Source organism: Magnolia sinica, chromosome 6 (assembly GCF_029962835.1).
Source record: "Magnolia sinica isolate HGM2019 chromosome 6, MsV1, whole genome shotgun sequence".
NCBI classification, from domain to species: domain Eukaryota; kingdom Viridiplantae; phylum Streptophyta; class Magnoliopsida; order Magnoliales; family Magnoliaceae; genus Magnolia; species Magnolia sinica.
In genome coordinates, this window is record NC_080578.1 from 51,101,440 (window position 1) to 51,245,618 (window position 144,179).

The following is a 144,179-nucleotide window of genomic DNA, read 5'->3' on the forward strand; positions in this document are numbered from 1 at the left end:
ATCCATCCTTTTCCTTAGATCATTTTAGGCGTTGAGTCAAAAAATGAACTCAATCCGATTACCTGGTAGGCCATTTCTTAGAAAATAATAGTTTTTCACTATTAAATTCACTATGACCTTTCTACACACCGAAACATGCAAATATTGGGCTTGTTTGGCTTGTCTTAAGCTATAGAAGCCAATAGATGGGGCGAATTTCCTTGATGCGGGCCCCACCTAAGAAAAACCTCAAAACTCATGAAAAAAAATTATATGCAACAGACGCTGTTGCTGTCAGCGTCTCTGGATACTGTAGCAAGCAGCATCTACTGCCTTGGCACGAGCTGGCCAGTGGGCCCCATCTCAGGCCCCACCATGATGTGGGTCGAACATCAACACCGTGCATTTAATGGGGCCCCTTCTTAAGTAGTGGGGCCCCCAAAATTAGCCGTATATGGAATGCTCAGGTGGCCCACATGACTGGAAACAGTGAGGATTAACGTCTACCATTGAAACCCTTTCATGGGTTACAGAAGTTCTGGATCATATATGAAATTTGTTTTTACTCTTTACCCAGGTCTATATGACCTTGTCAACAGATTGGGTGGAAAATAAACATTTTGGTGGGCCCCAGGTCTGTATGACCTTGTTAATAGATTGGATGGAAAATAAACATTTTGGTGGGCCCTAGGTCTGTATGACCTTGTCAACAGGATGGGTGGAAAAATAAACATTACGGTGGGCACCAGACCTGTGTGACCTTATCCATAGGTTGGGTAGAAAATAAACATTATAGTAGGCCCTACTTGGGACCCACTTATGTATGTATTGTATCCACACCTTTCATCAATGTGGACCTCCACCATGAAGTATGTTATTTTTCTATGCCATCCATCCCTATGGGACCTACCATGATGCATGTGTTGCATCCAAACCGTCCAACCATTTTTGGAAGCTCATTCTAAGGTTTGAGATTAAAAATGAGATGGATCTATAGTTCAAGTAGACCCCACCATTTAGAAATAGTGGGGATAGTGACATTCACTGTTTAAAACTTCTTAAGGGCCACGGTAGTTCCGACCAAGCCGATGTTTTGCTTTCACTTCATTTATCTCCATGTTAACGTATGAATAGGTCGGATCTCAAAAGAAAAGTACGTAATGGTAGGCCCTGTAGGAATTTTAACGGTGGAGATCATTGTCGCCACTGTTATTTGGACTGTGGTCCCATTGATCTTTTGATATGATTCATATATACATGAGGCCCATGTGATTAGAGGCTCATCTTAATGTATTTGTGGCCCGATGTTGAGGCCCACTTGGATATATATGAGGCCCATGTGATGCGGCCCATTTGATGTATTTGAGTCCTTAGGTTGAGGCCTAACAGGATGTACATAAGGCCCATTGCAATGTGTGATTCCACCATGGTTTATGTGATGATATTTTAGCGGCCATGCCTTGGGAGCAATGATGGTTTGATGTCCATATTGTGAGAGCAATGATAGTTAAATGTCCGTATTGTAACTCTCCCTAGGGCACATCGATAGGCCCATACTTGTAGGGTGTAGGCCGTCTAGGCCCATCTTCGTTATGAACGGAGCCCATAACTATATAATATGTTTAGTATAGATCCATGATTCATGATAATATGCATCATATGTATGCTTGATATGAGGAGTGACTGATCATAGCATATGCCCTCGGGTAGATTGTTTATGGGCTCCTTGATAGGCGGAGTTTCCCTACATGAGTGCGGTATGCGCAGGATTGTTGCATGTCTGGTAGGGTGATTTATGCACTTGCATTTGTGTGATTGTGATTATTGTATGCCCTAGCGACATCAGGGCCATAGCCTCCACAGACATATCGTGAGTGGTTGGATTGGATACCGAAAATACTGATTCTAGCATCGGGGTGCCATAGATGTCCCTGGGTGAAAATCTCTAAACTCGATGGTACTAGAGGATGACTTTAACATCGAGACCGAGTGGATATATGAGCGCACGAGGGCCGAATACCAGAAGGCTGCGTCTCCTATTGTGTCGTGGTCGGTTAGAAAGGGGTGTGACCTTACTCGTCCGAGGGTGGGGGGCATTACTAAGCTAAGTTTGACTAGCTCGTAAATGGGTCCGCTATCGACGTGCCAGATAGGTATTGACAAACTATTGGCTAGGCAGATAGTGAGGTTTCTTATGCTCATTTGGACTGTGCAGCTAGGAGAGGTGCAGTGCCATTTGGAGTGTATTAAACCCTGGTGATTATCTAGAATGAGAACTGTACTGATATTTGATGAGCTCTATGAGGATTTCGTTGAGGATTGGCATGCTTGAGTTGCATCTCGCATTGCATGGTCTTGATATGACCGATAGCATTCATACCTTGCACCGCATAACCTTGGTTCGGCTGATTGCATTCATGTGCCATCAGTATGATTCCGCATTACTCTGACCTTACATTCTGAGCACGCTCATATTGATCACACACTTACACCACCCTCTAAGCTTTCTATAAGCTTATGCACGATTGATGCATGCAGGTGACGTCAGGATGTAGCCATAGTCTCACCACAGTTGGAGTGTGCAGCTGAGCTTTTGGAGTTTCCTTCACTTTCATTACCTTTTATTTCCCTTTTATATGCACTATACTCAAAGTTTTTGTGATGGTGTTCTTGTGGTTATTGTTCATGGGTTATGCTTGTACAGAATCAAAATCATGTTTGAAATCCTCCTCGTAGGATCCCAAGATCAGAACCTGGTGTATGGGTGCCAGGAGCCGAGAATGGGGTACTATAGAGGTTGTCAGCGCCGGATTTAGCGATCGAAAATTTTGTGAGCCCGGTTTCTGAGTTTGGGGCTTGACAAAGCCCCTTGTGATAAATCACATAGCAAGTGATACCACTTACTGTCATCCTGACTACACACACCAGTCTTATCATTTCTTTTGCATTACGTAGCCTAGATATGACTAATCATATTTATGGACTTATCAGGATTTGCATATTACATTACATCCACAGCAAATGACATTTGGCTTACTATGTCTTGTATCGCATACTCTAGATTAGATTGATGATATTTATGGACTGGTTAATATTTCCACTTACTCTAATATTTGTATGCTTGGCACATGCGTTGCGCACACAGGCACCACCCTCTGAGCTTCTTAGTAAGTTTACGCACGACCGTTGTGTGTAGGTGATGTTAGGTCGCAGCAGCGTTAAGGCAGGAGCTTGTGACAGATTGTTTTAGAGATTTTATTATTTATGTATTTCCCTTTCAACACTGTAATCTAATGTTTATATTAGTGGATATATGATGATGATGTTGTTCTTGTGATTTGGGTACACTTGTGGTTATGCTCCTTTACAAAAAAAATTTCATATTGAAAATCGTCCTTGTAGGATCCCAGGATCGGAATTTGGCATATGAGTGAGAGCTGAGAATGAGGTACTATGAAGGCTGTCGGAGCTAGATTCGGTAATAAGAAATTTTGTGAGCCTAATTTCTAAGTTTGAGGCGTGAAAGAAATTGGTATTAGAGCATAACTTGGGAATACCTGAGGATAATATCACATATCTACTGATAACTACACTTCACTGTATGATTTTTACGAACTTAGAATGATTAGGTCCCCGAGTTCGGATAACTTAGAAATTTTTTGATATAGGTCCCTAACATGTGTGCATTCGAGAAGGTTGAGAGGTTCCTTGTTCCTTCCTGTAGGACATGACGCCTAAGAGGGTGAATTGAGTGACTCCTACTCCCCAATCTGAGTCGAGTGCGGCCTCGACCGTATCTGTGAGCGTGGACCAGCTTCAGCAGATGTTGCAGGCGATGACCGCTATTCTTCAGGGATAGTGTAGGTGACCTGTGGATACGCCAGCCTAGATTGAGCATGAGCATACGAGCTCCCTTCTGCGTGACTTTAGTCGGCTAGATCCCCCGCATTTTCAAGGAGAGCTTGATCCCTCAGTAGCAGAGAGGTGGAGGTCAGAGGTGGAAAAGATTTTTGATACAATGAGGTGTTCGACCCAGTAGCGGGTCCCGTTAGCTGTATTTCTTCTCCAGGGCAAGGGTGAGCACTGGTGGGCATCAGTTGCCCATGTGGCAGTGGCCTATTTCGAGTGGACATTAGATGATTTTATCGACTGGTTTGACCGGAAGTTCTTCCTAAACCACGTCTGTCAGTAGCGCGCACTTGAGTTTAAGACTCTTGTGCAGGAGGACATGTCGGTGTCCTAGTATGAGGCTTGTCTCATCACGCTATCGAGATTCACGACGTACCTTGTTAATGATGAGGGGCGGAAGGCCCGCCGTTTCGAGAACAGCTTACGCCTTAGCCTCCAAAGTCGTGTCGTTGGAGACATGCTCTCAACATTTGAGCAGGTCGTGTAGCGGGCTAGATTTATGAAGCAGATTGGGCTAATACGCAGTGGATTCGCGACCAGAGAGGAGACTGAAAGAGGAAGGCCCCCGCCGATGGCTCCCAACAGCTGTAGTGACCGCCATAGTGGCACAGGAACTGTCCATCCTTTCGAGTGCCAACAACACCTCCAGCACCACCACCAAGATAGTTCACGGGCACTTGCTTTGGATGCAGCGCGACAGGACATTGTAGGTATGAGTGTCCCCATCTGTAACAGTAGTGCCAGCAGCACCTACTACTGATGCTCTAACAGCAGTAGCGACAACGACCACAACAACTAGCAAGACCTCCCTCGTAGCAGTAGAGGCAACAGTTTAGGCCACCATAGCTGTAGTAGCCGCAGTAGCGACCTCAGTGGGGACATACACCTCCCCAGTAGACCTAAGGTAGATTTTATATAGCCCAACAGGATCCTCAGGCATCAGTAGGAGTCGTCGACGATTCGTGTGATCAAGCCTTAGGATTGTCTTGTTAGATTAGTCATTGATGGGATTGTGAGGTAGATAGTATCTCAATTTCGATCATTTCTAACTAGGATCCAGGGTTCAGTGGGGTCATCATAGTGTATATGAGGCATCTTAGGAGCAAGAGGCTAAGATTCGCAAGAGTTATCCCCATCTCTTTGATGTGTGATTATATATATAGTGATATGATTTCCCTCCCCTTGTGAGCTCTGTTTAGTTGCGTTGTAGTTTAAATTTCAAGGACGAAATTTTTATTAGGAGGGGAGAGTTGTAAGGCCCGTATCCTAGTACCATACTGTTCCACTAACTCACACAATCCTCCCCGTCGAATTCTGGTGACACGTAACTTGTAGACAATGTTTATGCATGACCTTAAGTTGCATTCTGAAGATCTGAGTCAACTCAATTCGAAAATTGTACCCTACCGACTGCACCGTCGACATGGTTCCAACGCCGCGTCTTATGCATCAATGCGATGCCCAGGCTAGGAGTCGTAGGCCCGCATATATCTTGAGGAAACGCCACGCATTGCGAATTCCGAGAGATTCCAGAGAATCTCTACCCATCTTTCACATCATTAGTCAAGTACGCAACCCATCACAACCCATGCCTTTCTTTTCCCGAAGAGAAGTAACCACTCCCAAAGTCAATCCTCATGTCACTCCTCTCTTACACATCCATTATTTCTCTCTTACAACACCCATCCCTTCTCTCTCATTTCAATCCATCACATCCCCTTTCTCTCTCATTTTCTCTACCCATCCCAAGCAACCAAGAAGAGAGAGAACGTCCAAAGAGAAGGAAATCTAAGGAGAGAAAATAGCCAAGTGTGAGGCCCATTCCCTACCCAAATCTCGCAATCCAACACTTCAATCTTTATCTTCCACCATTAAAGGTTGAGCTTAGGAGCTAGGGATTCCAGGGAGCTAAGAAGAAGATCTACAGGTAGGTGTTTTTTAAGATTAGATCGTAATTTTAGTAATGGACCAAGTGTGGCCTATCGATTGACGATATGGATCCTATTTTAGACCTAAGGTGTAGCCAATGGCCTACCATGATTCATATGTTTAATCCATGTGTTTCGATAAGAAACAAATGCATTTGATTTGGGAAATTCATTTTTACTCAATAGTTAACAAAAGAAGAATAAAGAGAACAATCACAATATTCATTCGTTCTAAATTCATTTACATCCTTTATCTCATTTGATTCCAAAGTAAAACATTTACATAAACATAGTACAAATATTAAATGTTCAATATTGATTGTATCATGATCTTCAATGTAGCGATATTGATGTGCTGGAACAACATTTATTCTGATTGATTCCATGCTTTAGAGAAAATATTCTGATATTTCGATCCAAATTAGGATTTTCTTTGATCTCTCATTGGTCATCAATGAATCCCTGACACAAACAAAGTCATTGTGCGCCCACAGGGGAGAATGGTACACCACCAGGAGGGTTGTGTGCCCACAACTATTGTTCATCAGAAGGGTTGTGTGCCCACAAGCAGTTGTGTGCCCTTATGGTTGTGTGCCAGCACAGTTGTGCGCCCCATGGGCCATGTTCCACACAATGTGCGCGGATGGTACCTGGGCTCTTCTGAAATCTGGTTCTCTCTCCTCCACTTGAATCTTTCTCTAATGAAGGAATTATAGAGGGATGGTGGGGTATATATAGCTTTTCGCACATGTGAACACCTCAACATGTTCATTGTGTGCCCAGCCTATTGTGCGATCACCCCTTTATGCGTTGACCCCACTTGTGTGGTCATGCCTTTGTGCGCGAACCATCTTTGTGCACGGACCACTTTTGTGAGGACCACCTTTGTGCGACGATCACCTTTGTGCGATGACCACCTTCGTGTGAACCACCTTTGTACAACAACCACCTTCGTATGAACCACCTTTGTGCAGCGCACAACCCTTCATTTCATCCTTCCATTATGTGGCTCACAACCCTCTTTCAAGAAGGATTTCTTCTTTTATCTCTCTCGATCTTTTTAATGCCTCAACAGATGCCCCCTTGATCCTGCATTTTCAATTTTTTGTCTACAAAACAAGAAATTGTGGGATCAACCTTTAATAATTAAATTAATTTACATTTTTTCTTATTATGCACAATTTTAAATCTGCGAACAATGCATCTTGCGCACAACCCGCGTTTGCACACAAGCGTGCTTGCGCATAACCTGGCCTGGAAAACTTTATATAAACCTGCCTAGGCCCTCATTTCATTCATTCCTAATTCACAGCTCTCCTCCTTTGCACGCCATTCTCTCTTGCACACAACGTATTCTTGCGCACAGCAAAACCTTACGCATAATCACCTGTTGCGCACAACAGGACTTTTTACTCACAACTCAACTTTTGCACATAACTCAGCTTTTGCGCACAATTGTGCTCCCACGCACAACAACACCCTTGCAGATTTTAGACTCCTCTAAGGTCTTTGATTTGTTTACTAAATTCTCCTCTTCCAATGGCCCATTCCAAGAGGCCACATACTTCTCTAGACCATCATGCCGCTAAATCGTTAGACCCCCAGCCACCTTAAACTAATCCTAAAGAAAGCCAGATCTTCTGAAGCTACTCCTCTTTTTTCAAAGAACTAACCCCATCGATAATTAACTTTTTTAATCGAATCCAGCGCCTATCTGATCCCATCCACACTGCTGTTTTGATGAGAAAGCTAAAACGACCACCCACGGAGGGTTAGGAGTCTGATGGGAGAATTGGCTGAAATCTTCTACTAACTTTCAGACAGAGAATTCCCATCTTGCTCCCTTTGAATCTTCCCCTCCTCCCTTGATTTCAAAGAAGAAGACGCGAAAGAGTAAAGATGAATTCTTTCAAGAGAAAATTCGAGAACATAACAAGAGACGCTATAAAAACGTTTAGGACATGATCAAGTCTCAAGCAGATGCAATCAAGTTTAGAAGTCCTTATAAAGATGAGATCATCACCATCCCTCTGCACCTCAGCATCACTTGTCTATGATCCAAAGCGAACCATATGATCATATGACACAGAATCGGCTTCTATGTGGCAAACTGGGTTATAAAAGAGCCAAGAATTCTTGAAGGCTATCTCACAGAAAAGTGTCTGGTTCTGAAGATCGAGCAAGTATCGTATATGCATTTTCTCATGTCGTGCTACAATCCTCACTCTATATATCTCACCCACTATTTCGAAACAATCCAGCAGCATTTTCATGACCGCAATTCCTTGTGGGGGAAAGATGAATTTAGGATGCACGGTCTCTTGGTTCAATGTCAGTTCTATAGTTCATGGACCAAGGCAATCCTACAAAAATACAAGGAAGTTCTCATTGCGGCGAATATATATGTGGCCATAGAAGCCAGCTCTAATTTCTTTCACAAGGACACTCTGATCTACAAGGGCTTCTTGAAGTATTGGTCTTCTGCCACGAATTCCTTTCATCTCCCAGTTGGCAAAGTGAGCATTACTTTGTGGGATATGCATAGGATGACAGGCCTTCCCATCACTGGTTCTCTTTTGGACAAATATATTAGAGAGCTAAAGCCGTCAAACACTTTAGAGGGGTGGATTGCTTTTGGATCTCCCCTCGATCTTATAAGATAAAGAGAAAGAGAAGCCACTCCTATAGATGAATTTGAAACTCTCGGCGCTAAAGAGAAGATCAACCCATCACTGTGGTTTCTCCCGCTATAGTTCATACAATAACTGCAGTTTCTCCTACCATAGATCAGACAACAACTGCAGTTTCTCCTGCCGCTGATCAGATTGCTACTACCACTTCCCCTATGACTCATTTACGAGCCAAGTCATTATCCTCAGAAGTTCTAGCACAACAACTTCCTTCTCCTGCTCGAGGTGCTCGTCTTCTCCCTGTGAAGATTATCTATAAAGGAAAGCAAGCCATCTCAGAAGAGGATAGCTCGTCGAACTATTCACCAGACACTCTAATTAGCGAAACATCTTCCTTGACAAGTTTAACTAATAAAGGGGATGTTTTGTTGGATGAAAATCAAGAAGCGGACGGTGAGGTGAACATTAAAGAAGAAGGTGAAGTGAGGGCTGAATTTTTGCCTCTTGAAATCTCACCAAATCACCCAGATGTTTCCTCCCCTATCAAGGCGGCTTCTTTCGAAGAGGAACAGATTGACTATGGAGGGTCCGGTTGTTCTCCTGGAGCGAATATTTTCATCTCTTTTGACACTTCATATTCTCCGTGCATCCTAGAGACCACCAATGCAATTACGCATACTACTCTTCCGACGATAGTAGAAATGTCTACATCGAGAGAAGCATTAGTCTCGCCATCGAACATTCAAGTAGAAGTGGAAAATATATTTTCTCCTCAAAGTGTGGAGGTGAGCCAAGACATTGCGTAGGTTCCTCTAGTGGTTATTGTAATATTTGATGTTCCTATTCATGCAGATAAATCTCTCACTGTGCGTCCTCCTCCAATCCAACTGGTAGCTCGAAGTTTAGAATTCTTTTCTGATTCGGTTGATGTCCCAACTCCGATGACTTTAGATTCAAGAACTGGGGCCCGTGAACTTTCTCTTAATGTTGCTGTTGTGGCTACAGACATGCTCATATCTTTTGAACCAAGAATCCTTTCTATTCGGGCCACTTCTCCAGTTGCCCCTAGAGAAGGTACACTCTTTTCTTCCTTCTTTTACATTACTAAATATTTATATATCCAGTTCCCATATTTATGATTATGCTTCTTTTTTCTAGCTACAATCATACTAACCCCAAGTGGTTCTGAGGGTTCCAATTCTATGGCTACAGTTTCTGACATGATTTCCTTAGAGAAGGTGTCACCCCTTATGCTTATATTCTTAAAAAATGCCACCTCTATCATTGTGAATGCTTTTAGGGACCCTACTCAGTGGCCTTTCTTGGGCAGTGCTGTAGCTATCCTTGAACATTCAGGAAGACTGGCTCACATTAACATTTATCCTTTGTATGATTCCTTGCGTCAATTTTACAGTTCCATTAATGCTTTGGAGTCAGCGCGAAACACAGTCATTCCTCTGGAAATTTTGGATCGCCAATGAGAGCTTATATCTCTTAAGGAGAGATTTCCCAAGCCGATGCCTTAATATCCAATTATAATGCGGATAATTAGTCTTTTTATGATAGATTAAAAGCTTCTGATAAGAACAGAGTAGTTCTCGAGAACCATATCGCTTTCTTGGAAAAAGTGATAGCTTTATTTAAATTGAAAAAGCAAGAAGAAGAATCAAATATTTGCAAGATCAAAGAAGAAGTCGAATCCAATACTCACATCGCTAAATTTGAGAAGACTGAGTAGATGAAGATTGAAGAAATGGCTGCTTCTATGGAGCAAGAACTAGCAATCATTCGTGATCAAGTTAAGATTATTCTCGAGGCCAAACAATCCCAAGCCGCAACACAAGTTCATTTAAAGGAGAATTTATAAAATTATGTTACAGCACTAGGCATGCTAGAAGAATTATAGAAACATTGCCTTTTCATGTAAATTTCTTTGTTTCCTTTTGTCTTGTAATGTTTAGATGGATTTTAATGCTTTGTTCAAAACAAACATATTCTTAGCAGTGCAATCATTGATTTTGGATACATGTTGATGGAATATTCTCATGATCATTATTCTTTATTATATCTACAATCTATCATAATTATGAATAAAAAAGCATCCCTATGTGATGTTTATTCTAGTGGGCAGGGCTACTTCTGTTTTGAAGTTAGTAGAGTTAGTTTTGCACACAGTTTAAGCTCTTGAGTAGTGGAGCAACCATAGTTTTTTAGACTCATAAGTAGTTGGAGTAAGGTCTTATGTGAATGGCCTCTATAACTCTCTGGAGTTCACGGGGCTTATCACTACCAGGGAGTTCACACATTGCGATCCATCAGAGAGGCCTAGTGAAGCTACCAGGGCCGTGAACTCAGTGGGATTTATGCACAAGGTTGGACACAGTAACTCTCTAGAGTTCACGGTGCGCGTAAGGCTACCTTTGGTACCAAATCTACGGCCGTCAGTCCATCAATGAGGGGGTATTTTAGAGAGGCCTTGTCCTCATGAGTTAGTACTGAAATCAAGCCAGGGATCTGGGGGGTCTTATTCTGCTCTCCATTTTTCTTTGTCTGCAAGGTCGGACCCATTCACGGGAGGATATTTTCATCCTCGTCCGTGACACTGTCGAAAGCTGTATAGATGGCATTGGTCTCACGCGTCATTGGCCGTTGAGGACTTTTTGGCCTTTTGAGGCTTTTATTCGCTGGCTCCATCCGCTGCCCACATGGGTATGCATGTGATGGCCTATATGAGTTTTTTTTAGGGCCACTGGCTTCTCACTGCTTTTCGAATAATATATGGGTCTTATGCGTAGTTGGCTGTATAGGGCTTGGCTAAGTTGCCTTAAATGATGAGTTGTCATTGCTGTCATAAGATTCGTATGTGCTTAGCCGTATAGGATATCCCACTGCCATGAATGGTGAATCAATAATTGATACATCGCTGTTGCTTGCCATTACCGATAATGTTCTGACAATATCCGTCTTCATATTGAATTAGCTTGGCAATGATAACAATTTTGATAGACAGTCAGTGATGACATTGATGGTTGCTGATTTCAGTGATAGTCGTTGATGCTTAATCTTGATATGCTTGAGAATTCACCCTTTATTCATATATGAAATAAAGAATACAAGGCTTCACCTTTTAAAGCTGTTTCATCGTTTCACTCATAATTGCCCCCTTTTGATATAGAAGCATTATTCTGATAATCTTTTGGATCAAAACCACTTCCCTTGTCAGGGACGATATTTCTTGATGAAGTGGGCATTGACCGGTATACTAATGTCTCGTCCATCCTGATCTGTTACTCTGTATGCCCATTGGAATATACTTCGGTTATGATGTATGGCCCATCCCATTTAGGGTTGAACTTGCCCCCTGTTCTGCGGGTGACCACTATCTGCCTCTTCAACATTAAAGCCAAGTAACCTTTCTTGAAAGACCGATGCTGAACTTTCTTATCAAAGGTAGTAGAAATCCTTGTTTGATATAATTGCAATCGCTGTTGAGTTGCTAGTCATTTTTCATCAAGCAAGTCTAATTCTGTCACCCTTATTCTCATGTTCTCATCATCTGTAATTGACTGACACACTGCTACCCTGAGTGAGGCGACTTGTGTTTCAATCAGAATGATAGCCTCTACACCATAAACTAGTGAATATGGTGTAGCTTTCATTACTGTCTGGTGAGTAGTCCTATAGGTCCACGCTTATTCCCGGTCACTGTCTTCTTTAATATTTTCACAATCATCTTGTTGAATGCCTCTACTAATCCATTGGCTGGTGGATAGTAGGGTGTCGAAAATGAGTGATGAATACCAAATTTGACATAGCTTTTCCATGCCCCTATTCATGAAAGGAGTATTGTTATTGGTGATGATTTTCTTCAGGATACCGTGACGATAAATTATTGCATGTCAGATGAAATTGACAACATCCTTTTCTTTGACATTTCATAATGCACTTGCCTCTGTCCATTTAGAGAAATAATCCATTGTTGCTAGCATATACTTCTTTCCTTTGGATGATGGCGGATTTATAGGACCAATAACATCGAAACCCCAAGCATCAAAAGGTTAGGAAGCAGTTATCTGATGAAGGTCTTCGGAAGGTATATGTATGATATCCCCATGAATCTGACAATCGTGACATCGCATCGCATAATCTATAGCATCTTTAAACATTGTGGGCTAATAATATCCCATCCGATGCACTCGATGGAATAAATTTCATCCAGCTTGATGCGCTCCACATTCCCCAAAATTTCATTATAAGATCTTCTGTATAATATCTCATTACACATAATGAATCTTTTCAATTTTTGCTTAACTTACTGTTTCAACATTTGGTCTTCTGGCAGGATATCGTATTTGAGATAATCAACAAAAGGTTAACGGTAATCGTCCATTATCACCTCCAAACATGATATGGGGAGTGCTTTAGCGACTTCGTTAATAATTTCTAATGAGGGCAAAAATCTTCTTTCTTCTATTGTCACCTGTAGTGGGCTTTGATCTGGACAAGATAAAGCTACCACTAAGCTAGCCAAAGCATCCGCCTTTGCATTCTCGCATCGCGGCACATGCTTGATTTCGACGTGATGGAATTATTTTAGCAATTGCTGTGCTTTTCAATAGTATGGCAGAAGCTCTTGCTTTTTTGTTTCAAACTTGGTTGTTAGTTGATTTATAATCAACTTGGAATCCTCAAAAAATCTGCAGTATCTTTATCTTCATTTCGCCATCTATCTCCATTCCAATGATGAGAGCATTATATTCAGCTTCATTATTTGTGCAAGCAGTACCTAATGTGAAGGAATAAGGTAATAAATCAACTTAAGGGGTGATAAATATCACTTCCGCTCATGCTCCTATCGCTTAAGATGTGCCATCGAAAAACATCTGCCATGAGCTTGGCGATTCAATCATTATGACTTGTTCATCAGGAAATTCATCATAAACAATTTCATTGTCTGTCACTGGATGAGCTGCCAAAAAGTTTTCCATTGCCTGCCCCTTAACTGCTTTCGCCAGCTCGTAAGTGATCGTATATTCTGACAGTAACAACATCCATTTTGCCAATCTTCCTGATAACATTGGCCTTGTCATTAAGAACTTGATGGGGTCTGCTCGATTTATTAAGATTATGTCATGGGACAGGTAATAATGTTTTAGTTTTTGGATCGCAAATATCAATGCCAAGCATACTTTTCCGATCGGAGAGTAATTGCATTCTACACCTATTATAGTTTGACTCAGATAATAAAGCGCCATTTCTTTCCCACGTTCATTCATTTGTGCCAACAAGGCTCCTAATGAATTTTCAGCCACAGATATGTATAGGATAAGAGGTTTACTCTTCACAAGAGCTACTAACACTGGAGGTTGTTTCAACAATTCCTTTATCGAATCAAACACATTTTGACAAGACTTGTGCCATACAAACTCCATTCGTTTCTTAATCAGATGAGAAAATGGCTGGCACCTTCCTGCCAAGTTTGAAATAAAATAGTGAATTTACACTAATTTCCCTTCTAGACTTTTTAATTCTTTCAACATTTTCGGGGCCAACATATCTCAAAATGGCCTTAATTTTTCCTGGATCGATCTTGATTTCCCTGTGTCTTACAACGAAACCGAGAAATTTCCCTAATGATACCCTAAAGGCACATTTAGTTGGATTCGTCTTTAGCTGTTTCTTTTTGAGTCGACGGAAGACTGAAGCCAGATGCCCTCGGTGCTCTTCGTGATCATTTGATCTAACTACCAAATCATCCACGTAACACTCAACATGTTTATGAATCATGTCTTGAAATATATTCTGCATTGCCCTTTAATATGTTGCGCCCGCATTCTTAAGATAGAATGGCATAACTTTATAGTAATAGATTCCCAACGAAGTCCTGAATGCCGTTGCTTCTTCATCTTCAGGAGCCATTCTTATTTGGTTATAACCTGCGTAACCGTTCATGAAGGACATGACAACATATTCTGTTGTATTATCGATTAACAACTCGGTTATCAGCAATTGAAAATTATCTTTCGGACATGCTTCATTTAGGTCTCTGAAGTCAATACATACCCTGATTTTCTCATTATTCTTCTTCATTAACCTTGATTTTCTCATTCTTCTTCTTCATTAGGATGATATTCGATATCCACTTAGGATATTTAACTTCCCTGATGAACCTGACTTTTATTAACTTACTTATTTCTTCTTCTATCAAGGATATTAGATCCGGGTGGAATCGCCTTTGTGCTTGCTTAACTGGCCTCTTGTCTTTAGAGATGTTCAATTGGTGCATTGCCACTGACGGTTCTAGGCCAGGCAATTTTGCATATGTCCAAGCAAAGACGTCTTTATTCTCTTTCAAGAGCTTAACATACTGATCGATTTCTTGTTCGGGGAGGCTGGCACTTATGAATGTATTTCAAGGTTCTTCCATGCCCAAATTTATTTCTCGCAAGCTATCAATTGTCGATTGCTCCTCGTCTTCTATCTGTTTCAGAGCTGTCGTAGGATTCTTGACCATCTCAGAATCTGCTTCCTCCGTCTGGTCCACCATAACCATATTTACTGAAGATTCTGCCCCCAATCCTCAAAATTTTTCTCACTTTTTTTGATTAACTCCATCGGGATTTGAATTCCCTTCCCATAGTTTAAGCTAGTCAGTTCTTTGTAGTCGAAACACATGTTCTTCATGATTTTCCTGCTAGCTGGACTGTACTTCTTAAGATCTTCAGATGTCAACTTCCCATGACTCGTGTTTTTGTAGGCCATTTCTTCTGTTTTTACTTCTGAAGAGGCATAAAATTTGATCAGCTCTGGGCATCTTATGCTAGACTTGACGTGAAATCTCTTCGGAATGACCAAAAATGGTTTGCTGCTTTCATCATACGGTAATGGTACCATGTAATTTGACTGCAAAATTTCCAACTGTTCTGGTGACAATAATGTTAACGGTGGTTTTCCCGACTGTTGTAGATGCTTTGGCACGAAGTAAAATTTCTTTCTTGCTTTCATAGATGATTTTGTCTTTTCTTCCCTCATTATTTCCATGCAAGCATTCCCTGGGGCTTTGTTTTCATCATTCCTCTTTTCTTCTTCACTGGCGAATCCATCGTAATAATTGACGATTACAAAGAAGGCTTCAGCTTCTGTATACAGCCTTGCGTCATCTAGTACTTTGTATTGTACCCCGTCTTTACAGTATTTGAAATACTGGTGTAAGGTGGAAGGTATAATGCCATACTGATGCATCCACGGTCTTCCCAAAAGGAGGTTATATGTCGTTACTGCATTTATAACGTGGCAAACAACATTTGTAGTTAACTCCCCCATTTCCAGTGTTATTGTAATCTTACCAAGTGCAAGTTGCCCATCTTGGTTAAAGCCCTGTATCATAATTCCACTAAGGCATAGATTAGAATGGTGATATCCCAATTCATTCAGTACCATATCCCAATTCATTCAGTACTGTTAGTGGTAATAGATTCACTGCAGACCCATTATCGAGCATTATTCACTTGACCTACTTACCGCGAATATGACCTATGATCATCAACGGCTTATTTTGTTCCTTATCACAAGCTAGGTCATCGTCAGAAAAGGAGATGACTAGCAAACAATCTTTCTATTCTCTGCACTCTTCATTCTCCATTTCTGTCAGTAATGCCTCTCTAACATCATCGTCAGATAAGGCTTTAATCAAACTTTGTCGAGAGTCTTTTGACATCTTAGGGCATCATAAACACTTAACCGAACTGGTATACCTTTTAGGTGACTTATGATGTCATAAGTGTAAGTGCTATGTTTTTTACGTCCTATTATTATCAAATTTTGTAGTGCCAAAACCTCTTCGAATCTGTGTCTTGTGTAGCTCATCTACAAGTTCAAGACATTGCATCTCATGTACAAGATTAAAGGTCTTTACCTCAAGAACTTCAAATGCAAGATCAAGAGATATACAAGTTCAAGTACATAGTTCACTCCTTCAAACTTCAAAGTTCAAGGTTTCAAAGCTTTATCTAAAGGCAAGACAATAGTCTTCACTTTAGTACTCAAAACTCAAGTTGAAATACAAGAAAGTACTTCAATTTCAAGCTTTAAAAAGTCTCAAGCTCAAGCTTCAAATGGTCTCAAGATCAAGCTTCATCATATGTCAAGATCTCAAGCTTTGTGAACTTTAAAGAACGACTATTAACTGAAGCAAAAGAAGATTCAATGTTCATACATTGTTTATATGGTATGAATGACCCTAGATTGACCATAGGATAGGTCATTTTGCATACATAAGTTAATTGAGTCATTTTATAAGTGCATAGACTATTTTTTGACTAGTGTTAGACTAAATTTGACTAGTGCTAGCACTGGCTCGACCAGCCCAAGAAATTCTCAACCAGTCCTAAGTTTGTTACTTATTTTCATGATTTTTTGTTATAGCCTTGACCAGTCTTGGAGACTGCTCAACCGGTCGTGTGAACAATGCTTAACTAGTCCTACAGGCTCGACTCAAAGTCTGACAAACTATTGTGAGTTCCACACGATTAGTCGTGGACAGGACTCGACCGGTCGTGGAAGCTACTTGACCGGTCGAGCAGGTCCTTCGACTAGTCATGGAACGGTCTGATCTTATCGCGTCCAAATTTTTAAAATTTTGTTGGTCCTTCGACTAGTCGAACCAACCTCGGGACCAGTCAAAGATGCAATTTCAGCACTTATAAATAGAGCATGAAATTCAGAGTTTGGTATTTAATTCAAGCAAAATCAATATGCCATTCTGAGAGATAAGTTAGTGATATTCTTAAGCTATTTAGTGTTCATTTCATATTCTCTTTAATTAGCTTTTTGCATTTGATTTTGTATTCTTCATTCCAATTTTATTTGAAAGAGGGATTGAAGTATTCCCATTTCTTGGAATCAAAATCAAATCAAGCTAGCCCAAGGTGATTTAATTTAAAATTAATTTAAAACTTAGAACCATTTCACAAGTGGGTGTGAACATTGAACTTCTACATTGAAATTCTGCTCCGAATTGGTTCTTCTGGGTTGCATCAAAAGGAGAATATCCAAATAAGTATTTTACTGTTTTGTAAATTCATTATTTTGGTTTTATTGAGATTGTGCCAGAAAAATCTCTTTATTTTAATTTGTCTGAGGTGATCCAGAAAACTCAGAGTATAGGGTTTTTGAATTGTGTAAGCCCACTTGAAAGACACAATTGTGAGGGTTTTAGGTGAACCTTGAAAAACCTATTTCATAGTGAACGCTAATATCCACTGTGTGAGGATATTAAGAGTGGAGTAGTTGTGTGGCTGTTTTTCTAAACAGTTGGTGTACATGCAAGAGAACCACTATAATTTCTGGTCTTGTGGTGATTGATTGATTGATTGATTATTTCATGTTGTGGATGTTGAAATTTCCCTTTATGCATTTGTGGAGAATGTTGTAATTTCTTTTATGCAAGTGTGGAAATGTTGTAATAACTTAGTTATTTCCTTTGCTATTTATTTCTTTATCCCTCTATATCGGTTTGAGATTTTAATACACAGACTGCTCTAGGAATCAGGTTGTCCTACCATAAGCCATTGGTTTTTGATGTAAGGTTATCTGTAGAACAACATTTGTATTAACCTCTCAATACTTATACATTTGAGGTTGTTATTCATTTTAGCATTGTGGAACTGTTTATGCGCTATCTCTATTTATTTGTTTCAATTCTTCTGTTAATTTTTTAATTTGGCATAGTCCTATTCACCCCCCCTCTAGGACTTTTAGCTTGTCCTTTTCAAGTGGTATCAGAGCCTAATAGCTTGTTTTAATTATTATTTCTTTTGGATTAATTTTCTAAGCTAATCGATCTGAGCTTTTTAAGATGTCAAATTTTGATAGCCTTTCAGTCACTAGGTCTCCACCATTTGATGGCTCCAATTATGCTTATTGGAAAGCCAAAATGAGAATTTTCTTAAAATCCACGGATGAGAGCGTGTGGCAAGCCATAGTGATTAATTTTACCCCTCCTACCATTGAAGTAACCAGTACCGATGGATCCAAAACTATGAAAGTCTCACCTTATTTTTCTTGGACCGCTTTTCAGAAAAGCGAGAGCAGTGTCAATGCAAAGGCTCTAAATGCAATCACTTACGCACTATCACCAAATGAATTCAAGAGAATTATATCCTATGACATTGCAAAGCATGCCTGGGATATTTTAGAAATGACACATGAGGGAACAACAATTGTCAAGAAATTTAAAGTCCAAATCCTCACAAGCAAATTTGAGGAAATACGTATGGAAGAAAGTGAAACTTTCATGGACTTCTATACAAGATTAAATGACATTGTCAACTCTATGTGGGGTCTTGGTGATAGAATCCTAGAAAGTAAAGTCTGTACAAAGATACTACGCTCACTACCTGAATAGTTCAATTCAAAGGTGAGTGCGATCCAGGAACTTCTTGATACAGATAATATGAGGGTAGAAGAATTAGTTAGCTCATTACAGACCTATGAGTAAAACTTTAAAGCTCCTAAAGGTAAATCCATCACCCTTAAATCTTCTAAATGTATTTCTCAAGAAAATAATAATTCTAATTTAGAAAATTTTGAAGGTGATATGACCCTTTTACCTAAAATGTTTTATAAGATTTTTAAAAGTAAAAGAGGGTTGATTTACAAAAACCTAATGAAAGGAAAAGATTTAAATTTAAAACCTGAAAATCTTTAAAAGACAGTCAATATTACAATTGCCATGAATATGGGCATTTAGTAAACAAGTGTCCTAAAAAGGACAAACCTAAAGAAAGGTATGTTGGCTACTTAGGATGAATCTTCTGGCTCTGAAGCCTCTTCTGAATCAGAAGATTCTAAAACCGAGTTAGGTAATGAAGTTAAAGCCCTTATGACTCTAGCCCAGTTCAATTTTTCAGATAATGATAATTTAACTAGTGAAGAAAATCTGAATAGTGATCATGAAATTGAAGAAGATCTTCAAGATACTTATAATGCCCTATATAAGGAAAGTTGTAAAATTGCTGTAAAACTAAAACTTCAGAAAGTAAAGTTTTCAAAACTTAAAGAAGATTTTGATAATCTTGTTTTAGAAAAATCTCACATTTCAGATTGTTTTGAAAAAACTAAGTGCAATTTTGATTTCTAAAACTCTCAAGTTGAAAACTTAAAATTTAAAAATGAAAAGCTAAAACTTGAAGTCTCTTCACTTTTGAGTTTAAAAGACACTTGGAGGCATGCCCAAGGTGATCTTATGTTAGAAAAAATCTTGTCCGGATCTAGAAAATGTGGCGATCGATTCGAATTGGACTACGACAAAAGTATTCCTCCTAAACATAAGAACACTCCACTAAATTTGTTAAAGGGGAGTCTTCAAACTTAAAAGGGAAAAGTTTGAATAAAAAATATTCTAAAAATGCTAATTCAAATCTTAAAACCTAAAAGCAAGCATATCAACTATAAAAGTCAGAATCGTAATCCTTTAGCTAAGAAGATTATTGATTTACTTAAGGAGCTTGTAAAATCTAACTCAGTGGGTCAGTCTTATAACAACCACAGACATAATAAGACCAACTATACTCCTAAACCCAAGACTGTAATGAAATAGGTTCCTAAGGTTACTTGCTTGGTTGCCTACACTGCTTTCAAAGCTTCTAGCCATTCAAAGTAGTACCTAGAATGTGGATGCTCCAGACACATGACTGGTGACAAAGGTCTATTCACCAATCTTAAAGATATGACTGATGGTTCAGTCACATTCGGTGATGGTAGCAACTACAGAATTGTTGGCCAAGGTCCAGTTGAACTCTTTAACCTTCCTTTATTTGAGAATGTTTTACATGTAGAAGGATTAAAAAACAACTTATTAAGCATCTCTTAAATATGCGATAATAATCATAGTTTAAAATTTACTAACGAAGGGTGAGAAATTTTAAATAAAAATGGTTCTGTAATATTAACTAGTCGTAGAACATCTAAAAACTGCTACATTGTGAGTGATTCAAGCTCATCTAATCTATCGTGTTACATAGTCTATACCGATAAGATCGAGTTATGGAATAAACGCCTTGGACATGTACACTACCGCAACTTGTATAGATTAAGCAAAAGAGAGTTGCTATGAGGCTTACCCAAAATGCAGAAAATAGATAAGATATGTGGCGAATGCCAGATTGGCAAATAAACTAAGAGTACTCATAAAAAGGTGAACTCTAATGCATTATTTAAATCACTCGAACTTCTTCATATGGATCTTATTAGACTAACCAGAACGGAGAGTCGAGGAGGAAAGAAGTACATACTAGTAATTATTGATGACTTTACTAGATATACGTGGGTAGTCTTCTTAAGGGACAAATCAGAAACTCTTGACGAGGTAAAAAGGGTACTTAAACGTATCCATATGGAAAAAGGATCTTAAGTCTGTAAGATCTGTAGTGATCTTGGATCAGAATTTGAAAATAGCAATTTTGAGAAGTTTCGCAGTGATCAGGGAATATCACATAAATTCTCTACACCTAAAACACCACAACAAAATGGTATAGTAGAAAGAAAAAATAGAGTGCTTCAAGAAATAGCAAATGTAATGTTAAATAGTATGAAGCTCCCTAAAAATCTTTCTGCCAAAGCCATAAATACTACTTGTTATATAATTAATCATATTTATACTAGAAAATCAAATGGTAAAATGGCTTATGGAATATGGTTTGATAAAAAGCCTACTGTCAAAGACTTTCGAGTTTTTGGTAGCAAGTGCTATATTTTACGTGACCGAGAAAATCTAGGTAAGTTTGACATCAAAAGTGATGAAGGGATATTTTTAGGGTATACTTTGAATAGTCGAGCATATCAAGTTCTTAACAAGAGGACTGGTGTAATCCAAGAGTCCATTAATGTGGTTATTGACCATCACTTAAATACACCTGTCTCAAGTTCAGAAAATGATGAAGTTCTTCTAATTGATAAACCAGGCTCTTCATCAAGTCAATATAACACTGAACTGAGGACTGTTGAAGACCATCCAACTAATCAGATTCTTGGAAACCCTCTCACTGGTGTGCGCACTCGTAAACAACTAGAAGATATGTGTAATTACATGTACTTTATATTTCAGATAGAACCAGCTAACGTAAAAGAAGCTCTTACTGACGAAAACTGGATAGTTGTGATGCAAGAAGAGCTTAATCAATTTGTTAGAAATGATGTTTGGTACTTAGTTCCTAGACCTAAAGATAAACACATTATCGAAACAAAATGGATTTTTAAAAATAAGTCTGATAAACTTGGTAATATTATTAGAAACAAGGCTAGGCTGGTTGTACAGGGGTACACTCAAATTGAAGGCATCGATTATGATGAAACCTTTGCCCCAGTAGCTCGTCTTGAATCAATCAAAATATTTATATTCATTACATGCTTTAGAAAGTTCAAAATATATCAAATGAATGTAAAGAGTGCTTTTTTAAATGGCGATTTGCATGAAGAAGTGTATGTCGAACAACCAACGGGTTTTGAAGACCTTAAGAATGCTAATCATGTCTACTGCCTGAAAAAGACACTCTACGGTTTGAAACAAGCTCATTGGGCATGGTACAAAAAGTTGACTAAGTTTTTACTAAGTCATAACTTTATAATGGGAAGTGTTGATAAGACATTGTTTGTAAAGAAACATAATAATCACATATTAATAGTGCAAATTTATGTTGATGATATTATATATAGATCTCCCTGTGCTAACATGACTTTTGAGTTTGCAGATCTTATGAAGTCTAAGTTTGAAATGAGCATGCTTGGGGAATTGAATTATTTCCTAGGGTTGTAAGTAAAATAGTAATCTGATGGTTTCTTTATCTCTCAAACCAAGTATGCTTTGAACTTAGTTAAAAAGTTCGGATTTGAGAGTGAGAAAAATTTTGATACTCCAATGAGTACTACTTTAAAACTCTCAAAAGACTCTACAGGTAAGAGTGTGGGTCCTAAGTTATATCGCAGTATGATAGGAAGTTTACTTTATTTAACTGCAAGCCGACCTGATATTGTATTTAGCGTAGGTATTTGCGCTAGATATCAATCTGACCCTAAAGAATCACATTTAATTAATATTAAGTGCATTTTGCGATATGTTGCTAGTTCAATAAATCTTGGTCTCTGGTATCCACATGATACCAGTGTGCAAATAGCTAGTTACACAGATGCTTATTGGGCTGGTAACATTGATGACTGAAAATCAACCAGTGGTGGTTGTTTTTATGTAGGGAACTGTTTAGTTTCTTGGCAAAGTAAGAAACAAAGTTCTATATCACTCTCAATTGCTGAGGCTAAATACATTGCGGCAGGTAATGCATGTACTCAGCTTATATGGATGAAAAGAATGTTAAGTGATTATGGAATTGCATAAGATTTTATGGTTTTATATTGTGATAATTCTAGTGTAATTAATATATCCAAAAATCCAATCCAGCATTCACGAACCAAGCACATTGACATTAAATATCACTACATTTGTGAATTAGTGGAAGAAAAGACAATTTCTTTAGAATATATTCTGACTGAGACTCAACTTGCTGACATATTACAAAACAGCTTGACAAAAGCCGGTTTGCTAAATTGAAATTTGATCTTGGTATGTGCAATTTGAATTGATTGTTCGTGCATTTCTGTATTATAATGAACAAATTTGTTATTTTTGTTTAAAGTTTTAAATTTTATGAAAATTGCATATTTTGGACTGTGCACGACCAGTTGAGTACATACTGGACCAGTCGTGGCACGACCGGTCGAGCATGTACTCGACCAGCCGTGTAGCGTGGGTTTGATGCTTTATTTGGAGAAAAATCATTTTTTCCTCATTTTAAGTGTCTTCTCCAATGGCTCCTAGTTCTACCGGTCGAACCCATCTCCTATTTCTTCAAGGTTAGTGCATGTTTTTCATTTTCCTTGTAGAATCAAGTTCTTTTCACTCCCTTTCCATCATTGGTGTGGTTTATTTCTTGATTCATAGTAGTTTTTGGGGTTTTCTTCTAAAAAATCTAATCTATTGGAAACCCACTCTACCTTTCTTAAAATTTTTTTGTTTCTTGATATCTTTGGTGCATATGGATGGTAGAGACAAGAGGAAATGATCTCGTGGTCCTTCTACTTCTTGATCAACTCCTATAACAGTGCACCACGTTTGGTCACACGAAGATGATCCCTCTTATGTATGGGATATTAGGTTGCGCAATGTTATAGTTGAACGACCTGTTAATGTTGATCATTTAACTCCGTTTGATATCCTTCCTCTCCTTCAGTCTCTAGGATGGGATAACATACTACATTGGGGTGGGCCAGCATACCGCTCCATTACGCAAGCTATGTATGCTTGTATTACTGATTTTTTTACTGAAAATCTGACATTCACTATCTCAAATAGAGAAGGTCCAATTGATGTGGATCGTCACCTTATCTCTGGATTAATGGATTTACCTGTCAATGATGACGGTATTTCCATTAGCTCTCTAGTAGCAAAACGATCTGAACCTGAGAAACATATGCTTACTAGAGATTTATGCAATATAGATGCGGAATGGAATGCTACTGGAAATGCGCTTGCCTCAAAGTATTTATTACCCAGATATAGAGTTCTTCACAGGATATTCATTTCGAATTTTATCCTCGTTCTGGTAACAAAACCGAACTCACTACGTTCATGGTCTGTATTCTTCATTCCATCATCTCTGGTACATCTGTATGTCTTCCTTCTTTGATTTGTCATTGCATCATTCAGTTTCATCTCTATCTAGGACACAGTGACATTCCATTCGTGTATCTTATGATTGTGTTGGCCACACATAGTTTAGTGGTTATGCCTATAGGAGAAGCTCCCATTCATGACCTGCCATTCACTAACTCCAATATTAATAAAATGAATTTGAAGTTGGCCCCTGGCCAAGTCAATGTGGGTGTTGGTGGAGCTGATGTCGCAAATGAAGAAGAAGGTGATTTGCCTCCAGATGACATCAATATAGATGATATTTTTGTTGAGATCGAATCTGATGCAGCAGAGGATCCTGATTATCAGCCATTTGACTTTAATGCGTGTTTGCGCTTGCTTGAGGAGAAGGTAGAAAATATGAATGTCCCATGACTTGTAAGTCAAATATATACGTAAGTATCTTAGGCGCCTTAACAAGGGACTTCATCAACTTGATCCTTCTATGCATGCTCCTTCATCGGGTTCTCATTAGTATTTGCTTATGTTGTTTGTAATAACTTTTATGATACTTGGATTTCTTTTGTTTTCTGAGTTGAACATGGTTGATCATGCTTGAACAATGCTTATTTATGGATTTTCTATCTTGTCTATCTTTTTTATTTATTCCTCATTACTCTTCTTATTCTTCCTTATTTATCTACTTCCTCTATCATTTACTGGTTCCTTCCTTTGTCATATTGTGACAAAAAGGGGGAGAATGTTATCATGCTTATGTTATGTGGCATTATGCTTATGTTATGTGGCATGTGGATGGATTGTGGACAGGTACTCATCCAATTTTTTGTATGGGGGAGTTAGTAAGAGGGAGTATTGTTGGGGGAGTAAATGCAAATTGTTTTGACCTGTTAATAACTGGTGCAAGACTCTTTAATCAGGTTGTAACTAGTTTATATTGATAATTGATGTATGATTCTTTATTATGCATATTATACTTATTTTAAATGAAGTGTGTTTTGTCACAAATTTGACAAAGGGGGAGATTGTAAGTGCTATGTTTTTTAGCTTCCATTATTGTCAAATTTTGTAGTGCCAAAACTCTTGGAATCTTTCTTGTGTAGCTCATCTACAAGTTCAAGACATTGCATCTCATGTACAAGATTAAAGGTCTTTACCTTAAGAACTTCAAATACAAAATCAAGAGATATACAAGTTTAAGTACATAGTTCACTCTTTCAAACTTCAAAGTTCAAGGTTTCAATGCTTTATCTAAAGGCAAGACAATAGTCTTCACTTTGGTACTTAAAACTCAAGTTAGAATACAAGACAATACTTCAATTTCAAGCTTCAAAAAGTCCAAAGCTCAAGCTCCAAATGGTCTTAAGATCAAGCTTCATCATATGTCAAGATCTCAAGCTTCGTGAACTTCAAAGAACGACTATCAACTAAAGCAAAAGAAGATTTAATGTTCATACATTGCTTATAAGGTATGAATGACCCTAGATTGACCATAGGATAGGTCATTTTGAATACATAATTTAATTGAGTCATTTTATAAGTGCATAGACTATTTTTCGACTAGTCTTAGACTAAGTTCAACTAGTCCTAGCACTGGCTTGACCAGTTCAAGAAATCCTCGACCAGTCCTAAGTTTGTTACTTATTTTTGGGATTTTTTGTTATTGCCTTGACTAGTCCTGGAGACTGTTCGACCGGTCGTGTGAACAGTACTCGACCAGTTCTATAGGCTTGACTCAAAGTCCAGCAACTATTTTGAGTTTCACACGACCAGTCATGGATAGGACTCGACCGGTCATGGAGGCTACTCGATCGGTTGAGCAGGTCCTTCGACTAGTCGTGGAATGGTCTGATCTTATCGTGCCCAAATTTTTAAAAGTTTGTTGGTCCTTCGACCAGTCGAACCGACCTTAGGACCAGTCGAAGATGCAATTTCTGCACTTATAAATAGAGCATGAAATTCAGAGTTTGGTATTCAATTCAAGCAAAATCAATACGCCACTCTGAGGGATAAGTTAGTGATATTCTTAAGCTATTTAGTGTTCATTTCATATTTCTTTAATTAGCTTTTTGCATTTGATTTTGTATTCTGCATTCCAATTTTATTTGAAAGAGGGATTGAAGTATTCCCATTTCTTGGAATCAAAATCAAATCAAGCTAGCCCAAGGTGATTTAATTTAAAATCAGTTTAAAACATAGAACCATTTCACAAGTGAGTGTGAACATTGAACTTCTTCGATGAACTTTTGCTCTGGTTCTTCCGGGCTGCATCAAAAGGAGAATTTCTAGATAAGTATTTTATTATTTTGTAAATTCATTATTTTGGTTTCATTGAGATTGTGCTAGAAAAATCTCTTTGTTTTGGGTTTGTCTGAGGTGATCCAGAAAACTCAGAGTGTGGGGTTTTTGAATTATGTAAGCCCACTTGAAAGATACAATTGTGAGGGTTTTAGGTGAACCTTGAAAAACCTATTTCATAGTGAACGCTAATATCCACTGTGTGAGGATATTTTGAGTGGAGTAGTTGTGTGGCTATTTTTCTAAACAGTTGGTGTACACACAAGAAAACCACTATAATTTCTGGTCTTGTGGTGATTGATTGATTGATTGATTATTTCATTTTGTGGATGTTGAAATTTTCCTTTATGCATTTGTGGAGAATGTTGTAATTTCTTTTATGCAAGTGTGGAAATGTTGTAATAGCTTAGTTATTTCCTTTGCTATTTATTTCTTTATCCCTCTATATCGGTTTGAGATTTTGATATACAGACTGTTCTAGGAATCAGGTTGTCCTACCATAAGCCAATGGTTTTTGGTGTAAGGTTGTCCTTAGAACAACATTTGTATTAACCTCTCAATACTTATACATTTGAGGTTGTTATTCATTTCAACATTGTGGAATTGTTTATGCACTATCTCTATTTATTTGTTTAAATTCTGCTGTTAATTTTTTAATTTGGCATAGTCTTATTCACCTCCCCATCTAGGACTTTTAGCTCGGCCTTTTCAAGTAGTATCAGTGCCTAATAGCTCGCTTTAATTATTATTTCTTTTAGATTAATTTCCTAAGCTGATCGATTTGAGCTTTTTAAGATGTCAAATTTTGATAGCCTTTCAGTCACTAGGCCTCCACCATTTGATGGCTTCAATTATGCATATTGGAAAGCCAGGAAGAGAATTTTCTTAAAATCCATGGATGAGAGTGTGTGGCAAGCCACAATGACTAATTGGACCCCTCTTACCATTAAAGTAACTGGTACCGATGGATCCAAAACTATGAAAGTTTCACCTTATTTTTCTTGGACCACTCTTTAGAAAAGTGAGAGTAGTACCAATGCAAAGGCTTTAAATGTAATCACTTGCGCACTATCACCGGATGAATTCAAGAGAATTATATCCTATGATACTGCAAAGCAAGCATGGGATATTTTAGAAATGACACACGAGGGAACAACAATTGTTAAGAAATCTAAAGTCCAAATCCTCACAACCAAATTTGAAAAAAATACATATGGAAGAAAGTGAAACTTTCATGGACTTCTATACAATATTAAATGACATTATCAACTCTATATGGGGTCTCTATGATAGAATCCCAGAAAATAAAGTTTGTGCTTGAGCGTAGTATCTTTGCACAAACTTTATTTTCTGGGATTCTATCATAGAGACCCCATATAGAGTTGATAATGTCATTTAATATTGTATAGAAGTCCATGAAAGTTTCATCTGATTTCCTTGTATTTCCAGAGTAGTCGGCTAATCGAGGTGATGCAAGGGTTAGTGAGCCTGTCAGCAATGATTTGCTTTTCTGTTCCTCCATCCACCGAGCGCCTCTGGTAGGCAAAGCTGGGAAATCGTGCTTCGACGACGTGGAATTCCTGAGGTATATCACCAGAGGGGTAAGTTCGGGGTATTTTCTGGCTGTGTTTCTGTAACGCCTTGAAATTTGAGGGTCGAGCAAAGCTCTACTCTCGAGATCCAGCACAACACTTATGCAATATGGATAATGATGTTTAGATTTTACCCATATTAATGAATTAAACATGAGTGGGATTATATTAAAACAACATAACATACTCCGGATATAATTTAATTAAGCAAGCGGAAGTCTAAAACATATATACTTAAACGTGTAAGTGTTTCACAAACCTCTAGAGTAAGAATATGTAACCGGGCTTAATATATACATAAATTGTTTCAAAATATACGAAATCTGGAAAAGTAGATGTGTTCAACAAATCCTAATATCCCTGTAGTCCCTACGCATTGGCATGAGGTCTTCATTATGTGCCTAGCCCTGTTGTGCGATTACCCCTTTGTGCGCTGACCCCACTTGTGCGATCATGCCTTTGTGCACGGACCACTTGTGTTTGGACCATCTTTGTGCACAGACCACCTTTATGCGCAGACCACCTTTGTGCCAACCACCTTTATATGACGACTACCTTCGTGCAGACCACCTTTGTTCGACGACCACCTTCGTGCGGACCACTTTTGTGTAGACCACCTTTGTGCGGCGCACAACCCTTCACTGCATCCTTCCGTTGTACGGCGCACAACCCTCTTTCAGGAAGGATTTCTTCTTTTATCTCTCTCGATCTTTTTTATTCCTCAACACCATGATGGGGTCATTCTCCATGGACCCCACCATGATATTTATTTGGTAATCAACATGTAGTGGTCATCTAGACCCTTGATCTTGTTGTGAGGATGATATTCCCACCTTGATTGCATATTTGTAGGCTCACATGTAGTGGGACCCATTTGATGTATGTGTTATAATGCTTGGAAGGGAGCTCATAGTGGTGGAACTCCTCCCTCACACACACGCTCTCTCTCTCTCTCTATCTGTCTCTTTCCCTGTTGATGGCTCACCATCATGATGTATGGAATTTATCCATGTTGTCCATTTAGCGGGCCAACTCGCTGTCTAGAAATGGACCCATCTTGCTGTCCGTCTTGGCTAGGCCTAGACATAAGGGAAAATACAAATACCATCTTGATTGGAGTGGGGTGGCCCACCTTTTTGTGGACCCCACCTTGGCACGTTTGCTATATCTGCACTATTCAGCCCCAACAGGCCAGTAACCAGCAGGGCCAGCTGTCCAGTGAGTAGGGGCCCACCTTGTTGTTGGACGGGCCGTCCAGTGGCCCACCTTGCTGCCTGTCCATTTGGACAGGCCTGTATGGAGGGAGAACACCAATAGTAGCTTGATCTCAGCACTGGTGGGCCACCACGCAGACCCACCTGATGTATGTTTATGTCCACCATCCAGCTAGGATGGTGGGACCCACTAGATGTATGTATCTCATCCACACCATCTAGTGCGGGATGGTGGGACCTCCTTAATGAATGTGTTGTATCCTCACCATCCAGTAGAAGGACGGTGGGACCCACCTTGCACGTGCTGCACGTGTGGCATCTATCACTGTCCAGCTTGGGACGATGGGACGCACAATGATGTGTTTTATCTAGGTTGTCCATTTGTTGGATGCCCATCTGGGCCAGGGCGCTGGTGGGCTGACTGCCCACCAGCTGGCCCATCCGATGTATGTATTATATCTCCATCATCCATTTGGTGGAGCCCATCTTGTAGGCCCACAGTGAGGCCCACTTGCTGTGTTGTGTGAGGCTCACTTGCTATATATACAAGACCCATGTGATGAGGCCCATTATGATGTATGAGGCCCATGTGTGAGGCCCATTGTGATGTGTGAGGCTCATGTGATAAGGTCCATTGTGATGTATGAGGCCGCGTGTGGGGCCCAATGTACGTGTAAGGCCCAATTGTGATGTGTAAGGCCCGCCATGATGTACTCATTATATACACACTATTCATCTGTTTGGCCAGGGCCATGAGGTCCCATTGCTTCGTCAGGCTCACTGTGATGCATGCGGCCCACTCGTTGTATATATGAGTCCCATTGTGATTGTATGAGGCCCATTGTGATGTGTGAGGCCCATTATGATTGTGTGAGGCCCATTTGATTGTATGAGGCCCATTGTGATTGTATGAGGCCCGTTGTGATGTGTGAGGCCCATTATGATTGTATGAGGCCCATTGTGATTGTGTGAGGCCCATTATGGGGCTGCCTTGTGAGGCCCACCATGTATGAGTGATGTGCACACTTTGTTCATCCGTCTTCTAGATATTTGAAGGGCCAAGGGCCTCGTTGTAATTCTGATTCCTATCCTAAATGGATCGTACCTTAGGACAATGGTGGTTAAATGTCCACTATTGTAAACTTCCTTAGGGCCCATTGTTAAACCCATTTCCACCTTTATCTTATCCAGCTAACCCAAATCGTTGGGTCCCCGCTTTTGTTAGTGATACCCATTGGGCTAACCCAAACTATTAGGCCCCCATTGGTAATGGTGCTTCCTACCATACCCTGTAGGATTGTCCAAACCTTGGAGCCAATATTATATTCATACCAAGCCTTCCATGGAAATGTGGCCCACAGAGATACATATTTTGCCCAAGTTTAGTGACCATACCCAAGGCCCACTTAGGTGTTGAGCGGGCTACCCAATCCGTTTGAAAGGACACATAGTCGGAGATGTATGAACTCCACCAAGCCCACTATATGTATCAGGCCCCATAAGGAAGCCCAATTTATTCATGATAAGAGATTGAGAAAGCTCAATTGTCCACTGTGTTTGCTCACCTATGAACTCACCTCATTGTATACCTACTTAAAACACCATGAGAGATGTATCCTACCTTCGTACCCCATTTGTTAGGACCTCGTAACATGTATATAACATCCACATCATCCATCTCCTTGTTGAGATGAGTGTGAGGTCCACCCTTGACATTAGTGTGTCATCTAGGTCATTCGTTGTTTAGTACATTATCACCCCTTGTCATAGATGGCAGAATATGTGGTATTAGGTTGGTATATTCGTTGTTTAGTGCATCATTACCCCTCACCATAGATGACAGAATATGTAGTATCAGATTTGGTATAACCATTGTTTGGTACATCATCACCCCTTACCATAGATGGAAGAATATGTAGTATCAGATATGATATAACTATTGTTTAGTACATCATCACCTCTTGCCGTAGATAGAAGAATATGTGGTATTAGATTTGGTATATCCACTATTTAGATCCTATCTGAATGTTTGGACTAGATCCATTGTCCCTCTGTGGACCCCACCATGTATTTAGGCCGATCATTGTTTACGTCTGATAATCAAGCTAGTGTAATTAGTCTAGTAGGACAAAATGAGAACATGCTTAGTATTATGTCATAATACATGTCCATACACATCATTTATATGCCTGTTATGAAGAATTATTGATCATAGCAATTGCTGTTGGGCTGAGTTATTTAGGGGACTCCTTAAGAGATGGAGTTGACCCGCATAATCATGCGGTACATGCAGGTTTGATGCATGAGTGGATGATATGATTGATGCATCTCGCATTTTGTGTGATATGATCACTTTGCACCTTAGCGACATTAGGGCTATGGCCTCCACAGGCATATCGTGGATAACCAGATAGGATACTAGAAATGTTTGGTTCTAGCATATGGGTACTTAAGATGTCCATGGGTGAAAGTCCCAAAACCCTCTTGTTATCAGAGGATGCTCCAACGTCTAGACCGAGTGAATACATGAGTGCCCAGGTGCTGAATACCATTAGGTCATATCTCCTATTTTGTTGTGATCGATTGTGAAGGGGGTGTGGCCTTATCCGCTTGAGTGAGGGGACTATAAGCTACGCTGAGTATGACCAGCTCGTAAATGGGTCCGCTATCGACGAGCCGGGTAGGTATTGGTAGACTACTGGCTAGGCGAATAGTGAGGTCTTTTCCTCGCACTGATTGTGCGGCTAGGGAGGCGGTAGTTAGTGTGGACTGTACTAGACCCCGGTGATACCCCATAGATGAGCTGTACTAAAATATGGGCATCTCCAACATTTGATTGATTCATTCATTCAGTCACTATCCACTCGGGCTATTGTACGTAACTAAATCATTATATGTACCTTCGCAATGCCCATGTTTTCGGTTAGGTGTTGAGGGTCAAATATTGGATATTGGACCCAATTATTACTTAGTTTCATGAACATGATAATGCTTAATGTTCTATTTTAATCATGTTTGTGTTGCAAGGTGATTTTAAGAGCTTAGATTAAAAAGGATGTTAAAAGCATGGAATTAACCCTCAAGAATCACCAAAGACAAGAGTGGATCTGATGAAACCATGAATGAGGAATTTACATACTAAAGATCTAAGAAAACTAAGTCAAGAATGAAGCAAATTAGAATTTTAAATTGAAATTCGGTGATCGTTGACTAGTCCTGGCTCCAGCTCGACCAGTCCTACGTACACTCGACCAGTCCTAGACTCTGCTCGACCAGTCTTGGCTTGACCGATTGAAGGTGCTCGACTCGAACTCTGGCGACTAAAATAGCCAAATTTTCATCCTTCTCAACTAGTCGAAGGCATTTCACGACCGGTCGAGGACGTCCCATGACCGGTCGAGGATAACCCACGACCAGTCAAGGGTTACGCAAAAGTTACGTGGATTGTGTAAATTTGAGGTGGTTTTCAAAAAATTCTAACTGGGTACAAAAGTCTAAGGTCTAAAACTATAAATAGGGATCCCTAGGGCATCCCTAAGGATCATCCAGGGTTTGAGGAGTGGAGCAAAAGGGTGGAGCCACCGTCCAGGAGTTCTTTTTCTTTCTCTTTAGTTGGTGTTTTTGTTTTGTTTAGGAGTTTTTAGTTCAATCATGTCTATGGTTGGCTAAACTCTTAGCTAGGACTAAGAGGTGAAGCTTGTAGCGTGATTGAGATGTTTGCTTTGTTTTGATTTATATTTTATTGAACTCTCTTGGATTCTAGTTTAATTATGAAGGAATATTTTTAGCTTTTAATGGTTTGTTATGACTCGAATTACAATAGATTTGCGATAGCTTGAGATATCTTCTTTTCTTGAATTGAGATGTGAAATTAGGAAATCCTATTGTTCACCATCGTCCCATGGGCATGGTAAGGTGATGGAATCCTCCCTAAATTTCACAATTCTCTTATAATTGGTTGTGGGTTTGGTAAATTGTTGTTGTTTGCCTTGTCTCCTGGGCATGGTTAGGTGATGGAATCACTTCCAAAACCTCACCACTCTCATCCATTGATGATTAGATCCATGAGAAGTTCAGAGATTTGACAAATCTCTTCTTACTAATTGGATAAGATAGGACTCTGATTCTAGTTCTGTCCTTGAATCATTGCAAGGAAGCTTCCTGATTGCTATAAGTGGATCCTTGGCACCCTAGTTACCACCTTTAAATTTATTAGTTTTTAATTAACCTATTAACAATTACTCTCTCAAAATATTCAGAATTAGGTTTATATCTTCTTCTAGTTCTAATTCTAGTTACTTTTAGAAGGCGCACAAGTTCAGTCCTTGTGGATTCGACCTCGGTCTCACCGAGATTATCACTGCATTGCAGCCCTACACTTGGGGTTGTGAACAAATTTTTAGCACCGTTGCCGGGGACTAATGGTTGCATTTTTCTGAGATTAGCGAGTTTTGGAATTAGGTTAAGATTAGGATTTTTATGGTTTCTATTTTTAGGATTAGGGTTTTCTAAATTATTTTAGAAACTAACTTAGCTTTCTATTTCTACGTTTAAAAAGTTTTCTTTTTCTGTTTTTAGAAACTAGGTTGTTTTCTTTTTTTAGAAACTTTCCTTTTTAGAAACTAACTTATCTTTCTATTTTTTTCTTTGGAACTTTCTAATTTTAGAATTTTATTTTTAGAATTTTTCTTGTATTTGTTCTAGAAGCTAACATTGTTTTTCCTGTTTTGTAGGATCCTAATATAGAACTCTCCAATCTAGTAACTATTTTCTAACTTCTTCTCTCTACTTACTTTCCATATTGTTGTAGGATTTTTCTTTTATTTTTTATTTTTTTAAGGATTAGATTCATAGTTAGGGTTTCACCATGCAAAAGTGTGTATGTCAGTATGCTGAGATGGATAAGAGATATTGGGGAGGGATGTACGATGCTGATGATAGAAATCAACTTATGTCTCAAAATTTTTCTGAAACTATCATCGAGAACCAGCCAGAATATAATGCTCCACCGGTTAAGAAGTCCTTACGTGATCATATGCGGGAGAATAATTACACTCCATGGATTAAGGAAACAATATATGAATGTTGGGGTTGTCATAATTATGGGAGTGAGAATTATTATCAACCATCAGATAAGAAGAAAATAATGCATTGTTATATTATAGGTTATAATATGTGTCAACAACCATCAGATTCTCCCACCTATGATTCGTATGACTATGATTAATGGTAACATCAAAATTGGAAGGATGAACCAATAACATGTTATAATGATTATTCTCTTGGATCGGATCCCCTACCTTTGACATCTAACCAGAAACGATCTAAGAGGAGTCACATTTGAATTTCACGGAAGATCGAGAACAATTCAACCAACTTGTCGTAGGCATGATGAAATCATTAGAAGTAATTGAATCACACCTCGAAAAGATGAAAGAGGATAGTTTACCCCAGCCTCAACCCAGTCCAGAAATACAATGTGAGGAAAGTGATCCTAACTCGCTTTTGGCGAACTTTGGAATTTGGAATGAAGAGTTAGATTGTGTTAATGAGAATATGGTTCAATTTCTCAAAGAATGGATCTTGATGACAGTCCAAAGGAATGATCAAGAGACGTGGGTGTCTTTCAATTATAATGACATTGACACACTTCACTCACATGACATGCCTGATTTCAATGATGAGGAAGAGGTTAGTTTATTCGAACCTCAACCTAATTTAGGAATAGAATGTGAGGAAAGCAATCACATCCCAAGTGTGCATTGCACTAAATTGGAAGATGATGAGTATTGGGATGAGATTCATGAGAAAACGACCCAAAATTCACTGGAATCAACTTCAATTATGGTCCAAGAAGGTGATCACAAGGCACAAGAAGTTCTACTCCACCCATATGACATATTTGATTTAAATGTGGAGGAAGAGTCTCTCTCATGTGAATCACAAGACTCTTTTGGGGCATATTTGGTCTACTCTCATGATTTATATTATAATATGATTAGGGAGATGGATGAGTTGCACTATACAACTCTGAAATTTAAAACCATCCAGTTGAGGCCAACATTTGAGTTGTCAACCCTTGACAATACAATGCCTTTACTGAGTGGTATCAATGAAAAAAGTCTTCACATTAATTCTTCACCTGTTGATTTTTAATTTGTTTGTGTAGGGCAAGAGTAAGAGAGCATGTGTCCATCCATTTTCAAAGATGATGAAATCTTTGGGCAGATTGTCACAAACTTTAATGTGGAGAATGAGCCACTCTCAGCTAAATTTCCCAACTCTTTGGATGATTGCTTGGCACACTTTTCATATTCAAACGATCCTATGACAAAAGAAATAGTGAATGCCTTGCAAGACAACAACTCAGTAGTTGTCACTAACCGAGAGAACCCTTATTCTGAAACCCTTCCCTCCATAGATCCTGAATGTTTACGATCACAGGAGGGAGAGCCGACAATTGAACCAAAGTCTGACACTTCGGAATGTGTTGAGACTACATCATCAACTGAGAATTTTTCTGAATTCTATCTACCTGTAGTCTCTGATTCACCATGGAATACTAAAATTGAAACTTTTTCTGTCACAGGTGAATCATATATACTTTGGATACCTTAGGCAATTCAACAACAAATTTTTGATGAGGTCCATAAATTTCTCTCGAAATTCATACTCCAGGGCATCCAAGCATATTGTAAAAAGGGCTTTTGAATGATCTTGTTGAGAAACCTACCGAGAAATTTATCAAGATATTGGCTGGAGGAGGAACCTTGCGATATGACTGAATAGTTTTTTTTTCGTTGCTTTCCTAGTTTAGGATTAGTTTATTACTTTCATGTTATCTTTATGATAGTCGGCTTTATACTATTTAGGAAGTTTTCTTTCCATTTATTTTAAGATAGTTTGTTTATTGTCTGTTTGAATCTTTTGTGTTAACTCATCTGCACACTGAGATCATTGGAAACAGCTCAAAATTCCTTCTTTAGGTACTACCTTTCCATCACTTCTCCTTTACTTTCGTTGTCTCATGTGCGTTTCATGCTTATATCTTTCACATTGAGGATAATGTATATTTTAGGTTGGGGGGTGTGGATTAGGCAAGTTAATCAGTGTTTTCTTAGTTTTTGAGCAAAAATTGTGACAATTTTTTTGAAAATTTTGTAAATTCAAGTGATTTTGAAGTTCATCCATGATTTAGAAGTATGAGATACTTAATGTTAGTGATTTATGACTCTTGGATTTAGTTACTTGTTAGATTTCACAGTCAAGTTTGAATTGTTAATCCATGATTAGAAGTTTTAAACATTGATTGAGTCATGATTTCACATGTCACATCTAGCTTACACATTAAGGGGTCAGTCCGATTTTGAATTGTTAACTTGATGATTATTAAGCATGGAAGGAACCAACTTGGGGATTTGTCCATCATGTTCAAATTGAGAGAGAGAGAGAGAGAGAGAGAGAGAGAGAGAATACTCAGCTAAAAAAATAGTTGTCATTGAAAACAACTACCTATTAAAGATCTTTAAAAAGGTTGACATAGCGTGAAAGCCATCGATGGAAAAATCAAAAGCTGGAAGAATAAAAAGGCTGAATTATAAGGCAAGTTTTAGTTATCTTGAATGCTCTTTCTGTCATGCCCCATACTTGGAAACTTGGCTCACTGAATTCTCAAGCGCTGACTCCAGTACCAATAACCTTCGTAGTACCCCATTCTCAGATCCCAGTGTCAATATGCCAGATTTCGATCCTCGGATCCTATAAGGAGGATTTTTCAACATACATTTATCTCAAAAGAATCATAACTACAAGTTTACCCGAATCACAAAGGCAACATCATCATCACATATCCACTAATATAAACAGTTGATACAGTGCTGAAAGGGAAATATACATATATCGAAAATCAAAGCTACTGAAGACTACTGCATGGTCCAGCCTTAGCTGAATCATGACCTACCGTCACCTGCATGCATCTATCAAGCATAAGCTTATAAAAAGCTTAGAGGGTGGTGTATGTGTAATGACCTAAAAAATTTCAAGGAAAGACCCGAGTACTACCTCAAATTCTTTAGAAGTTAAATGTGGGTTATCTAGCGCTAAACTCGATTGCTTGTGAAATTAGCACCAATCACTTTAAATTTGATCTGCAAGACTTAAAACTTGTAGAACCGTTAGCGCTATGTTACCTTGAAATCTAGGATTCAATGCTAAATCCAGTTGCTCTCGGGAGTACTTGGAAACTTTGTATCAGACCTGGACCGCTCGTCGAAAGTCCGATAGCAATGATCTTAGACAATTATGATCACCTTGTTGGGCTTGACAATCACCTCAAAAATCAAGACCAGATGATGTCCTGAGATGATTTACTTGAGTCCGGAGTAAAGAGTGTGAGAAAGGTGAGAAATTAAATATGAATTTATGAAATTTGAGTCGTGTTGCTTGTGCGCCGATTTTAAGCATTCTGACCATTGGATTTTAACCCAAATTTACCCTCAAATCAGGGAAGATGGCACAGACATGTCAAGGTGCTTGTGGCCCTGATCGAGTTTCGGTGACCGTTGAATTGAGATTGGTCTGCCATGGCTGATCTGTAAATCCGATCAGTACAAAAAATTAGCCTGACCTAGATCGATGGTCAGTGAGCCTAAGTCCGATCGCACGTGAAAAAAGGACCTCCAGAAGTGCTCTGTTGGACCGAAATAGACCCGAATTGGTTATAACCTAAGTATACCTTAGCCCTAGGGCTATTTTCATCAATATTAGGCCTCTATAAAGACCTTAAAACCCTCACTCTCAACTCCATGCGAATTTTCTAAACCCTAGTTAAGAGAGAGAGGGAGAGGAAAAGAGAGAGAAAGTGAGAGAGAAGTTGGTGAATCATCTTAAGATTCTTCCCTGTTATTTTGCGTCCCTAAACCATCACTTCTGAATCATTATTCCGGCGATTCTAAGTTCATTCTTGAGTAAGTCATCAAACCCTAGTCTGTTTTGGAGCTTAGAATAGTCTAAGTGTTGATGTAGCTCTTTTTATTCATGCCTTAGGATATCTAGTCGCCGTTGACGAAGACTTATCGTCTAAATCAGATATGTTGTACACTTTTTGGTTTAAGGTGTGGACTATATTCATAAAGGTTATGGTTTTCAAGGCTTTCATTGTCGGTTAATGGTTTATTATTGTTGTGGGTGTAATTTCATATGCCAAATGTGATGTTTATATTACGTTCCTGATATATACAAGCTATATCGAGATTTGTGTATTCCTTATATATGTAGAAAGTATCGTATACATATGAAATTCAAGCAAGTGTTTGCCATGATTAATTGTCGTGTATTTGTGCTAGTTGTATGTGTATCAACTCCTTGGCGAAACGAATTGTCCAAATGTGTGTTATCACCAACATACGTCATGTATGTTGGAATATGTAGTCTAAGTGTTTGTAGAAATGTCTGAATGATCAAGTGTGTAATATATTATCCTATTTATGGGCATTGAGAAGAGATTCTCAACTATCTTATTGATGTGTATGATTTCCTACATGCAATTTACATTCTTTGTTGTTTAAATTCAGGCACTACTTATGTGTAAATCCATGTTAAGTTGATATCCATCAAATGCTCACATACTGTATGATTATTATTGTTGATCCATTACTATTTTGAATTGCTCATATGAATATCTGTTATACTTGAATATGTTTGGGACTATGGAATAGTCCAAGGAATCGGTAACAAACCTTGAGTTCGTGGCTGATGTTGTTTTCACCACGTAGGACGTGCTTGACGAACCCGAGTCGTAATAGGGTTGTCGGTAGTGGTTTGGCCACACGGTGTCTTTGCGCACTCTATGTCGTTCAACTCAACGTGCGATCTGCTAATCGAGCTCATCAAGTAACCCGATTGTCCTGGTGGATGTGCGCCATGTATGGATGCTATTGTTTGAATCTAAGGTACCAAACTTACCAATGCAATCCTGTTAACCATTGTACCTTGGTCCGCTAAGACTCATGAGCTGGGCATGGTGGTATGGGACACCGTGGTCAAGCTATCGGCCTACGCTGGGGCGACGAGCCTCCCCGTAGTGACCAGAGAGCACACCAGACTCGTGAGCCGATTATGGTGGTATGGGACACTATATTCGTGCTGTCGGCCTACATTGATTGGTGACGAGCCCTTTGTAGTGACCTCGAGCATACCTTGATACTGCGGTGAGGCGATGAGCCTTAGGATAGTAACTAAGGTATGAAAGGCATGCATTGATTGGTGACGAGCCCTTTACAGCGACCTAGAACCATAATATCGTATGAGATTGTCTAGGACTAACGACCCTAGAATGGATCACCATTTAGAAATTGATATGAGGAAGGTACCTTAGCTTCCCAATCCTGCTATATGAAAAGGACTAATAATAACTTGGTAATCATGTTAATGGACCGCATTGCATGTGCTTTGGCGTCGTGGACACTGCGGGAGGTTGTCATGCGTACCGTAAGATGAAGACGCTGAGGGAGTACAGGCGAGAGCATGCATCATTTCTTCATACATCCTTACATTAACAAGAGTAATTAGGACATGTTTGATTGTATTACCTTATCATTACTGCTTGATTGATTTGATAACTTGTTAACTTTTACTATATAGTTCCACTAAGTTGATCACTCACTCCCACATTCTGTGATGGTGTTTCAACATCACCCAGACTCTGTCTTAGATGCAGATGATGTTGTGACCCCCGAGGCCGAGCAGGAATATGAGGATGACGAGAATGCATTTTCTTTTATGCAGTTCTCATGCGGGTTCATGTGAGCCGTGCCCTGAGCTATGGGGATTTTGGTTTTTCTTTTGTAATGGATGATTTCATTTTGATACTTATATTTTAAAAACAAACACTTGTAATTATGACCTGGCAGAGCATACATATCACAGGGACTTACACATATACACATAAATTTCTTTAAGTCTTCTGCTTGCGTCTTTCACTTATCCCTGGATTATGTTTGTAGTTTGGCTTAATCTACTCCATGTTTTATGCACTAATACAGACAACATACATTCATCATTTCATATGTTGCATAAGTGATGTTTCTGAAACTCGGGAGCTGAGTTATGCACGACCCCCGAATTTCAGGGCGTTATAAGTTAGTATCAAAGCATGATTTGGATTAAATCGGACCTGGGTTATGGTCACACAATGCACACTGATGCCACCTTAGTGTAGGAGGGTGCCAAATTAATCTAGAATTAGTGTAGGTTTTCCAATTGCTCTTATCAGTGAAAGTTGACTGAAAATAATCGCCGAGATCGAGTCCGTGCACACTCTTAATCACACAAAACGACCCCAAATCTCTTCTAGACTGCCCATTGGCAGGTTTAGACTATGTATCATCCCTTCCTAGCCATTAGAAATTTGATAAAAGTGAATATGTATTAGATTCTATTCAAAGTGACCTGATTAGAGTCGAATCGGACTAAGGACCCAATCGGGGCATTTATAGGGGGACCCAGGGTGGGACCCACATCAAATCCTAACCTATGGGATAGGAGGACCTCACCCAAATGGCGAGTCCTCGCCAGAGTGTCCAGAGACCGGCGATGACCTCGTCAGTTCGGCGAGCCCTCGCCGCCCAGTGGGCCAGGCCGGGTGGGCCGACGCATGTGGGGACTAGTGTGGCCCACTCCTCCACAGTTGCATGGTTTTAACTCCCCAAAACCCTCCTTCCTTCACAAAGCTACCCTCCAAGCTTCCCTTTTCTTGAAGTTTTTCTCAAAACCCCACAAAAATTCCTCTCCAAACCCCTTCTTCTTCCATTTTCATGCATCCCCATTCTACCCATCTCAAAACCCACATCCATTGCTATTTTCCCTCTCTTTTCTTTCCATTTGAGCACTCAAATCCTTCCTTTGAGTCTCAAATTCGTGGAAGCCTCACCATTCTTCCCATTTCCCTCTTTTCTCTCATTTTTCATGGCCCTATTCGAGCTTGTTACGGCCATATTTTCCATTTCCTTGATTCTCACTTTCATGGGGAAGAAAAGAGCTCCCATTGATGAAGCCGGGCCTACCCACCCAACCCATTCACGGAGGCCGAGAGGTGTCGCCACAAGCCCAACCGCCACTCGAGAGTTTCAGACAAAGCGGGATCTCGATCCTCAGTCTCCCGTTGGAAGAAATTTCTTGGCGGAGCTATCTCATGGAGTTTATGAGGGCCGTAGGGTCCTTTTTGAAGCTCATGTAGATCCGCGACTATTTGGAGAATATCTCTTATTGGAGCACCTGGAAGGGGCCGGTTGGTGCTCGTTGTTCGAGGGTGAATACTACGCCAATGTGGGTACTGTCCGAGCTTTCTTTGCCCACATTCGAGAACCTTCGTTGGAGCCATTGCAATTCAAGATCCCTTGCGAAAGAGATCGGGAGGCCACAATCAACGTCTCTTTGATATCCCGACTTCTGAACGTGTCGGTTGACGAGGTTCATGCAAGTGAGAAGAATCTGAGTAGTGCGCGTGAAAGGGATCACCGCACACGGTTCCTTTATGGTTGTCTGGTGGAATGACAGCCTAATAGAAGCCTTTTAGCGACCCACATGATGGACGACTTCCGCTTCCTTCACTACATCTACACATTTAATGTTTATCCAAGGTGGAGCAACCCAAGTGAGTGTATGCGCCTGATGGTAGATTTTTTGTATCAAGTGGGGCAAGGAGAGAAGCTGTGTGTGCCAACGTACATCTTGCGTCAGATTGTCCTTATCGCTCATTCGAATAGGAGGACCGAATCGCCCCATTTAGCTAACTCATCTGTAAGCTTGCACATGAGTTTGGCTACAGGCTCGAGGTGAAAAAGCTGGTACCTGTCCATTACATTCATGAGATGACTCTTAATCAGATGGATATCGAACCTCGACCTCATCAACGACAAGCCTTACTTGAGGAAAGTGAGGATGAGACTGAGAGTGATGAGGAAGAGAGTAATGAAGAAGGTGGAGCTGAGATAGAAGAAGAAGAAGAGCAGGATGAGGAAGAAGTGGAGGCCCAGGACAAGAGTGAGAGTTCTCCTCCTGCGGCATCAGAGCAAGGCTCAGATCACGCCGCTAGGGATGCCCGTATAGCTCAACTTGAGGAGGGTTAGGCTGTCCTACGGTAGGACATTATGGATCTTTGGGGCCTCGTGAAACATAAGTTCAAGAAGGTGTCTCACACTTTGAAGTCTATCCTGTGTTGCCTGCAGGATAAGGGTGCCCCTCCTCCATTTCCTGATTTCGACGAGTAGTTGCAGATGTAGTCGTCCCTTGCTCTATTTTGTTGCTTGTTATTGTGTGTAGCCGTTAAAGGCGTAGTAGTTTAGAAGTTATTTCGTGGTTTAGAGCTTAATATGTATTAGCTCACATGCTTTCTCTGTCGCGATCCATGTAATGCTGCACTTCTTGTATTGCGACAATTTTGTTAAATGAAATGTATGTTATTTTTTCCATGAGTTGTGATGTAAATGCTATGTGGGTGGATTATATGGATGTTGAATCTCATAGGTTGCATCCTCTGTTGAATGTAGGGTATGCCTCCTAAGGGCTCGAAGACTTCGGCCCATCTCTCTTTGGGCGAGTCGCTTGTCGGGGTTTCCCCCTAAGCAATAGCCAGACGGATCCACAGTCGGGCCCGTCTCATTTTGGTGCTAGGTCGGACTCTTAGCCAGCTACTGGCCCCTCTGCTGGGCCGACTCCTGTGATACCACCCATGGCTCCTTCAGTCACGCCTTAGGTTCCTGAGACAAACCGTGCATCTGCGTCGACCCCTTATGCATCTTCGTCCGCTCCGTCTCCTGATAGGCTTGAGCAGATAATGCTGTTGATGCAGCAGCAGTAGATCCAGCAGTAGCAGCAGTAGATCTAGCAGTAGCAGCAGCAGTAGTTTTTGTCTTCCAAGGCTGGCATCTTTGCTCAGTCGATGGGGGTGACTCCACCTGCTTCACCTATGCACCCATCTGGGAACACTAGTGCTAGCGGCACATTTGAGAGATTCCAACACTTACGACCTCCCACATTTGCGGGTTCTCATAGACTCGAGGAGGCCGAGTACTGGATTGACTGTATCTCTAAGTTGCTGAGGCCGCTTCACTGTTCTGAGGCTGAGCAGTCGAGCTTGCCTCCTTCATGTTTGAGAAGGAGGTCAGTTTATGGTGGGACAGTGTTCTCCGCACAATTACGGAGGGTTTTGAGTGGACATGGCAGGCATTTGAGGCTCGCTTCCACGAGAAGTATTTCCCGGTCACTTACCGACACGAGAAGGAGAGTGAGTTCCTTCGCCTTCGTCAGGGAGGGATGTCGGTGATAGAGTATGAGAACCGGTTTACTAAGATGGGTCGGTATGCTCCATTTCTTCTGGGTGATTAGCCGATTCGAATGCGGCATTTTTCTGAGGGGCTGAGGCCTGAGATTCGATTGAAGATGTGCTGTGCTAACATATCTTCTTCTGCTGAGTTGGTGAGCATGTCCCTGCGAGCTGAGCAGGACGGGGACAGGTCACCCCGTATGCGAGCACCTATGGTTCCCAGACGGTGACATGACTTTCCAAGTACACCATTTCTCGGTAAGAGGCTGCGAGCAGACTTTCCTCCGAGACGTGCAGCATTGCCGGCTTAGCCGATGCGTTCTGACTTACGCTGTACATACTGTGGAAAGATTGGGCATTCGGATCGTAATTGCTTTACGCGAATACGGGACTGTGGATTTACACCACCGTAGAGGATCAATCGTCTGATGCCTCAGGTCATATTGACTCCACCCCTTCATTCAGCGCCAGCTCAACCATCCTTCAGACCTTCTGTACCTCACTTCAGGCCACCTCAACGGCCCATGGTACCACCATCGAATCGCCCACAGCAAGCTCGAGTTCACGGCTTACAACTGAAGCGCCTAGGGCTGACTTGGCACCGAGATCTTTTGAGGTTATAGTTCAGATCCAAGGTATTCCCATCTCCTTGTTGGTGGATCCCAGGTCCACTACCTCTATTATATAGTATGTGGCAGTTAAGCGCCTGAGTTTGGGCACTGTTACTATGAAGGGAGTGACACTCACTACCGCTACAGGGACCTCCTCTGATATTACTAAGATTTGTATGGGTTGTTTGATTGATCTAGGGAGCAGATCGATTCTAGTTGACCTATTTGTCGCACCTCTATATCATTACGACATCATTTTACGCATGGATTGGCTCACGAAGATGCGAGCAGAGATTGGTTGTGAAGCTAGACTGGTGACAGTCCATGGACCTGAGGGCGAGACATTTACTTTCCCTGTTCAGGTCAGTTACCCTTTCGATTTTAGTTGTTATACTTCTCTGTTGGAGAGTATTACTGGTTCGGCGCTTGAAAGCACGCCAGTAGTTCACGATTTTGAAGATGTATTCGAGTTGATTCCTGGATTACGCCCTCGGCGCGAGATTGATTTTACTATCGATCTCATGCCTGGTGCGACACCTATTTCCTCGCCCACCTATCGCATGCCTCCGAGTGAAATGGAGGAATTGAGGAAGCAGATAGATGGCTTGTTGAAGTTGGGCTTTATTCGACCTAGTGTGTCCCCTTGGGGAGCACCTGTTCTGTTTGCCAAGAAGAAGGATGGTTCCTTGCGATTATGTATAGATTATCACAGGTTAAATCAGGTGATAGTGAAGAACAAGTATCCCTTTCTAAGGATCGATGATCTGTTTGATCAGTTGAAGGGGGCACGATACTTTTTGAAGATTGATTTGCAGTCAAGGTATCATCAGTTGCGTGTCAAGAATGAGGACGTGCAGAAGTCCGCATTCAGGACTAGTTTCGGCCATTATGAGTTCCTTGTGATGTCGTTCGGTCTTACGAAAGCACTGGCCGTGTTCATGGATCTGATGAACAGGGTGTTTCGGCCATTTTTGTTCCAATTTGTCATTGTCTTTATCGATGACATTTTGATATACTCTACGAGTCGGGGAGAGCACGAGGAGCACCTGAGAGCGGTCTTGGATGCTCTCAGGAAGAATCAGCTTTTTGCACAGTATAAGAAATGTGACTTCTGGAAGGAGGAAGTCAAGTTCCTAAGAAATGTAGTGTCCAAGGAAGGAATAACTGTCGACCTCGCTAAGGTAGCTGCAGTTCAGGACTGGAAGCAGCCTGGTTCGATTACTGAGGTGAGAAGCTTTCTGGGTCTAGCAGGCTATTAACGTCATACGAAACTTCTCGAAGATAGCTAGACTGTTGTCTCAGTTGACACGAAAAGACTTGAAGTTTGCTTAGAATGAGAAGGTGGAAATAGCTTTTCAGGAGCTGAAGGACAAGTTGACGTCCGCCCTTGTGCTAGTATTGCCAGAGCAAGGGGTTAAGTATACAATATATACTGACACCTCTCGCATTGGTCTGGGTTGTGTCCTTATGTAGAAGGACAGGGTGATTGCATATGCCTTGAGACAGTTGAGGAAACACGAAGAGAATTACCCTACACATGTCCTGGAGTTGGCAGCTGTCATTTTCATATTAAAGCTCTGGAGACATTACCTCTACGGAGAGGAGTTCGAGCTCTTTTGCGACCATAAGAGCCTTAAGTATATCTTCACTCAGCGTGACTTGAATATGAGGCAACGCCGTTGGATGGAAACATTGAAAGACTTTAAGTTCGATGTCTCTTACCATCCGGGCAAGGCAAACCTTATGGCAACGCGTTAGTCGCAAGAAGGCTGTAGAGTTTGCGGCTCCGTTAATGATAGCAGAATAGGACATGATAGAGTTTGTGTGAGACTTTGAGCAGAAACTCACGGTGGAAGAGCCGTATGAGGTTATCGCACACATTCGAGTACAGCCCCTCATTGACGAAATGATCATTGCAGCTCAGGCAGATGATGAGCTATTAGCGAAGATGAGAAAGCGGGTTAGTACAGATGAGGACTCCAAGTGGAGTGTTGGTTCAGATGAGGGCCTATGATATCGTGGCCGGCTATGTGTTCCAGACATTCCTGACTTGAGACGGGAGGTTCTTAAGTCAGCCCATATTCTAAGCTTGCGATGCATCCAGGCAGCACAAAGATGTATCAAGATATGAGGAGATCCTATTGGTGGGACAACATGAAGGTTCACATTGTTGAATTTGTATCTCGTTGTCTCACGTGCCAGCAGGTCAAGGCAGAGCATCGCCGACCTCCTGGACTGCTTCAACCCATGCCCATAACAGAATGAAAGTGGGACTTCATCTCTATGGATTTTATTTCAGGGCTACCGAGAAAGAGGAAAGGACATGACTCTATTCGGGTGATCATCGACCGATTGACTAAGTCGGCTTATTTCTTACCGATCAGAGTCACAAACTCTGTAGACGAGTTGGCTAGGTTGTACATCAAGGAGATTGTACGTCTGCACGGAGTTCCCTTGGAGATTGTGTCTGACAGAGACACACGATTCACATCTATCTACTGGACTCGTATCCAGGAAGCGATGGGTGTGAAATTGAAGTTCAGCATCGCATTTCATCCGCAGACGGAGTGTGTGAATCATATTCTGGAGGACATGTTGCGAGCTTGTGTTTTGGATTTCAAGGACGTTTGGGATGACTGTCTCCCTTATGCAGAGTTCGCGTATAACAACAGCTTTCAGGCGAGTATTGGCATGGCTCCCTATGAGGCATTGTATGGTCGCCCGTGTAGAGCACCGCATTGCTGGGCAAAAGTTGGCGAGCATAGTTTGATTGGCCCAGAGTTGGTTCAGGCGACTTCAGAGAAAGTTGACATTATTCGACGTCGACTTCTGACAGCCTAGAGCAGGCGAAAGATTTACGTTGATATGAGGCGGCGACCGCTCGAGTTTGAGGTTGGAGACCATGTATTTCTTAAGGTTTCCCCTATGAAGGGAGTCCTGGGGTGTGGTAAGAAGGGGAAGCTCACGCTGAGATTTATTGGTCCATTTCAAATATTGGATCGAGTGGGAGCAGTAGCGTACTGCCTTGCTTTGCCCACACCACTTGTGGGCATGCATAACGTATTTCATGTTTCTATGCTAAAGAAATACATTCCTGATCCTTCATATATTATCAGTTGGGAGCAGGTGCAGTTGAGCAAGGATGCCATACATGTACTGCGACCGACGCGTATTCTAGACAGAAAGGAGCAGGTATTGCGCAACAAGGTCATCCCTCTTGTGAAAGTACTGTGGACGCATCACAGTGAAGAAGAGGCTACTTGGGAGACTGAAGCTGAGGTCAAAAAGAACTACCCTCAGATCCTTGAGGAGTATGAGAAGGTACGAATTTTGAGGATGAAATTTTTCTTTAAGGGGGGTAGATTGTAATGACCTAGAAAATTTCATGCAAAGACTCGAGTACTACCTCAAATTCTTTAGAAGTTAAATGTGGGTTATCTAGCGCTAAACTCGATTGCTTGTGAAATTAGCACCAATCACTTTAAATTTGATCTGCAAGACTCAAAACCTGTAGAACCGTTAGCGCTATGTTACCCTGAAATCTATGATTCAACGCTAAATCCAGTTGCTCTCGGGAGTACTTAGAAACTTTGTATCGGACTTAGACCACGCGTCGAAAGTCCGATAGCGATGATCTTAAACAATTATGATCACCTTGTTGGGCTTGACAATCACCTTAAAAATCAAGACCAGATGATGTCCTGAGACGATTTGCTTGAGTCCGGAGTAAAGAGTGTGAGAAAGGTGAGAAATTAAATATGAATTTATGAAATCTGAGTCGTGTCGCTTGCGCATCGATTTTAAGCATTCTGACTATTGAATTTTGATCCAAATTTACCCTCGGATCAGGGAAGATGGCTCAGACATGTCAAGGTGCTTGTCGCCCTGATCGAGTTTCGGTGACCGTTGAATTGAGATTGGTCCGCCATGGCTGATTTGTAAATCCGATCGGTATAAAAACTCAGCTTGACCTAGATCCATGGTCAGTGAGCTTAAGTCTGACCGCACATGGAAAAAGGACCTCTAGAAGTGCTCTGTTGGACCGAAATAGACCCGAATTGGTTATAACCTAAGTATACCTTGGCCATGGGGCTATTTTCATCAATATTAGGCCTATATAAAGACCTTAAAACCCTCACTCTCAACTCCATGCGAATTTTCTAAACCCTAGCTAAGAGAGAGAGAGAGAGGAAAAGAGAGAGAAAGTGAAAGAGAAGTTGGTGAATCATCTTGAGATTCTTCCTTGTTATTCTGCGTCCCTAAACTATCACTTCTGAATCGTTATTCCGGCGATTCTAAGTTCATTCTTGGGTAAGTCAATCAAACCCTAGTCTGTTTTGGAGCTTAGAATAGTCTAAGTGTTGATATAGCTCTTTTTATTCATGCCTTAGGTTATCTAGTCGCCGTTGACGAAGACTTATCGTCTAAATTAGATCTGTTGTGCACTTTTTGGTTTTAGGTGCGGACTATATTCGTATAGGTTATGGTTTTCAAGGCTTTCAATGTCGGTTAATGGTTTATTAATGTTGTGGGTGTAATTTCACATGCCAAATGCAATGTTTATATTGCGTTCCTGATATATATGAGCTATATTGAGATTTATGTATTCCTTGTAAATGTAGAAAGTATCGTATACATATGAAATTCGAGCATGTGTTTGCCATGATTAATTGTCGTGTATTTGTGCTAGTTGTATGTGTATCAACTCCTTGGCGAAAGGAATTGTCCAAATGTGTGTTATCACCAACATACATCATGTATGTTGGAATATGTAGTCTAAGTGTTTGTAGAAATGTCTGAATGATCAAGTGTGTAATATATTATCCTATTTATGGGTGTTGAGAGGAGATTCTTAACTATCTTATTGATGTGTATGATTTTCTACATGCAATTTACATTCTTTGTTGTTTAAATTCAGGCACTACTTATGTGTAAATCCATGTTAAGTTGATATTCATGAAATGCTCACATACTGTATAATTAGAATTGTTGATCCATTACTGTTCTGAATTGCTCATATGAATATCTGTTATACTTGAATGTGTTTGGGACTATGGAATAGTCCAAGGAATCGGTAACAAACCTTGAGTTCGTAACCGAGGTTGTTTTCACCATGTAGGACATGTTTGACGAAACCGAGTCATATTAGGGTTGTCGGCAGTGGTTTGGCCACATGGAGTGTTTGCGCACTCTATGTCGTTCAACTCAACGTGCGCTCGTACTAGTCGAACTCGTCAAGTAACCCGATTGTCCCGATGGATGTGTGCCATGTATGGATGCTATTATTTGAATCTAGGGTACCAAACTTACCAATGCAATCCTGTTAACCATTATAGCTTGATCCGCTAAGACTCATGAGCCGGGCATGCTGGTATGGGACACCGTGGTCGAGCTGTCGGACTACGCTGGGGCGACGAGCCTCCCTGTAGTGACCAGTGAGTACACTAGACTCGTGAGCTGATTATGGTGGTATGGGACACTATATTCGTGCTGTCGGCCTACATTGATTGGTGACGAGCCCTTTGTAGTGACCTCGAGCATACCTTGATACTGCGTTGAGGCGACGAGCCTTAGGGTAGTAACTAAGGTATGAAAGGCATGCATTGATTGGTGACGAGCCCTTTGCAGTGACCTAGAACCATAATATCGCATGAGATTGTCTAGGACTGACGACCCTAGAATGGATCACCATTTGGAAATTAATATAAGGAAGGTACCTTAGCTTCCCAATCCTGCTGTATGAAAAGGACTAATAACAACTTGGTAATTATGTTCACGCATTGCATTGCATGTGCTTTGGCATCGTGGGCATGCGGGAGGTTGTCATGCATACCGTAAGATGAAGACGCTGAGGGAGTACAGGCGAGAGCATACATCATTTCTACATACATCCTTGCATTAACAAGAGTAATTAGGACATGTTTGATTGTATTCCCTTATCATTACTGCTCGGTTGATTTGATAACATGTTAACTTTACTGTATAGTTCCACTGAGATGATCACTCACTCCCACATTCTGGGACGGTGTTTCAACACCAACCAAACTATGTCTTAGATGCAGATGTTGATGTGACCCCCAAGGCAGAGTAGGAATATGAGGATGACAAGGACGCATTTTCTTTTATGCAGTTCTCAGGCGGGTTCATGTGAGCCGTGCCTTGAGCTACGGGGATTATAGGTTTTCTTTTGTAATGGATGATTTCATTTTGATACTTATATTTTGAAAACAAACACTTGTAATTATGGCCTGGCAGAGCATACATATCACAGGGACTTACAAATATACACATATATTTCTTTAAGTCTTTCACTTGCGTCTCCCTGGATTATGTTTGCAGTTTGACTTAATCTACTCCATGTTTTATGCACTAATACAGATAACATACATTCATCATTTCATATGTTGCATAAGTGATATTTCTGAAACTCGGGAGCTGAGTTATGCTCGACCCCCGAATTTCAGGGCGTTACAGTATGTGTGTGCACAAGATAAGTGTCAAGCACACAAATATCAACGTAAGTGGAATACTGACAAGGCTATAAGTCATTTAATATCAGAGCATGCAATACAGATTGGCTATGCAATGCAGAGTCATAATGAGCCAAATATCAAATATCGAGGATGCAATACAATATGCAATTCTGAAGAACCACGAATACCATCAGCCTTATTCAGGCTATACAAATACAAAAGCATAGTAAACAAATGCTAAGTGCTGAGGATGTAATGTAATATCAGTGCGAAAGAAATGACCAAACTAGAGTGTGAAGTCGGGATGATAGTCCATAGTATCGCAGGTTGTGGTGTCCATCACAAGGGACTTCTATCCAAACCAGTCCCATACCTAAATTTGGATAGATAGACTTAATGTGGTAAACTCTTGATCTCAGGTTAGTCACGCGCCTAACTGAAATCCTGGCCATTGTGAAAGTGCACATCAAATTAGTTGTGCACCACCAGCCCGAGTGGATAGTGAATGAATGAATGAATGAGTAAAATGCTGAGTATGCAACTCTTGCTCAATAAGTCCACACGTCAGTACCGTACTTCTCTGGGATCATCATCAGGGTCTAGTATACTATAAGCCACCTGCCGCCCCATCAAATGCACAATTGGGTAAGTGGAAGAGACCTCACCATCCGCTTGCTAATATCGGCCCGATTCATCGATAGTGGCCCCATTCCACAAGTTGGTTAGACTCAGCCTAACATTGCTTACTCCCTTAGGTGGGTAAGGCCACACCCCCTCCTAACCGACCACAACACAGTGGGAAGTGTGGCCTTTTGGTATTTGGCACTCGGTGCTCATGTCTTCCAATCGGTCTAGATGTTGGAGCATCCCCTGGCCACGAGAATTTATTGACTATCACCTAGGGACATCCAAAGTGCCCATATGCTCAAACCAAGCATTTCTGGTGTCCCATCTGGCCATCCATGATATGCCTATGGATGTCGTAACTCTAATGTCGCTAGGACATCAAATGATCATGTCACAAAATGTTAAACGCATGACCCATAGCATCTAGTCATGCATCAAACTTGCACATACCGCATGCTCATATGGGGCAACTCCGTCTCTCAGGGAGTCCCATAAACAATCAGCCCAACGTCACATGTTATGCTCAATCACTCCTCATAATAAGCATGCGAATGATGCATATGGGCATGTATTATGAAGTATACTAAGCATGATTATAATCAAATACATCATGGTGGGCCTCTATAAGGTGGTCCATGGACTGTAATAATGAACGAGTGGCGTGCATACAATCACATACACATGGTGGGTCTCACACATCATAATTAGGCCTCGCACATACAAGGGCTTCACACAATCACAATGGGCCTCGTACAAACACAATGGGCCTCATATAATCACAATGGGCTTCATATAATCACATAATAGGCCCCATACAATTACGATGGGCCTCACATAGTCACAATGGGCCTCATATAACACAATGTTATGCTAACACATACTCAGTGCATATACCAATCATAGTCGTAATTGATAATTGGCCTATACATATAGCGGGGTTCATAGAAGGATAGTAGAACTAATCCATAACATAAGGATTAGTCCTCAATAGTGGATATACCAAACCTGATACCACCGATCTTTCCACCTATGGTGATGATATACTCTTCTCATATCAAGGATGGGCCTAGATGGCCTACTCATATCAAGAATGGGCCTAAGAATAAGGAGTGAGCTTCCTTCCCTATTCCATCATGTTACAATCTGGGCTTTCTAAGGCCCCAATAAGCACATGGTGGGCCACATTCCCTATGGAAGGCTCGGTACGAACACAAGAAGGGCTGCAAGGCTGGGGTGGTCCTATAGGGTATGGTGGAAAGCATCATTATCAAATGGGGGCCCAATGGATTGGGATAGCCTAATCAAGGGAAAGATAGGTAATATAATCATCAATGGGGGGCCCAACGGTTTGGGTTAGCCCATTAGGGGAAGATGAGAATGGGCCTAACAACGGGCCCTAGGGAGAGTTACAATGTGGACATCTAACCATCATTGCTCATATAACGTGGCCATTAAACCATCATTGCTCCCAAAGCATGCCCCATTTAATATTAACTAGGAACATGGATGAGTATCATAAACATCATTACATACATCCCGGTGGAATCACACATCATAATGGGCCTCATATACATCACCTTGGGCCTCACATAAGGGCTTTATATACATCGCATTGGGCCTCACTCATGGGCCTCATATAGATCAAGTTGGGCCTCATACTTGGGCCTTAAAAACATCATAATGGGCCACATCACATGTGCCTAAAACACATCACAATGGGCCGCATCACATGGGCCTAATGGGAAATCACAATGGGTCACATATAATCGCAATGGGTCTTATACATTCACAATGGGCCTCATCACATAGGCCTCACATACATCACATTGGGCCTCATCATATGGGCTTCATATATCACAATGGCCACATACAATCTTAATGGGCCTCATACAATCATAATTGGCCTTATACAATCACAATGGGCCTTATACAAGGGTCTCATACATCACAATGGGCCTTACACAAGGGTCTCATACATCGAGTGGGCCACATCACATGGGCTGCAACAATGGGCCTCATTTACATCAAGATGGGCCGCAACAAGGGGCCTCATATAGATCAAGTGGGCCACATCACATGGGCCGCAACAATGGGCCTCATATACATCAAGTGGGCCGCATCACATGGGCTTCATATACAACACGTCGGGCCACACTCATGGGCCACATATACATCATAATGGGCCTCAACACATGGGCCATAAATACATCACATTGGGCCTCATCATCTAGGCCTCATACAGATCATATTGGGCCTCTCCAAATGGGCCACAAATACATCACATTGGGCATCATCAAAGGCCAAAAATACATCATAATGGGCCCCATATAATTACACACATACATCATGTGGCTGGACGGACAATGTGAATATAATATTTACATCAAGGTGGGCCCCACCACCTAACTTATCTGAACGGTGGATGGCATGGGTAAAACATATACATTAGATGGGCCCCATCGAGTGGACTGCGTGGATATGAAACACATACATTATGTGAGTCCCACCATCGGTGCGGATTTATAACACATACATCATGTTAGGACCCACAACTGCTGGACAGTGTGGATAACATACATAATGGTGGGTCCCACTTGAAATTTAGATCTATCTCATTCTCTTTGTAATGCCATATAACGATCTCTATAGATGGTTGGACGATATAGATAAAACACATATCATGTGGGACCCACATCCCTTGAAGAATGGTTGAATAGTGTCTGTATAATACACATATCATGGTGGAGTCTAAGACTTAAAATCAAGTCAATTTGTGGCTTGTGTGGGCCACACCAAGCACAATAGTTGAGAGGTTTACCCTCCATTAAAACATTCACAGTCATTTGTGGTGCCCACCAAGCTGTGGTTCACAAATCCAGCCCACCCATTATTTGTGCCCCACCTGGTTAAAGGATCAAACCAAGTTTCAGATGCGTTCAAATTTCAGGTGGGTCCCAGTAAGTACTTCTATATGTTTTATCATGTCTTCATATGATTTTAGATGGTGTGGGCCACCTGAGTTCGTGTACGATTGATTTTTGGGGTGACCCGTTGATTAAAGGGGGCCCATCAAATGCACGGTGTTGATGCTCCACATACATCACGGTGGGGCCTGTGGTTGGACCCACGGTCCCTGCCCTCTTACAAAGCAATAGGACGCTACTTGCTGCAGTGTCCTCTAGATGTTAGCAGCAACAACGTCCAGCTGTTGTGTTATTTATTTTTTTTCAATGGTTTTTTTCATAGGTGGGGCCCATATCCTGACTATTCACTCTGACTATTGGTTTCTCCAACTCGTAACAGGTCTAACGAGCACAATATTCAGTATGTTTTGGTGTATAAAAACATTACAGCGGGCCCTAGCAGGTTCAATAGTAAATGTCATTGTTAAAAACAATTTTCAATGGCATGGCCTACCAGAGATTTGGATTAGCTTCATTTTTCGGCTCAACGCCTAAAATGATCTAGAAAATAAGATGAACGGTGTGGATCAGATACATACATCAAGGTGGGGTCCATGAGAGTGTGGCCCACCAGATTTGAATGAAACTGATATTTATGTTTTGCTGCATCTAGGCCCGCTCGATAGCCCGGACAGTAGTCTGTCCTGACCTGCTCGATGGCCTGGACAACAACCTGTCCTGGCTGCTCACGGCCCACCTAACCCTGCTGGTGAACACTGATGGACGGTGTGTATACAACACATAATTATAGACCATGATGGGGTCCACGTGGGGTTTGCATGGCTGGTTGATCAAGCTGGTATCTGTATTTTTTCCCACAGTCCAGGTCAACCTAAAAACGGGTAGCAAGGTGGATCCCATATACACATCATTGGTGGTCCATCAACTGGGGGGGGGGGGGAGAGAGAGAGAGAGAGAGAGAGAGAGAGAGAGAGAGAGAGAGACGGTTGTGGGAGGGAGCTCGCCACTATGGGCCCCTCTTCTATTACATCACATGCATGCCATCAAGGTCGGCCATTGGCCACACCTAAGGACCAAGATGGGATCCTCACCATTGATTGGTGGGTCCCACTTGCCCTATGCAATAAAATGAAAGGATCTACCTAAAGAGCACCCACCGATTTCACTTCTTCTTGGCTCTTTGATCCCCCAAGCTCCTAAGCTCTCCCTTTGACGGAGGATGATGAGATTTGAAGGGCTAGGATGAGAGATGAGAGGTGTAGGAAGTGGGCCACACTTGGCTCTCTTGGAAGAGCTTGATCGTTTTTCTCTCCTTGGGTTCCTTGGGAGTGAAGAGAGAAATGAGAGAGAGAGAGAGAGAGAGAGAGAGAGAGAGTGATGGATGGGAGAGAGGGATGGGTTGTTGTAAGGATGGAATGAGTTGTTGTAAGGAAGGGTTAACTTTGGGGATGGGAGAAAGAGGGGTACCATGCTTTGTTGGTAAGAGAGGGATGGGTTGTACTTGACTTGATTAATATGATGTTTGGGTAGAGATTCTCTCAAAATTTGCAACGCGCGGAGTTTTCCTTGAAATAAACGTGGGCTCACAACTCCTAGCCTAGGTATCACATCGGTGCACAAGTCTTGGGTCGAGCCGACTCGGATCTACGGGATATGACTTAAGGTCGTGCACAAATGCCGATTACTTGTCGAAATTTGATGGGGAGTATCGCAAGAGTCTATGGAATGATACGGACTAGGATACGGGCATTAAACTTTTAATTATTAATGTTATCATGGAAATTGAGAATTGGATCTTTGATTATGATAAGCTTAGACTTCATTATGCCCCCATGGAACTCGATGTTTAGAATTTTCTAATTGGTGGATTAATACTTTCAACTAGATTGTGAAATTTACTGAGTGCTGGAGCTGAGGAGAAGGTGATGCTCAACATTGATGTATTTTAGAATTCTATTGTTTGGATTGTTTTTCAAAAAACCACTTGAGCTTATAGAAATTGTCCTGTGGTTCTCAAAATATTTTTCGCATACTTTGCTCGGGACTAGCAAAATGTTAGTTAGGGATTGTGTTGAGGGTCAAATATTATATATTAGACCACAATTATTACTTGGTTTTATGAACATGATAATGTTTAATGTTCTATTTTAATCATGTTTGTGTTGCAAGGTGATTTTAAGAGCTTGGATTGAAAAGGATGTTAAAAGCATGGAATTAACGCTCATGAATCACCAAAGACAAGAGTGGATTTGATGAAACTAATAATGAAGAATGCACATACTGAAGATCCAAGAGAATCAAGTCAATAATGAAAAAAATCATATTTTTAAAGTGAAATTCGGTGATCCTCGACTAGTCCTGGATCCGGCTCGACCAGTCTTGCGTTTGCTTGACCAGTCCTAGACTCTGTTTGACCAGTCTTGGCTCGACTGGTCGAAGGTGCTTGACTTGAACTCCAGCGACTAAAATAGCCAATTTTCAACATACTCGACCAGTTGAGGGTGTCCCACGACCGGTTGAGGATGTCCCATGACTGGTTGAGGACAACCCACGACCAGTCGAGGGTTATGCAAAAGTTACGCGAACTGCGTAAATTTAAGGCAGTTTTTGAAAAATTTCAACTTTTTGTGAAAGTCTAAGGCCTAAAACTATAAATAAGGGTCCATAGGGCATCCCTAAGGTTTATCTAAGGTTTGAGGAGTGGAGCAAAAGGGTGGAGCCACCGTCCGGGAGTTCTTCTTCTTTCTTTTAGTTGGTCGTTTTGTTTTGTTTAAGAGTTTTTAGTTCAATCATGTCTATGGTTGGCTAAACCTCTTAGCTAGGGCTAAGAGGTGAAGCTTGTAGTATGATTGGGATGTTTTCTTTGTTTTGATTCATATTTTGTTGAACTCTCTTAGATTCTAGTTTGATTATAAAGGAATTTTTTTAGTTTTTAATGGTTTGTTGTGACTCAAATTACAATAGATTTGCGATAGCTTGAGATATCTTCTTTTCTTAAATTGAGATTGTGAAATTAGGAAATCCTATTATTCACCATCATCCCATCGGCATGGTAAGATGATGGAATTCTCCTAGCTTTCACAATTCTCTTATAATTGGTTGTGTGTTTGGTTAATTCCTATTGTTTGCCTTGTCTCCTGAGCATGGTTAGGTGATGGAATCACTTCCAAACCCTCACCACTCTCATCCATTGATGATTAGATTCATGAGATGTTTAAAGATTTGATAAATCTCTTCTTACCAATTGGATATGATAGGACTCTGATTCTAGTTGTGTCCATGAATCATTGCAAGGCAGCTTCCTAATTGCTACAAGTGGATCCTTGGCACCCTAGTTGCCACCTTTAAATTTATTAGTTTTTAATTAATCTATTCACAATTACTCTCTCAAAATATTCAGAATTAGGTTTACATCTTCTTCTTGTTCTAATTCTAGTTACTTTCAGAAGACGCACAAGTTCAATCCCTGTGGATTCAACCTCGGTCTCATCGAGATTATTACTGCATCGTAGCTCTACACTTGGGGTTGTGAACATTAGGTGCACAACTAACCTGAGATCAGGAGTTTACCATGTGGAGTCTAGCTATCCAAATTCAGGTATGGGACTATTTTAGCTAGCGATACCATGTACTGTCATCCCGACTACACACACCAGTCTTGTCATTTCTTTTGTATTACATAGCCTGGATATGACTAATCGTATTTATGGACTTATCAGGATTTACATATTACATTACATCCTCAACATATGACATTTGGCTTTCTATGTCTTGCATCGCATACTCTGGATTAGATTGATGATATTCATGGACTTGTCCGTATTTTCGCTTACTTTGATATTTGTATACTTGGCACATGCGTTGCGCACACACGCACCACCCTCTGAGCTTCTTAGTTAGCTTATGCACGATCTTTGTGTGCAGGTGACATTAGGTCGCAACAGCGTTAAGGCAGGAGCTTGTGGCAGATCATTTTGGAGATTTTGTTATTTATGTATTTCCCTTTCAACACTATAATTTAATGTTTATATTAGTGGAAATATGATGATGATGTTGCTCTTGTGATTTGGGTACACTTGTGGTTATGCTCCTTTACAAAAAAAATTTAATATTGAAAATCCTCCTTGTAGGATCCTATGATCGAAATCTAGTATATGGGTGCCAGGAGTCAATAATGGGGTACTACAGAGGCTGTTGGCATCGGATTCAGCGATTGAGAATTTTGTGAACCCGGTTTTTGAGTTTAGGGCGTGACAACAAATATTGGTGGAATAAACTATGCATTGTACAAAAATATTTTAATCACCATTAATATCCAAATGTAGCGTCCATACAGGACTTATACAATCCCAAATTAAAAAGTTTATTAAACAAATACATAAATCTATTATATAATGATGGAGCTCGATATGGGCCATAAGGACCCTGTCTAGCTCCTTAGCTACCCGATCTGCTTTAGCGACCCAGTGAACAGTATCGGCTCGCTCTATAGCTGCATCAATTGATACGGTTTTATAGCATCAATGGCTATCGCAGTGAGGAGTACCCTTTAAGGTAATGCACTCATCATTCATAATCCAGAATAGATCTCAAGTCATAAGAATGGATATATTAAGTAGTGTAATTCATATTTATGATCATATACTCAAAAATTAAGTCAATCAACATAATCTCATCATAAGCAAAATATAATTGCAATCACAATACAAGTGAATGTGTCCAGATAGTCAAATAATCAATCATACAACTTTTTATTGCACTCGAAAATCACATTGCACTCGAACTCTGTAAAATGGTTAGAAAATGGATAAGTGAACTCTCGCTCTGCCTGGAAATCATGGTACAAGTGAACTCTGTAAAGTGAATAGAAAATCAAGCTCTAAATCTCTACTTCACCCGAAAATCATATCGTATGTGAATAATGCAAGATGGTTAGAAAATCGATAAGTGAACTTTAACTCCACCTAAAAATTATAATACGACTGAACACTGTTAGATGAACAGAGAATTAACATACAAACAAATACTTCACTCGAAAATCATATCATACGTGAACACCGCAAGATGGTTAGAAAATTGAATTGTAAACTCTCGCTCCATAAAAAAATCACAGTACGACTGAACACTACAAGATGGTTAGAAAACCAACATATAAAATTCTACTTCACCCGAAAATCATATCGTATGTAAACACTGCAAGATGGCTAGAAAATCGACAAGTGAACTTTAGCTCCACCCGAAAATCACCACACAGCCGAACACCGCAAGATGAAGAGAGAATCAACATAGGAACTCCGACATCATTCGAAAATCATATGAACTCCCCAAGATGGCTAGAAAATCGACAAGTAAACTTAAGTTCCACCGAAAAATCATAACGAACTCCACATAATGACCCAAAAATCCATAAGATATTTATAACCAATAAGCTACAAAAAGGGCACCAATGTTCCATTAAAGTCATGAAGGAAAAATATGTGATCCAAGCCATGTAAGGTAATGTGCGATCCAAGCCATGTAAGGTAGATGTGTAATCCAAGCCGTTTAAGTCAAACATGGACTGCAAGATGGTAAGTCCATGATAGGTCATATTCATTCCATCACTTAAGCGTAAGTGACAACATATAATTAATTAACAAATGCACGATTAAAGATAGCATGTTATCATCGAATCATTTATGCTTGCTATAAATAAATAAATGAAATAGTTGCGCAACAAATTAGCATATTTAATAGTGAGATAAGTAACTCAATGAGAGAAATCATATCATCATCTATGTCCAAATCGATGAACTTAAGTAGAAATCTCAAAGGGTGAGTCGTCACTTTGGTTAATTTAAAATGACATCGACTTGAACCCCTCCAATATGCACAAACTCAACTCAACACCCACACCAAACCATCTTGGACTTGGTCAGTTCAAGCAAGGAGGATATATGCATATGAGATTTGAATCCTTACCAATTAAATAAAAATTTAGGAAATAATAACTTAATTAGACATGATTTGACATGAAATATAAATGAAGTTGGCTCACCTAGCTGAGTTTGACCCGATTTAACTTGACTCGGCCCCCAACGATCTCAAATACGATGATCTTAGTGGAACTTGTCAAGTTGGCAATACTTTCACTCTCTCTTTCTCCTTTATCCCTCTTCTATTTCCTCTTCTTTCTTATTTAGCCAATAGCCTTGCCAACTTTGCCCAACTGACTCGGTAGTGAGTTAGCTCATGACCCAAACCCTCTCTCTATTCTCCTCTTCCTTCTATTATCAGATATGTCCAACAATGTTTGGACTCAATGGAGCTTGAGAGGACCCACTAGGGCAGCCCAACTCGGTGAAGATCAACTAAGATAACTTGTTTGAGTGTCACTAATGGTGAACAACCACAACTCCCTACCTTTCTTCTTCTCTTCCTTCCTTCCTTTCTCCCTTTCTTCCTCTTCCTCTGCTGGCTCGACGTAAGACTCGGCCCGAACTCAGTTATTGAGTCGGCCCAGCTCGGTGCACCTATAGTAGTGGACAACAAAAAAAGAATAGAGTGCAGATCCATGACTTAGATCATCTGAATTGTGGCCATTAAGTGCCAGTTATCATCGATTTGAGGTGGTGTGTGATCCATGCCTTGGGTGGCTCACTAGTTAGATAGCTTGTAATTTTAACCAGATGGGTCACACAACGTTTGTTTTTAGGTTCAAACTACGATTTCCATCCATCCGACGGTCAGATAGCTTCCTAGTTTGATCTTAACGACTATAAGGGTTCCTAGTCCAGCTTAGATGAACCTCCATCTCATCCATATGGATTAGGCCCTTTAATTGTAGTGTTCAAGTGTTAGATCACTCCATATTAGTTGTTAATTGGGTGGATGGTGGATCTAGGGGTCTGATATTGATGATTGATTATGTCTCTTGGAAATCAATAGACGGACGACTTGATTCATCATTAACAAGGTCCTATGTACCTATTATTGTCAATCCCATGGTTGGATATGGTGATCCAACAACATAAGTATATCGGACTTACTCCTCACTAGTTCTAGGTGTCCTAAAGTCAGTATAAGCAGAGATCTAACCACTGATCCTATGCTTAGAGGCCTAGATGGCTCGATCTATAGATGAAGATCCTCCAGTGGCTAGTTTTAAGTTAGAATGAAGGTGGATGCTTATATGAATAAGCTTTATATTTATACCAATTTAGGTTCTCATGTTAACACCCAAGTACTGAAAAGTATGGGGTGTTACACTCTCACACTTTCTCCCTTCTCTTCTATTCTCCATCTCCCCTTTCTTGCAATAGAAATTCGTATGGGAGCAGGAGGGTGAAAACGAGGGGTTATTTATATTGCCAAAATATGCATAAATAGCCTCAGTGACCATTTTTTCAATAAACTTGCCCTGTGGGAGGTTGTTTTTAATTTATAGGGTCCTTCTGGGGGCCCACTGACTCATCCGTGTTAGGGGAAAGGTGCTCTACTATAGGATCTATGTTTGGACACAACTAGGCGATAATCAAATGCTTCAATTAGCCATTGGGACCCCACTTGCGATAGACGGTCATCGATGAATGAATGGGGCTGCAGCTATACGGATGTGTAGGGAAATATCCTTAACTCACACATCGAGTTTGGTTGAAACCCAACGGTCGGAAAGTAACAACTTCGTAAAAGAGCAGAGAGCCCAATTCACTTAAATTTCAATTTTTTGCCTAGGGCATTTGCACATCCCATGCACCCGGCTTTCAATCCAAGTTGAGCAATTCTTGAGTGATTCCAGACACTATCCTGACTCTACATCCGCGATGGACGTCAAGCCTGATAAGATGGTCATTATTTTATAGTGTCGAGTCTACTGGCCCACTAATGAGCGATATAAAGCTTATTCAGATAATCAGGGCATTTTCGGGATGAATTGGGGAATGAGATTTCTCATATACGATGACTAGGGTTTGGATTAGTTAAATTCATAGTATGACATATTTGCAATTAGAGAAAATGGTGATTCGACTCTAATCACTCTAATCAAGGACCATAATTCAACTATAGTTAAAGCTATCCGAATTAGTAAAATATATAAAAAAATAAAAAAATATTAATTTAATTAAATGGGATGATTCCTAGTATGATTATAAGCAATTCCTAATAAGACATCGTGCACAAAAACTCTAGGATAAAAAAGATATGCGCGGCAAGTCGACAACGTGTAGTTGTAGAAATTTTTAGTTTAAATACGTTTATTTCATATAATATTTTTGGTACTTTTAGTTAATAGTTTATTTTTATTATTTTTCTACTAGTTCATCATCAAGTATACTTTAGCCCCACTAAATTTTTCTCATTTTTAGTTATACAAGAATTCTAAAAATTATGGTTGAACCAGCTGCCTGAAACTAATGATTTTGGTACAGTTTCCAAAATATCATAAACTTAACATACTTTAAGTTTATTATTATTATTTATTTTTCCATGAAAATAGACTCATCAAGCTTGAATCTACTTTTGAATCACCTCAATCGGAGTTGTAAAAAAATAAATATGAATTTTGAAGTCAATGCACTAAAACTGTCAAAATCTGAATGTACTGAATATTACTGAATAGAGTTACTTGATGCAACTGAACCTTGCTGTCTAGATTTTCTCAATTACTTGATATTTACTCGGTGCAACCGTGTAGTGCTACCCTAGTTGCCACAATTTGCTCAGTGTAACTAAGTTCCACTTGGTGCAACCGAACCTTACTATCCATTTTCTTCAAAATTCTCAAATTTCACCCAGTCGGGTGATTTTGGTGGATCCAAGGTCACTCCTTTTAGCCCCAAACATGTTTGAATACATACATGGACATGCAGTCAAGTTAAAAAATCAAATGTACTGCCCAAGGATGTCCAATTCGCAACTGGCAAAAATTTGGGGCATTACAGTCACCACATTGGCACATCACATGTAAGGAAAATGTTCGTATCAGCTAAAGCATTAGAATCAACGATCGGAGGAGTAATTGAGAAGCAGATCCATGTACAGGAGAGCATTGAAGACACATATTAAGAAAACGTATCAAAAAGAGCTTAATCCGACAAGCAAGTTGTCATTTGTAAGAGTTCACATACACTCCTTCCTTGTCTAGGATTGAGTATAAGAGTTTGTGACCTAGGCTCTCACGTAGGGCTGAATTCACTGACACAGGTGTGCACATGGTCTACTGAGAACAAGTGTGTATGTGTTAGTCTTCGTGAGAGCCTTCGACGAGAGTAAATGTAGGTCCTTGGATTAGGACCAAGGTTATTAGTTAGTTGATAAAAAGCCAACTAAGTCTTTGAGGGAGCCTTCGGCAGGAGTGTACATGTAGGTCCTTGTGTAGGGTTGTAAAGGTTAGAGGTGAATCTAATTTAAACCTGTGATTGTGAATACTAATACACTCACGGAGAGTGTGTCCACTGGGAGTGGAGTAGGGAACCTGAACCATTATACATGCTTGTATTTGTGATTGATTGAGCACAATTCTATTCATGCTTATGTGATTGTTTAATTAAACTATATGATTGCTTGAATTAGATTGCATGTTAGGTACTTAACTTGTAAGCACACATAAGCACACTCTCTAATAGACTTGTTTCTTAGTTAACATATCATTTGTAGTCTATGTGATTGGACCCACTATTGGCTTGGAAGTCTTAGTGTTATGTGCCTTAGTTTCAATTGCTTAATTGTTAAGCAGACTTTTTTGGTTTAATTATATAAATTTAAATTGGTCATAATCACATCTCCCCCTCTAGGACATAGCCATAATTCTATAACTCTACTAAGCTTCCGCACGCATCGTGGTAGACTATCTTAATCCCATCACACAATTTCAATCATAAGCTACAACAGTTTGGTCATTCCTTAACTGCAATGGCCTTTACTCGGTATTCTAATTTGATGCCAAATTTTATCCAAACCTGACAAGGGATGGAGGAGAAATTCCACACCCAGTTCTTCTACAAGGATAGGAAAATTTCTATGGCCGATTTTACGTGTTTCCAATAGTTGCTTGGAGAATGGGTTAAAAACTATATTTCTTGATTCATGGGAGAAAAAAAGATGATGCAAGGTCACAACCAAGGATGAGCTTGTACAACTTGCCCAGGATGGTTTGGAATATAAACATTATAAGAATTTTATCAAGATGGAGTTTGCCTATTTATACGATTTGACAAGAAAACTGTCTCCATATGAAGCCCTTCTTTAGGAAGGTGCGGAGCAAAAGAACTTGTCAGTTGAGACATACTACTATGATCTTAACTATGAGATAGTTGTGGCCAAGGTAGTGGCCAAGAAGCCATTTATGTGTTCGACATTAGTTAGAACAGAATCAAATATGCTGACCACGCATAAAACTCATAAGATGTATACGTTTGACATAGCCTGGGCTCATGACATCTTTGATATTATGTTGGCTGGGAAGTTCATTAAAATTTTCATTAACCACAAAATACCCATGGTCGAAGAATTAAAAATATTAAATATTATAAGTGGCATGAAACCCATTCCCACTCCACTAATAATTATATTTTTTAAGAATATTCTTTAAGACAACATTGATCAGGGATTATTAAAATTCTATAAGAAAGAAATGGAGGTAATGTTGATCGACATTGATTTGTTTCCACCTAATCTGGGGATCAACATGGCCACAATCAATATTTAGAAGATGGCTTGATTGACAGAAGGTTGACCTTGGCCCTTATGATTTCCAGGTTTTGGCACAACGACTCGGGAAGAGACGATACACGTCTTGGCTGGCGGCCACAAGTGCAGAAGTATGGACAAGAATTGCACCACACATCAACCATGAACCATGAAAGTGACTTTGCTTGTCAATTAATGCGAAGGTTAAGTCAGTCGGTATAATGAGCCCCATATGAAAAGACTACAAGATGCAGACTCAATAGAGTGGATGGATCAAGAGCTTTAAAGGTAAATTAAACCTCACATCCCATGACCAAAATGCCTCAGGTAAATAATACTTGTTAAAAAACACTATAATCTATTCAAAAACTGAGAAGGAAAACATGTTCTATAGATTAGGTGATAGAAAACTAAGTTAAAAATTTATATAAAAATCATATTAGTTTTCTACCTCCTTTGAATCATCGAACATTCATGTTCGATGACATCGAAATAGACTCGATGATATCAAAAAGGTGCCTTCAAATGGACAGTGAGCTCAAAGCAGAAAAACATCAAATATTCAATGATCGATGACATCGAACAGCATCCTTCGATGACATCAAAAAGGGCCTTCAGATGTCCAGTAAGCTTAGAAGGAAAAGCACTTAAAAGATTAATGAATTGAACTACCGATTTGATGTCATAGAAAATCAAATTTCGATGAGATCGAATCACGTTCGATGCCATCGAACAGTGATATGAAAATATCCAAAAAGCTTTGAAGAAAAATCCCTTAAAATGATCGAGGAATCGAACTCGATTTGATGCCATTGAAATTCAAATTTTGATGACATCGAATCATGTTCGATGACATCGAGTTTAGTCAAGAAACTGTCTAGCAAGCTTTAACAATTTTTTTCATCAAAAATCCCGAGTCATCGAACTACCACTCGATGACATCGAAGGTGATCTTCGATGACATCCAACTTGATTCGATGACATCGAACGCAGAAAAATTTTGCCCGTTTTATTTTCGTTAGGCTTTTTGTCTATATACCTAGAAGTTTGCTTTATGAGTTTGCATTGAGAAAAAGAGAGAGTTCCAAGAGGGTAACTTCTTACCTACCATCATTAATCCTTTTTTTCATGAATTTCATTCCCAAACCCCTTCTTAATCATTGAATACTGAATAGATTGGATTGGAGAATGAACATCACCATTTAAGGATCTTCCAGCAACTTCTTAATGGCAAATCATTAGGCTAGAATCTCTTGAATGCAAAAACCTTGAAATTACTCTCTCTTAGTGATACACATTCATTAAAGTAGATTCCAACAAATTCCTGGATCCAAACCCAGCTACTATTGGAGCATCTACAAGTGTTGTGGTTCAAGGGAGCTGGAGATCCTTCGCCATCAAGGGAGATCTTCATCAGCATGTGCTGAACGGGGCACACCTACTTGTAGGTAAGTGTTTAAGAGTTTACAGAATCTAAGGATCCTTCCTTGTGTAGGATTGGTCTTCAGGTTGTGTTTCACTATCTTACTAAGACCTTTTATAGGCTTTTGACGGGAGAATATGTATAGAGTCCTTGTGTAGGATATATTTTACCTTGTGTAGGCATGTTTGTTTGCCTTGTGTAGGCATGTCCGGTTGCCTTGTGTAGGCATGTTTGGTTGCCTTTTATAGGCATTGATTGCCTTATGTAGGCATCTTTGGTTGCCTTGTGTAGGCATGTATGAATGCCTTTGGTAGGTAATTTCTTGTGTAGATAGTACCCTGTGTAGGCATGTATGAATGCCTTTGGTAGGCAATTTCTTGTGTAGATAGTACCTTGTGTAGGTTGTGAAGGTTTGTAGTTAACTTAATTTAAAACCATCAGATATTGAAATCCGGTACACTCTAGGGTAGCGTGCGTCAGCCGGGAGTAGAGTAGGCACGTAGTCGAACCACTATACATCGATGTGTTTGTGATGATTCTTGCTTATTTGAATTAATGGCTTGATATGTGTTAATATACAGTATTTGTGTTCTGTTTAACTTGTATCCTTAATATGCTTTACAGCCTTGAATGTGAATGATTCTCTGATAATCTTGTCGAGCTAATTTGGATTAGTAAACATTACAAGTCAGTAAGATTATAATATTTGAAAAGTCCTATTCACCCCCCTCTAGGACACTTTGACTAATTTTATACTTTTACTATAGTGGTATCACCGCAATTTCAAGCCACACATGTGCAGTCTTGCACGAGGATGATTCGGCCGACCAAGCTATTCCTTTGCTCGGCTAGTTAGATCAAACCTTGGTTTTTGCAGAGGTTTAAAAGAATGAGATTCTATCAGTAACAGAGAGTGTATCATCCTCATATCAAACTATCTCGGCTAGCTCATTCGAGGTGTAGAATGGTGAAACCTCACCCTACTCTGAAGGTGGTTTGGAGAAGAGTGAATCATCCCTACTTCCTTATCATACCTAAAGGGATGACTCGCACTTAGAAGTGGTGTTGGCAAAGATAATAAGCTATTAAGCAAAGAGAAATGACGTACGTAAAGAATGAGCATCAGCTAATGGCCATTCAACCATATCGAACATTGAGGATTTTATTATGACAACTCCAAGTGCAGGGCTGCAATGTAGTAATAACTCGGTGAGACCAAGGTCGTACCCAGAAGGACTTGCTATTTGTGCGATTTCTGAAATAAATTAGAACTTGAACTAGAATCTAAACTAACTACTAAATTCTGGATTAATGTGATCAATTGTGTAAGAAACTATCAATAGATAAAATACTAGAGTGCTAAGGATTCACTTATAGTTTCCTTAATGCTAATTTTCTTTTATTCAATTGTATAACACATATGGAATCGAAGTCCTATCCTATCCAGCCGGATAATGGAGCGGTTAAAACATCATTCATTCAACAAAATAGATACGAACCTTCATTGAATTGGTTCCCTCATAAAGTATCAACGAATTGATAATAGTTCATTTAAAGCATCCATCATGCTCAGACTCAATGATAGATCAATGAATTATACAGACCAAATCTCACCGATAAGAAAGCATTCATAGTCTTCATAAGCATCCAATGTGCCCGGAGTCGACAATGGATCAAAATAAACTACAAATACTTCATTCAAACCAAAATATCATAAATTGTTTAACATATACACCAAATAACTTGAATCAAAGTAAAATAAACATTAAGAAAAATTACAAGCTTCACCCCTTAGCTCTAGCTAAGAGATTAGTTAATCAAAGACATGTTTAAACTAAAACTCTTAAAGAAAAACATGAAAACTAATTAGAACCAAAGGATCAAAGAGGAGGGAGGACTCTTTGAAAATCTACAATTCCTTTCTCTACTCCTTCTAACCTAATTCATACTTAAAAACTCCTAAAACACCCCTCTAAATAAGCTTGATTCGCACTGACTTCAAAATCGATTTTAATTTTTGTAGCGATCGCAGCTTCGATGGAAACTTCGATGGCATCGAGCTCCCATCTAAAGTTCAAGTGAATTTGGGAAACTGTCCATCAAGGATCTTTCGAAATTAAAGATTTTTATGATGTTATCGAACTTCCTTTGATGGCATCGAACTTAACTTCGATGACATCGAACACTCCTTTGATGGGATCGAAGGGTACTCAAATATGTCCAGTAAGAAATTTGATTTTTCTCTAATTTTTGCGATGGGATTGAAGTGACTTTGATAGCATTAAACACTTACTTCAATGTCATTGAACTTGTCCTTGATGGCATCGAATAGTCGATTTCAGTAATTGATTTTTTTGCACTTTGATTTCTTCAGTTTTCTTCCTTCTTCACTTAGATTCTATCACGCCCCAAACCTAGAAATCGGCTTCACAAAATTCCTAATTGTCTAATCCGGTGCTAACAGCCTCCGTAGTACCCCATTCTTAGCTCCCAATACCCATACGGCAGATTTCAATCCTGGGATCCTATAAGGAGGATTTTTCAACGTACATTTGTCTCATTAGAAGCATAACTACAAGTTTACCCAAATCACAAAGGCAACATCATCATCACATATCCACTAATATAAACAGTTGAATACAGTACTGGAAGGGAAATACATGTATCGATAATCAAAGCTCCAGAAGATAGCTGCACACTCCAAGCTCAACACTGCTGCAACCTAATGCCACCTGCATGCATCTAATGTGCATAAGCTTATAGAAAGCTTAGAGGGTGGTGTAAGTGTGTGTGATGTACGTGCCAAACATATAGATATTAGAGTAAGCAGAAATACTGGCAATCCATAAATTGTACAATATCAAAGTAATGCAGAAACATACTGGTAAGTCCATAAATACCATTAGCCTTATCCAGGCTATGCGATGCAAAAACATAATAGGTCAATATCATATACTGAGGAAGCAATGCAGATCAGTTATGTAATGCAGAGACATACTAAGTCAAATATCATATATTGTGGATGCAATGCAACATACAAATCTTAAAGAGTACACGAATACCGTCAGCCATATCTAGGCCATGCATCAAACCTGTGCATATTGCGTGATCATGTGGGGTAACTCCTCTCACAAGGAGTCTCATAAACATATCAACCCTATGACATATACTTTAATCAATCATCCCTCATAACATGCATACAAATGATGGGGTCCACAGAAGGACGACGGATCTAGTCCAAATATCAAGATAGGCTCTAAACAATAGATACACCAAACCTGATACAACATATGATTCCATCTATGGCAAGGGGTGATATAAACTGCTTTGCCGAAGCTCACTGATTTAAAACGCATCAAGACAATTAAGGAAAGAATCCAACTTATAGCCACCACAACATCGGACAATGCTTCTAAGGTTCTGCCTTCACTATGTGCACAGTTGCCTACCAGCACAGTATCCTGCCAATCACTAGCAGCTCGCATAGGCTCTCATGCCCTGCCCACATTATTGTCCACACACGTGTGCCTGCCCACGTATGCAACAGTGATGGAGTGTCGCAATATCCCCCACCGAGGGCAGAGCCGAGTCTAAGTACAATAAGTGGGCTTCCTTACCCTCTCTATCGCACAATAAACTGGACTTCCCTATGGGGCCCAATATATACACAAAGTGGGCTCCAAGGTATAGGTATCATGATGCTATGTTGTCACATACTCATAATCGGTATCGACAACTGGCACTGATAATCGGCCTTGACAATCTTAATCGAACTCGACAATTAGAATCAGCTTCGACAATCGAAATCGGCCTCGACATTTGGAATCGGCCTCGACAATCAGAATTGGCCTCGATAATCAGCCTATACAATCAGAATCGGCCTCGACAATCGGAATCGGCCTTGACAATCGGAATCGGCCTTGACAATCGGAATCGGCCTTGATAATTGGAATTAGCCTTAATAATTGACCTATACAATCGAAATCAGTGAGAATGGGCCTAATAAGGCCTAAGGGAAGGTCATAATGTAGACATTCAACCATCATTGCCCATCAATGTGGACATTTAACCAACATTGCTCCCAAGGAGTTGCCCACATATAGCCAAACGTATAGTGGGCCCATGGCCTCACACAAGGGCCTAATATACATCACCATGGGCCTCACTCAAGGGCCTAATACACATCATGATGGGCCTCACATGGGCCTAATATACATCAAAATGTTCTGGTCACACGGGCCTAATATACATCAAGTGGGTTGCATCTCACGGGCCTAATATACATCGCAACGGGCCTTGTATACATCAAGTCCGGCCTCATCATATGGGCCAAAAATATATCACAATGGGCCACATCCCATGGGCTTCGAATACATCATAATGGGCCGCACCACCTGGGCCTCGAATGTGTCACAATGGGCCATAACCCATGGGCCTCAAATTCATCACGGTGGCCCTTAGAACTTGCTGATGTGGTACAACAGCTACATAGCTGGAGTGAGGTACGCCAGTCAATCCAATCCCCACTGTCCAAGGCCTGGACGGTGTGGATATACAACATATCATCAAGGTTAGCCCCATCGTGGATGAACAGTGTGCAGATACAACACATACATCTAGTGGGGTCCACGTGCACGTGCTGGATATAACATTCATCAGGTGGGGTCCATAGACAAGTGGGTCTCATGGATTGGAGGTGTTTATATAACACATACATCATTCAATGCCCATCGTCCAGTTTAACCAAACACATACATTAAAGGTGGGCCCCACTAGCAATGGATGACATGGTATGGTTGGCCCCACATATAGATAGACAGCGTGTATAGAACACATACATCACGATTGGCATCCCACCGTCCCAATCCAATGGACAGTGCAGATATAAAAGAAATACATCAAGGTGGGTTCACGTGCCCCAAAAATGGACGGTTGGATATGCCCACGTGTCACGGTGGAGCCCCACATGATGGACGACTGTCTATATAACATGAATCAAGGTGGGCCCCACCCCCACATGTGTAACACAAGTGGGGTAGGCCCCACAGGCTTCCAAATGGACAGATGGTGGGGATTAAACCCATACATCATGGTGTGCGCCACGCAGCAGGGATGAAATATATACATCATGCACGCCATACTCGGCACATCGTCTAGATGGACGGTGTGGATACAAAATACATAGATCAAGGTGGGTCCCACCTGCCCACACGTGTCACACGTGTGGGGTGGGCCCAACCTCAGAATAGGTGGATGGGGTGTATAAAACACACACATCAAAGAGGGGCCCACCCATCACTCCCCATCACTCCATCACCTCTCACCCATCCCTCTCTCTCTTACAACATCATCTCTCTCTATCTCTCTCTCTCTCTCTCTCTCTCTCTCTCTCTCTCTTTCTCTCTCTCTTTCTCAAACCCATCTCCCAAGCAACTCCCATGGGAGAGAACCGTCCAAGCTTCCATGAAAGAAGCTAGGTTTGGCCCATCTTCCTACCTCCCATCTCCACCATCCATTCGTCCAATGTCCATCATCCTCCATCATAGTTAAAGCTTTGGAACTAGGGAGTCCAAGAAGAAGTCTAGGTGGGTGATTTTATTAGGATTTTGTGATTTGAGGGCCCACATGTGGTGGGACCCATCTTGATTTATGCATTATATATAGAGGGGCCCATAGTGGCGGGGTCCCTCCATCATCTGATCTCTCTCTCTCTCTCTCTCTCTCTCTCTCTCTCTCTCTCTCCCTCTGGTGATGTCGTGTGGCCCACCTGATTTATGTGTTTCATCCAGCTGTCCAGTTGGGCTGGTGGATCCCACCTGATTTATGTGTTTCATCCAGCTGTCCAACTGGGACGGTGGATCCCACTCGATGCATGTATTTATCCATGTCGTTCACCCATTACTGGATGGTGAGACCCAACTGCATGCGTGGGGTCTCCACCGTCCGGATGTGGCGCGTGGAACCCACCTTGATGTGAGTTACATCCTCACCATCCATGTGTAGCAGGTCCAGATCCAGCACCTCTGTGGACTACACCTTCACAACAGCAGGGACGCGACTATGTTCTTGCACCTCCATGCCATCTCGCATCACAAGCATCAGCTCGGTCATGAGCTGGTGGACCACCCGCGCATGGACCCCACTTGGAAGTATGTGCCTTATATATAGGTCATCCATCTAGTTTTGCCAGATCTCAGGCCCACCTTGGTGACATGCCCCATCCGGGGCTGTTCGTTCTTTGGGTGTCCAGCTCCTTGGACGAAGTAGAATACAAATATCAGGTTGATCCAATCTATGTGGACCCCACCTTAATGGTGCTGTCTCCACCATCCAGACCTTGGATGGTAGAGCTCATGTAATGTACGTGTTTTATCCACTGTCCATTACTTGGACGGTGGGACCCACCACACATGTGGGACGACTGGTATACCTCCCACCATCTCTATTGCTGCTGTACCACGTCAGCAAGTTCTGTGGATCCCACCTCAGTTGTATGTATTGTATATCCACTGCCCATCCATTTTGATGTGGCCCACCTCTGCTGGATTTGATCCACACTGTTCGTCAAGATGGTGGGCCACCACGTGGACCCATCTGGGAATCGGATTGGCTAGTATACCTCACACCAGCCGCTTGTTGTTGCCATACCACGTCAGCAAGTGATGTGGGACCACCTCAATGCACGTATTTCATCCCTGCTGAGGGACCCACGTGAGATGTAAGTGTTTTATCCCAGCCGTTCATTTGTTCTGGACGGTGGGACACTACAGTGATGTATTGGTTTTGATCCACACCATTCAGTCCAGCGTGGACAGTGGGCCCCATCATAATTCCTGCGTTGTATATTCACGTCGTCTGTCCAGCTAGGGCCCTGATGTATGTATTCTGGCCACCCTGTCCATCTGTATGTGTGATTAGCTATGATGTAAGTGTTTCATCAACGCCGTCCCGTCCATGTGTTGGACGTGGACCTCATACATGTGGTCCACCTTGATGTATGTTTTAATCCACACCATTCATCAGGTTGGGACGGTGGGGACTCCACCATGATATGTGTTATATCCTAACCGTTTAGATCATATAGGGCCTCCCTCGATGTATGTTTTATCCACACTATTCGTGGGACGTGTGACCCACCTGATGTATGCATTCTATATCCACGCTGACCATCTGGTTGGGCCCATTTGCTGCATATGGAGGGCCCACCTATTGTGTATTGGCGCGGCCCATTGATGCGGCCCACTTAATGTATACGAGGCCCATTAGTGCAGCTCATTGAGCAGCCCGTTGTGATATATGTTAGGCCCATGTGATGTGTATTAGGCTCATGTGATGCGCCCCATTGTGATATGTATTAGGCCCATGTGATGCGGCCCACTTTATGTGTGAGACCCATGTGTAAGGCCCATTGAGATTATATGTGGCCCACTATGTTGGTTATAAGGCCCTTATGTGAGGCCATGGGCCCACTATATGTTTGGCTCTATGTGGGCCACTCATTGGGAGCAATGATGGTTAAATGTCCACATTGATGGGCAATGATGGTTAAATGTCCACAATGTGACCTTCCCTTAGGTCCTTTATTAAGCCGATTACCGATTTTGATTATTGAGGTTGATTGTTGAGGCCGATTATCGATACCGATTATTGATACCGATTATGAGTATGTGACAGCATAACATCATGATACATGCCCATACACATCAACTGCATATTTATTATGAGATGTGGTTGGCCATTGCATATGCCATTGGGGAGGTTGTTATGAGACTCCTTTATAGGCGAAGATTGTCTCACATATGCGCACGGCATGCGCATGATTAATGCATGACTGGATTGTATGACTCATGCATCTTGCATTATGTGTTGTGATTACTATACGCCCTAGCGACATCAGGGACGTAGCTTCCACATGCATATTGTGGATGGCCAGATGGGATATCAAAAATCTGTTACGAGCATCGGGGCACCATAGATGTCCCTGGATGAAAATCTCTAAATCTCCATGGCCAAGAGATGCCCCAAGTCTAGATCGAGTGGATAAATAAGTGTCCGAGTGCCGAATACTAGTAGGCCGCGTCTTCCACCGTGTCATGGTCACTTAGGAAGGGGTTGTGGCCTTACCCACGTGAGGGTAGTGGCCGTAGCTAGGCTGAGTTTGACCAGCTCGTACTTAGGTCTACTATCAATGTGCTGGGTAGATATTGACTGACTACTAGCTAGGTGAATAGTGAGGTCTCTTCCACTTGCATGGTTACATGTCTAGTGGGCGATGATTGCATGTAGAGTGTACTAAACCCCGATGATGATCCCAGAGATATACGGTATTGATACGTGGACTTATTGAGCAGGAGTTGTATACTCTACATTTTTCTCATTCATTCATTCATTCACCATCCACTCAGGCTGGTGGTGCGCAACTAATTGTTGTCTACCTTCACAATGACCAGGATTTCGGTTAGGGCACGCGACTAACCTGAGATCAGGAGTTTATCACATTAAGTCTGGCTATCCAAATTTAGGTATGTGACTAGTTTGCATAGAAGTCCCTTGTGATGGACCCCATAGCCTGCCCTACTACGTACTATCACCCCGACTTCACGCTTCAGCTTGGTCATTACATTCGCACCGCATACTGCATCCGTGGCATATGACATTTTGGGTTGCTATGTTTCTGCATTTATATGGCCTAGATGATCTTGACGGTATTTTTGAACTCATTAGGATTTCTATATTGCATTGCTACCTCAGTATATGATAATGGCTTATTATGCTTTTGCATCGCATAGCTTAGATCAGGCTGATGGTATTTATGAATTGCCAGTATTTCCACTTATTCTGATATTTATATGCTTGGCACGTACATCACACACATTTACACCACCCTCCAAGCTTTCTATAAGCTTATGCACGATAGATGTGTGCAGGTGGCGTTAGGTTGCAACAACGTTGAGCTTGGAAAGTGCAGTGGTCTTCTGGAGCTTTGATTTTGACATATGTATTTCCCTTTCTGCATTTCATTCAAGTGTTTATATTAGTGGATATGTGATGATGATGTTGCCTTTGTGATTTGGTTATAATTGTGGTTATGCTTCTTATGAGATAAATGTACATTGAAAAATCCTCCTTGTAGGATCCTAGGCTCGGAACCTGGTGTATGGGCGCTGGGAACCGAGAACAGGGTACTACGGAGGCTGTCAACACCGGATTGGGCGATCAAGAATTTTGTGAGCCCGGTTTCCGAGTTGGGGCCTGATAGATTCCTTGGATCTTGGACTCTTGAATTCTTCAATCTTAACCTTAAAAGATCCAATCCTCCTTTTAGTAATCTTTTGAGCATTAAATCCATGCTCTACGCATCGTTTTCTCTTTAGCTCTCAAAATCAGATTGCAAGAGAAAACATGTGTAGTTAGATCAATTAAGTACATTCATGTTTATAAAACCAGTGTATAACTAAGGGAAAATATGAAATATTTCATACTCAACACACCCCCAACCAGCATTTTTCTAGTCCCGAGCAAAACATGCGTAAACTAATCTTTTAAACTTCAAATTTCAAAACTTTCTCTGAAAATAACATTCTGTGCAATCCAACATATATAAGCAAAATTCAAAGATATGAGAGTGGAAGATTGATAATCTAAAATCCAACATCATTAGTAAACATTTGGACTAAGTTCTCTATCATCAAATAATCAATAGAATGCATGCAAACATCAAGTTTCTAGTGTGCTTAGTGGTTTCCAACTCATAATCCATATAAGTGAACTTTCTTTTCATAATGTTAGCCATGCTCATTACTTTCAAAGTGTATAGATCAACATAAGTAACTGATTCCAATCCTATCTCCTTTTCACTTATTTTTCAACTTTTCGATTTTATATTATAACTTTCACACTATTTTCATTCTTTTCTTTGATTTTTCATTGAAACACATAATATGCAACTATTTTCTATCTCATTGTTTTTTAGTTGATCCTTTTCTTCGTATTTTTTAAAAAAAATAAATTTTAAAAATAAATTTTATTTTTTATACTCAAGGTAGATAAGGATCTCCATACTTGGTTCATAATCACTTTTAAGTAATGATCATGATAAAACTATGAATTTAAGTAAACTTACAAAATATGGGTTATATGTGAATTGTAGACTAGGTTCAATTGATGTCTAGACTTTCTATTAATTAATTCATTAAAAGAACTTATTCAAAATATAGCAATAATTAGCCTCTATATTTCCAAATGACTATTCTATATCTTATCATAATACTCAAATATATTCAATTTCACAGAATATCAATCAACAATATGATTTTTGAAACTGAAAATTTTAAAAAATTTCAAAATCTTTTCTCAACAACTAAGAAAATACTGATTAGTTTACCTAATCTCACCCCTAACCTAAAATCTACATTGTCCTCAATGTAAAAGACATATGCAATCAAATCAACACCAGACAATGAAAATAAAAGAGGAGTGAAAAGAAGGATAGTACCTGAAGAAGATAACTGAAACAGTTTGAAGTCTTTTAATTTCTAAGAAGGGATTAACACTAAATAAAGACAAAACTAAACTAAAGCAATCCTAATCCTAGGAAAGTAATAAATCTACCTAGACCTCCATCAGACTAGAAGGTCAATCTTGATACACAAGATCAATCAGAGAGATAGACATATCCTCTGAATCAAACTTCTTAATGAATGGTTTGAGATGACGACCATTTACTTTAAAGATGTTACCATTGATTGGATTCTTAATCTTGACAGCCCCAAGAGGATAGACCGTTTTAACTATGAAGGGGCCAGTTCAACGAGATCTCAACCTTTCAGAAAAAAGATGAAGTGTAGAATTATACAATAGGACTTTTGATTTGGCAAGAATGATTTTTGAAGAATGTTCCAATTATGGAATATCTTCATCCTATCCATGTAAATTCTAGAATTCTCATATGCATCATTTCGATTTTTTCAAGTTCATTGATTTGTAATTTACATAGCATGCCTACATTGTTAAGATTAAAATTGAAATTCTTAATTGTTGAATATGCCTTATCCTCCAATTTAATCGGCAAGTGGCAAGTTTTCCCATATACAAGTCTAAAGGGAGATATTTTAATAGGAAACTTATAAGTGGTACAGTAAGCCCATAAGGCATTCGTCAATCGAATTAACCAATCCTTATGATCTGGGTTAACTATTTTCACTAAAATTTATTTGATTTTTCTATTTAAAATTTCTTCTTGGACGCTTGTTTGGGGATGATAGGGGGTACTTACTGTAACATCCTGAATTTTTACGGCCAGAGTTTATACTCGTGCCCAAGGAAATTGGGTGTTAATAATATAAAGATTTGGATGTCTCAAAGTCTCACCTTAATTTTCTTTTCATCTAGATCACATCTAGTTACATTCATAAATAAAATTATATATTACAACATTCACTACAGTTGCATAAATAAAATTACAACCATTCTCCACATATGCAAAAAGTAAACATTCACTATAAACATCAAGATTTATAGTTGTTCAGTGTGTTCAACAATTGTTCTGAAATAGCCACACCTACTCCACTCCCAATAATCACTATCCACATGATATTGGCTTTCACTATAAACAAGGTTTTTACAGGGTCACCTTGAAACTTAATACAGTTGTGATTTTAAAGGGCTATCACAAACAAAAACCCCACACTGAGATTTTCTGGCTATCTCAGACAAATTAAACAAATGAGATTTTTTAATTTCAAAGAAACCAAAATACAAAAGATAAAAAAATACTTATCTTCATGTACCCTGTAGAACTGCTTCTCTTGTAGTAGATTGTTCAATGTCAAGTCGCATAAACAAGGGTTCTAGGTTCTAGATTGATTTTAAATTGATTCAAACCAAAGGATACTTGTTTGAATTCCTCAAGATCTCAAAGAAGAGTATCTACTCTGTTTTAAAGAATAAGATTCATAAAAAGGAGATCAAGAAATTAAAATAAAAGGCTATTAAAGAAATATTAAAAATACGATGTAATAGCTTGAAGATAATGGGGACTCCTTTCGCACCCCAAACTCCGAAACTAGGCTCACATAATTTCCGATCGCTGAATCCGGTGGTGACAGCCTCCGTAGTACCCCATTCTCGGCTCCTGAAGCCCATTCACCAGGTTCCAATCTTGAGATCCTATATGGAAGATTTCTAAAACATAAGTCTAATTCAATTGAGCATGCCCAAGATCATAACATCATAACCATAGATAAGTAACTACAGGAACAAAATTACAAAACCTACTAAGAATTTAAACTTTTCACAAGTACAAGGCTCAAAGGGGAGAAATACAAAGACTATATAAGAACAACTCCAAAAGGGTCCACGGCACGCTCCACACTCCTTCTCAGCTACTGCTGCTACCTAGAATCACTTGCACGCATCAATCGTGCATAAGCTTATAGAAAGCTTAGAGGGCGGTCTAAGTGTGTGTAGGACAGGTGTTATAAATGCGATATCAATCAAAGGCTAAGTAATATAAGGCAGGGATACCATTTGTCAATCAAAGGCTATGCAATGCGGGGCTATACAGCCAAGTGCCATATGCAATATGCAATGCGATCATGCTCATCCTCATATTAAGTCCACAAATCAGTATAGTTCCTCTCTGAAAAATCACCAGGGTTAAATACACTACATGCTGACTGCCGCCTCCTTAGGCGTGCATCCCAGTGAGCGTAAGAGACCTCACTTCCTGCCTGTGGACAGCTAATCACCAACAAGGTTCGTCGGTAATGAACCCATTACGAGCTGGTTAAACTCAGCCTAGCTTAAATGCCCCCTCACTCAGGTGGATTGTAACACCCTGAAATTCGAGGGTCGAGCATAACTCAGCTCTCGAGTTTTAAAACGTCACTTATGCAACATATTTGATGATGGATGTATGTTGTCTGTAAGAGTACATAAAACATGGAATAGATTAAGCCAAATTGCAAACATAATTCAGGGATAAGTGAAGAATACAAACAGAAGACTTAAAGAAATATGTGTACATGTGCAAATCCCTGAAATACATATACATACCAGGTCATATTACAAGTGTTGCTATTAAAATTACATGTATTAAATGACATCATCTAATCCCAAAAAGAAATCCCAGAATCCCATGCATCAGAACAAGGCTCACTAGAACCCGCCTGAAAACTTTATAAAAGAAAATGCAGCCTCATCATCCTCGAACTCCTGCTCAGCCTCAGAGGTCGCATCAACATCTGCAACTAAGACTGAGTCTGGTGGGTGTTTAAACACCGCCCTAGAACGAGGGGATGAGTGATCAACTCAGTGGAACAATAAAGCAAAGGTTAACATGTTATCAATTCAATTAAGCAGTAATGATAAAGCAGAATAATCAAACATGTCCTAAGTACTCTTGTTAGTGCAAGGATGTATGTAGAATAATGCGTGCACCTCGCCTGTACACCCTCAACGTCTTTATCTTACGTTACGCATGACATCACCTCAAAGTGCTCCACCTCTTCCAGGCACATGCAATGCGGTGCATGAACATAATTACCAAGTTATTATTAGTCTTTTTTATACAGCAGGATTGGGAAGCTAAGGTACCTTCCTCATATCAATTCTCAAATAGTGATCCATTCTAGGGTTGTCAATCCTAAACAATCTCATACGATCATATGGTTTTAGGTCGTTGCAAAGGGCTCATCACCAATCAATGCACGCCTATCATACTTTCGTTACTACAATAAGGCTCATCACCTCAATGCGGTATCCAGGTATGCTCGAGGTCACTACAAAGGGCTCGTCACCAATCAATGTAGGTTGACAACACGAATATAGTGTCCCATACCACCATAATCGGCTCACGAGTTTGGTTACTCACTGGTCACTACGGGGAGGCTCATCACCCCAGCATAGGCCGACAGCTCGACCACGATGTCCCATACCACCATGTCCAGCTCATGAGTCTTAGTGGATCAAGGTATAATGGTTAACAGAATTTTCATCGGTAAGTTTGGTACCCTAGATTCAAACAATAACGTCCATACATGGAGAACATACATCGGACAATTGGGTTACTTGATGAGCTCGACTAGCAAGAGTGCACGTTGGGTTGAACGGCATAGAGTGCGCAAACACTTCGTGTGGCCAAACCACTGTCGACAACTCTAATACGACTCGGGTTCGTCAAATCACGTCCTTTGTGGCAAAAGCAGCCTCAGCCACGAACTCAAAGCCGATTACCGATTTCCTAGACTATTTCCTAGTCCCAAACACATTCCACTACAACAGATATCGATATCAACAATTTAGAATAGTAATGGAACAACAACTCAAATCATGTAGTATATGAGTATTTGAAGAATGTCAACTTAACATGGATTTAAACATAAGTAATACTTGAACTTAAACAACAAGGAATATGACTTGCATGTGGTAAATCATACACATCACTAGGAGTGTTGAGAATCGCTTCTCAACGCCCGTAATTAGGTAAATATATTACACTTTAGATCATTCAGACATTTCTACAAATACTTAGAATACATAGTTCAACATACATGACGTATGTTGAAATACATGCATTTAGACAATTCCTTTTGCCAAGGAGTTGACACACATACATCTAGCATAAATATATGATAAATAATCATGGCAAACTCATGTGCATATTTTATATGTATACGGTAGTTCCTACATATACATAGAATACACAAATCTCAATATAACACATGCATATCAGGAACGCATAATAAACATAGCATTTGGCATGTGAAATCACATCCATAACAAGAATAAACCATTAACTGGCACTAAAAGCCTTGAAAACCATAACCTATATGATTAAAGTCTGCACCTTAAACCAGAAATAGAACACCGAACTGATTCAGACGATATGTCTTCGTCAACGGCGACAAGATAACCTAAGGCAAGAATAGAAATGAGCTACAATACACATAAACTATTCTAAGCTCTAAAACAGATTAAGGTTAGGTTAACTTACCCAAGGATGAACTTAAAATCGTCGGAATAACGATTCAAAAGTGAAGGTTTAAGGATGTAGAGTAACAGGAAAGAATCCAAGAATGAGTCACCAACTTCTCTCTCACTTTCTCTCTCTTTTCCTCTCTCTTTCTTAGCTAGGGTTAGGAAATTTGTATGGAAAAGAGAGGTAGGACTTTAAGGTCTATATATAAGCCTAACATTGATGAAAATAACCCCAGGGCCAAGGAATACGTAGGTTATAACCAAAGCAGGCTTCTCTCAATCCAACGGAACACTTCCGGTCGGCCTTTTTCCACGTGCGGTCGGACTTAAGCTCACTAACCGTGGATCTATGTCAGGCTGAGTTTTCGTACCGATTGGATCTTCAGATCAGCTGTGGCGGACCACACTTAATTCAATGGTCACCGAAACTCGATCAGGTCCACAAGCACAAGGACATGCCTGGGCCACCTTCCCTGATCTGAGGGTGAAATTGGGTCAGAATCTAATGGTCAGATTGCTTAAAATCATTGCGCAAGTGACATGACTCAGATTTCATAAAATCACATTTATTTTCTCACCGTTCTCACACTCTTCACTCCGGACTCAATCAAATCGACCCAGAACATCATCTAGACTTGATTTTTGAGGTGATGGTTAAGTCCAACATGGTGACCATAACGGCCTAAGATCATCGCCATCGGACTTTCGACGCGCGGTCCAGGTCCGATCCAGAACTTCCAAAAATTCCCAAGAGCAACTGGATTTAGTGATGAATTCCAGATTTTAGAGTAACATAGCGCTAATGATTCTATAGGTTTTGAGTCATGCAGATCAAATTTAAAGTGATTGATGCAAATTTCACAAGCAATCGAGTTTAGCGCTAATTACCCACAAATAGCTTCTGAGGAAAAATAGAGGTAGTACTCGGGTCTTGGTACAAAAATTTTCAGGTCATTACATGGATAAGGCCACACCCCTTTCCACTCGACCACGTTACAGTGGGATACGCGGCCCAATGGTAAAGGCACCGACGCTCATGTTTTTCATGCAGTCTTGATGTTGGAGCATCTCCTGGTACCATGAAGGTTTTGGAACTGTCACCCAAGGACATCCTACATCCCCAGAATGCTCAAACTAATATTTTTGGTGTCCAAATCTAGCCATCCATGATATACTTGTGAAGCCTACGACCCTGATGAAGCTAGGGCGAATATCAACCGTGCTATGGAATGCTAGATGCATGAATCACACAAATCAACCATGCATCAGTCCTTCGCATACAACGCGCTTAAGAGGGGTTACTCCATCACTCAGGGAGTCCCATAACAACCTACCCAATGGCATAAACCATGACCAATCACATCTCAACCAAGCACACATATGATGCACATGGGAATGGGTCATGAAGATAACTAAGTATGCAATGCGATGATGTTGTACTCTCCTCATAACAAGGTAAGGTCTAGGTACTTAGACAAGTTTATGTGATATGAAAGGAGCACAACTACTAGTGGAGGCCCAATAGTTTGGGGCAGTCCACTAGGACTAAATAAACAATACCATGGGCCAAAATAATTAGAATGGGCCTAACAAAGGGTCTAAGGTGGACATTCAACCACCAATAGATGAGAATGGGCCTAACAAATGGGCCTAGAGGGGTCCATAATAGATACATTTAACCACCATTGTCCCTTAGAAGGCGGCCGAACAAAGATCCTACCTAAAGTAATGAAATGCAAATGTGGTCTATAAAAGGATGCAACAATATATATATATATATATATATATATATATATATATATATATATATATATATATATATATATATATATATCAAGGACTTATGATACACATAAATCAATCAATCCTTAAACTTATGATGAAAACAGTCCACATACACAACCGGGCCAAGGCTGGACGTCCCCGTCCCATCTGGGCCTGCTGGACATCTCAAAATCTGGTCTGTTTATTTGGGGGCAAACAATCAACTAAAAGGTGGGCCTTACTTGGCACTAATTAAGCCCCAAAAGCCTTAGAATAAAAAATATAGTATATGCACGCAATACTTCTCCATTTGGTGGGCCCCACTTCCTTCAAATATTCAGCCACATACACAATTTCTTTCTTAATACCTTACTAGACTTTTAGCCCACCCAGCTTCCTGGGCCTGTTGATGTCCAACAGATAATAATTTTGGGGTAAAAATATATTTTATAGTGGTCCCTGGCCATCATGGTGGGCCCTAATAGATGGAGAGGGTGGATACAACACACAAAATCAAGTGGCCTGCTACTGGACTGCAAGTCCAACAGCACCTCAGGAAATTTCGGACATCCTAGGTGGGCTTGAGCATCCCAAGGGCCTGGATGGACAGCAAAATACACCTCAAGGTGGGCTCCAAAGGTGGACGTCCCACCAGGGAACGATCCACACATCAGTGGGCCCCACCAGGGAGGACAGTCTGGAGGAAATACATACATCAAGGTGGGCCAGGGAGGGGAGGATGGCCATCCCATGGCTGGACGTCAGCACAGATGGCCATCCAACATGGTGCTGCTGTTCCAACCCCTAAAAACCTCCCTAAAATTTACAAGTTCAAGTGGCCCACATGTATCTGAGATGGGTCCCCATAAGGTGGGCCACAAAATGGGTAAGGAGTAAGGCCATAAACTCAATTAAACACATTTTATAAAAATGGACAGCAAGGTCTAAAAATAAATTTTGGCAGAAATAATGTTGTTGTCCCCCAACTTGTACACCTTATTAGAATGGGCCCAAGTTTGCCAAAAATTGCGAAAATATGGGGCTAACCTCCCTCTACTAGTATATATCAAAGTGGGGTCCACAAAAGTGGCCCACCAACTCAAGATCAAACTGATATTTTAATTTCCACAACATGCAGAGTGGCTGGACAGTCTAGAAAAAATAGACTGTCCTCCCCTCTTAGCCCACTCTTTTGGGTGATCAAATAGGGATGGATGGAGGTAAAATTTAACATACTTCTAGGTGGGGTCCACACCTTTAGAAATAATCTAACAATAAGGGTAAAACATCCCTCTAATTAGTCCATAATCCATGCAAAAAACAACCCAAAAATAGTCTAAAATTTTTCTGGACAGCAAGGTATGTCTGAAAATAACTGAACATAACTGCTAAGTAAAGGAGGAAATACCCCACAAAATTTGTGTTATGGTCCACATTAATGGGCCCCACTAACATCCAGGCCAAACCCCTTCATAAAACCCATTGTATGTATCCAATATAGAGCAAATGGTTCACCAACATCCATAGAATGGACAACAATAGGCGTCCACATTGCTTGGACGGTCTGGATATTCTAGGGCCACTAAGTGGGCCACACACATCAAGAATCAAGAATAAAATAAGGAAAAAATAAAAATCCAGCCACAAGAGAGGTTCTCCACCACTATTGAGGCCCTCCCTTCATCACACACATACATACATATCATCCATTATATCATTTACAACCTAGATGTAACACATGCATGCAAAAAAAAGAAAAAAAAGAAGAGAGAATCAAATCTAAGGTGGGGATGCCATCCCCACTGAGATTCTAGGGTCTAGATGACCCCAAAATGACATGTTTCAAGGAAAAAAAACCATGATGAGGTCCATGGAGAATGGCCCCATCCATGGAACATGCATGCAAAAGGGGTGGGCCATTGGCCACACCCATGGAGACTTGGGGACCTCCATCATCATTTGATGGGCCCCACAAGCTCCTAAAGATTAGATGAAGAAGATTTGGAAATAAAATTCAGAAAACCTAAGCTAAGTGTGCACCCACCTCAAGGGATCTTCAAGATTCTCCTAGCGATGGACTCCTTAGGCTCCAAGGTACAAGGATCTATGGTTGAGATTAAAAGTTGAGGGTTAGATAAGGAGGGAAATGGGGGAAAAGGAGTTGGAATTTTCAGCTAGGGTGGGATGGCCATGAGTGCTCTAGCAAAGGAGAAGGAGAGAAATGAGGGAGAGAAAGAGAAATGGAAGACTTGTAGTATGGGAGCAATGATTTGTATTCTAGTGAAGGCAAGTAATGATGACCTAGATAAAAGAAAAGTAATGATTTGCTTGGGAGAGATCTCCCATGCCTTGTTAGGGGCTAGAGCCTAGGCTAGCTATAGGGTGGCTAGGCAATTATGGATGGATGATGTCATGCATGCATGGGAAAATGTGCCAAGCTAAGTGGGTCTCACTAAAACACAATCAATGGTCCAAATAGAGCGCGGCCTATATCTTTTGATGTACATGTCGGATTTATGCACAAGACACATCGTTGGAACTGTGGCATCGATGCAGTCATAATGGTATAGGTTTCGGGTCGATCCGGGTTGGGTTTACATGATGGGACATAAGGATGATTGCAAATGAAATCTACAGGTCACGGGTCATCAGAATTTGACCGGTAGGACTGCGGGATCTAACGGAACAAAATGAACACTAAGGGTCTTACATCTCTCCCCTCATACAAAGAAATCTTTTTCTAAAAATTTACCACATCCAGGACAAAACACGAAACAAGGAATAGGGCAAATCATCACCGCATAAATATATATGTGTGTGTGTGTGTATCAATCAACATAAAGCAGTACATAATACAATACAATCAATCAATCAACAAACAGATGAGGATAACACTCCCTGATCCCTACCTCTCACTCCCAAGATGCCTTTGCCTCCAAATGATGACCCCATTGAACCTTCACCAAAGGAATGACCTTGGTCTGGAGAATCTACTCCTTCCAATTAATGATGCAAATCAGTTACTCAATATAAGAAGCATCTTCAAGGACCTCAAGGGGCAACCAATCAATCACCGGAATAATGTTCGACCCACACTTCCGCAATATTGAAACATGGAACACATTTTGGATATCGGACAACTCAGAAGGTAAGGCGAGCCTATAGGCCATGGCTCACACACGCCCAATGATCTCAAATAGTCCTATAAATCTCGGGGCAAGCTTGCCCTTCGCTCCAAATCGCACCACGCCCTTCATGGGTGAGACCTTGAGATACACCATGTCCCCAACTGCAAACTTCAGTAGACGACGTCGATGATCAGCAAAACTCTTCTGTCAGCTCTGAGCTGTGTGCATCCTCTACCTGATGATGTCGATGGGCTCTGACGACTGCTGCACAAGCTCAGGACCTAAGAGACGCCTCTCTCCAACCTCGGTCCAACAACTAGGAGATCTGCACGGTCTGCCATATAAACCCTCAAAAGGAGTCATGGCAATGGTCGCTTGATAGCTATTGTTGTACGCAAACTCTATCAGGCGCAAAAGCTCATCTCAACTACCCGCAAAATCAATCACATAAGCTCTAAGCATGTCTCGAGAATCTGGTTGACCCTTTCGATCTGCCCATCCGTCTACGGATGATACGTGATGCTGAGTTGTAAAATGGACCTCATAGCTGACTGGAAGCTCTTCCAAAACTGAGACATGAATCTTGGGTTAGTCAGAAATGATCAAAACAGGAATGCCGTGCAGTCTCACAATCTCCTCGATAAATACCTTCGTAAGCCGATCCAATGTCTAGGTCACACGAATCGAAATAAAATACGTCGACTTCGTCAAATGGTCGACGACAACCTAGATGGCGTCGTAACCGCGCTAAGTCCTCGGTAAGCCCATGATGAAATTAGCTGATATGTGCTCCCACTTTCACAATGGAATGATTAACTGCTATAAAGGACCAAGGGGTCTTTGGTGGTCGGCCTTGACACGCTAGTAAGTGTCACACTCAGCCACAAAACTAATAATCTAGTGCTCCATCCCCGGCAAGAAATAATGCCTCCTCATACCTCGATACATCTTCATTGAGCCCTTTGTGGATAATAAGTTGCGATCGGTGTGCCTTGGTCATCAGATCTCTACGCAACTCTATCACGTTCAGAACACACAATCAGCCTCTGAAGCGGAGTCCACCATCCTAACTAATCTGACAGTCTAACTGCTCCACAGATGCTGCCTCTGCTTGGTATCCTTACAACGACTCGTTTGTCTGTTGAGCCTCGATCACCCTTGTGATAAGAGAGGGTTGAATTGACAGGCTCGAAAGCTGAACAATAGAGGACTGCAGACCAAACTCGAAGTCAAACTCTGATACATCCTTGAGCATTTTCTATTCACAAACCATCATCTATGCCACTAGGCCTCATGGCTGACGGCTGAGCGCGTTTGCCACCACGTTTGCCTTGCCTGGGTGGTACTAAAGGTCAAAATCATAATCCTTTAAGAGCACAATCTATCTCCTCTGCCGTATATTCAGCTCCAACTGAGAAAACAAATCTTCAGGCTCTTATGGTTCAAAAAGATCTCGAACCTAACCCCATAGAGATAATGCCTCCACACCTTCAGGGCGAAGACAACTGCTGCTAACTCCAAATTATGCATGGGGTAGTTCAGCTCATGGACCTTGAGCTGGCGTGAGGCATACGCCAGTAGCTTCTGTGCTGCATCAGGAAAGCACCCAAACCAACTCTAGAGGCATCAGTAAAAATAACGAACCCATCACTCCCAATGGGAAGAGTGAGGACGAGAGTGGACGTGAAGCAGTCCTTCAACTCCATAAATTCCTCCTCACAGGCATCACTCCAGATGAACTCGCTGCCCTTCTGCATCAACCGGGTCAGCGGTGCTGCAATGCGAGAGAAACCCTCAATGAATCACTGATAATATCCCGCTAGACGAAGGAAACTCTGGATCTCTGACGTGATCGTGAGCTAGCCCCACTGATGCCTGCATCAATCTTCGAGGGTTCTACAGTGACACCCTCCCTCGTCACCACGTGACAGAGGGACTTCACTTTCTCCTGCCAGAACTCACACTTCTCTAGCTTTGCATACAATTGGTGGGCACAAAAGGTCTCCAACACTATGTGTAAATGCATCTCATAGTCCTCCTGGGTCCTCGAATATACCAAAATATCATCGATGATGACTACGGCAAACTGGTCAAGGTAGGGCTGAAAGACCTCATTCATCAGTTACATGAAGATGGTAGGTGCATTGGACAGCCCAAAAGACATGACTAGAAACTTGAAATGACTGTAGCACATCCGAAAAGCTGTCTTTGAAATCTCCTCCTCTTGGACCCGAATATGATGATAACTGGACCATAGGTCAATCTTAAAGAAGAACTGTGCACCCTGCAGCTGGTCAAAATAATCATCAATCCTCGAGAGTGGGTATCTGTTCTTGATAACGACTTTGTTAAGCTTGTGATAATCCATGAAGAGCCTCAACGAGCCATCCTTCTTCACGAACAATACCGGGGCTTCCCACGACGAACTGCTAGGACGAATAAAACCTAACTCTCATAACTCGTCCAACTGCACCTGGAATTCCCTTAACTCCATCAGTGCCATCCGATACTGGGCCTTTAAAATAAACGTGGTATTGGGTACAAGATCTATTTGAAACTCTATCTGCCGGTGCGGCGGTGAACTTGGAATCTCCTGAAACACATCCGGGAATTCACAAACAGTTGGAAACTGTTCAAAACACCCAGCCACTGACTCCTTAACAACACAGGTGAATAAGCTAGACAACGGCTTTCCTCTAGGCTTGGCAATGAGCTGGAATAACGATAAGCCGGGTATGTAGAACGGACTGTCCTAGCGGAACAATCCAACACGATGGGTACTCGATAAGCCAATCCATACCCAGGATAACATCATACTTGATCATCGGCGAACAAATTCGCAGGCAGAAACATATCCCCAACTAGAATGGAGCATAACGAATAGAAGCGAACCAAAACTGTAGACTTCCCCAAGGGAGTCAATATTATAAAGCCTCATGAGCAGACTCCAACGGTAGATAGGTTGATCAGCAAAACTCCTCAGCTATGAATGATTGAGACACTTTAGAATCAAATAGCACATGAGAAATAGAAGCATAGACAAGAAGAATACCCTCAACTACTCCCGACGACTGAGGGTCCTACTAAGCGACATAGAATTTTCCCTGAGCTAGTAAGCGAAACAAGCCTGATGACTGAGGGTCCTGACCTTGCACCTGCTGCGCGGCATAGAATCTGCTTTGGGCCTGCAGGGGAGGTGCATGTCCCCTTTGCATCTATGGTCTCTGCTATGGTTGTTGCGACGAGCTACCCTACTACCTCTGCTATTGCGAAGGAGGCCTAGGAGGCTAGTGCTGGGGTCACTGCTACTGTTGCTGTGAAGCCTGATGTAGGGGCTGATGCGGTGCCTTTGACTACTGTTGCTGCTACGGAGGATGAGGACACTCATGCCTAAGATGCCTCATCCATCCACATCCAAAACAGGCTCCAATAAACAGACCAGAAGAAGAAGTTGGCTATGCTGCTGGTGCTTCAATCCCTGAACGGCCCCTATGTTGACGGTGCTGATGCTGGCGGGAGCTACTGACGTGCGCCTTCCTCTTCTGGTCTCCTCCCTGATCTCGGGTCATCTGAAAGATAGCCCAATCATCCTTATAAACTATAGCCCTCTGCACAACCTCAGCAAATGTAATAAGAAGATGCCTAACTACTGGACTCCTGAGAACGGGACGCAAGCTGTTTACAAAATGGCAGGTCTTTCGCCTCTTATCATCCACTAAGTAGGTCGCAAATCGGGACAGTAACAAAATAGGCCTCGTACTACGATACTGTCATATCTCCCTAAACAAGAGTCTCAAACTCTAAAGCTCTCTACTGCTGAACGTGCTCAAAGAGGAACTTCTGGTTGAAACGATCCACGAAGTCCTTCCAGGTCCATAGAAAATCACTCCCAACTGACCTGGAAACAGAAGCCCACTAGTGTTAGGCCTTTCCATGAAGAAGAAAAACTGCCAACTGAACTCACTGCTGTGATGTGCATCTCATGGTGTTGAAGATCTTCTCCACCTCAGTATGCTACAACTTGGCTGCTATAGGATTAGGCTCACCCCTGAAACATGGGGGATCATGCTGACAAAAATCCAGAAGAAGGGCACTCGCACACAACTGCTCTCTCTGCTCTAGAGTCTCCTCTGAATGTCTGCTCTGCCCCTGAAGGGCGGCTGTGACTTCCTGCAGCATCTGCTGCAATTGGTCTACTCCAACGGGTATAATAGGGACTGAAGGTGCTGCACTGGCCTCAGGTGGAGGTGCTGGAACGGCTGGAGCAGGAGCCTCTGACATAGGCACGACAAGCTCTGGCTGAGGAATTGGATCAACTAGAGGCGGAATGGCAACCTCTGGAATAGGATCGGGACTAGGATCCTCAACAGATGGAGCGGGATGCACTTAGCTCGATTGGGCACTACGGTGCCTCTTGTGCCTCATCCTCTCGTGCCTCATCTAGGCGGCATGGTCTACCGAAAGAACAAAGGCATCTAAGGCTGATGGACATTAGAAAACCAAATCAGAAGAGTATGTACTCGAGACACTACTTATCCTAAACTCAAAGCAGATATGTGATGTTGTCCTGAGTTATTCCTGGGTTATTTGTTAAGCTCTGATACCAACTCCTTTCACATCCCAAACTCAAAAATCGGGCTCATAGCATTCTTAATCGCCGAATTCGACGGCGATAGCCTTCGTAATACCCCATTCTCGGCTCCTGGCACCCATTCACTAGGTTCTGATCCTGGGAACCTACAAGGAGGATGCCTAAGATCATAAGATCATAACCACAGGAACAACATTACAAAATCCACTGAGAATTTAAACTTTTCACAAGTACAAGGCTCAAAGGGGAGAAATACAAAGACTATATAAGAACGGCTCTAAAAGGGTCAACAATACGCTTCACGCTCCTGCTCAGCTACTGCTGCTGCTTGCATATAAGAAATACAAAGAATCACTTGCATGCATCAATCATGCATAAGCTTATAGAAAGCTTAGAGGGCGGTATAAGTGTGTGTAGGATAGGTGCCATGAATGCGATATCCGAATATGCAAAAAAATGAGGAGAGACCATGAATACCACTGTCCATCACAAGGCTAAGCAATGCAAGGTAGGAATCCATTTACCAATCAAAGGCTATGCAATGTGAGGCTATATAGCCAAGTGTCATATGCAATATCAATGCAATCATGCTCATCCTCATATTAATTCCACAAATCAGTACAGTTCCTCTCTGGGAAATCACCAGGGTCAAATACACTACATGTTGACTGTCGCCTCCCTAGCAATGTAGCTTAGCGAGCATAAGAGACCTCACTACCCGCCTATAGACAACCAATCACCAACATGGCTCAATAGTAGTAGACCCATATATGAGCTGGTCAAACTCAGCCTAGCTTAAATGCCCCCTCACTCAAGTGGATAAGGCCACACCCCTTTCCAACCGACTATGATACAGTGGGAGACAGGGCCTAATGGTAAAGGCATCGGCGCTCATATTTTTCACTTGGTCTCGATGTTGGAGCATCTCCTGGTACCATGGTACCATGAAGGTTTTGGAACTTTCACCCAAGGACATCCTACATCCCCACAATGCTCAAACTAATATTTTTGGTGTCCAAATCTAGCCATCCGCGATATACTTGTGAAGCCTACGACCCTGATGAAGCTAGGGCGAATATCAACCGTGCTATGGAATGCTAGATGCATGAATCACACAAATCAACCATGCATCTGTCCTTCGCATACAACGCGCTCAAGAGGGGTTACTCCATCACTCAGGGAGTCCCATAACAACCTGCCCAATGGCATAAACCATGACCAATCACATCTCAACCAAGCACACATATGATGCACATGGGAATGGGTCATGAAGATAACTAAGTATGCCATGTGATGATGTTGTACTCTCCTCATAACAAGGTAGAGTCTAGGTACTTAGACAATTTTGCATGATATGAAAGGAGCACAACTACTAGTGGGGGCCCAATAGTTTGGGGTAGCACACTAGGACTAAATAAACAATACCATGGGCCTAAATTATAAGAATGGGCCTAACAAAGGGTCTAAGGTGGACATTCAACCACCAATGGATGAGAATGGGCCTAACAAATGGACCTAAAGGGGTCCACAATGGGGACATTTAACCACCATTGTCCCCTAGAAGGTGGCCCAACAAAGATCCTACTTAAAATAAGGCCCAAGGCCCAAGTACTATCTTAAAAATAAAATGGGTAGCAATATATATATATATTTATATATATATATATATAGATATATATCATATCACGTAATGGGCCCCAAAAAAATGGCTCAAAGCACTCACACAACATCAGGGCCTAAAAAGGCAAACTATGGCCCAAGAAGAATGGCCACTGAATTCTTGCATTATGTTAGACCTAGTGGGCAGCCCATAAGCCGAAGTACATAGGCAAACACATATCCAAGATGGGCTAAATAGGCCTTACAATATCAGCCAAAATTTGGGTAAATTATGTGGGTAATCACGGACCCAATGACACATACAATTCAGCCCACAAGTCCAACATAATGATGAAATAGCCCACATACACAATCGGGCCAAGGCTGGATGTCCCCAGCCCATCTGGGCTTGCTGGACATCCCAAAATCTGGTCTATTTATTTAAGGCCAAACAATCAACTAAAAGCTGGGCCTCACTTAGCACTAATTAAGTACAAAAAGCCTTAGAATAAAAAATATAGTATATGCACACAATACTTCTCCATTTAGTGGGCCCCACTTCCTTCAAACATTTAGCCACATACACAATTTCTTTCTTAGTACCTTACTGGAATTTCAAACCACCCAGCTTCCTAGGCCTGTTGAGGCCCATCTAATAATAATTTTGGGGTAAAAATATATTTTACAGTGGTCCATGGTCATCATGGTGGGCCTTAAACAGATGGAGAGGGTGGGTACAGCACATAAAATCAAGTGGGCCTGCTACTTGACTGCAAGTCCAGCAGCACCCCAGGAAATTCTGGATATCCCAGGTGGGCCTGGGCATCCCAAGGGCCTGGATGGCCAACAAAATACACATTAAGGTGGGCTCCAAAGGTGGATGTCTCACTTAGGAACGATCCACACATCAGTGGGCCACACCAAGGAGGACGGTTTGGAGGAAATACATACATCAAGGTGGGCCAAGGAGGGGAGGATGGCCAGCCCCTGGCTGGACGTTAGCCTAGCTGGGCGTCCAGCATGGTGCTGCTGTTCCAACCCCAAAAACCCCCTCCAGAATTTACAAGTTCAAGTGGCCCACATGTATCTTAGATGGGTCCCCATAAGATGGGCCACAAAATGGGTAAGGAGTAAGGCCATAAACTCAATTAAACACATTTTATAATAATGGACAGCAAGGCCTAGAAGTAAATTTCTGCAGAAATAATGTTGCTATCCCCTAACTTGTACACCTCATTAGAATGGGCCCAGGTCTGCCAGAAATTGGGAAAATATGGGGCCAACGTCCCTCTACTAGTATACATCAAAGTGGGGTCCACAAAAGTGGCCCACCAACTCAAGATCAAACTGATATTTTAATTTTCCCAACATGCAGAGTGGCTATACATTCTAGAAAATCTAGACCATCCACCTCTCTTAGCCCACTCTTTTGGGTGATCAAACATGGATGGATGGAGGTGAAATTTAACATACTTCTAGGTGGGGTTCACCGCTCCAGAAATAATCTAACAATGGGGGTAAAACATCCAAACAAGAAAAAAAAAATAGTTAAGAAATTTTCTGGACAGCAAGGTATGTCTGAAAATAATTGAACATAACTACTAAGTAAAGGGGGAAATACCCCACAAAATTTGTTTTATGGTTCACCTTAGTGGGCCCCACAAACATCCAGGCCATACCCCCTTCATAAAACCCATCGCATGTATCCAATATAGAGCAAATGGGACGCCAACGTCCATAGAATGGACAACAATAGGCGTCCACCTTGCTTGGACGGTCTGGGTATTCTAGGGCCACTAAGTGGGTCACACACATCAGGAATCAAGAATAATATAAGCAGAAAATAAAAATCTGGCCACAAGAGGGGGTCTTTGCCACTTTTGAGGCCCTCCCTTTAGCACACACATACATATCATCCATTATATCATTTACAACCTAGATCTAGCACATGTATGCAAAGAATCAAATCTAAGGCCGAGATGCCATCCCCACCGAGATCTAGGGTCTAGATGACCCCAAAATGACATGCATCAAAGGAAAAAACCATGACGGGGTCCATGGAGAATGGCCCTATCCATAGAACATGCATGCAAAAGGGGTGGGCCATTGGTCATACCCATGGAGACTTGGGGACCTCCATCATCATTTGATGGGCCCCACAAGCTCTTAAAGATGATATGAAGAAGATCTACAAATAAAAATTAGAAAACCTAAGCTAAGTGTGCACCCACCTTAAGGGATCTTCAAGATTCTCTTAGCAATGGACTCCTTAGGCTCCAAGGTACAAGGATCTATGGTTGAGATTAAAAGTTGAGGGTTAGATGAGGAGGGAAATGAGGGAAAAAGTGCTGGAATTTTCAGCTAGGGTGGGATGGCCATGGGTAATCTAGCGAAGGAGAAGGAGAGAATGAGGGAGAGAAAGAGACATGGAAGACCTAAAGTTTGGGAGAAATGATTTGTTTTCTAAAGAAGGCAAGTAATGATGGCCTAGATAAAGGAAAAATCATGATTTGCTTGGGAGAGATCTCCCATGTCTTGCTAGGGGCTAGAGTCTAGGCTAGCTAGGCAGTTATGGATGGATGATGTCATGCATGCATGGGAAAATGTGTCAAGCTAGGTGGGTCCCACCAAAACACAATCAATTATCCAAATAGAGCGTGGCCTATATCTTTCGATGTACATGTCAGATTTACACATGAGACGTGGCGTCGATGCGGTCGCATTGGAATAGGTTTCATGTCGATCCGGGTTGAGTTTACATGATGGGACTTAAGGATGATCACAAAAGAAATCTACAAGTCGCGGGTCACCGAAATTTGACCGGTAGGACTGCGGGACCTAAAGGAACAAAATGGACATTAAGGTTAAGGGTCTTATAACTTCTCTCTCTCCCTCTCGATGAAGGCATTTATTTGCTTGATTTGGTAATTTTGGATTGAGAGAAGGCCTTTATTTATAGGCTGAAAAGTTGTTGCTTCGACTCGTCTAAGATCTCCTTCGACTCGTCTAAGGTTTAACCAATTTTTAAATTTTCAACACGATCGGATAAAATAGTTCTTCGACTGGTGGAAGACCCTGCTCGACTAGTTGAGGGCCTTGTTCGACTGTTTGACCATGGGCTTCGACTAGTCGAGAGTTCCAATATTTAGTTGCTGGACTTCGAGTCGAGAAACCTTTGAATGGTCGAAGGCCCCTCTTCGACTAGTCGAGCAGTCTGCTCGACTAGTCAAGGAAGCAAAAGAAAAATTCCTTTTTTAGAATTTAAACTTGGACTGGTTGAAGATTTTCCTTAGACTAGTTGTAATGTCTCAGAAAAATCCGTACAAAGACCCGAGTATCACCTCTGGCAGAAATACCTAAGGACCCTATCTTGTCGAAATTAAGGCAGAATTTTGTCAAGTACTAAACTAAATAATTGATGGATTTAACTCGAACCACCATTTCCACAAATGGCAAGACCCAAAAACCATTAATACTATTGACTTAATGTCCCTTAAAAACCTACAAGAAATCCTAAGAGCTTATTGCTCTCGGGAGTACCTAGAAACCCCGTATCGAACCTAGACCGCACGTCGAGACTTTGATGACCGTGAAACTATAGGGCTACGTTTGTTCTATTGGGCTTGACAACCATTGCGGGAATCGAGCCCAAATGGTGTCCAAAAATGCCAAACTTAAGCCCTGAGCGAAGTGTGTGAGAAACGCGAATATCTTTAGAAAATGTATTGAAACTTAAGTCAATTTGGCGATTCACTCACACGTGAAATTGAAGATTTCGGATCATCAGTTTCTGACCAAACTTCACCCGTAGAGAAAGGAAATTTCCCTGCACATATCTATATACTTGTGGCCCCGATCGAGTAAGTATGACCATTAGTTTGATATGGGTCCTCCACGGTTGATCGGCCTATCCAATTGTACTGAAATCACATCCTAGCATAGATCCATTGTCAGAGAACTTACCCTATAATGTAAGTGAGTAGTGAACCTCCCTGTGAGCCCTGTTTGTCAAAAACAGCTGCCCAAAGGGTATAACCCATTTATATAGTGGCCCTGGGGCCATTTGCATCACTTCTAGGGATATATATAGCCCTTATATTACCCCACCCCTCTCATATACGAATTTTCCTAAAACCATAAGGGAGAGAAAGAGAAAAGAAGAGAAAATAGGAAAGAGAGAAGGAGGCTTTAGGGAGATCGTTGTAGTGATTCTCTCCCACTACTCCACGCACTGAATCACCTTCCCGTTACACTACACACCCAATTTTGGCTATGATTTAGGTAAGGAATCCTAACCCTAATACCGTAGTTGAGATCTAGAATAGACGTTTTTCAACCTAGCTAACCGATTTCACCATTTAGGTACCCGACATTCCATTTTCAGGAACGTAGAATTCGAATCGAGACCGAATCAAGTATTCCGACGAAAGGTGCATACTATAAATGCTTAGGTTATGGTTTTCAATGCTTTTAATGTCAGCTAATGGTTTGTATTTGACTTGATTGCTACCATATTGTCTTACACATGCCGATTTCAATATATTTTACATGTATGACCTATGTTGAACAAAATATGCATTCCACGTGCTTGTTGAAATGTTTGGATGAACATGTAAATATGATTTATGCTTGCCATGACTACTAATCTAGGATTCATAGTTTTCATATGCATGTTGACCTATCTGTGTAAGGAATTGCTGAAATCTATGTTGTAACTAACCTAGTTTACATATTTGGTGAAGTGTAGTCTAAGTGTTTGATGAATGGCCTGAATGAGAAATAGATGATGATTTCTATTTATTAAGAGTATTAAGATAGGATTCTTAGTTACCTTATTCATATGTATGGTTTCTTTCATGTGATCATATTTACCGCTACGCAAATTTGGATAAAGTGAAAGTGTTAATAATATGTTTAAGGTGTTTGATGAAATGCTCAAATGAGGAATCTATTTGGATTGTTTGTTAAATGTTGACTCGATTATCACATGTGTTTACTTCATGCATTTGAGTAAGATTGGGGCTATAACGTAGCCTAGGCAATCGGTAATAGCTCCTTTTTGGGAGGCCGAATCAGTCTCGCCACATTGGGTATACTTGATGAATTCGGGTCGAACGACAATTGTTGACAGTGGTTAGGCCACGAGGGGTGCTTATGCGCTCCATGTCGATTAAGTCAGCGTGTGCCCGTACTAATCAAACTTGCCTAACAACTCGATTAGCCTATTGTGTATTTACCATTTATGGACATTATTGGTTGAATCTAAGGTACTCCTCTCCGATATAAAGGCCCACTTTAACCATGGTACCACGATCCGCTAAGACTCATGAGCCAGGCATGGTGGTATGGGACACCGTGTTCGAGCTGTCGGCATACGTCGAGGTAATAAGCCACCCCGTAATGACCGGTGAGCAAACTCAGACTTATGAGCCGGGCATGGTGGTATGGGACACCGTGTTCGAGTTGTCGGCCTACACCGAGGTGATTAGCCGCCCCATAGTGACTGCGAGTATAAAGAATTTGCCTATCGACTGCTTTTTATTGAGAGTGATGACCCTACAACTTGCCTATCGTATGTGCTTGACTAGGAGTGACGAACCTAGATGGATCCTTCGGTTCAAGTCAATGATATAAAGGGAGGTACCCTAGCTTCCCAAATTTACTGTATGAATAAGCTTAATTAACTACTGGGCTAACATGACCATGCATTGCACTGCATTAGTTAGGACGTGCTTTAAAGGCGTGGAAGTCGCACAAGCGGCAGTGTTGTCATACGCGATATTGGTGTCGGTGTCTCTTGTTAAGGGAGTTTTGATGCGAGGAAATGCATCATTACTTGCACTCTATTCCCGCATTAACAAGAGTAGCTAGGAAGTAATTATTATGCTGCTTTATCATTACTACTTGATTGACTTGATAACATGTTAACCATTGCCTTATAGTACCATTAAGTTGATCACTCACTCCTAATCTGGGATGGTGTTTTAAAACACCAACCAGACTCTGGTTTAGATGTAAGTGGTGATGAAGTTTATGTGACGGAGCAGGACTTCATGGACGAGGAGGAGGAGTTCTCCTACTGTCAGCTTTCAGGCCGGTCTATGTAAACTTCATGCTGATACGCTGGGAACACTCGGTCTTTTGGTTTAGATGGACATCTTACATTTTCACATTTTGTATATTCTAAAACAATACATGTATATATTCAGCCCAGTTACATCATCATACTCTGGAGGTTGTGAATTACTCACTTACTTAAATACGTATACTTCAGACTTCCGTATGTTTAGTTTAATTATCTCTGGAGTATGATATGTTGTTTTAGTATAATCCCACTCAAGTTTAATTCATCCATATGGACAAAATCTTAGCATCATTATCCATGTTGTATAAGTGATGTGCTGAATCTCGGGAGTAGAGCTTTGCTCGACCCTCAAAATTCAGGGCGTTACACTGGTCGAGCCACAACTTAGACTATTGAACCTAAGCCTAAACTAGTCGAACTTAAGCCTGACAGAAGTATAAAAACCCATATAAGTTTGTCATTTGAAAGTAGCTAGGTCTAATGTCTTTCTAGGGTCTATTATACCTGAAAAGACTGAACATTGAAGTTTGAACTTCACGAAACTTGTTCTTCTACTTGATTCTTTAGTAGAACATGTAGTTAAAGATGGAGATTAATCTTCTACTAGAAGTGTAGTAGAACTTGAACTTAATAAAGGTTGAACTTTCCATCTTGATCTACTTCCTGACTTGAACTTCAATAAGATCTTGAATCATAGTAGATGTTAAACTTGCTTGACTTGAAGTGAGGACTTGAACTTCCCATCATAAGCTATTTTATCTAAATGAAATTTGACAAATAAAGGTGTGCTTTTTCCAATATAACACTTATAATATCCCCATTTGTCAAATTTTTGACAAAACACTTAATACAAAAACTACATTAGTATCTTGAATTCCATGTTGTAGTAGACAGTGTAGCTTTAATGAATGTGCAAAAGAGATTTTCCTACTATTCCCCCTCAATGTGAGCTTCTCTCTGCTTTATACTTCCCCTGTATTATAACATACCATTCCAATGCAAAACTCCAACAACCATATAGCCATATAGTAGCCATATAACAACAATTTTCCATTCTAATTAGATATCATCATTCACATTCATATTCTACTTGTAAAATTAACAATTTCTCTCCCCCTTTTTGTCACAAATTAATAAAGGAAAAAAAAAACATGCGTGCGAACATAATTAAACCATAACTGAATTAGTAGAATAATAACCAGAAAATGCATAAAAATATGTCAATGAAAGGAGTTATCACAAAGTCATCAAGGAGCATAAAGAGAGTGTAGTTTGAGAGTTAACAACCAAAAATGAAAGAAAATTAAGTTAATTGGATCTAGAGGAAGATGGAGGAGGTATGGAAGGGTCAATCTAGTGAAGTCCTTTGGTAATGCAGTGAAAATATTTCTGCATATATTTCATGGAAGCTTTGTGACTTTCAGCCAGAGTATCCTGTGATACCTTCAACTCATCAACTTTCTATCCTAATGACTTAAGCCAATCATCAACCTGGGAAGCTGATAGTCAGGATCAGTAGCATCATTCAATTCAAGTTCCACAAAGATGTCATCCATGGACATGTCTTCAGGTACAGGCGTGTCTCCTTCTTCTTCTTCATCGTCATCTCTTTGGCCAAGTAGGAATTCCAGGTTCATATTGTGGATATTCATATTATCAAATGGGAGGGCAGCCTCTGGTGCCTCAGAAGGTGGAATGACAACATTGCAATGAATAGCAAGGCTTGTAATGAAATAAGTAAAAGGGACCGACCTATGGCCAAGATGGATTCGAAATTGGATAATTAAGTAATATATTAATGAGGGAAGACAGATAGGAATGCTAGACACAACAACATGAAGAACACGAGACATGGAGTAAGTTTATACTTATTCCCATACCATGGATAGACATTAGATGTGAAAATGCGATGAAGGACTATGTATTTGGTAACATCTTGTTGGCACGGAGGGCATTTCTAGAACTTCATTCGGCATTAAACTGACATAATTTATGGGTAATATTCTGTCATTTAGATTCAGTTATTCTATTAGCAAGGGTAGTAATGAGTATGCCTTGATCATTAACATTAATATCCATCAACCTTGAAATTAGGTGCCAATCAATTCGAACTATCCCTTCTCTAAAATTAATAGAGAATGTTAGATTATCAAGGGACAATTCACTTATTGAAGCATACATCCCTTGTGCTATTGAACGGTATGCCATTTCACCCCAACTAAGAATGTTTTCCTAACCAACGGTAGTGAGGATAGGTAAGGGCTGGAATGGAGCAATGTAACACCCCAAACGTTTCAATACCCGAGTATTGAAAGTCCTCAAGTGTTACCATAAATTTAACTTATTATGTACACGTGTATAGTACCAATCTAGCTAACCTAATCCTATATCCATCCTCCAACATTAATCTGACCAATTAAGAATGATCTTCATCCATAAATCAAGTCATCCGTCCGTTAATCATGTAGTCTGATATACGTACCTTACCATGACTAAATCGGTAAATAATTCTTTATCCATGATGATTTAGATGTAAGTCCTTTTGTAAGAATTGTTTATAAATGGGCATAAAACCATGTAGAACCATTAGATTTCACAAAACTCTCAGATCAGCAATAATTACGAAAATGCCTTTAACCTAGACCCCTAAATTCTACATCACATGGTTCTCACTATCCGTTTAATATAAAATTTTATACAATGCCTATTTATCATAAATTAACCATACATGTTGAATTTCAACCCTCAAATTATTGTAAAAGTGACCCAATCGACAGATCAGCCCCTTAACCATTGATTTTGGTTTCCATTAAGTGAAGAAACCCTATGGATAGTCATAGTTGGATAGTTCCCTTTATATGAATGACTCGAATTGCCTATCATATGGACCAAGTGTGAAATATGAAGACCCCACTTTGGTAGTCCTTTCCTTAGGTGCGAAGTTATCCTTTACTAGCTTATCAACTCTATGAAAACCTATATCTTCAGATCTAGCCACTTCCTCCTGTCCATCAAAACTCAAACTTGGACCAAACCTTGGCCTCATTTGATACGACATCATACAAGATTTGGATCCCGATCTATTATCTTACACCGATGCAAAAGGTGATATTTTAGATCTAACCTTTTTTCACCATCGATCAACCACAAAATTTTGTCCAATTGTCTACCTATCTTGACTACACATTTCTTCTAAATTTGGGCCCTGATCATTTAGTGTGGACCGTTAACTTAAGTCAAGTCTATTTTGGCACCCGCTAGGACAACTCTGAAGATAAAATTTCGACCAACTCCATTCTTTGGCCTATGGCCTAACGTGAGCCTATGAAACCCATAAAGGGAATGGATTTCCTAAGAACCCACTGCAATGGACCCCACCTCATACCCACTTACAATAGGCAACGATCTCACATTACATGAGACATAAAACCTACACAAGAACCTAATGTCCTCTCGATTTAACCTCGGTAGAAATAGTGCGGCCCACCTGAGTGATGGATCTATCCTATTTTCAACACCATGTCCTAACATGACATGGTAAGATAGATGAACAAAGTGGATTTGCCAAGACACATCACAAGGGGCCCCACTTGGCCATTGAAAATGACTTTAAACACGAGACTTCCGTCCACTGTAACAGCGGTCAAGAAAATCGGAAGGGAGAAAAGTTTCCATCAAGAAACTTCTGACTCTAGATTAGGCTCCAATCCAAGCCATCGAAGCCTTAGATAAAGGATTTCCAACCATTCCTAAGCCAGTGAAAATAGGAAGAAACAACCAGAGAAGGGTGTTTCGCCGTTCTTCACGGGAACAAGCCTGTGAAAACTATCTCTAATGCACAGCCCATTGTCCTACGCCTATGATTCAATCAGAAAATCCAAGACTTTTATTCAATGGCCTGTCCAAATCTGATGGGAGCTATGGAGGAAAGAAGAAGAGATCTGGAAGGAGATCTGTTGGATGTAGATGACAATCACACTATTCCTTGTTACGCAATAGAGATTGCATAAGAGTTCGTAGGAAAAAGTCTAAAAGCCCATACATCCTATAAATCCTCGCACATCTAATGCTAGAAAATCCACAACAATAAGGAAAACATGAGAGAAAAGAAAGATAAGAAGGAAAAGAAGGAAGAAAGAAAGAAGAAGAAGTAATGGAATCCAAGTCTGGAACGCTGGTGAGTCGACTCGGTTGTTCTATCCGAGTCCGACCCATCTTCTTGATGTTTGGATATGTACAATCCAAAATAAGGAAAGAAAGAGAGAAGAAGAAAGAAAAGAGAAAGAATAGAGAGAGAGAGGGAGAGAGTATGAGTCAAATTGAGTTAACTCAGTGAGTCGACCCACTGTGTCAAGTATGAGTTGAGCCAATTATGGGTTGAGTCTCAGAACTAGGGCATGTTCAATTAACTCTAGCATCTTAAGGAGATGAACCAACTCTTAAGAGGTGAGGGTTTTATCCTTTAGGCTTCCATTATTTTAAGTTATTATATTTACCTTGCCCTTACATGTTATCATGTTGTTTTATCTTGCCTTTACATGCTTTCGTGCTATTTATACCTTACCTTTAACATGCCTTCATGTTACTTTGAATTCTTCATTCAATTATATGTTTTACCATCAATTATTTGGCGCTTGAGATTTTAGTATAATGTTGCTTATGAGTGATCTCTCTAAATTTATGTGAGGCCATGGATACAAGCCTTGCCCTTGCCTTACCAAATTTATTGAGTTGGCCCTGCCACTCTCCTTATTAAAGAATTGGCCGTTGTTGCTCTTCTATTCATTGAGTTAGCCATTGCCGCTCTCCTTATTAAAGAATCGGTCATTGCTGCTCTTCTATTTATTAAGTTGGCCATTGTCACTCTCCTTATTATTGAATCGGCCATTGCTGCTCTTCTATTTGTTATGCTGGCCATTGCCACTATTTGAGTTGACCATTGTCACTCTTCTCTATATTGGCCTTGTACTATCTATCTTTAAAAGGCTTAGGCATATGTCTTGATATTCCATAACCTCCATGATTCAGTTTTGATTCTCTGTAAGTGCAATTAGTATGTTGGGTATCCCTCTTCTAGCGATTGAATAAATATCGTGGATATAATGAGTTTTTGGTTGCGGCCCTGGGGCGACATGTAGCACAAATTGGTGTATATAAATCATTATATATACATGATACATCAATTCTTTCTTAGGGGTTGGATGTCGCATTTAGTCGCTCCAATCCAGTCTTTTCTTTTGGGGGTTGGATGTCGCAATTAGTCGCTCTAATCCGAGTTGTGATTCACCCAGTCATGTGTTGTGTTCATCTTAGTATAACATCATAAATCCATGTTAAATGTGAGCCACATCAGCAAATCTCCGTATTATGGGATGCAGGGCAAGTCGGATAACTATAATCGTATTCCACATTGTGGCTATCACTAAGTGTGATATACCACATATACTTTGCTAGGCATGCATCTTATGTAGATTATTTGTGTATATTGATACCTCTTGTAGTTGTGGAGTACGGAATGTATTAGAACTTTTACATTGCTTTTATGTATCTCTTGAATTACTGTCAATCTTAAAGGGTAACCATCACTATGAGTAGTGCATTGACCCTCTCCCAACCGTACAGCTAATGTATGTAATGTACAGATTAAAGATCTAGTGGACAATCTCCCTATAAAAGACTATACTGAAAGAATATGAAGATAGTTTTATTATTTAGTTTTATACTTCCACTGCAAACTCAATTGCTTCCTTTAAGAAGGAATTTGATTATTTATTGAATTTCTTTACTCTAATGAAATAATCAATGCAGTCAATTTTATTCTTGTGAATGTTGCCTTCATGAATGTACCTGGATGTGATCCAAATGAAAAAATAAAATAAAATATGGTGTAATTTTTAAAGCATCCAAGTTTTACGTTATTAACACCCATTTTTCTTGGGCACGAGTACAAATTCTGGCTGTGAAAATTCAGGGCGTTACAAGCAATGTGATCTAGGTTCATAGTCCTGTCAATGATAATTTTCCTATAGCAAAAATCCCTAACATGCTCTGAATCTTCTTCGAGAGATCTTAGGGTTTTCACCCTAACTGGAGTCGACTTGGAGGTGGCGCTGCTAAGGCCCTTGCGTGTAGCCTTCCTCTTAGTGCGATGCTCCATTTAGAGATTGCAATAGGAAGTGTTATAGATGATAGATGGGTTTGGCTTAAATCTAATTTTTGCAAAAAAACCCACTATAGAAAGGATGTGAATCTCAAAATAAATCACAAATGAAAGATTAACTAGCAAATAGAAACCCAAATCTAGAAGGAAATGTGAAGTAAACCACTTACAATAAAGAAATAGAAATGGATTCGATGAGTGGAGCCATGGCTAGTCGAGGAAGAAAGGAAAAAATGAATTGAAAAAGTGTTTTTCCCTCTTTAGGGAGCAAACCTACGCACTTCGATCGGTCGAGTATGGTCCTCGACCCGTCGAAGGTCAACTGGTCAAGGACGTGCTTGACCCGTCGAGTAGCCCAAAAAAATCTCTTTTTTTTCTTTTTAAATTTGAAATTTAAATGTTTTGCATTTTAAAAATTATAAACATACAATTTTAAAAAATGCATAAACAACATGATTTAATTAATTAATAGTACACATACTAATATCATGTTTTAATTTGGAATATATATTCCAGTCAAGCAGTTTGGTCATAATTTTGCAAGCTGCTTTTTAGTCTGGATATATTCTAATAAAATGCTCTTGTTCTCAACTAATTCTCGAATATAGTGATATCGAATGTCGATATGTTTTATACGAGAATGTTGAATAGGGTTCTTTGAAATATAGATTGTGATTGAGTTATCAAAATATAGTATCATTGTATCTTGTGTAATCTCGTAATCAGCTAACATCCTTTTCCTCTAGATCAGCTGGGTGCTACCGTTACCAGCTGTAATATATTCAGCTTCAATTGTTGAAAGTGATACAGAATTCTGTTTCTTGTTGAGCCAGGAAACTAAACAATTTCTTACATAGAAACATCCACCACTAGTAGATTTTCTATCATCGATGTTTCCTGCCTAATCTACATTTGTATATCTAGTAAGTTGTATAGTTGTATCATGTGGATACCATAGACCAAAATCAGCAGTACTTGTGACATATCTGATTATGTGTTTAATAATGATTAGATGTGATTCCTTAGGATCAGATTGATATTTAGCACAGATTCCAACGCTAAAAGCAATATCAAGTCTACCAGTAGTTAAATATAGAAGACTACCAATCATACTTCGATATAAATGATAATCTATACTTTACCTGTTTCATCCTTAGAGAGTTTGAGAGTTGTACTCATATGAGTATCAAACTTTTTGCCATTCTTGAATACAAATTTCTTTACCAGATTTAAAGCATATTTGATCTAAGAAATGAAAATACTGTCTTCATGTTGTTTTCCTTGTAATCTAAGAAAGTAATTCAGTTCTCCAACCATACTCATTTCAAACTTTGATTTCATCAGATCTGCAAACTCAATGGACAAGTTAGTGTTTGTAGATCCATAAATAATATCAACAATGTAGATCTGTACAATCAATATATGTTCATTATATTTTTTGACAAATATTATTTTATCAATGCTTCTCATGATAAAGTTATGACTAAGTAAGAATTTAGTCAACTTTTCATACCATGCCCTGGGAGCTTGTTTTAAACCATAAAGTACCTTTTAAAGACAATATACATGATCTGAAAGTTTATGGTCTTCAAAACCCTTAGGTTGTTCAACATATACTTCTTCATGTAAATCACCATTTAAAAATACATTTTTAACATCCATTTGATATATTTTGAATCTCTTAAAGCTAAAAATTAAAATAAATAATCTAATGGATTCAACGCGAGCAACTGGTGCGAAGGTTTCATCATAGTCAATTCCTTCTATCTGAGTGTAGCCTTGTACAACTAGTCGTTCCTTGTTTCTAATTATATTTCCCATTTCATTAGATTTGTTCTTAAAAATTCATTTGGTTCCAATTATATGTTTATTATAAGTTCTAGAAACCAAATACCAAACATCATTTTTTGATGAATTGATTTAACTCTTCTTGCATGGCCAATATCCAATTTTCATCAGCAAGTGCTTCTTTTACATTAGCCAATTTTATTTGAGAAGTGAAGCAGATGTAGTTACAGATGTTCTCTAACTATTTTCTTATCTGAGTACCAGTAGGAGGGTTACCTAATATCTGATTAGTCGGATGATTTTTGACTGATTTTAATTCAGTATCATTTGATTTAGATGAAGAATCAAGTTTATCAATAATGTGGACTTTATCATCATCTAGACTTAGTGTGGGTGTGATCAGGTGATCGTCAATTACAACATTAATAGATTCTTGAATCATTCCTGTTCTTTTGTTAAGATCACGATATGATCAACTATTCAGTGCATAACTCAAGAATATTCCTTCATCATTCTTGGCTTCAAACTTCCCCGAATTTTCCCGGTCACGTAAAATGAAACATTTTCTTCTAAAAATTTAAAAGTATTTGACTGTTGGCTTCTTATTGAACCATAACTCATAGGTTGTTTTATCTTTTTCTTTTCTAACATACACATGATTTATAATGTAGCACGTAGTATTAACAGCTTCAGCCATAAGTTTTTTGGTAAGTTCATGCTTTTTAGCATAACATTGGCCATTTCCTATAACACTCTGTTCTCTCTTTCAACAACCCCATTATGTTAAGGTGTTTTAGGAGTAGAAAACTCATGTGATATACCATGGTCTGTACAATACTTCTCAAAATAGCTACTTTCAAACTTAGTACCATGATCACTTCTGATTTTTATCATATGTACTTCTTTTTCAGTCTGAATACGCTTTAGAATTCTTCTGACTTCATCGAGAGTCTCTGATTTCTCTCTTAAGAAAGCTACTCAAGTATATCTGGTAAAATCATCAACGATAATCAGAAAATACTTCTTTCCACCTCTACTCTCTATTCTCAATGGTCCAATCAAATCCATATGGAGTATTTCAAGAGGTTTAGTTGTGGCTAAGGAGTTTAATTTCTTATGACTACTCCTGATTTGCTTGCCAATCTGACATGTGCTACAAATCTTTTCTATCTTTTTCAATTTGGGTAAGCCATGAATATGATCTCTTTTGCTCAATCTAGAAAGATCTCTAAAGTTAACATGTCCAAGACATTTATGCCATAGTTCTATTTCGTCTGTTTGAACCATGTAACATGAAAAGTTAGAAGAGCATGAGTCATTATTGATGCAACAATTCTCAGAAGTCCTACGACCATTTAATATCACACATGCCTTTTCATTTGAAATCTCACATCTATGATTTGTAAATTTTACACTGTGTTTGTTATCACAGATTTGAGAGATACTTAAGAGGTTATGCTTAAGACCTTCAACATACAAAACATTCTCAAATGGAGGAAGATTAGAGAGTTAAACAATACCTTGGCTTATGATTCTGTAGTTTCTTCCATCATCGAAAGTAACTAATCTGTCGTTTACTTCCTTGAAGTTGGTGAATATTTCTTTGTCACCTGTCATATGTCTTGAACATCCACTATATAGGTACCATTTTGAATGGCTAATGGCTTAGAAGGCTGTGTGGTCAACAAGACATGTAACCTTTGGAACCCATTTCATTATGGTTCTCGGTTTAGGAGTTCCATTAGTTTTTCTCTGTTTCAGGGAGTTTATATTTCTCCCATTTCTATTAACTCCGATTCCATCTGAGTTGGATTTAGAAGCTCTTTGAGTAAGTCCACTATTTTTTCAGCTAACGGAGGTTTATTATATCTTCATTTTCATAGCTAATGGCATTAATATTACTCTTATAAACTTGAAAAGGTTTTGGATTTTTGAAATCATTTTGACCATAGTTTTTCAAGTTCTTATCTTTTGAGTTTGAGGTTTCTCTTTTTACAAATATAGGAGATGCATTTTTATTTTTTAGTAAACTATCCTTGATATAGCCCAGACCTAATTTGTCACCATATTTTGTAGACGAGGTTAATAGTTTTTTCAACTTTGGGTCTCTGTGGGCATATCTCCAAGTATCCTTAGAACTCAAAAGAGAAGAAATTTTGAGTTTAAGATTCTCATTTTCGATAATGAGTTTTTCTAACTCTGAGGTTTTGAAATTCAAGTCTACTTTTATTTTATTAAAACAATCTAAAAGATGAGATTTTTTTAAAACATTATTTTCGAGTTCTTCTTTTAGCTTAAGATATTTTTCTATTTGAATTTTCAGTTTGAAAACAATTTTGCAACTTTCCCTGTATAGGGCATTGTAGGCATCTTGAAGATCATCTTCATTCTCATTTTTAGGATCACTCTTAAGATTTTCATAATCAGATAAGTTGCAGCTATCTGAGGAGGTGAGTTTGACTATAGTCATTAAGGCTTTTACATCATTTGAATTTTCGTGTTTTGATTCATCAGACTCAAAAGAACTTTCAGAGCTAGATGATTCATTCCAAGTAGCCAACATACCCTTTCTTTTTTACTTATCCCTTTTAGGACATTTATTCGCCAAGTGCCCATATTCATGGCAGTTGAACATTGACTGTCCTTTACAGATTTTCAAGATTTAGATTTTCCTTTTCTTTTGTCAGATAGTTTTTGAAAATCTAATTTTTTTTCTTATTTTTAAAAATTCTGTAAAATTTCTTAGCAAGTAAAGCCATATCATCTTCTGTATCTTCAATATTAGAATTAATACAATTTTCTTTTAAAACAGATTTAGACAATTTAAGAGCTAAGGACTTACCTTTACGAGCTTTAAAATTTAACTTATACATTTGGAGTGAACCAACTAACTCCTCAACTTTCATTTGATCAATATCTTTTAATTCTTGAATGACAGTTACTTTAGAATTGAATCTCTCAAGAAGAGATCGTAATATTTTTACACAGACCTTGCTTTCTGGAATTCCATCTCCTAAACCCCATGTGAAATTTACTATATCATTTAGTTTCGTATAGAAGTCGATAAAAGTTTCATTTTCTTACATATGAATTTCCTCAAATTTTGTAGTGAGGATTTGAACTTTTGATTTCTTAATTATAGAAGTTCTTTCATGCGTCATTTTAAGAATATCCCAGGCTTGTTTCCCTATATCACATGAAATAATTCTCTTGAATTCATCGAGTGATTGAGCACAAGTTATGACATTTAAGGCCTTAGCATTAGTAGTGCTTTCACTTTTTTAAGGTGTAGTCCATAAATAGAATGCAGTTTCTTTCATAAATTTAGTTCCATCACTACCTAATACTTCAGACATAGAAGGTCTCCATTTGGTTACAGTGGCTTGTCACATGCTTTCATTTAAGGATTTTAGAAAAATTCTCATTTTGGCTTTTCGGTATGCATAGTTAGAGCCAGAGCCATCAAAAGGTGGTGGCCTGGTAATAGAATGAACAACTTAGCTTTGATACCACTTGAAAAGGGGCGATCTTAACAATCCTAGATGGGGGAGGGGGGTGAATAAGACTATGCCAAATAAAAATTAACTTGCTAAAATAATAAATAAATCATGAAATACACTCTCACTAATATTAAAAAATTGATTCAAACTAGTTCGTAGGACAACCTACACCTAAAACAAAGTTTATGCAGGACAACCTTATTTCACGAACAATCATAAGGATCAAAATCTTAAACCAAAGTAAAAGACAACAAAGCTATCTATTACAGTATTCACCACATTTGCGTAAATAAAATTACAACTATTCTCCACATATGCAAAAGGTAAATACTCACCACAAACACCAAGAGTTATAGTAGTTCGGTGTGTACAACAACTGGTCTGAAACAGCCACACCAACTCCACTCCCAATAATCACTATCCACGTGATATTGGTTTTCATTATAAATAAGATTTTCATAGGGTCACCTTGAAACTTGATACAATTGTGATTTTAAAAGGCTATCATAAACAAAAATCCCACATTGAGATTTTCTGGCTATCTCAGACAAACCAAACAAATGAGATTTTCTATCTATCTCAAAGAAACTAAAATACAAAAGATAGAAAAATACTTATCTTCACCTTGAAGACATATCTTCACCTTGAAGATGTATCTCTTGATGTAGCGTGTAGAACCTTTTCTCTTGTAGTAGATTGTTCAATGTTAAGTCGCATAACCAAGGGTTGTAGGTTCTAGATTGATTTTAAATCAATTAAAACTAAAGGCTACTTGTTTGAATTCCTCAAGATCTCAAAGAAGAGTATCTATTATCTTTTAAAGAATAAGATTCATAAAAAGGAGATCAAGGAATTAAAACAAAAAGCTATTAAAGAAATATTAAAAATACCATGCAATATCTTGAAGATAATGGGGACTTCTCTCTCTCTTGAAGAAGGCGTTTACTAGCTTGAATTGATAATTTCGGATTGAGAGAAGGCCTTTATTTATAGGCTGAAAAGTTGTTGCTTCGACTCGTCTAAGATCTCCTTTGACTCATCTAAGGTTTAACAAAGTTTTCAATTTTAAGCGCGATCGGATATAACGGTTCTTTGAATGGTTGAAGGCCTTACTCGACTAGTCGAGGGCCCTATTCGACTAGTCAAGGGTGCCAAACTTTAGTTGCTGGACTTCGAGTCGAACAATCCTCGATTGGTCGAGGAAACAATAGAAAAATCCATTTTTGGGGAATTTAAACTTGGTCTGATCGAAGATTTTCTTAGACTGGTCAAGCCACAGCTTGGGCTAGTCGAACTTAAGCCTGACAGAAGTATAAAAACTCATATAAGTTTGTCATTTGAAAGCACCCAAGTTTAAGGTCTTTCTAGGGTCTGTTATACCTAAAAAGACTGAAATTGAATTTTGAACTTCACGAAACTTATTCTTCTACTTAATTCCTTAGTAGAACATATAGTTGAAGATGGAGCTTGATCTTCTACTAGAAGTGTAGTAAAACTTGAACTTTCCATCTTGATCTACTTCAGATCTTGAACTTCAGTAAGGTCTTGAATCATAGTAGATGTTGAACTTGCTTGACTTGAACATTCCATCTTGATCCACATTAGATGGAGCACTTCATAAGATATTTTGTCAAAATGAAATTTGACAAACAAAGGTGTGCTTTACACAATATAGCACTTACACAATGTCTGAATCATCTGGTGACATCATGGTGTATAGGCGACCTTACGATTTCTGAGATGTGATCGGGGCAGATTGTTGTATCCAGGGCAGAATGGGGCAACCTTCATCTCTCATTTTCTTGATGCAATTTTTCACTTCGTGTCCCATCTTCTTGTAGTAGTTGTAGCCTAGGGGGTTATCCCCTTGTTTCCTTTGATCAGGGATGGTGTTCTGTTGTAGGGCGGTTCTGGCCCTTTTGTCCGGTATTTGTCGTGAGCTAGAGTTCATCCTGAGTCTCTTCCCTACCTCGTGCTGCTGTAGTCGGGCTTGTAATCCTCGATTGTCATCATTTTTAGCATAGGTGGCCTTTTCCATATTTTGGCATATGTTGGTAGGTCCAGGCAACATATCTTAGAGTGGATAGAGGGTTTTAGGCCATCCTTAAATCGTTTAATTTTAAAATCTTCATCCTCAATTAGTTTTGGCGTGTATCGCAACAATTCAGTGAACTTGGCCTCGTACTGTGCGATGGTCATTTCACCTTGGGCAAGTTTCAAAAATTCGGACATCTTTTCATCTCAATATGACTTTGGGAAGTATTTCTCAAAGAACTTCCCCTGGAATTCCTCCCAGGCACAGGTGTAATTTTCAGGTACAGTCCTTTTTATTGCCTCCCACCAATTAGCGGCCTCTCCTTCGAATTTGAATGTGGCTATGGAAACCTTAAGGTGTTCTGGGCATGTCATGGTCTTTAATGTTATCTTAGTTTGCTTTACTCAATGTTCGGCTGCCACCGGGTCGGGGGTGCCTGAGAACAAAGGAGGTTGTAGCTTTAGGTATTTTTCTAACATAAAGGACTCATCATGGTGTTCCGCATGAGATGGAGCCGGTGGGGTGACACGAGTAGGTGGTGTTAGAGGTACCATGGTTTTTAGATGGGATCGGTGAACCTGTTGTTGTAGATTGTCCACGGTCTATTGGGTCCTCTGCATGAATGTCTCAATATGTCCCAGGATGGAATAGAACTATGCCCATGCTTGGGCATCAGGGGGTGCTTATCCTGGGAGTGCAGTCTCTCGGTGGGTTATTGACAGAGATGGCATTGATTCTCCCATAATTGCTTCTTAAGGTGCGCCATTCTTAGGTATACGTTCTGGGGCTACGAAGTTTGCTCTAGTAACCTTCCTCTTGGGAGCCATACCTCCTACAGACAGCGTTGTCTAGTTAGAGTGCGACTAGAGTCTTGTAGAAATCCCTAGTATGATAATTATTGGTTCTTCGGGCAGTTATGCACTCCCAGAATTTTAATTTTTGATTCATATGTCCAATATATTTGAAATTTGGATCTAAAGTCCTTGACTCACTCTTGAAGTTACAGAAAATTTTTGAGATAACATTTCGTGGTTTGTGGGTTGTCTCACCCTTGTGAGGTGTACAAAAGCTTGCTGTCCAGCAGAAATTCCTACCTATTTTTGTTATTGTCAGATTTTTATAGAATTTTTTATAGATTCGATTGGGTTGCAATTTTAAGAGGAGATTTTTAGAGACCAAAGTGAGGTACCAGAAAATTTCAATTTTGACCAACGGAAGTTTCCTAACATGTTAGTTTTCATCAAACGATAACAAAATTTAGGAAAATTGGAAAATATCTAATTCCGATTTGGGAAACTAGTTTTTCTTGCTTGAAAACTCATTTAAGGATGAATTTTAGTTCATAAGAAGTTTATTTGTGATTTAATTTTTTTTAAAGGTACCTAGATTCATAGTCTCTAAATTCTATATTTAACTTAATGTTTCCAATGGGGAACCTGGATATGGGTTTCTAATTTCTCAACTTCCTAGTTCATTTGGGAATCCAATTAAGTATATGTATCTAATTCATGATCCTATCCTAGTCACGTAAAGGTTATGATGGTCCATTCCCTTAGGCCTAGTTAATCTCATTCCCATTCTCTGATACCAAATGTAACATCTCGAATTTTCACGGCCAGAGTTTATACTCGTGCCTGATGAAACCGGGTGTTATTAATGTAAAGATTTGGATGTCTCAAAGTCTCACCTTAATTTTCTTTTCATCTAGATCACATCTAGTTACATTCATAAATGTAATCATTCATGAGAGTAAAATTAATTGTATTTATCATTCCATAGCAACAAAATTAAATAAATCTATCAAACGCCCTCTCCCTTGGGTGCTTATCACAATATCAGAGTTGTGTGGCGAAAGTATAAATAAATCATAAACTATTTTCCTATCTATTCAACAAAATCTTCCATCGGGAGATGATCTTCTGGATCCTCAACCTATACATCACTTGCATCATCTGTATTATTGGAGAGGGTCAATGCCCTAATCATAGTGATGATTATCCTTTAAGAATATCAATAATTCAAGAGATTCATAAAAGTAATGTAAGGGTTTTGATACGTCTCGTACTCCACTACTACGAGGGGTATCAATATGCACAATTAATGTATATATGAATGCATGCCTAGCAGAGTGTGTGCGGCTCATCATACGTAGTGATTATCACAATGTGGAATATAATTCATAGAAAACCCTGGCTAGCCCCGCATTCTCACACTAAGGATATTCGCCGGCATGTCCAGCCCTATCATGGATTTACGTGAACACCTCGTGGCGGCACAACACATGAGTCAGATAAATTACGTGACATGATTTGTTCATGGAGTGACTATTTGTGACATCCAATTTCAGAAGTGATGTAACACGCATTGCGAATTCTTACATCGATTTATGCACCACTACCCAAACCCATGGAATTATGCACTGACCAAGAGGGTCTCTACCCAGAGCGCATTACGTCCATGATAAAATATTTGAATCACTAGTTGTGATACTTTAACACATCACTTACATCAAAGAGAATGTAAACTGAATCATCGGAGCTTTAGAATTCGAAGAGAATGTAAACTGAATGTAACACATCACCATCATCATTATCATGTTACCACACATATATCATCATCTCAACCATCACTAGGTGTGTCCCACCTAGTGTGAGTTCCACATTGACCTTGGAAAACAGATAAGGCATGGGGTCGTATAGGTCAAGTATGAGTCCCACTTGGTGAATTAATAGGCCAACTCAAAGGTATAAACCTCCAACCACAAGGCTTTCAATGGTGTGGATCTAATTCCACAACTAAGTAGGCCACACTAACTAAAGGTGTAAGTTCAACACATGGTTATGCCCCACATTTTATAACAAGTATAATTAATGGGCTTTTCATTTATTCAACATTCTTGTGGTATGTTCCACTTAGGTTTAGGTTTGGTTTAGTAGTGGAAATGGTCCCACGCCAAGGGAAGTGTACATGGATAGATACGTGTAAGGTAGATCTCATAACACAATTGGGCCCCATATCTCCAACATCAACTAGGAAAAAAAATTACAATCCCAAACATAAAACCCACATGCCAACAATGCATAGATCTCACATCATGTTGGGCCAACAAACCATATTCACAAGTAAAACGAGAAGGATTGTTTACTACAACTTATATAATCCAAATGGGCCCATTAAGTGTGGTCGAGCTGACTGGTAGTAGTTTGCAAGGCAGGCTGCCCATAGGCAATTGGATGGCTAATGGGCCCAAAAATGTTCCTAAAAATTGTTTTGTCGTCCCACTTGGACCTTATGTTGCTTCATTTGGATGGCTCAAAGCCATAGATAGTCTAAGAGAGATGGATGGGTAGCAAGGGTTGTCTACCACCCAATCACAAGGTTTAGCAATCAATCACTTTATGACATACACAAGGTGAGCTTACCATTCAAAGATACAATCTGCGAGCAAAAAGCCCACTTAAGATTTATGTCCAACACCACCTAAGGGTTCATGTCCAGGGTTTAGATAATTCATTTCCATGGTTTAGATACTCATATTAGATTCTTTGGGAAGGTGGTGGACCTTATGGATGTGGCCCCACATGAAAATTCTGTCAAATAGATTTTTTTGTACAGGGTTGGTTCTTTAGCCATCTTTGAGTCACATTTACGATAACGTGAGGTGTACTTCCAATGTGTACACCAATGTTCTTAAACAACCACACCTACTCCACTCCAAATAATCACAATCCACGTGATATTGACTTTCACCATAAATAAGGTTTTCACAGGATCAACTTAAAACCTGATACGGTTGTGATTTTAAAGGGCTATCACAAATAAAAACCCCACACTGAGAGTTTCTAGTCATCTCAGACAAACCAGCAATTGAGATTTTTTGGCTATCTTAAAGAAACCAAAATACAAAAGATAGCAATATACTTATATTTACCTTGAAAACGTATCTCTTCATGTTACCTATAGAACCACTTCTCTTGTAGTAGAGTGTTCAATGTCCAATCATATGAATGGGGGTTCTAGGTTCCAAATAGATTTTAAATCAAACCAAAGGCTACTTGCTTGAATTCCTCAGGATCTGAAAGAAGAGTATCTACTCTCTTTATAAAATGAGATTCATGAAAAGGAGATCAAGGAATTAAAATAAAAGCTATTAAAGAATTAAAAATAACATGTAATAGCTTCACAATAATGAGAACTTCTCTCTCTCTCTCTCTCTCTTGATGAAGACTTTTCTTAGCTTGAATTGATAATTTCAGATTGGGAGAAGACATCTATTTATAGGCTGAAAGGTTGTTACTTTGACTCGTCTAAGGTTTTATGGGCTTTGACTGGTTGAGGGTGTCATATTTTTAGTTGTTGGACTTCGAATCGAGCAACCCTCGACTGGTCGAAGGTCCCTTTTCGACTGGTCGAGCAGTCTACTCGACTGGTCGAAGGTCCCTCTTCCATTGGTCGAGCAGCCTACTCGACTGGTTGAGGAAGCAACGGAAAATTTATTTTTTAAAAAAATTTAAACTTAGACTGATCGAAGATTTTCTTAGAATGGTCAAGCCACAGCTTAGACTAGTCAAACCTAATCCTAGACTAGTCAAAGTTAAGCCTATATAAAGTATAAAGACCCATATATGATTATGTTTTGAAAGGACCTAAGCCTAAGGTCTTTCTACGGTCTATTATACCTGAAAATACTGAACATTGAAGTAGCTTGAACTTCTCGAAACTTGTTCTTCTACTTGAATCTTTAATAGAGCTTGAGGATGGAACTTGATCTTCTACTAGAAGTGTAGTAGAACTTGAACTCAGTCAGCTTGAACTTCAGTAGATTTTAAACTTTCCATCTTGATCTACTTCTTGACTTGAACTTCAGTAAAGTCTTGAACTTAGTAGATTTTGAACTTTCATGACTTGAAGTTACGTCTTGACCTTTCCATCTTGATCCACATTAGGCAAACCACATCATAAGCTGTTTTGTCTCAGCGAAATTTGATAAACAAAGGAGTGCATTACTAGAACTCCAATTAGCATTAAATCTACATAACTTGTGAGTAATTTCCCTTCACTCAGCTTCATTCATTTTATCAATAAGGTTGGCAATGAGAATACCTTTATCATTGACATTCACATCAAGCAATCCTAAGATCAAGTGCCTATCAACCAGAACTGTCCATTCTCTAAAATTAATAAAGAATGTTAGATTATCAAGGGACAATTCACCTATTGAAGCATACATCCCTTGAGTTATGGAATGGTATGCTATTCCACCCCAACCAAGAATGTTTTCCCAACCAATGGCATTAAGGATACGTAAGAGTTAAAATGGAGTAATGTGGTTGATATTCACAGTTCTTTCGATGATAATATCTCTAGAGTGGAGATCCCTAACATGCTCCGAATCTTCTTCAGGAGATCTTAGAGTTCTTACCCTAATTGGAGTTGTCCTAGATGAGGAGCCACTAGGGCCCTTATCACACCCCAGACCCGATGACCGGACTTACAAGGAACCCAATAGCTGGTTCTGACCGCAATAGCCTCCGTAGTACCCCATTCTCGATTCCTAGCTCAGGTTCGGATCCTAAGCTCCCACAAGGAGGATTTCCATAGCATAAATCTAATTCGATAGAGCATACCCAAGATCATAACACAATAATCTCAGAAAGTAACCATAGAAATGCATTGCAAAATCCACTAGAAATTTAAACTTTTACAGGTACAAAAGGTTCACAAGGACATACATAAGGTAAGAAAGGAAGAGACAAGTCTACAACGGGTCCTCAGCAAGCTCCAATCCAATGCCCCACTGCTACTGCGCCAACCTAGGATCACCTGCATCATCAATCGTGCATAAGCTTATAAAAAGCTTAGAGGGCGGTGAAGGTGTGTGACAATGGTGCTCAGAAGAAGTTAGGGGAGAATGCAGAAGGAAACATGAATGATACTAGCCATACCGAGGCTAAACTATGAATGCAGTAAGCCATACCTAGGGCTATGCAATGCAATACATGAGTACTGGGCGCCATACCAAGGCGATTCAACATAAGGCTTATACAACCGATGCCAATGCAATGCGAAGTAATGTCAGTCCTCATATCCAATCCACACATCAAGTACAGTTCCATCATAAGGAATCCACCGGGGTTAAGTACACTATAGGATGATTGCCGATCTCCAAGACCCCCATAGTTAAACAAGCGTAGGAGACCTCACTACCTGCCTGTGGATAGCCAATCACCAACAAGGCTCACTGGTAGTAGACCCATTTACGAGCTGGTTAGACTCAGCCTAGCTATGCCCCCTCACTCAGGCGGGTAAGGCTAAACCCTATCTTAACCGACCTTTCAATAGTGGGAGTCACAACCTAATGGTATAAGGCACTTGGGTACTCATGATTTCCACTCGGTCTCAGCATTGAGGTGTCTCCTCGATACCGTGAAGGTTTAGGGACTTTCACCCAGGGACATCCTACGTGCCCCAATGTATAAGTATCATTTTTGGTGTCAACACACGGCATCCACGATATACCTGTGGAGGCTACGACCCTGATGAAGCAAGGGCGAATATCCACATACTATCCAATGTCAAATGCATGAATCACACAATCACCTATGCATCAATCCCAAGCATTCATCGTGCTCAAGAGGAAAAACTCCATCCCTCGGGGAGATACCAACATGTCCTACACAATGGCACAACCATGGCCAATCATACCTCAACCAAGCATGCATATGAGGCATATGGGAGTGGGCCATAAAGATGAATAGGGGTGCTAATGAGGTGACGATGAATTCTCTACCTAACCATGAAGGGTCTAGGTGCTTAACCAATTCCTCATAAGGAATACAACCTCTAGCGGGGGCCCATTTACCTGGGGTAGCCCATGAGACTAAGCATACAAGCTACATGCCTAAATAATATAGAGATGGGCCTAGCAAGAGTCTAAGGTGGGCATTTAACCACACTTAGATATAAATGGGCCTAGAGGGGTCCATAATGGGGACACTTAACCACCATTTCCCAAAAGGCTTAACCAACCATAATCCATATAGCTACAAGGCCTAAGGCCCACATCCAAACTGCATACATAAGCCCCACATAAAGGAATAAGAAAAAGGGTCCAATACTACCTTCAACAACATGGGCCCACAGAGGGGAATTAAGGCCTAAGGCCCAAGTCCCAATGGCCATAAAATCCATGCATTTAGTTAAACTTGGTGGGTAGCCCATGAACACAAATACATGGCCCAAAAACAAGTCTAAGCGAGGTGTAATGGGCCTCACAACATCAGCCCAATAATTGGTAATTTAAATGAGCACTCAAGGGCCCAATTCCGCCCTCACCTCAGCCCACAAGTCCAGCAAAATGGTAGAAGCAGCCCTTACATATTGCTAGGCCAAGTTGGGACGTTCCAGCCTAACTTGGGCCTACTAGGAAGTCCCAAATTTTGGTTTATATTTGGGTCTCACAAATGATCATCAATGGAGACCTAAAAATGTATTGCCCAAGGATATTCTAAAATATAAGGGAGCAACAAATACCCAAATTCCTCAATATGATGGGCCCCACATCCAATCAAAATCCAGCAATAAGAATGTTTATTTGGGGCCCTTGCTGGACTTTTAGCCCACCAAATATCCTCGGCTTATTGAAGTCCAAAAACTTGTTAAATCATGTGGGAATTAATCCCATAAGGGCTAGCATTACTCATAGGGGGCCCCCACTAAATGAAGGAAGAGGATTTAGCACACAATTCAAGTGGGCCTGCTGCTAGACTGCAAGTCCAGCACCAGCCCAACTGCAATGAACGCCCCATGGGCCTGGGCGGTCCAAGGCCTAGACAGCCTGGGCTAAGGCATACATCAAGGTGGGCTCTACATAAACTGAGGTGGGCCCCATAGGAGACGTCCACCATGGGTTGACCCTCCCATGTGGGCCACCAAAATGGGGAATAACATGGATGAAACATGCATCACGGTGGGCCTGCGTGCTGGGCGGCTAGCCATGCTAGATGTCAGCCCAGTTGGATGTCCAGCAGGGGCATTAATCTACCTCAATGGCTCCACAATCATGGCCCAATGGGCCCTCTATAACATTATAGGTGGGCCCCAAAAATCATACACCCAGTCTAGTGGGCTAGGGCCCCAAAATTTATACACAACAAAGAGGACAGCAAGGTTTGGAAGAAAATTCTGCTACATACATGTTGTTGTCCTTAATTTAGGCACTCCATGGGAGTGGGCCTAGGGCCTCTAAAATTCTGAAAATTGGAGACCAAGGTCCCTCAATATGTATACAATAAGATGGAGTCTAGAAAAGTGGCCCACCTATAGTAGAAATGTGTATGAATTAAGGCTTTTATCAGACTATATTGCTAGAATGCACAAGAGAAAATCTGGTAGTCCAACCATCTTGGCCCACTCTTTTGAATGCCCAAATGAGGTTAGTTAAAGCTAAAATTAGCAAGATTATAGGTTGGGTCCACACCTTCAAGAAACAAATATTACATAGGACCAAACACCCCACCAAATGATCATAAATCTAGCCTCAAGATTACCCAAAAATCTATCCAGACAGTTTCTGGACAGCAAATAACTGAATTAAAATAATTATAAATGTCATAAAATGGAGAAATCACCCTAAATATTTTGTGGTATGGACCACCCCAGTGGGCCCCACAAACATCTAAATCATCCCCACCCTTAAAAGTCCATTGTATGTACCCATTTTGGAGCATTCTGGGCCACAACATCCAAGGAGTGGACTGTCAAGAACGTCCACTCCCTTGGGACGGTCCGAATATTTTTGGACCACAAGGTGGGCCACACACACATGATGAGAGATGTTAAACAAGAAAAGAAGGAAGATTTAGCTACAAGGGAAGGGGCTCCGCCACATTGAGGCCCTTCCCTTCATCACATAAGCTCAACACATCCACTATTACAAGATTACAAAGATCTACATGATCATGGGACTTTCTACTTGAGATCTATGGTGGACATAAAATCTCCATCAAGGATCAAGGGTCTAGATGACCTAAGGATCCTTGATCAAAGAAATAAAAGCCATGTAGGTGTCCATGGAGAATGGCCCCTTGCATGGAACATGCATGCACGTAGGATGGGCTATAAGTCACATCCATGAAGTCTTGGGGGTCACCACCATCATTTGATGGGCCCCACAAGCTTTCAAATGAAGGAAAAGAGAAATGACAACTAAGAAATGAAGGAAATCAGAATTTGTAACTTCATGCACACCCACTTTAAAACTACACCACCAGGATCCTTAAGCTCCAAAGAAGATGTTTCTATGGGTGAGATGGGTCAGAGAAGGTTGGATTAGAGGGGATTTGAGGTAGAAGGGGCCAGAGAAGATGTTGAAATTGCCATAATGACCGCTTTAGCTGAAGTAGGAATACGCCAATATGTCCTAGAGGGGGTTGAATAGGACTTTTTAGTATTTTATGGCAATTTAAAATCCAATCACTCTAATCCTAAACGTAAGTATGCATTAGGATTACTATAGAGTAACTCTACTAGCTTCCAAGCCTGGTAGTGGATCCAATCATAAAACTGTTTAAGAGATAAACAATATACAAATCAGTTTATGATGGATGTGACTGTGTGTATGATGTGTGATCTCAGATAATCAAGTATGAAAGTATTTTAAGGAAATCACATAAGTAATAGAAGGCAATAAAAATCACAAACAAAGTCATTTTTATACTGGTTCGACTACTTGTCTACTCCACTTCCGGTGGATGCACTCAACCCTTGAGTGTATCGAATCTCACTAAAGGAGGTTTCACAACAGGTACACCTCAAACCGAAGGTTTTAAATCAGTCTTACCTCTAACCAGTACAACTTACACTTAGGCTGACACGACGTGTCTACACGACATTATTTATGCACCCATGAGTAAGGGTCCACAACACCCGAATTTTAGGCCCCACTGGCTAAGGATCCACATAAAGAACCTAACGGAGGTTTCACAATAGGTTCACCTCTAACTGGAGGTTTTAAATAGGTTCACCTCTAACCAGTTTATGCTCTCCACAGAGCAAGGGTCAACACAAAGCTCCCCCACGTACACTCCCGCCGAAGGCCTCCTATGAGGACTTGCAAGGGGTGAGAATCACCTTAAACTCAATCCTACGAATAAATGATCACAAGGGTCCTCTAGACTCTAATGACTTACAGATAAGTAGATGAGCCCCTTTTAGCATGTTAATGGAGATCTCCTCCTTTGATGCTAAAGAATCTTCAGCTTCCTTGATCCGCAACTCAGTAGATGTACCAATAATGGCGGCAAGTTGGGTCAAGGTTAAGATGGAATCCTGTTCCATTAAATGTTTTCCTATAAGGGAGATAGAGCGATTCCAATCATCTATGCATTTAAGGCATCCCAGCTTAATGATTTTCCATTAAGGTCGTAGTTGCAGGATCATTGAATGTGGAAGTTCATTCCCCAATCCACTCTATTAAATGTCAATGGTGAGGGTGGATTGGAGGATGAACTTCCATGAGTGAAAGGGCTTATGGTATATGATGTATGGTTAAACACTCAAAAGCACTCTCTATTTTCTCTATCCAACAATCAAGGGCAAGCTCTCATTAAATAGGCAAAAGATTCCAACGGATATAAAATGGTCACATTTTTTATAGAGTTTGATATCATCGAGCAGGGTCGATATCATCAAGCATATACTCTCAATAGCATCGACTGGCCGCTCGATGACACAAACTCAAATGTCAAACGCTTTTGAAACCTTTTACCGGCTGGTCGAGGAAATTGAACGTGCATCGATGTTATCGGATTTCGAACTCCTATTTCATCAACACGAGGTTCGATTCCTCGATATTTGAAAATTGTGAGAGACTTGCCTTTGAAGATTTTCAGGTAAAAGATATGATTGAGCATCACTCGATATCATCAGAATTTGAATATCGATGATATCAAGGGTAGTGTCGATTCATCAATAATTTTAAGGAATTTTCCTATAAGCTTGTTGGACAGTTTCTGTCCTCATTCGATGACATCGACCATGCCTCAATATGATCAATATTTAAATATCAATTTTATCGAGTGACCCTTGATCCGAGAAAAATAACCTAAAAAACTTGCTGGAAAAATTTGTGTCCCAGACCGGTATCATCGAAGGGCTTTCGATATCATCGAGATTTGAATTCTGAGGATATCAAGAAGCTCTTCGATATATTAAAGATTAGATGATTTGCCTTAGCAGAACTTTAGACACAGTAGACCTGATGTCGATTTTATCGAGTCTATTAGATGGACTCGATTTTCAAATTTCGATGATATCAAACCTTCTATCGATACATTGATAATCTTGTCCAGAGATTTTTGTGGTTGCTAGACATCTCATGTCCTTATTTTGATAATATCGAGTGAGATTCAAGGACATCGATAACAAGGTTTGATTTTATCGAACTATGCATCGATAAATCGACAAAGGTAGAAAACTTAATGATTTTCCTAAAGTTTTGAAAAAGTTTTCTAACGAAAAACCTAAGATGTTCTTTCCAAATTTTAAGGGTTTTAATCACCTGGTGTTTTGGGACATGGGATGTGAGGCTAAGATTTACCTGTGGCGAGTTTGGGCATGCATCCTGTTGAGATGGTCGCTTGATCAATCTTCCTATGTGGCTCCTCTGTCTAGCTGACTCAATGCTCACACTAATTGACAAACCAGCGCACTTTCAATCTCCCCCTTTGTCAATTACGTGACAAAATAGCAAAACACCCTAGAACACCTTTTAGATAAACGCCCTAAATTGTGTGTACATGATCTTCACACAATTGTACAGTTTGCACATACACGCGTGTAGTAGCTAGCACATACACGCGTTCAGTACTGCTCCCCCTAAGAGCAATCTCCCCCTATCATCTTGCAGCTGCTCCCCCTAACACCTGCACCACCATCCACAAATAGATACACACAATTTTCTTTTGGGGTGTGGGTTTATTCTCCCCCATTTTGTCAGTCATTGGCAAAGGATAAACATAACATGTGATATTGACTGAAGTTAGAGAATATGGGAGAACCAAAAATTTCAGGGAGCATAAGCACAATAGATAGATGTAAAAGAACCATCTCAAGACAGAAACTATGTATGCATAGGAGATCAAGTAGAGCAGTAAAATAAGCAGATAATATGGAGATAAAGAGCAAGCATCACTCGCTTAAGATCCCATTGTCTATATGAATGGAGAAAAACCGGGGATCGCAAAATATGATAATAATGATATATGAGATGTAAGTAACCATAGCTCAAAATATACAAAATATATACTACCAAGGTTAGCAGTAGAGTGACATCCATCCCAAAAAAAAAGCCCATCCATGGGCACCCAAAAACAACCGCAAGTATCTAGCCCATCCATGGGCATATACATATAAAAAATAAAAACTTGTCAGACTATGCAGGTTAGTAAGCCAACACATACACTCATGTGATTGTGGGGCATTGAAAAAGATACCCATGCCCGTACGTTGAGATGAGAGTAGGGTGGATGTGATGGCATGCAAATTGTCCAAACTATGGTGGAGGTGCGGAGAAGGACGGTGCTATATTGTTGCATCTGTAGGTGGTCAGATCCACCAATTGCTACACCATCTATTGTACCCCATTCACCAGTCACTCCAAGACAGTGAACCATGCATTCATGGACTCCTTCAGTTGGGTGACATCTCACTGTATTGCTCCAATCCTATCTCGGTGAAGCTTGAACCTTTTTGGATGCCCGGGTTCAAATGAGGATGAAGCTTGTTGGGGCTCAAGAGGGTCACCCTCAGCCACTCTAGCGCCTTCAGCTGGAGCATCGCCTGTACCACCTTCTCCTTCTTCCTGAATTCCTTCCTCGGCTTGGTTTTCTGGAAATTTGTGAAACTTCATGTCCATCCTTTGAATATAATTCATGTTAAAGTGTTGAAGGGAAGTTCCGGGTCATTAGTTGTTGGAAAACCAATCGCATTGCATACAGTGTGAATGATCCAAGGATAGGGCAAGTGAACATCCCAAGACGTATAAATTGCATATACTAGCTGATGCACAATCAGGGTAAGAAGGTAGATTTTGATCCTTATGGCTACGGAGTAAACTATCATGGCCATGAACCCGGTGAGAACTGAATGATTAGTACTTCTAGGATATATATTGAAGGCAAAGATACCATGAAAAATCCGATACCGAGGTTCTATGAACATTAATTTTAGTGCATTGCCTTAATACTAGAGGATATCACAACCATGATAGAGAAATTTGGTAACCATGAACTGGGTTTCAACGCTCTTAAGGTCCAAGTTTGGGAGACCAACGGGTGATATTGTAAGCCCAAGAATGTTTATAACCGCTGCAGGAGTAATCTCTATGTCATCACCATCAATAGAAATCTTAATGGACGGAGGATCAAACACCAACGAATGGCAGGAAGCAAAGAAATTGTAGGTCCATTCATAGTGACAAGGACCTCCAAAATCGATTAGAGGTAGCCATCTAATTTCAACTAACAGGGATTCCAGATTTTAGGGTTGTAAGCATTCCCTATCGACCCTTCTTTCAAAAACTAACTTTTGCCCTATGTATTTGGCCAACGCTGGATTCACCCTGGCAGGAGGAGGGGTCAGTATTTTAGATTGGGACCCACCACGTGAAGTTTTTCGTGTTCGCTAGCGAGTGGGAGTCCCATGTTCAGGAGCTCTTGCCCTTTCCCTTGAAGCAAGAACTTTTTATCTGGAGGATCGCGAAGATTCTTTAGGACCGGACGATTTCCCTTTGTCCTTCCCCATTTTTCGATACAGAAAGGGATTTGAAGAGTTTGGAGATAAAGGGGTAGAGTTTCTTTTGAAACTAAGGAAATACCCTAAAAAGAGCAAGATGGAATCTTGATATAAGGAGTAAATGGAAGGGGTATTACCAGATTTGAAGGACATCTAGAACCCACTAATGAACCTCCGGCTGAAAGGGATGAGCAGGGAGAAAGAAAAATAATTTTTAGAAGAAAAATGTGATTTTCCCCACTCGACCGTCTTTTATCAGGTGGCATACTTTGATATCATCGACTGTAGCTTCGATGATATCGTTGTACCCCATTCGATGTTAACAAGACTATCTTCGATAACATTCTCGATCATGTGACTTCTCAAATTCCAAAGAGGCGTCGATGATATCGATCCTTGGTCGATTTAATCGAGAGTCCACATGATTTATCGACAGATATATCGAAGGTGTATATTTTTCATTTATTTGCGTATCAACAATCTTTCGTGTATAATTTAGTATATCTTTGAATCAGATAGTATATATAGTAAAATTTTGTACATGCATTGTACAAATCAAAATTATAAACATCATGATGTTTATATACAAAAAGATTGAGGTGAGAAACCTCAGATGTATCATTAGGAGTTCAACAAAATTGCATCATTTCAGCAGCTATTCAGATCTAGATGCACAACCTAGACTTGTTTTTCCATGCTCAATATTTCTAGGCATATGAATTAGTTCTTCCTTTGCCTTTAATGACATAGCAGTGGTTATTTGTGTGACAACCCTTCATCACTGATTTTCATGATATGTTAAGGATTTCGCATTCCTGCTTGTTGAGTGTAACTACATGCTCGTTGTCACATATTCGAGAAATGCTTAGAAGATTATGTGTTAATCCTTTCATGTAAAAGACATTCTCATTTTTGAGCGAATTTATTCCTCTAATAATTCCCTGTCCAATTACCTTAGTGGTGCTTCCGTCTCCATAGGTAACTATCCCATCATTAAGGTCTAAATAATTTGAAAGGAGGGATTTGTCACCTGTGACATGTCTTGAGCATCTAATATCCAGATACCACTTAGTATCATTTCCTGTTATATGATTTGAGTGAGTAACAAGGAAAATTTTCTTTTCTTTCACTGCCCATTTTATGATAGGATTTTTAGCCATGGTAGATTTAGTTTCTTTAATCAAGTTGGCAACTGACTCATGTTTTTTTGTCTTGCAAATTCATTAGTTTTCTTGTTTAGTTTAGCCACTTGATTTAATGACTCCTTCATTCTGTTAGTCATTCTAAGTGGTGATGGATATGTATTTCTTCTATCCATATTCCTAGGTGGATTCCTGACATTTTGTATTGTTCCTTTGGTCGGTCTATTTTTACCGGTATGATTTTGACCAGAATTATGTTGAGTCCTCCTAGGTAACTTATAATGACTAGAATCACCACATAAATGACAAATAGGAGTGGATCTTGTTTTACTTCCCGAAGCAGTAGATTTTTCAACCAATGGTGCTGCATTTCTATTTTTTGTTTTAAACTTATCATATCATAAGCCACTCTTGTCTTTTCCTGGTCTTCCCATACCTATGAGTTTTTCTAATTTCTCAACACTCTAGGAAACCTTATAGTTTAGCTTAGCAAATTTTCTGATTCTTCTAAATCAAATAGGAGTGTGTGATTTCATTTTGAAGGAGCATGTTTTTTATCTTTTAATAATTCAACCTGTTTGTTTAGTTTTCCAGACTCAGATTTAAGGAAGATGTTGATTCTTTCTAGTCTATCATTATCTGAATGATATTGCTGTAAATCATTAATTAGATGTGTATTAATTTCTGAAGTTTTATCTAGATCATTTTGCAGCAATTCCTTTTTTATTTTCAGATATTCCAAGTCTTTTAAGGATGTTGATGGTATGAATGTAGAGTTGACTGTAGGCATCCTGTAATTTATCCCGTTCTTCTTCTTCTTTTTCAGTTTCCTCATTACCTAATGGAAAGCATTCAGTGGCTTACGGTTCTTCATTATTCTCAGTTTCGATGGGAATGATTGGGGCAGTAGAGACCATAAGAATTTTCAGAGATTTTTGGGTCTCCATCGCTCTCTGAGTTGCTAGATTCCGAGTTTGACTCTTTTGTATCATCCCATGTGGCTGCCATTGCTTTTACCTTAGTTTTTTGATTTGGGAATTCAGTAGATAGATGTCTAAACTTTTAATAAGTATAACATTGTGGTTCCTTGGACTTGTTATCTGTAACGACCTTGGAATTTCTGTGCTAATCTTTCCTTAAGTAGTTGTTTTGGGGTAATTAGCGCTTTACTCGATTGCTTGTGAAATTCGCATCAATCACTTTAAATTGTATCTACATGGCTCTAAATGTGTAGATTAGTGAGCGCTACGTTACTCTGAAACCTGGGATCCATCGCTAAATCCAGTTGTTCTGGGGAATTTTTGGAAGATCTGGATCGGACCTGGACCGCGCGTCGAAAGTCCGATGGCGATGATCTTAGGCTGTTGCGGTCACCGAGTTGGGCTAGGAATGAAGAGTGTGAGAACGGTTGGAATTTATTAATTTTTTATGAAATCTGAGTCGTGTCGCTTGCGCGACGATTTTAAGCTATCTGACCGTTGGATTCTGACCCAATTTCACCCTCTGATCAGGATAGTTGGCCCAGGCATATCCTAGTGCTTGTGGACTTGATCGAGATTCCGTGAACGTTGAATTGAGTGTGGTCCGCCACGGCTGATCTGAAGAGCCAGTCGGTATGAAAACTCAACTTGACCTAGATCCATAGTCAAGGAGCTTAAGTCCGACCTTTCGTGGTTATAGGCCCACCAGAAGTGCTTCGTTGGATCGAGAAAGGCGTGCTTTGGTTATAACCTAACTATACCTTGACCCTGGGGTTATTTCCATCATTCTAAGGCCTATTTATAGTCCTTAAACCCTAGCTCTCTTTTCGATACGAATTTTCTCTAACCCTAGCTTGGAAAGAGAGTGGAAAAGAGAGAGAAAGTGAGAGAGATTAGTTGGTGAATCATCTTGGATTCTTCCTTGTTCTTCTTTATCTTTGAACCTTCACTTTGAATCGTTCTTCTGAAAGTTCTAAGTTCTTTTGGGGTAAGTTAACCTAACCCTAACCTGTGTTAGAGCTTAGATTAGTTTGGAGTTGTTGTATCTCATTTCTATCTTTATTTTAGGGAATTCTAGCATCGTTGACGAAGACAACTCGTCTAAATCAGTTCGGTGGTTCTTTCTTCGCTTAAGGTGCGGACTTTAAGTGTATAGGTTATGGTTTTCAAGGCTTTCAATCCCAGTTAGTGATTTATTCTTGTTATGGATGAGATTTCACATGCCAAATGTTGTGTTTACATTGCTTTCCTGATATGCATGTGCTATATTGAGATTTGTGTATTCTAAGTGTATTTATAAAGTACCATATACGTATAAAATACGCACTTGTGTTTGCCATGATTATTTGTCATGTATGTATGCTAGATGCATGTATGACGACTCCTTGGTAAAAGGAATTGTTTAAGTGCATGTATTCCAACATACGCCATGTATGTTGTTCCATGTATGCTAAGTGTTTGTAGAAATGCATGAATGATCTAAGTGTAACTTATTACACGAATTATGGGCGTTGATAAGTGGTTCTCAATACTCCTATGGATGCGCATGATTTCCTTTATGCAGTTACATTCCATGTTATTTAAATTCAAGCATCTCCTATGCTTACATTTATGTTAAGTTGATATTCTTCAGATGTGTATGTACCATGATTGGAGTTGTTGTTCCATTACTGTTTTATATTCCATATGAGTATTTGTAGTAGCGTAGGGTGTTTGGGACTATGCCTTAGTCCAGGAAATCGGTAATTGACCCTATGTTCGTGGTTGAGATTGCTTTCGCCACGTAGGACGTATTAGACGATCTCGAGTCGTATTAGAGTTGGCGGCAGTGGTTTGGCCACGCGGAGTGTTTGCGTACTCTATGTCGTTCAACTCAACGTGCGCTCGTGCTAGTCGAGTTCGTCAAATAACCCGATTGTCCGATGTATGTTTACCATGTATGGACGCTATTGCTTGAATCTAGGGTACCGAACTTACCAGTGACATCCTATTAACTATAGTACTTGATCCGCTAAGACTCATGAGCCGAACATGGTGGTATGGGACACCGTGGTCGAGTTGTCGGCCTACGTTGGGGTGACGAGCCTCCCCGTAGTGACCAGTGAGCAACTAAACTCGTGAGCCGATTATGGTGGTATGGGACACTATATTCGTGCTGTCGGCCTACATTGATTGGTGACGAGCCCTTTGTAGTGACCTCGAGTATACCTGGATACCGCAAGGAGGTGACGAGCCGATCTGTGGTAGGAAGGGCATGAAAGGTGTGCATTGATTGGTGACGAGCCCTTTGCTACGACCTCAAACATATGATCGTATGAGATATCTAGGATTGACGACCCTAGTATGGATTACTGTTTGGATGATAATATGAGGAAGGTATCTTAGCTTCCCAATCCTGCTGTGTGAAATGGACTAATAACAACTTGGTAATCATATCCATGCACCGCATTTGCATGTGCTTTGTAGATGTGGCGCACTTTGAGGCGATGTCATGCATAACGTAAGATGAAGACGCTGAGGGTGTACGCGTGAGGGCACGCATCATACCGCATTCATACTTGCATTAACAAGAGTACTTAGGATTTATTTAATTGTCCTGCTTTATCATTACTGTTTGATTGAACTGATAACATGTTAACTAGTGCCTTATTGTTCCACTGAGTTGATCACTTACTCCCACATTTCTGGGGCGGTGTTAAACACCCACCAGACTCTGTCTTAAGCCCTGGTGTTGCAGATGTGGATGCGACGTCTGAGGCAGAGCGGGAGCTGGATGACGACGAGGCTGCCTTCTCCTATATGCAGTTTTCAGACGGGTTCTAGCGAGCCTCGGTCTTATGTGCGGGATCTTTGGGATTATTTTTGGGATCTGAAATGATGTAACTTGATACTTATAATTTTGTTAAATAACACTTTTATTCAACCTGGCTTGTGTATGTAATTCAGGGATTTACACTTGTACACATTTTACTATAAGTCTTCCGCTTGCTTTATTCACTTATCCCTGAATCATATCTGTGTTTTTGGCTTAATCTATTCCATGTTTTATGCACTAATACAGTCAACATACATTCATCATTAAATATGTTGCATAAGTGATGTTTTGGAACTCGGGTGCTGAGTTATGCTCGACCCCCGAATTTCAGGGCGTTACAAGTTGGTATCAGAGCATGATCTGGATTAAACCGGACCTGGGTTATGGTCACACATCGCACGTTGTCGCCACTTTAGTGTATTTGGGTGCGGGTCTATCATCGCTTTGTGTTTGTGCTCCGTAGTTTCTATCGGCGAAGGTTTTCTAGAAACATTCGCCGAGATCGAGTCTATACTCTTACCTGTCACACACAGCGACCCAAAACCTTTCCTAGACCCTCTATTAATGAGTGTAGATGGTCTATCTTCCCTTTTTTCATCTTTAAACCTTCCAGAAATCGCTATTTGAATCAGATTTCTGTCAGAATGACCCGATAGGCGTCAAACTACGCAAGGTGCCAATCGAGGCATTTTCAGTGGGGCCCAGGGGGGACCACATATTTTGGACCATAGGGGACCAGGAGGGCCTCGCCAAATCGGCGAGGCATCACCGATATGTCCAGAGACCGGCGATGCCATCGCCGGTTCGGCGAGGGATCGCCGGTCAGCGGGCTCAGCGGGCCGGGCCACAGCAGGCCGACGCATCTCAGGCCTAGTGTGGCCCACTCCCCTACGGTTTTACCTTTAAACCCTCTTCTTTCATTCATTTCCTTCACAAAGCTCTCTCCCAAGCTTTCCCTTTCTTCAAAAACTTCTCCAAACTCTCTCAAATCTCTCCCAAATCTTCATCTTCCTCCCATTTTCGTACAAACCCATCACCCCATTTTCAAATCCTCCCTCCCATTGCCGATTTCTCTTTCTTTCATTCCCATTTGAGCCCTTTCATTCCCTTTTTGGCTAATAGTTGTGTGGAAGCTTCACCATCTTTCTATTTCTCTCTTTCTCTCATTTCTCATGGCTCTCTTTGAGATTGTGACGACCATCTTTTCCATTTCTTCCCTTCTTTCCTTGATGGGGAAGAAGAGAGCGCCCGTGGATGAAGCCGGGCCGAGCCGCCCAACCCGTGCAAGGAGGCCGAGAGGTGTCGCCGCTAGCACGTCCGCCACGCGCGAGTTCCAGACGAAGCGAGACCTCGATCCTCGAGCTCTCGTTAGTAGGACCTTGTTGGCGGAATTATCGCATGGAGTCTATGAAGGGCGTAGAGTCTTTTTTGAGGCTCATGTTGATCCACGGCTCTTTGGTGAGTTCTTCTTGTTGGAGCGCCTAGAAGGGGCTGGTTGGGGTCCCTTGTTTGAAGGCGAGTATCGCGCGAATGCTAGCACTGTTTGGGCCTTTTATGCCAACATTCTGGAGCCTTTGCTGGAGCCTCTGCAGTTCAAGATTCCTTATGGTAGCGGTCGGGTTGGTATTGTCAATGTTGCTTTGATATCCCGACTCGTGAGAGTGCCACTCGGTGAAGTGCATGCTAGCGAGAAGAATGTGGACAGTGTGCGCGAGAGGGATCATCGCACCTGATCCTTGTGTGGTCGTCTGGTTGAATGGCAGCCGAATAGGAGTCTTCTGGCTTCTTTCATGACGGACGACTTCCGTTTGCTTCACCACATCTTTACGTTCAATGTATACCCAAGGTGGAGCAACCGCAGCGAGTGTACGCGCCTGATGGTGGATTTTCTGTATCAGGTGGGGCAGGATGCGAAGTTGTGTGTGCCGACGTACGTCCTGCGTCAGATTATTCTCATCGCTCGTTCGAGTAGAAGGACCGAGTCTCTTCCCTTTGGCCGCCTCATTTGTAAGATCACACATGAGTTTAGCTATAGGCTTGGAGCTGAGAAGCCGGTTCCTGTTCGTTATATCAATTTGAGGACTCTTAAGCTGATGGAGGTTGGTTCTGGTCGGCTTGCCTCAGAGGGTGAGGCTGAGTCTGAGAGCGGTGATGATGAGACTTATGCTGAAGGTGGTGCGGAGTCTGAGGAAGAAGCAGAGCAAGACGAGGAAGAGATTAAGGCACAGGATTCGAGTGATAGCTCTCCTCCTGTGGTGCCGGAGCAGGGTGTAGAGCAGATTGCCAGAGATGCCCGTCTTACACGGCTTGAAGAAGGGCAAGCTGCTTTACGCCAGGAGATGGTTGATCTTCGAGGCTTTGTTAAGCATAAGTTTAAGAAGATGTCTCGGACTCTGAAGTCTATCCTGTGTTGCTTGCAGGATAAGGGTGCTCCGCCTCCATCTCCTGATTCCGACGAGTAGCATCGTCGTGGCTGTCTTTGCTTTTTTGTGTTTTTCTTTCTGTGTGTAGCCGCTGTTGGCTTGTAGTTGGAGTTGTTGTAGTTGTTGTAACTGTTTGTGGTTGTAGTTGTTGTGGTTGTTTGAAGTGTTAGGTGTTGTTGTTTTCATGCTTTCCTAGTCGTGATTCATGTATTGCTGCACTACTTGTATTGCGATGATTTTGATTAATGGAATGCATGTTGTTTGTCTTTGGAGTTGTGCTGTGCTGTGTTGTTGTGTGGATGGATTATGTGACTTAGAATCTGACAGGTTGCTTCCTCTGATTTAATGTAGGGATGCCTCCTAAGGGTTCGAAGACTTCGGCCCGTCTCTCTCTGATTGAGTCGATTGCTGGGGTTCCTCCCTTGAGCGATAGCCAGTCGGATCTGCAGGCAGGTCCATCTCGTGCCGGTGTTGGGTCGATACTTATGGCTCCTCCAGTCATACCCTCGGTTCCTGAGCCGAGCCATGCACCTTCATCTACTCCACCTGTTGATAGGTTTGAGCAGATGATGTTGTTGATGCAGCAGTAGCAGATTCAGTAGCAGCACCACCAGCAGCACCAGCAGCAGGAGTTCCTCTCTTCCATGGCTGGCATCTTTGCTCAGTCAGTAGGGGCGACTCCACCTGTTTCACCTATGCCTCCATCTGGGAGTGCCAGTGTCAGTGCCAGTGCCAGCTGCACATTCGAGCGATTCCAGCGCTTGCAACCTCCTACTTTTGCGGGTTCTCATAGACCCGAGGAGGCTGAGTATTGGATTGACCGCATCTCTAAGATGCTGAGACCGTTGCACTGCTCTGAGGTCGAGCAGGTTGAGCATGCCACCTTCATATTTGAGAAGGAGGCCAATTTGTGGTGGGACAGTGTGCTTCGCACTGTCGAGGAGGACTTTGTTTGGTTATGGCAGGCGTTTGAGGCGCGCTTCCACGAGAAGTATTTCCCGGTGACGTACCGACACGAGAAGGAGAGTGAGTTCCTTCGCCTCCGCCAGGGAGGGTTGTCAGTTACGGAGTATGAGAACCGGTTTATTGAGTTGGGGCGGTATGTTCCTTTGATCCTGGGTGATCAGCCGATGAGGATGCGACGTTTTTCTGAGGGACTGAGACCTGAGATCCGATCGAAGATTTGCTGTGCTAGCATTTCTTCTTATGCGGAGCTGGTGAGCATGTCCTTGCGAGCAGAGCAGGACGGAGATAGAGCGTCCGGCATGCGAGCACTGATGGCTCCTAGGCCGCGACCGGACTTTCAGGGTGCACCTTTCCTCGGCAAGAGGCCGCGAGTTGATTCTCCTCCGAGGCGTTCAGCGCCGCCCGCTCAGCAGATGAGAGCTGATCTGAGATGTTCTTATTGTGGGAAGGTGGGGCACTTGGACCGTTTCTGCTTCTCCCGTATGCGAGCAGGTGGTTTTACTCCACCGCAGAGGGTTAGCCGTCCGATGCCTCAGGTTATTTCTCCTCCTCCTCTTCGATCAGCGCCAGCTCATCCATCCTTCAGACCTGCAGTTCCTGGTTTCAGGCCACCTCAGCGGCCCATGGTTCCTCCACCGAATCGTCAGCAGCAGGCTCGTGTTCATGCGCTTTCAGCTGAAGCGCCTATGTCTGACTTGGTGCCGAGGTCCTTTGAGGTGACAGCGCATATTGAAGGTATTCCCGTTTCTGTGCTAGTGGATACAGGGTCCACTACTTCTCTTATTTCTTATGCGGCAGTTAGGCGTTTGGGTTTGAGATCTGTTCCTATGCAAGGAGTGACGCTTACTACCGCTACGGGGATGTCCTCTGCTTTGGGCAAGCGTTGTATGGATTGTTTGGTCGATCTGGGAAGTGGATCGATCCGTGTTGATTTGCTAGTCGCACCGCTTTATCACTACGATGTTATTATGGGTATGGATTGGCTCACGAGGATGCGAGCTGAGATTGATTGTGAAGCTAGATCAGTGACGATCCATGGACCTGAGGGTGAGACTGTTACTTTCCCAGTTCAGGTCAGTTACCCTCTTCATATTGATTTTTATTCTTCTCTGTTGAAGAGTTTGGCCGAATTGGCGTTGGTTAGTACGCCGGTAGTTCAGGAGTTTGAAGATGTGTTTGAGTCGATTCCTGGATTACCTCCTCAGCGTGAGATTGATTTTGCTATCGATCTTATGCCTGGTGCGGCGCCCATTTCTTTACCCACCTATCGGATGCCTCCGAGTGAAATGGAGGAGTTGAGGAAGCAGATAGATGGTTTGCTAGAATTGGGTTTTATTCGGCCCAGTGTGTCTCCTTGGGGAGCACTTGCATTTGTGAAGAAGAAGGATGGTTCCTTGCGATTGTGTATTGATTATCACGGGTTGAACCAGGTAGCTGTGAAGAATAAGTACCCTTTGCCCAGGATTGATGATCTGTTTGATCGATTGAAGGGGGCACGGTACTTTTCGAAGGTTGATCTGCGATCGAGGTATCATTAGTTGCGCGTCAAGGATGGGGGCGTGCAGAAGACCGCTTTAGGACCAACTTCGGTCATTATGAGTTCCTTGTGATGTCGTTGGATTGACGAATGCACCGGCCGTGTTCATGGATCCGATGAACAGGGTGTTTCGACAATTCTGTTTCGATTCGTCATTATCTTTATCGATGACATTTTGATTTATTCGAGGACGGACGAGCACGAGGAGCACTTAAGAGCGGTTTTGGATACTCTTAGGAAGCATCGGCTCTTCGCACGGTTCAAGAAGTGTGATTTCCGGAAAGAGGAAGTCAAGTTCTGGGACATGTGGTGTCCAAGGAAGGAATAGCCATCGACCTTGCCAAGGTAGCTGCGGTGCAGCCCGGTTTGGTTATTGAGGTAAGGAGTTTTTTCGGGTCTTGCAGGCTATTATCGACGCTTTATTCAGGACTTCTCGAAGATTGCCAGACCGTTGTCGCAGCTGACACGGAAGGATTTGAAGTTTGCTTGGAGTGAGCAGGCGGAGTTAGCTTTTCAGGAGCTGAAGGACAAGTTGACGTCCGCCCTTGTGCTAGTATTGCCAGAGCAAGGGGTTAAGTATATTATATATACTGACACCTCTCGCGTTGGCTTGGGTTGTGTCCTTATGCAGAAGGACAGGGTGATTGCTTATGCTTCGCGTCAGTTAAGGAAACACGAAGAGAATTACCCTACGCACGACCTGGAATTAGCAGCTATCATATTCGCATTAAAGCTTTGGAGACATTACCTCTATGGTGAGGAGTTCGAGCTCTTTTGCGACCACAAGAGCCTTAAGTATATTTTCACGCAGCGTGATTTAAATATGAGGCAGCGCAGATGGATGGAAACATTGAAGGACTTCAAGTTCGATGTTTCTTACCATCCGGGTAAGGCGAACCTTGTGGCAGATGCGTTAAGTCGCAAGAAGGCTATTGAGTTTGCGGCTCTGCTGATGATAGCAGAGTGGGATATGTTGGAGTTCGTGCGCGATTTTAAGCAGAAGCTTACGGTGGTTGAGCCGTATGAGGTTATCGCACACATTCGTGTACAGCCCGTTATCGACGAGAGGATCGTTGCGGCTCAGGCAGATGATGAGCTTTTGATGAAGATAAGCAGCGGGTTGGTACAGATGAGAACTCCGACTGGAGTGTTAGTTCTGATGGGGGCCTACGTTTTCGTGGCCGGTTATGTGTTCCTGACATCCCTGACTTGAGACGTGAGGTTCTCGAGTTAGCCCATAGTTCTAAGCTTGCGATGCATCTAGGTAGCACGAAGATGTATCAGGATATGAAGAGGTCTTATTAGTGAGACAATATGAAGGTCCAGATTGCTGAATTTGTTTCTCGTTGTCTCACATGCTAGCAGGTCAAGGCAGATCATCGCCGACCTCCTGGGTTGTTGCAGCCCATGCCCATAGCTGAATGGAAGTGGGATTTCATCTCTATGGATTTTATTTCTGGGTTGCTGAGGACGAGAAAGGGATTTGACTCTATTTAGGTGATCGTCGATCGATTAACGAAGTCGGCGCATTTCTTACCGATTAGAGTCACTTACTCTGCAGACGAGTTGGCTAGGTTGTATATCAAGGAGGTAGTGCGTCTGCATGGAGTTCCCCTGGAGATTGTGTCTGATAGAGACACGCGTTTTACATCTATCTTCTGGACTCGTATCCAAGAAGCAATGGGTGTGAAACTGAAGTTCAGCACCGCGTTTCATCCGCAAACAGATAGGCAGACGGAGCGCGTGAATCAAGTCCTGGAAGATATGTTGCGAGCTTGTGTTTTGGATTTCAAGGACAGTTGGGATGATTGTCTTCAGTATGCAGAGTTCGCGTATAATAATAGTTTCCAGGCGAGTATCGGTATGGCTCCCTATGAGGCGTTGTATGGTCGCCCGTGCAGAGCACCACATTGTTGGGCAGAAATTGGTGAGCGTAGTTTGCTTGGCCCAAGTTGGTGCAGGTGACATCTTTCGACGTCTACTTCTGACAGCGTAGAGTAGGCAGAAGAGTTATGCGGATACGAGGCGTCGACCGCTTGAGTTCGTAGTGGGAGACCATGTGTTTCTGAAAGTCTCTCCTATGAAGGGTGTTTTGCGGTTCGGTAAGAAGGGGAAGTTGACGCCGAGATTTATTGGTCCATTTCAAGTTCTGGATCGAGTGGGAGCGGTAGCATACCGCCTTGCTTTGCTCACACCTCTTGCGGGCGTGCATAACGTATTTCATGTTTCAATGCTGAAGAAGTACGTTCCTGATCCTTCGCATATTATCAGTTGGGAGCAAGTGCAGTTGAGTGAGGATGCCACTTATGTACTGCGACCGACGCGTATTCTCAACAGGAAGGAGCAGGTATTGCGTAGCAAGGTTATCCCTCCTGTGAAGGTGCTATGGACGCATCATGGTGTGGAAGAGGTTACTTGGGAATCTGAAGCTGAGGTCAGGAAGACCTACCCTCTGATCCTTGAGGCTTATATGAAGGTATGAATTTCGAGGACGAAATTTTCTTTAAGGGGGGTAGATTGTAACGACCTTGGAATTTCTGTGCTAATCTTTCCTTAAGTAGTTGTTTTGGGGTAATTAGCGCTTTACTCGATTGCTTGTGAAATTCGCATCAATCACTTTAAATTGTATCTGCATGGCTCTAAATGTGTAGATTAGTGAGCGCTACGTTACTCTGAAACCTGGGATCCATCGCTAAATCCAGTTGTTCTGAGGAACTTTTGGAAGATCTGGATCGGACCTGGACCGTGCGTCGAAAGTCCGATGGCGATGATCTTAGGCTGTTGTGGTCACCGAGTTGGGCTTGACCATCTCCTCGAAAATCAAGTCCATGTGATGTTCTGGGTCGATTTGCTTGAGCTCGGAGTGAAGAGTGTGAGAACGGTTGGAATTTATTAAGTTTTTATGAAATCTGAGTCGTGTAGCTTGCGCGACGATTTTAAGCTATCTGACCGTTGGATTCTGACCCAATTTCAACCTCTGATCAGGATAGTTGGCCCAAGCATATCCTAGTGCTTGTGGACCTGATCGAGATTCCGTGACCGTTGAATTGAGTGTGGTCCGCCACGGCTGATCTGAAGAGCCGGTCGGTATGAAAACTCAGCTTGACCTAGATCCATGGTCAAGGAGCTTAAGTCTGACCTTTCGTGGTTATAGGCCCACCAGAAGTGCTTCGTTGGATCGAGAAAGGCGTGCTTTGGTTATAACCTAAGTATACCTTGACCCTGGGGTTATTTCTATCATTCTAAGGCCTATTTATAGTCCTTAAACCCTAGCTCTCTTTTCCATACGAATTTTCTTTAACCCTAGCTTGGAAAGAGAGTGGAAAGGAGAGAGAAAGTGAGAGAGATTAGTTGGTGAATCATCTTGGATTCTTCCTTGTTCTTCTTTATCTTTGAATCTTCACTTTGAATCGTTCTTCTGACGGTTCTGAGTTCTTTTGGGGTAAGTTAACCTAACCCTAACCTGTGTTAGAGCTTAGATTAGTTTTGGAGTTGTTGTATTTCATTTCTATCTTTATTTTAGGGTATTCTAGCACCGTTGACGAAGACAACTCGTCTAAATCAGTTCGGTGGTTCTTTCTTCGCTTAAGGTGCGGACTTTAAGTGTATAGGTTATGGTTTTCAAGGCTTTCAATCCCAGTTAGTGATTTATTCTTGTTATGGATGAGATTTCACATGCCAAATGTTGTGTTTACATTGCTTTCCTGATATGCATGTGCTATATTGAGATTTGTGTATTCTAAGTGTATTTATAAAGTACCGTATACGTATAAAATACGCACTTGTGTTTGCCATGATTATTTGTCATGTATGTATGCTAGATGCATGTATGATGACTCCTTGGTAAAAGGAATTGTCTAAGTGCATGTATTCCAACATACGCCATGTATGTTGTTCCATGTATGCTAAGTGTTTGTAGAAATGCATGAATGATCTAAGTGTAACTTATTACACGAATTGTGGGCGTTGAGAAGTGATTCTCAATACTCCTATGGATGTGCATGATTTCCTTTATGCAGTTACATTCCATGTTATTTAAGTTCAAGCATCTCCTATGCTTACATTTATGTTAAGTTGATATTCTTCAGATGTGTATGTACCATGATTGGAGTTGTTGTTCCATTACTGTTTTACATTCCATATGAGTATCTGTAGTAGCGTAAGGTGTTTAGGACTATGCCTTAGTCCAGGAAATCGGTAATTGACCCTATGTTCGTGGTTGAGATTGCTTTCGCCACGTAGGACGTATTAGACGAACCCGAGTCGTATTAGAGTTGGCGGTAGTGGTTTGGCCACGCAGAGTGTTTGCGCACTCTATGTCGTTCAACTCAACGTGCGCTCATGCTAGTCGAGTTCGTCAAATAATCCGATTGTCCGATGTATGTTTACCATGTATGGACGCTATTGCTTGAATCTAGGGTACCGAACTTACGGGTGACATCCTATTAACTATGGTACTTGATCCGCTAAGACTCATGAGCCAGACATGGTGGTATGGGACACCGTGGTCGAGCTGTCGGCCTACGCAAGGGTGACGAGCCTCCCCGTAGTGACCAGTGAGCAACTAAACTCGTGAGCCGATTATGGTGGTATGGGACACTATATTCGTGCCGTCGGCCTACATTGATTAGTGACGAGCCCTTTGTAGTGACCTCCAGTATACCTGGATACTGCAAGGAGGTGACGAGCCGATCTGTGGTAGGAAGGACATGAAAGGCGTGCATTGATTGGTGACAAGCCCTTTGCTACGACCTCAAACGTATGATCGTATGAGATATCTAGGATTGACGACCCTAGTATGGATTACTGTTTGGATGATGATATGAGGAAGGTATCTTAGCTTCCCAATCCTGCTGTGTGAAATGGACTAATAATAACTTGGTAATCATATCCATGCACCGCATTTGCATGTGCTTTGTAGATGTGGCGCACTTTGAGGCGATGTCATGCGTAACGTAAGATGAAGACGCTGAGGGTGTACGCGTGAGGGCACGCATCATACCGCATTCATACTTGCATAAACAAGAGTACTTAGGATTTATTTAATTGTCCTGCTTTATCATTACTGTTTGATTGAACTGATAACATGTTAACCAGTGCCTTATTGTTCCACTGAGTTGATCACTCACTCCCACGTTTCTGGGGCAGTGTTAAACACCCACCAGACTCTGTCTTAGGCCCTGATGTTGCAGATGTGGATGCGACGTCTGAGGCAGAGCGGGAGCTGGATGACGACGAGGCTGCCTTCTCCTATATGCAGTTTTCGGACGGGTTCTAGCGAGCCTCCGTCTGATGTGCGGGATCTTTGGGATTATTTTTGGGATCTGAAATGATGTAACTTGATACTTATAATTTTATTAAATAACACTTTTATTCGACCTGGCTTGTATATGTAATTCAGGGATTTACACTTGTACACATTTTACTATAAGTCTTCCGCTTGCTTTATTCACTTATCCCTGAATCATATCTGTGTGTTTGGCTTAATCTATTCCATGTTTTATGCACTAATACAGTCAACATACATTCATCATTAAATATGTTGCATAAGTGATGTTTTGGAACTCGGGAGCTGAGTTATGCTCGACCCCCGAATTTCAGGGCGTTACATTATCAGATTTACCTGTGAAATGTTTGTTGTTCATCTGTCTTCCTTTAAATGGATGACCATGATTTTTCTGAAAGAACTTTCTGAATCGTTGTGCCAACAGGGCCACTTCTTCATCTTCGTTTTCTCTTTCACTTTCAATGTCCTCATTTGTTGTATTCTTTGATGTTTTGAGGACAGTAGTTTTGGATTTTGAAGTTTGTTTGAAGTGTAGTTCAAATGTTTGTAGGGAACGTACTATTTCTTCTAATTTCATTTTATCTATGTTTCTACACTCTTCAATGGTTGTTACTTTAGGATTGAACCATTTCGGTAATGATCTTAATATTTTCCTACAGATTTTTGGAACTGGAACTTTCTCACTTAATCCACCCATGGAGTTGCAAATGATATTCAGTTTTGTGAAAAACTCCATGAAGGTCTCATGCTCTTCCATTCTGAGACTTTCAAACTGTGATGTTAGGAGTTGCAGTTTAGATATTTTCACAGTGCTTGTTCCTTCATGGGTTATTTCCAATAAATCCCATGCTTCCTTGGCTATCCCACACATACTGATTTGATTGAAAATGTCTTGGGACACAGCACAGTAGATATCATTCATAGCTTTAACTTCAGATGTTTGTTTTTCTTTATTGAATGCTGTCTACATTTCTTTAGATTTTGGTTTGGTGATAGCTGTGCCATTTTCAAGTACTATTTGTTCAGTTGGTGGCACAAATCCTCTTTCAATAATGTCCCAAACATTATGATCCAAAGATCTTAGAAAGTAATGCATTCTAGCCTTCCAGTATGCATAGTTTAATCCATCAAATACTAGAGGTCTAGTGACCAATGAGCCCTCTCCTTTGGCCATATTACAAATTCAGTCAAGATCACTCTCTAGGCAGTGAAGCCTTTAAGAGAGACCCGCTCTGATACCAATTGAAATTGTAGTAATGACCACTTTTGTTGAAGTAGGAATATGTCAATATGTCCTAGAGGGGGTGAATAGGACATTTTAGTATTTTATGACAATTTAAAATCCTATCACTCTAATCCTAAACGTAAGTATGCATTAGGATTACTATAGAGTAACTCTACTAGCTTCCAAGCCTGGTAGAGGATCTAATCATAAAACTATTTGAAAGCTAAACAACACACAAATCAGTTTATGATGGATATGTGTGTGAGGTGTGATCTCAGATAATCAAGTATGAAAGTATTTAAGGAAATCACATAAGTAATGGAAGGCAATAGTAATCCCAAACAAAGTTATTATTATAGTGGTTCGACTACGTGTTTACTCCACTTCCGGCGGACGCACTCAACCCTTGAGTGTACCAGATCTCACTAAAGAAGGTTTCACAACAGGTTCACCTCAAACTGGAGGTTTTAAATTAGTTTCACCTCTAACCAGTATAACCTACACTTAAGCTGACACGACGTTTCTACATGTCACTGTTTATGCTCCCATGAGCAAGGGTCAACACACAACACCTAACTTTTAGGCACCACTGGCCAAGGATCCACACAAGGAACTTAATGGAGGTTTCACAATAGGTTCACCTCTAATCGGAGGTTTTAAACATGTTCACCTCTAACCAGTTTATGCTCTCTAGAGAGCAAGGGTCAACACAAAGCACCCCCATGTACACTCCAGCTGGAGGCCTCCTATGAGGACTTGCAAAGGGTGAGAAACACCTTAGACCCAATCCTATGAAGGAGTGATCACAAGGGTCCTCTGGACTCTAATGAGTTACAAATAAGTAAATAAGCCCCGTTTAGTGTGTTGATGAAGATCTCCTCCTTTGATGATGAAGAATCTTCAGCTTCCTTGATCCGCAACTCAGAAGATGTACCAATACATGCCGATGGGTTAGGTCAAGGTTAATATGGAATCCTTCTCTATTAAATATTTTTCGATAAGGGAGATTGAGCGATTCCAATCATCTATGCATTCAAGGCATCCCAGTTTTATGATTTTCCATTAAGGTGGCTACAGCAGGATCCTTGAATGCAAAAGTTCATTTCCTCAATCCACTCTATTGAATGTCAATGATGAGGGTGGATTAGAGGATGAACTTCCATGAGATAAAGGGCTTAGGGTATATGATGTAAGGTTAAACACTCAAAAGCACTCTCTATTTTCTTTATCCAACAACCAAGGGCATGCTCTCATTAAATAGGTAAAAGATTCCAACGGATATAAAATGGTCATATTTTTGACAGAGTTCGATATCATTAAGCATATACCCTCGATAGCATCGACTGGCCGCTCGATGACACGAACTCAAATGTCAAACACCTTTGAAACCTTTTGCCAGCTAGTCGAGGAAATTGAACGTGTGTCGATGACATTGGATTTCGAACTCTGATTTCATCAACATGATGTTCGATTCCTTGACATTTGAAAAATGTCAGAGACTTGCCTTTGAAGATTTTCAAGTAAAAGATATGATCAAGCATCATTCGATATCATAGGAATTTGAATATCGATGATATCGAGGGTAGTGTCGATTCATCGATAATTCCAAGGAATTTTCTTATAAGCTTGATGGACAGTTTCTGTCCTCATTCGATGACAACGACCATGCCTTGATATAATCAATATTTGAATATCGATTTTATCGAATGACCCTCGATTCGAGAAAAATAACCTGAAAAATTTGTTGGATAGATTTGTGTCCTAGACCATTATCATCGAAGGGCTTCTGATATCATTGAGATTTGAATTTCGAGGATATCGAGAAGCTCTTCGATATATCAAAGATTAGATGATTTGCCTTAGTAGAACTTTAGACACAACAAACCCGATGTCGATTTTATCGAGTCTATTCGACGGACTCGAGATTAATTCAGATTTCGTTGGTATCGAACCCTCTATCGATACATCAATAATCCTGTCTAGAGATTTTTGTGGTTTGTGGACATCTCATGTCCTCATTCCGATAATATCGAGTGAGATTCAAGGACATCGATAACAAGGTTTGATTTTATCGAATCATGA